Raw genomic sequence first — 144,179 nt, 5'->3', positions numbered from 1 at the left:
TGAAGATGGTTGAACTGATAACGAATATAATCTAATTTCCAGCAGATGGGTAGGTAGAGTGGGTACAAAAATGTGTCAGTGTGATGTCGACTTTTTATATCTGACAAGAGTCTCTGCAGGTCGTCTAGCTGACGTGCAAGGTCAGGCAGGGCGATGGCCACGGCGGCCAGCGGCTCTAGGTCGTAGCGCAAGGAGACTACATCCTTAACCACCTCCTGCACCAACCAAGGCCCCGGGCCGTACGGCACCATCGTCCTCACCCGATCCAGACCCAACCAGAGTCAGCACTGCCAGCACTTAGACCCACAGCATCTTTCCTATAAAATGAGTGTATGTCAGAGATGATGTTGATACAGATTGTAACGACAGTGTGAGATGATAACGTTATGCAAGAGACTTAGTGGCAGAACGCAATTTGGCACGATAGTTATTAACAGCAGGGAAATTTTGAATAGTAGTGTCAGAAGGAGGATTTAGAGAAGAGGAAGAAGGTTGAGTAAGAGTTTGTATTTTGATTCTCTGTCATGATCTAGGGCAAAAACTGAGTCACCTACTTGGATGGTAACATCTGTGGCAGCGGCATGTTGGTTACGTACCATCTCCTCATTTGTAAGGGCCAGATTATCCTGAACATATTTATGAATTTTCTGGAAGTTGTACAGGTTGACTCGCACATAGTTATTGTAGTCGTATATTGGATCAGATTTGGATTGCGACAGTGAATAAAGTAGTCTTTTGTCAATGCCATATATGACAAAGAATGGTGTTTCTCCAGTTGACTTACTGATGGATGAATTAATTGAAGCAGCTACCTGTGGAATCCACTCACCCCAGGTGGAAGTCTGATCTCCCACTATGTGACGCAGACTCTCCAATATCTTCCTATTCTGGCGCTCTACTAGGCCATTCGAGGCTGGATGATGGGCCACTATATTGCATTTCTTAATTCCGTATCGAAGACATACTTCTTCCAGTACTGAATTATTGAACTCTGACCCGTTATCAGTTAAAATTACTTCTGGTTTTGTGAAAGGGCAAATTACTGAATTAATAAGGGCATGTGCTACTGCGTTAGCAGATTTTTCACGCAATGGAACTAAGATAACAAATCTAGAGAAATGATCGACTACCACTAACAGATAAACGAAGCCAGATTCTGTACAAGGCAGCTTCAGAAGATCGAGAGAGACAGTTTGCCAAGGTTTTGATGGTACTGGGTACTGCAATATAGGAGCAGGTTGACAGGTTGTCCCCTTGTGACGGGCACATGATAGACATGCATCGCAGTGTGCTTCTATATCCTTTCCCATACAGGGACAATAATATGACAGACGTGCTTGCCGTAAGCTTCTGTCTTTGCCAGGGTGTGATGCATGAGGGGTGTCGTGGATTAACCCGCCCCGTCCCGACGACGTATGGGTACGTCACCACGATTTGCATTTGCCAGTCCCGGCGACGTACCAGTACGTCGTGCAATTGCAATGTACCTAATTTGCACAATTTTCAATTTTCGCACGTGATTTTTCGTATGTATACACCGGACACCTTCCTCTATTCCTGTACAAGATACCAAGCAGGGACAATGCCTTACACTGCATAACCTCCCCCCTCCCCCCCTCACGCCATTGTCTTGGCAAAGGACCTGTTACCAGTGACCTGGCTAGTAAAGTTATTCAGGGCCAGAGTGATTCCCCAATCGATGACAATGTGGAGGACAATGTTTACATAGGATTAGAAGAAGAAACAGCCAGAAATAATGATCAGGTAGTGTGGCAAAAATAGGTCAGGTATGGTGATTAGTTAGTGAGTGAAACAATGCTTATAATGCCCTTATTACTGCTTGAAAACCAATATACTGTCATACTACATATACATTCGTACCAAGTAAATAAATAAATACCGTTTATGAGTGGATGAAATCGTTACCCTCCCATAGAACTCGTTTTCTTTGGTGCCAGCATGTTAGAAAACCCACTCAGGTAAGGAGGAACTCCTACCTGGATTGGGCACTTTAAACCTCAGGTGAGCGATTTCTCTATGAATTTTCGATGTTTCTCACCAAAAGCGAAGGTTTTAGCCAAAAAAAAAAAAATCGAAAATACCTCGGGACTGGGGGATGTCGGAGGTGCGGAAAACCTCGGGACGTGACGGGTTAAATGGAGGGCAGCAGGAATTAAGTCTGTTGGAATGACTAGTTGCTTAACTTTGCGACTGTTACCTTTCAGTACTGAGTCTTTATATAGCAATTCATTGTTGAGGAAGAAATCAGATACAGAGACTGGTAACTTTGGCAGAGAAGAATCATCGCCTGACTCTAGGAAATATATGACCTGTGACCATACGGGGTCCTCACGCTGGAACCTATGTAGTGTGTCATAATTGAACGCCAAGTTTACGTCACAACCGGTTGAGACTGTGGCAACATGCCACGAGAGGGCATCGGCTACGACATTGGATTTCCCAGGAACATATTCAATTGTTGGATTGTAGTCAGTCACAGTGACTGCCCAACGTGCAAGTCGACCAGTAAGGTTACGTCCCCGAAACAAGTCACATAAGGGAAGATGGTCTGTTTGGATGTGAACAGGATATCCGTAGATGATGTCGCGGAAATGTTTTAGGGACCAGACCACGGCAAGGGCTTCCCAGTGATTTACAAAGTAATTTTTTTCCGCGGAGTTTAGCACACAGCTAGCATAGGCAATGACACGTTTCTTTCCTTCGGAGTCATATTGCATGAGAACGGTGGTGGGATGACAGACACAGCTAAGCCGGCCCACAGAAGACGTAATCACTATAATCCCACTCGCTTTCCACCAAATGTTAATGCTGTCAACGCCCCTTGACGCCAGACATAGGTGAGGACAAAGTGTAGGAGTTAGTTTTCTGACAATATATTAAACACCGTCTTGAATCTTTGTGCAACAGCAGAGGACAGCACCCGTGTCCAGCCCCAGACCATCACAGACAGCTACTGATCGCCGGCTCCCACCGGCTAGAGAGAGGCGGTGCGAGTATGGAAGTCGTGGATCATCAGGTGCTCGTAGACATAACACTGGGCGTTGATGCCCTACTTGGGTTCTACTTACAACTACTTACAACTACTTACTATATTTACATACTATACAGTATAATATTTACAAAAAGGTTACAAACAGGCCTTCATTGCACCAGCTACTTTTCTTACTTGTGTCACTCTAATTTCAACTTCTTTTGCACATTTTCCTCTCTTTTCTATCACTTGACCCAGGTATTTGAACTCTCACCAATTCCAGTCTCTTTTCATTCACTGTAACATCGAACTGGGAGTCACCTTCTCTCTCAATAGCCATCACTTTACTCTTTTCTACATTTACTCTCATGGCACGACGCTCACAGACATCAGCAAAACTCTGCACTAGCCTACCAAGTTCTTGTCCGGTACTTGCAAGCAGCACTGCATCATCAACATACAACAAATTTGAGATATTCCATCCATCACCATTCATTACCAACGCCATCCTTCTCTCCATTACTCGTGTTTTTACTTCTCACATTATCTTATCCATATATATATATTTATTATATAATGGGGACATCACACAATCTTGTCACACGCCCACACCAATCGTGAACCATTCACTTAGATGCCCATTTACCCTCACACATGCTTCACTACCATCATGAAAACTCTCGACGACACCTACCAGCTTACCATCTACACCGTACATGAGCAAAACTTTCCACAATCCTTCTCTGTCCACTTTGTCGTATGCTTTTTCCAGATCCATGAATGCCATATACACCTTATGGTCCCTCTCACAAGCCTTCTCTGCTATCTGTCTCACTGCAAATATTTGTTCACGCATCCCTTGCCACGCCTAAAGCCACCCTGTTCATCACTCACTAGGACTTCTGATACGTCTTTCACTTTCTCAGTAATAATTCTTCCATATACCTTTCCTACCACACTCAATAAACTTATGCCATGATAATTCTTGCACTCACTTCGCTCACCTTTGTTTCTGTCCAGGGATACAATCACAGCCTTTTTCCACTCTGCAGGCACAGTTTCACTCATCCATGCCTTCTTACATATCTCCAACAAGCACTTCATTCCACTGTCTGTCCTAAACATTTCTGCTAAACACACTAAAACATCTCTGCATACATCAACCTCAGCTGCTTTACCATTTTTCAGCCGCTTCACAGCACTCTTCACCTGTGCGAGTTTCACTTCCCCTAGTTCTGCATTCCTTCTTTGCACACCCCCAAACCAATCATGTTTACAGCAGCTCTGCTCTCTCTACTCCCGGTCTTTAGGCTTTCAAAATATTCTTTCCATCTGGTCGTTACTTCATCCCCATGGGTTAATAATCTACCACCTACATCCTTCACACCATTATATTTATTTCCACTTTCACTCCTACATTTCCACACCTCTTTCCAGAATAACTTCCTATTTTCAGAGTAGTTCACATTAATTTTTCTTCCTAGTTCATCATTTACATCCTTCTTTTTCCTCTTCATTAGTCTTTTTACGTGCTTTTTGCTCTCAGTATATTCAGTTCTTATTTCAGCTGTACCCCTGTTCTGTAATCACTTAAGCTACTTCTTCCTCTTTTCTTCCACCGAACTCTTAACCTCCTCATCCCACCATGCCGTACCTTTCTTCTTTGTCGTTACTCTTGCCACACCACATATTGCTTTAGCATTCCCAACTAAGCAATCCCTATATGCATTCCACTGGCTGTCCAGATCCATTTCATTCCAATTCACAGATTCAACAGTAACTCCTCCTCTACTTTGGTCCTGTTGTATCAGCTTATGTGGATCCTTCAACTGACCACCAGTATTATGTATCAGCTTAGGCGTGACTGCACTGTTCCAAGCAGGTTATCAAGATGTAATGTCCGCCTGGTCGAAGTCACTTCCGGCTGACACTCTCTCCACCAAATATCTTCTCACACTGGAGATGGTGGGAATCGGTGTAGATCTTGTTGAAGGAATGGTAGGTAGGTAACGTGTGCAGGTGACAGAAAACTGAGCAGATTTATCTCTGTTTATTGGCCACAGAAAGATACAGCTTCGACACAGAGAGAACTCAGAGTAATACATTCCTCTCGTCCGAATGCTAAATGCATTCTGCTATAGCTGGCCGGCTTCCCCGCTGGGAGTGGCCCTGGTTCAGCATAATATAGAGGTGCCAAAACTCCGCAGACAACTGGGATTTATACATGAATAGAAGCATCACAACTCTACCATGCACATTATACACCTCAGTAAGGTAGTATTAGTTACATTAAAGTATACCAACAGGGTAAACGTTTCCCCAAGACTTTAAACATATATACAATTCATATTTCTCTATCGCCTTCCCTTTACCCTCATGATTACGCCAGAGAAGTGCTGACTTTCGCAGGTCTAGCGCTCATTTCATTCCCACACCACGCTGCACTAAAGTGGCATTTGGATTCTTATCTCAACACTTCAACACATTTTCTCTAAATATGAGTAATATAATGTGTACAGTGGCGAGAGACATGCTCCAATGTGGAAAAAAATGGCAGACACTAGAACACTGTAATCATCTGCCATTTCTTTTATCCTTATCTTCTCAACTTTCAGTCTTTCTCCCTGACTGCTCCTCTCTCTCTTGATCCACCTCACTCCTCTCAGCTTGATCTTGCATACCACAATCATATGATCTGACAGACCTCCACATCGTCCTCTCACGGCCCTCGTATCAGCAACCATTCCCATCATCGACCTCTGTACAAGCACGTAATCAATCGGACTTCTTTCAACGCGATCCCCGTTCCTTCTATGCTATGTATATTTATGTGCATCTGAATTGTAAGCAGGTAAAAAATACTTCCATATACCGGTAATTAATCCCGGCTCACCTTTAGGCCTTCATTCCGTCCAAAATTCACTTATTTCACTATACCCTCATTCTCATTTCAGCATTTTCATTAATAATTCAGTATTTTTATTTAATATTCCATCGTTTATGTAATCTTTTCCACATATATTCCTTTTTTTCATTTTAACACTCCCCTTTTTTAGTTCAGCATATAATAAATCTTGTTGTAGTATTTTCATAATTCTCTTTTTAGCACTAGATATATTTTCATATTTCGTGGTGTTTGAGAGGGGCGCCTTCACGTGGTGGCACTGATATAACTTCAACTTCCTCCTTATGCCCCGAAATGTGGATAGTAGGCTGGAGGAGAGGGATAACTTCAGTCTGCAGTCCACTGGGTTCACATTTTGATGAACCTAGGGATACCACCACCACCACCACCACCACTACAACCACTACTACTACTACTACTATTACTACTACTACTACTACTGTTACAGTTGTCTTGGATCAATTTCAGGCCTACTCGTTATCGCCTGGTGGTCTGGTGGTGTAAGGTGCACTGATTTGAATACCTAAGAGGCAATGGAAGCTTTATGGATCATGTAATGCCAACTTCTCTCTCTCTCTCTCTCTCTCACCTACTATTGAAAAAGGTGGGAGAGGCCTTTTTCCTGCCACGGACTGACTCAGAATGATGATAATGATGATGATGGTGATGATGATGATGATGATGATGATGATGGTGATGATGATGATGATGATGATGATGATGATGATGAGGAGGAGGAGGAGGAGAAGGAGGAACAGGAGGAGGAAGATGATGATGATGATGATGATGATGATGATGATAATAATAATGATAATGATGATGATAACGATGATGTCTTTCAGATACCCTTCTTTATTTCAGAAATCTTGCGAATCTGTTCCAGAAAATATTTTAAAGTTTTTCGTTCCAAATCCAGAAATTCAGTATAGCATAGTTTATCAGCCGCGCCACCCCACCTTTTGCAGATACCTTCGTTCACTTTGCCCTCCGTGTTTAAGATCGTGGAAGCACTTCTGGATTTGCCATTTGCCTTCGTTCGGAGTAGCGAAGGTAAATGAAGCAAAGCGCCATCGTATCTAAATTTTTCTCTGTATCGCTTTCTTTCAAAATTTTTGTCTCAAAATCTTTCTCTCAAAATCTGTCTCTCAATATCTTTCCCTCAAAATCTTTCTCTCAGAATCTTCCTCTCAAAACCTTTCTCTCATAATCTTTCCCTCAAAATCTCTCTCAAAATCTCTTTCTCAGTATCTTTCTCTTAAAATCTGTCTCTCAAAATCTCTCTCAAAATCTGTCTCAAAATCTCTCTCAAAATCTTTCCTAATCTTTCTCCTCCACCCAATTCATCCACTTCTTTACTGTGGATTCTTGAAGGAAGGAGCATTACCCCACCGATACTACGAAGTCTGTGCATCTGGCTGTACTGATTGGGTGCGGTAGTATTAGGCAGACATAATTAGAGATAAAGTGAAATTACACACACACACACACACACACACTCTCTCTCTCTCTCTCTCTCTCTCTCTCTTTCAGCGCTAGGACAAGTGGTAAGTAGCTGCCTAACACCTCTTCCTTAGCGATTTATTTTTGGATATGGCTGGTCATTATCCTTCTTTGCGTTATATATGCAAAGTTTGGCGATGTTTGAAGGATTAACATATAACACAACGTAATAAGCAAAATAAATCGCCTAGGGAAAAGTGTTAGGGAGCTTCCTTACCAGACGAGAATACGGGCCAGGTTCTTAATGTCTCAAGGTCTTTAGAAAGGATGGAGCAGGTAGCCTGGTGGAAATAAGACTTGCTTCAGATTAAAGGAAGTGAAGACGCTATGGAGACATGATCAGAGATGAAACGAAACCACACACACACACACACACACACACACACACACACACACACACAAACACACACACACAGAGCTAGTCTTGAGATGTACACTAGCCCTTCCTTGGCTCTTGCTGGTCAGATAAATTGGCCTTGAACTAGGGTATCAAAGGTCATAGTGAGAACAGAAGACTATACCCGGTACTCCTTTTATCTTAACCTGGCTAGATTTTCACCTGGTCCAAATTTATTCACCTAGCTCAGTGGTAGAAAAAGACAAGGCTATGGCTATCCACCCTTAGCATAGCACTTCTTCATGATTAGCGTCGCGTTTAGGTGTTAATCTGTTGTGATAACTATGCATTCAAGAAAGAGAGATGCTAAATTTAGGCCAAGGTAGAGTAAAAAAAGTACATGTACGGCATTCACTTGATAGGGAGGCTTTGTGGACTGTTTTAAGATTGTATGGACTTGGTGGTAGGTTACTAAAAGGGGTGAACAGTTTTTATGTAAATAGTAGAGCGTGTGTAAGAGTGGGAAATGCTGTGAGTGATTGGTTTCCTGTGAGAGTGGGGCTGCGACAGGGATGTGTGATGTCGCCTTGGTTGTTTAATATTTACATGGATGGTGTTGTAAGGGAGGTGAATGCAAGAGTTTTAGGTGGAGGTCTGAGTCTGGTGAATGTTGATGGTGGAGAGTGGAATCTGAAGCAGCTGCTGTTTGCAGATGATACTGCACTGGTGGCTGATTCAGAGGAGAGATTGAGACAGTTGGTAAAGGAGTTTGGAAGGGTGTGTGAAAGGAGGAAATTGGAAGTAAATGAGAATAAGAGTAAAGTGATGAAGTGTACGAGGTTGGTAGATGGTAGGGGGATGAATATAGTTTTGAATGGCGAGTTGCTTGAGGAGGTAGAGTGTTTTAAATATCTAGGGCCACATGTTGCTGTGGATGGAAGAATAGATGCAGAAGTGAAGTATAGAATAAATGAAGTAGGAAAGGTGCTGGGAGGAATGAAAAAAGTGTTTAGATGTCGTTCGCTTAGAATGGATGTAAAGAGAAGGCTGTATGAGGGTGTTGTGGTACCGACTGCATTATATGGGGCTGAAACATGGAATATGGGTGTAGCAAAGAGGAAAAGATTGAATGTAATGGAGATGAGGTGTCTGAGGAGTATGTGTGGAGTGACGCGTATGGATCGAGTGCGGAATGAAGTGCGAAGGAGAACTGGAGTTGTTCGGGAGATGGCTGGTAGAGATGAGCAGAGGGTGTTGCGATGGTTTGGGCATATGGAGAGAATGGATAATGAGCGATTGGTGAAAAAGATAACTAGATCTGATGTGAGAGGTGTAAGACTGAGAGGAAGACCACGAATAGGATGGATGGACAGTGTGAAGAGAGCGCTGGATGCGAGAGGGATGACTGTTGAGCAAGGAAGAGTGGCTGTGCGTAACAGAAATAAATGGAGGGAAATTGTGAATGAATAAGTGATGACGCAGCCCTGAGGGGATATTCTCCCGCATTTGGTCTGATCAGCTATTTCAGGTCAGGTGCGGGTAAGGGGATGAGTCTGTTATGATGTGGCAGGGGTAAACCAGCTCTGCTGTCGGGCCCTTCTGGGGATGTCACTGATTGCATTGCGCAGTTGAACCTTGTGCGGTGTGGTGCGGGGAGGATCTGTCCGTTCTCCCCTTTGGGGCTAAAATGCGAATGAATGTGTTTGAATGGATGAGTAAATGGGGAGTGTGTCGTCCTGTCTCGGCTACCTCCCTTTCCGTGGGGGAAGCAGCCTAGGTATATAGATAGGCGTAGATACAAGAAGCTTTTATCACCAAACACTGAGAAGGTAATGCTAGAAAATTCTTATTATAGATTAAAGAAGGATTAATCATAAAATAACAACAATAGTTCTTTTACACTAACCTGGCGAAGATTTTACATTCACCTGGTCTACATTTTGCACTCACCTGGTCTAGATTTTACACTCGCCTGTCCTAGGATTTACACTCACCTGGTCTAGATTTTACATTCACCAGGTCTACATTTTACACTCACCTGGCCTTGATTTTCTTTCCCCAGTTTCTTTCACTAAGCTCTGTGACAGAAAGAGACGATGCTGTGGCTCTACATCCCTCCCATAACACTTCCCTGAGATCAGCATCCTATATTTGTGTTAATTCAATGTTTCAGCTCAGCATTGGAGATGTGGCAAATTTTAGGCCAAGTTAAAATAAAAGGAGTGTATAGGTGATCCATTACAAGTGGAAATACTGGGTGGGAGAGAGAGGGGATAGAGCTTGACTTCTTTATTTTCTCTAACATGTCCTCCAACACAGAACCTGGCTCTATAAGCTGGGTTCTGTGTAGCCCTAAAAGTTTGAAAAAATGGACTTCTAACTCTAATCTGTCTCTCTCACCCACCCAATATTAAAATGGGTATGTTCACCTATTCTACCTTTCCTTTTCGTCTTGGATCTATCGTCCGCTGCCCACCTTTTACTTGTCCTCCTCCCCTGGCTGTCCATTATTTCTAAGGGGTTTTTGCTCACTATTCCTCTAGGTTAGTTTGCCCTGGTTCCAGCACTGAGACCCTTCCAGTTATTCTTGCACCCTCTATCTCTCTACTTGCTCTCGTTCTCTGTTTCTGTCTGTCTGTCTGTCTCTTTCTCTCTCTCTCTCTCTCTCTCTCTCTCTCTCTCTCTCTCTCTCTCTCTCTCTCTCTCTATATATATATATATATATATATATATATATATATATATATATCTATATATATGATGTATCTCTAGCTATGTTCACCAGTATCTGTGTACCTCTTTGTTTATCTCACCTCATATGTCTCACCCTCTCCCTTACGTCTCCCTACCTTGTTTGTTCATTTCTCTCCCTTCCCTTCCAGTCTGCCTTAATCTGCCGGGTAAGTGAACCTGGCAGTGTAAGTGAACCCTTGAGCGCTCCCTTTAGTAGCCAGAACATAAGAGAACCCTTGACCCCTTCCCCTGGCCCTCAGCACAGTAAACCCTCCTGCTGAATAAGATCACAGCCAGGAATAGTATTAGATCCCCTTCCTGCCCAGTTCTTGTACCTATTACCGTGGTGTTTATGGGACTGAGAATTTATAACAGTGTGGGGATGGTGTTGCCATTAGGACGGAGGAGTGGTATTTGTGTCTTTCTGTGTCTGTCTGTTTGTCTGTCTGTGTATACATTTGTCTGTCTGTCTGTCAGTTTATTTGTCTTTCTGTCTTGCTATCCATTTGTTTATCTGTCTGTCAGTTTGTCTATCGCTCTATCTATCTGTCTGTCTGTGAATATCTTTTTCTCTCCTCTATCTGTCTATCTATCTGTTTCTCACTATATGTAATTATCTTCATCAATCTTTCTTCCTGCCTATCTATCTATCTGTGTGTGTGTGTGTGTGTGTGTGTGTGTGTGTGTGTGTGTGTGTGTGTGTGTGTATCAATCCCACTGCGTCTGCCTTATCAGTTAACGCATATCTTTCACTTTCCTCTCATCATATCAAGGAGCATCACCTATGGCCAGAGGAACATACCAAGCCCTTCTCCTTAACCCCTTTTCCTTGGCCATTTAGTTTTAGATATGATTGCTTTTAATATCACTTTGTACTTTATGCGGAGTATGGCGTTGGTTGAAGGATTTATATTTTTCTTTCTTTGTTTCTTTTTTTTTTTTTTTTTCACGTGTCCGAGTCTGGGCAAAGGCTTCAGGGCCTATTTCTGGGAGGCAGTAATATAATACCAAATAGGACAGGAAGGAAGAGGTGTTAAGGAGCTTCCTTACCCGGCAAGAATACATGTACAGACTTAGGAATATAAGACACATATACACACATATACTTGAGTTTACACATATATACAGAGGAATATAGTTGTAGATATTATGTGTGTGTGTGAAATTATGCCAGTATACATCGACTGATAAATTTTTCGAGTGGCCCAAAATTTTGAAATGTCTGTATCTTATTTGAAAAGCTTGACCTTTGACCTTTATTGTTGATATTTGTTGCTGTATTTTTACAGCAGGTCATTATTTTTGTTATTGTTGTTGTTGTTGTTATTATTATTAGTAGTAGTAGTAGTAGTAGTAGTATTTCATTATTATTATTATTATTAGTAGTAGTAGTAGTAGTATTTTATTATTATTATTATTATTATTTTTATTATTATTATTATTATTATCATCATTATTATTATCATTATAATTATTATTATTATTATTATTTTTATTACTCTTATCATTATTATTATTATTATTAATATTATTATTATTATTATTATTTTATTACTCTTATTATTATTATTATTATTATTATTATTATTATTATTATTATTATTACCTAGGTATTATCACCTTCATCACCATAACTATCATCATCATCATAATCATCATCATCATCATCAATCCACCACAGGAGGAAGGCATCTCCCCTCTTTCTCCCCTCTAATCGGATATCTACCTATAAAATTTAATTAATAAATTCAATAGCTTAATTGGGTCATTATTGAGGGGAGGAGGGGAGGGGAGGGTTGATGGAGGAGGGGAGGGAGGGGGGAGTTGGGAGGTCAGGGAGGGTGAGGGGGGAGAGAGAGGTATAAGCCAATTCTCACCTGTCTTAAGCCCGTCATATAAGTGGCTCTGTAGCTTCCCTAACACCTCTTCCTTTGCGATTTATTTTGCTCATTACACCTCAATATCCATTTGTATGTTACTGATGCAAACTAAGCTAAAATGATGAAAAAAAAAAAACATATACGAAGTTTGCTGTGTAATTAAAATAAATCGCTAAGGAAGAGTAGCTACACAGGCTTCTAATCCCTCTAGGAAACGATTTACACTCCAACTCATTTTCTTGGTCGAGACTGACTAGGAGAGGAGGATTATATAAAGCTTACATTTGTCTGGAGCTCACAAATTAAACCCACGAAAAGACTAAAGCTCTCAGGTGCCTTGGCGATCGTAAGTGGGGTGCAAGATCCTAATTTTGGACGATCATTTAAGGAACGCCTGTGGTTATTACGTATTGTTAGCCTGCATGCCATGGTACAGAGCGCAGTTAGCAGCCAGGTAGGAAGGCCAGGTACGCTCCATCAATGTCAGGTACTTTAAAAATCATATATATTTTTTCGCCGTCCGCATCCCACTTTCGACATTAAATTTTATCACTTGGCCCTTCATCTCACCTACTAAATCCACCTCTCACGCAATCCAGACGGTTTTCCTCATCTGAGGGTGAAGAATCGAACCTGGGTGTGTTCCTACAGGTACCATAACCCCCTAATGGTTGGGGCAGCTCTAGTACTCCTTTCTTTCTCACCTCAAACGATTTTATTCAGCTGAGAGAGGGGTCTAGGAGTGTTAACCCCCCCCTCCTCCATTAAACCCCTCCTCTCCTTCCCCCACTGCAGGTTAATAAATATCACCTGATCTGGAAAATCATGTGAGTGTGTGTGTGTGTGTGTGTGTGTGTGTGTGTGTGTGTGTGTGTGTGTGTGTGTGTGTGTGTGTGTGTGTGTGCATCGTTTAAAAAAAAATTTCGTTTTGCTTTTTTCCTCCTTTTCGTTTAATATTGTCCTAAAGCGTTTTATTCTGTTCAGTGCTTCCCTCTTTCACCTGTCTCTTGCCCTGCTTTCTCTCTTTCGCTTCTCTCTCCTTATCGTATCTCTCTCTCTCTCTCTCTCTCTCTCTCTCTCTCTCTCTCTCTCTCTCTCTCTCTCTCTCTCTCTCTCACACACACACACACACACACACACTCCTTCCTGTCAATATTTAATCCACCTGATATATTTCCTGTTCACACCTGTCTCAATCCAGGCGTTATGCGATTTTTCTTAATTATGAATATATATATATATATATATATATATATATATATATATATATATATATATATATATATATATATATATATATATATATATATATATATATATATATATATATATATATATATATATATATATATATATATATATATATATATATATTGTTACATAGCCTATGATTTCATCATCCTTTGTGTAATTCTAACGTACAGTATGCTGCATGTTTGATCACGAGCGTGTTCTACCTCACTCCCCCCGTCCTCCCTTATAGTAGAGTAAGTCGTTCTTTCTGTTGTTCAGAGCAAGAGTGTCAACTCTTTGTCCCCTATGGCTTCATTTGCGCGTCCTTCTTACAAGTTGTATCAAGCTCTGCTGGCCTCTATATAATGAGCTCAGTCTCTGCATTATTGCCACTTAGATCTACTCCTCATTTTGCTCACATCTCTGTCCTCCCCTGTACAGTTATTATTGTGAGTGCTCAGGAAGTCTCCAGCCATCTAGCAGCTGTGTAATTTGAGTATAAGTGTTATTGCATTTTTTCTTGTACTGTGTAGCATAAGGTGCTAATTCTTAGGCCTGGTAAGGTTTTTGTGATTGATATGGAGTTTCATGTCAGCCATTGTTCATAATATTTCGTATCTGTATTAATATATCTTGCATTCACTGAGTATTATCTGGTATTTTCATTTTATCAGGGATGGCTTAGATAAATTTACTCATGCTAATTTCGTGTTAATAGAGGCTATTGCAGTTAACCATATATTTAACCTGTTTGTTGCCATTACATTATCCTTATGAGTCCTGAATGTTTTGTTGTTAGTTTGAGCATTAAACTTTAACTTGTAATTTTACCTAACTCTTTGTTTTGAACCTGGAACTTTACGGGACAGTAGTGATTTTTAGTATTCTCACTTAAAGTGTACATTATCTTTCTCTGTTCTGTAACATAAATTTGGTGACCTCTTATCAGGATATTCAGGATATTATCATAAGGATATTGCTTGATATTTTGTAACTGTGATTTATTCATGATGTCTACTATTACTACGCTTGATGAAGCCAAAGATTTTTTGTCAAATGTGCAAACAGTGTGTGATGTAGAAAACAGAACAAAGAATGAACTTAAGCTTGTTGCTCAACAATTGGGAATTGCTGTTCGCTCTCATCATTCTAAAGATCAAATTGTTGACATGATTAATGAAAGCTTGTTTAATGTAACTCCTCCAAATGAGCAAACGCAGATTGAATTAGCTAAGTTACAGCTAGCCCTGCAGGAGGCTCGTGCTAAGGAGGCTGAATTTCAGGCAAATGCTAAGAAGGCTGAGTTTCACGCACAAGTTGAACTTGCTAGGATTCAGGCAGCCCATGAGTATCGCATGAAACAAGGTGGAACTGGATCATCTAGCTCTGATGATTTTGATGTGGCTAAAAATGTTAAATTTGTCCCTCCTTTTAATGAATCTGATTTAACAAAGTATTTTCAGTTGTTTAAGAGGGTAGCTACAGGTTTTAATTGGCCCAAAAAGTATTGGCCAGTACTCCTTCAAACTGTTCTCACCGGTAAAGCTCAAGTAACTAATGCATCTTTGCCTCAGGATCAATCTGATAATTATGATGTAGTTAAGAGCTTGATTCTTAAGGCCTATAAGCTTGTTCCTGAAGACTATAGAGTAAAATTTAGGACAACTTATAAGCAAGATAAGCAATCCCATGTTGAGTATGCAAAAATCAAAGAAGATCTGTTAGAGCAGTGGTTAAATTCTAAGAATGTGGGTTCTGATTTTGACAAATTTAAGCAGATGATTTTGCTGGAGGACTTCAAAAGGTGTGTTAATAAAGATGTAAGCCTATATCTTGATGAGAAAAGAATAGATAATTTGTCTGATGCTGCTGTTTTAGCTGATGAATATATTCTCACTCACAAGAGATATTCTAAAGAAAAAAAGAAAGCTGAGAGTAAGTACGTTGCCTCTACTCAGAGTACAGGTAACAGGAAAGAGAATAAAGATGATGTTTCTCAGGAAGTAATCACCAGCTTCACCTCTAGATTTCAGAAAAGTAAATGTACTTATTGTAGTAAGCTTGGTCATACTACGGAGAAATGTTTCAGGAGACAGCGTGATGTGAACAAAAAGGAGTCTTTAAATATTCAGTCAATTGGTCTAGTGTCCACCCTTAAGAGTTCCCATAATTCTTTATCTGAGTTAACTGAACCTGCTTTGAGGGGTAAATTAAATCCTCATGATGAAGCTCCTCTTTTGAGCAGTAACGTGGGTGACACTCTCAAGAGTTCATGTGCTAATTTCCTGTCTGATGGTTTTGTCAGTCCTCTGGACAGTAATGACAGGAAATCAGTTAAAATATATCGTGATACAGGTGCTTGCCAATCCCTTATGCTGACCAGTGTTCTAGGCTCTAATGTTAATTCCTCTGATGAAACTGTAATCTTACAAGGTGTAGGGAATAATTATTTCTCTGTCCCTCTGTGCAGAGTGAATTTAGAGTCTGGTTTTGTTAATGGTTCCGTTATGGTTGGGTTGGTTGAGACACTTCCAATGTCAGGTGTAACTTTCTTACTTGGAAATGATATTGGTGGAAGTCAAGTGTGTCCAGCTCCTCAGTTGTCTAGTGAGCCAGTGGCTGCGTCCCAGGATTGTGATGTCCCTGATGTGTTCCCTGCATGTGCTGTCACTAGGGCTAAGTCTAAAGTTACTGGTGATTTAGAGGATAATGATGATGATGATGTTATCCTAGCTGACACTTTTCTTGCTAATTTGGACCACTCACCAGATGAGGCAGTACCCCGTAGTGTTGATAATTTGTCTCGTCAAGAGTTGGTTGAGTTGCAGGTTGCTGACCCTGAGTTGAAAGGTCTAGCTAACTCTGCTTGCAGTCAGGAAGAGTCAGCCGGTGCTTCTACTTGTTATTATATAAGGTCAGGAGTACTTATGAGGAAGTGGAGACCCCCAGCAGCATCAGCCGACTGTGAATGGGTGGTTGTACATCAAGTTGTCATCCCTCGTGTTTGTAGGCAGGATATCATTAGAATGGCTCATGATTCCAGTTTTTTTTTTTTTTATGTGTCCGACTCTGGGCATAGGCTTCACAGCCTGCTATCAAGGCCCAGCAGTCCTCCTACATACCATTCACCTCTACATGTCACCACTTCGGCGCTAACACCCACCGTCCATATTGAATACATGCTAGGGCTGTCTCATACAGGACTGTGTATTGGTATTAGCGGGGGTATTTTTACGACATGTCGGCAGGTCTTCTGGTAGATCAGTAAAGCCTGATTTAAGAAATTCAAATCCTTAAACTGTTCCCTGCCCCAGCCGGGATTCGAACCTGGGTCCGTTAGGACTACAGGCCACCTCTCTACCAATTGAGCCACCGCCTCCCCCTCCTTGGAGTGAGGAAGACTGTGGCACGCATTATGAAACACTTCTACTGGCCAGGTATCTTCAGGGATGTTTCCTGGTATTGTAAGTCTTATCACACCTGTCAAGTTGTGGGGAAGTGTAATCAGACCGAAAAGGTTGCACCTCTAGTTCCCATTCCTCCTTTTGAGGCGCCTTTCACCCGTGTGTTGGTGGATATTGTGGGCCCTCTTCCTAAGACTTCTTCAGGATTTTCTTATGTGTTGACCCTGATTTATATGGCTACTCGTTATCCTGAAGCCATTCCATTTAGAAATATCTCAGCAAGGAACGTGGTTAAGGAAATGCTAGGGTTCTTCACAAAGTTTGGTCTGCCCAAGGAGGTACAGTCAGACCGGGGAAGTAATTTCATGTCAAATGTTTTCAACCATTCTCTGAAAGAGTTGAGCATCACCCAGATCACGTCTTCAGCTTACCATCCCCAGACTCAAGGAGCGTTGGAGAGATATCATCAAACACTCAAATCGATGCTCAAGAAATACTGTTTGGAACATCAGAAAGACTGGGATAAAGGTCTTCCATTTGTTGTATTTGCCGCAAGAGAATCTCCAAATGAATCAATGGGCTTCTCACCCTTTGAACTACTGTTTGGCCATGAAGTAAGAGGACCCCTTAAGCTACTCAAGGAATGCTGGCTGTCGGAGGAAGATGACGTCAACCTGCTGGAGTATGTGATGAAGTTCAAAGAACGGCTGTCCACTGCTTTACAGCTGGCAAGAGAGAATTTAGGAGCTGCTCAGGAGAAGATGAAGAGTTGGTATGATAAGAAGTCCAGGTTACGCCACTTTCAGCCAGGAGATCAGATTTTGATTCTGCTACCGGTGCATGGGCAACCTCTTCAAGCCAAGTTTAGTGGTCCTTATTTCGTGGAGAAGAAACTCAGTGATGTCAACTATGTCATCGCCACACCAGATTGTAGAAAGGACAAGCAACTTTGTCACATCAACATGCTAAAGTTATATCACAGGCGGGACGAAAATAACCCAGTCTGCACTGTAGCTGTTCCACCCGAGTCTGTAAGTGAAGTTCTCCCATGCAGCATGAGCCTGAGTGATAGTTTGGGGAAGAATCCTGATATCATGAATGATCTCCAGACTAAGCTTTCTCATCTACCTCCCGAGGAAAGGCAGGAGTTTTCGGCATTACTGCAGGAGTACCCGCAAGTGTTCCGTGCCACTCCAGGAAGAACCACTGTGTTGATGCATGATGTCGATGTTGGAGACGCAAAGCCAATTAAACTGCCTCCTTACCGTGTGAACCCAGTGAAAGTTCCTCTCATCCAGAAGGAGCTTGGCTACCTGTTGGACCACAAGATGATTGAGCCCTGTCAGAGCGAGTGGAGTTCTCCTGTCACTCTAGTCCCTAAGCCAGGTGGGTCACAGCGGCTTTGCATCGACTACAGACGTGTTAATCAGATAACCAAAACAGACACTTACCCTCTCCCTCGCGTGGAAGATTGCATAGACAAGGTCGGAAAGGCTAGGTACATAAGTAAGTTTGATTTGTTAAAGGGATACTGGCAAATACCTATGACTGAACGTGCTAGGGAGATCTCATGTTTTGTAACACTAGGAAAGACTTTTGCATGTTCTGTAATGCCATATGGTATGAAGAATGCACCAGCCACATTTCAGAAGCTCATGAATGTTGTAACAGAGGGTTTGGCAGGGTGTGTTGTTTATATTGATGATGTATTAATCTTCAGTGACAACTGGAAAGATCACCTATGCCATGTCAGTAAATTTCTTGAGCGTTTGGTTCAGGCTAATCTTGTAGCTAATTTATCAAAGTGTGAGTTTGGTCAAGCTAAAGTTCAGTACCTTGGGTACGTAATTGGTGATGGACACGTTGCACCACCAGGAGCTAAGGTTCAGGTTATAAGTGATCTTCCCAGACCTAAAAGTAGGAAAGAGCTACAAAGATTTTTGGGAATGGTAGGTTATTACAGGAGATTTGTTCTTAACTTTTCAATTCTTGTATCACCACTTACAGACCTACTGAAAAAGGGAGTTAAATTTGTCTGGACCGATAACTGTGAATCCTCTTTCAACAAACTTAAAGCTATCCTATTAAGTCAGCCAGTGCTCGCTACTCCAAATTTTGCTAAGCCTTTTAAGATGGCTGTTGATGCAAGTGATACAGGAGCTGGGGCTGTTTTGCTACAAGAGGATGATCAGGGTATTGAACACCCTGTATCTTATTACAGTAAGAAGTTCACTCCACCTCAAAAGAACTACTCAACTATTGAGAAAGAGCTTTTGGCCTTGATTTTGGGTTTACAGCATTTTTCATTTTATTTGTGTTCTGGTTTTGACCCCATAGTCATTTATACCGATCATAACCCACTGAAATTCCTTACTAAGTTTAAAGATAAAAATCAGAGATTGACAAGATGGGGTCTACTTCTTCAGGAGTATTCATTAGACATACAACATGTCAAGGGGAAAGAAAATGTTATTGCAGATTGCTTATCTAGACTTTAGACAGATTGTTTTAGAGTAATAAGAAATTTCCTTTGTAAGTTTCTTTTTCTTTGTGGGGAGGTGTTACATAGCCTATGATTTCATCATCCTTTGTGTAATTCTAACGTACAGTATGCTGCATGTTTGATCACGAGCGTGTTCTACCTCATTCCCCCCGTCCTCCCTTATAGTAGAGTAAGTCGTTCTTTCTGTTGTTCAGAGCAGGAGTGTCAACTCTTTGTCCCCTATGGCTTCATTTGCGCGTCCTTCTTACAAGTTGTATCAAGCTCTGCCTGCCCCTATATAATGAGCTCAGTCTCTGCATTATTGCCACTTAGATCTACTCCTCATTTTGCTCACATCTCTGTCCTCCCCTGTACAGTTATTATTGTGAGTGCTCAGGAAGTCTCCAGCCATCTAGCAGCTGTGTAATTTGAGTATAAGTGTTATTGCATTTTTTCTTGTACTGTGTAGCAAAATGTGTTAATTCTTAGGCCTGGTAAGGTTTTTGTGATTGATGTAGAGTTTCATGTCAGCCATTGTTCATAATATTTCGTATCTGTAATAATATATCTTGCATTCACTGAGTATTATCTGGTATTTTCATTTTATCAGGGCTGACTTAGATAAATTTACTCTTGCTAATTTCGTGTTAATAGAGGCTATTGCAGTTAACCATATATTTAACCTATTTGTTGCCATTACATTATCCTTATGAGTCCTGAATGTTTTGTTGTTAGTTTGAGCATTAAACTTTAACTTGTAATTTTACCTCTTTGTTTTGAACCTGGAACTTTACGGGACAGTAGTGATTTTTAGTATTCTCACTTAAAGTGTACATTATCTTTCTCTGTTCTGTAACAATATATATATATATATATATATATATATATATATATATATATATATATATATATATATATATATATATATATATATCCAAAATCAGTAGCTTTGTCGATCATTAATAGAAATTGTTTCATGAACAGGAAATTATCGCCAGCTGAACCAACGGGAAATTTTAAGATTTGCTAAGATTGGATGGAACAGGTTAAGAGACAATAGGTTATAGTGGAGAAGATGGGAAAGTTATGATGATGATGATGATGATGATGATAATGATTGTGATTATGATGATGGAAGTGGTGATGGTGGGGATGATGGTGATAATGATGGTAACTCTTTATAATGATGATGATAACTCTTAATGATGGTAATGACGATGATGATGAGAGCTCTTAATCAGAATAAAAATTTCTAGAGACGGCAATCTTATAATTAAAAAAATACATCTGCTTCAGGAAGGCAAATTTAATCAGTTGTTTTGATCAACTCCGTTCTGAGCTTTTCCCGAGAGAGAGAGAGAGAGAGAGAGAGAGAGAGAGAGAGAGAGAGAAACTGTCAGTTATTTGGACAAGTGTCAATACAGGAAGAGAACGCCACGTGGCCAGAACAAATTTTAATGCAGAACTGTCTACTCCACTCACAGGCCGCAGCGTCAGGCGATAGATAGATGGGAGCCGCACTTAGGTTGTGTGTGTGTGTGTGTGTGTGTGTGTGTGTGTGTGTGTCTCTCTCTCTCTCTCTCTCTCTCTCTCGGTGGAGGTGTAAAAATGAATATACTATACACTTATACCTCTGCAATGGCTCGCCTTTTGGCAGGATACACTATCTACATATATCACAGGAAATTTTTTTTTTCTCTCTCTCTCTCTCTCTCTCTCTCTCTCTCTCTCACACACACACACACACACACACACACACACACACACACACACACAAATACAGAGCACCATAACTTTGCATACAGAAACACTACACGAAATATCTAACTTACCGTACTGCCTTCCGCGGTACACCAACCCACACACCAATTTGAGTTTTGTCAAGGATGGATGTTTGGAGTCTCGCACTGCCCTCTCCATTCCAAAGTAAAGAGCGATGACGTTTGAAACACCGAACTGTGGACGCTGAATCAAGTCCCTCCATTCTGGAAAGCCTCTGGTAGTTGGAGTAATGCATCTGAAAGCACCAAGAATGAGATGAAAAGAAGTAGTGAGAGTACAATATCCGCGTCCCAGCAAAGGGTCAAAGGACAGAATATTTGACTTTCCCATGTAGCCTTATATTTGTACCGATGCCTCACAAACTTGACTTACTTCACACTTGTCTGGCCCTCAATTCTTTGGTTAGGTTAGGTCAGGTTATATTGGGTTTGATTAGGGTTATGTGGAGTAAACACGACGCTGATAAGAAAAGAATATAAAACCCGCTCTGGTGAAATGGTCTGCGGGTCTGGAATATGGATATGGTCACCTACCTTTTTATTCTGGTCTCCCCCAAGACAAAACCAGCCACGATTGTCACACGAGAGAGAGAGAGAGAGAGAGAGAGAGAGAGAGAGAGAGAGAGAGAGAGAGAGAGGTGGTTGAGGAGACATTTTTTGGCCGGAAGTTTTACCTGTAGGACACTCGCAGCCCAAGAGAGCAGTGTCCCAATTTTACACCTCTGAGCCACACTATATTTTGATACGGGGCAAAATGCTGTCCGTATTTCTTTACCCTGGTGGTCAAATGGACTACGGTGCCTTGCCGGGGTGAGGGGGACGTACGGTGGGCATTTTTAATACTAGAGTCCTCATCCTTGTTGATTAAGCAAGCTCCCTGACACCTTTTCCTAAGCGATTTAGTTTGTTACACGTTACTGCCCTGTTCTGTGTTCCGTTAATCCTTCCAGTATCCTGACATTCTAACACCTAAGCTATTTAGTTTGTTACAGGTTACTGTCACCTGTGTTACATAACTCATTCTAATATCTTGACACCCTAACACCTTTTCCCAAGGATTTATTTTCATTACATAATACTATCCTCTTCTGTGATATACAAATTCTTCCAGTATCTCCATACTCTGCATAAATGGGGATATTAACCACTCATATCCAAAAGCAGATCGCTAAGGAAGAGATGCAAGGGAGCTCTCCTGGTGGTCTAGTGGATTGCGGTGCCTCTCGGGGTGAAGGGGGAGAGTAGTTTGGCTCGGTTTTATGGTCGTATATCAGGAGTCTTTGAAGTTTTCTTAATACATTTATCATAGCGAATTATTCTAGACAGTACACCTTATTATTCTACTGTATATTATTGACGCAAACTGGTAATAAAGCAATATACCTAACCACAAGAGAAAATAAGGTGTCCTCTGCAAAATAAGTCCGTAAGAAAGAGGAATTGCGGGGTCTACAGTGCCTCTCAGAACAAGGGTGCGAGTCTCAAAATAAGGAAGCATTTAAATCAAGAAAGATGTGAGGATTTTGATCAACTCTGGGAAAATACAAATTGTCTTGGCTAATTTCGTTGAAGATGTACATAACTTTGCACTGAATCCTCGGTGACGTTTGATGATTTTATTTGCTAAGAAATTACCGCAGCAGTGATATGATGATGATGATGATGATGATGAAGAGGAGGAGGAGGAGGATAACTACTACTACTTCTACTACTACTACTACTACTACTACTCATACCAGTAATAATAATAATAATAATAATAATAATAGTAATAATAATAATAATAATAATAATAATAATAATTATTATTATTATTATTATTATTACAACAACAACAACATCACCACCACCACCAATACCAACAACACCATCACCACTATACCTCATACCAATTAATCTGGCCAGGCATGTATGGCAACACTGTTCCAGCCGAGATTCTGATTGGCTGGAGGTGTTTGTTCGATTTCGTTGTTGCTTAAATCGATACTCTCTTTGTTATCAGATATGATACTGAGTTTGTCGACAATACAGTCTCAAAAGCAATAAGAAATCCGTTAATACTTTACAACAATGAAATTTGCGTAGGAACACAGAAATATGAGTCAACAAAGTATTATAACAGTCCAAGTCAAGGTCAGCATTCGAACAATTCCTTTAAATCTCCGACACTCGATAATGTAACAGAAAATTAAGGACACCTGCTTAATCTAAGCGCTGGTGTAACACACTTTTATATTTTAAGATCAGTCCGCATCCTTAAATCGTGCCACAACTCTGAATAATTAAAAATTCTAATGAAAAGACGAGTTGTGCGGGGAGGGGAGTTTGAAAAAATTGCGAAAATCAAAGTAGGCTAAAGGAAAACTATTTCATTATATCTCCTCTATTATCACAGTACGGACTGATCTTAAAATTTAAATGTTTGTTAAACCAACGCATAGATTAAGCAGGTTTCCTTAATTTTCTGTTACATTATCGAGTGTCAGAGATTTAAAAGAATTGTTCGAATGCTGACCTTGACTTGGACTATTATAATATTTTGTTGACTCATATTTCTATCTTCCTACACAAATTTCATTGTTGTTAAGTATATAACGGATTTCTCATTGCTTTTGACGATTGTATCGTCGACAAACTCAGTATCACATCTGACAATAAAGAGAGTATCGGTTTAAGCAACAACGAAATCGAACAAACACCTCCAGCCAATCAGAATCTCGACGGGAACAGTGTTGCCATACATGCCTGACCAGATTAATTGGTATGAGGTATACCACCAACAACAACAAACACATACATCCACAAAACACCTCCTATCACAGTTTACAAACTCTGCATTTTATTCCACCATAAGTCACACCTGTTTATTGACCCATAGGCACCCACTAGCAATATTCTTCCTTACGAGGTGGAAGGCACGTAACTCAGGCAACATTGACCTGGGGGATGGATGTAAAGGGCAGATCAGGTCAAGATGTATGTGGTGACCTGTGGTAGAGGCAGAGAGGGAGTGAGGGGGTATATTTTAGTGGGCTCTTTCCTGTTCCTCTGATTCTCTCTCTCTCTCTCTCTCTCTCTCCATTTCCTCCCTCTCTCTCTCCCTTCCCCTCCAAATCCTTCATGTATGTCGGCTGATAAAGGGAGGGGGAGAGAAAGCTATATTTCAAGGAGGCAGTTGACCCACCGCTGCCACCACTTGTTAAACCCCCTTGACGTCAGTCGTAGGTGAATTCAAAGTCCTGGCGTGGCTTTCTGATAATGTATTAAGCACAGTCGCGTAATCGCCACACAGCCGTACAATCACCATCCTTACTCGTCCCCAGGCTGTTGTCAACTGCTAGAGAGAGACCCGGCTAGGGCTGGCACGCTCTTAAACTCAGGGTTCAGCAGAATTTGAATCAGGCTAAACCTTAGTAAGTGATCATGGCGCCATACTTAGATCAGACTTACAATACTCTTACATGATATACTTACATACTACATATTATTACAAATGGTTACAAACACCCCTTCTGTTCCTCCCTTCTCTCTTGCTCTCCCTTTTCCTTTTCTCTCCACCCTTCCTCCTCTCTCCTCTTGCTTTCCCCCCCCCTCCATCTCTCTCCTTTCCTTCTCTTCCTCCCTCCATCTCTCTCCCTTCCTCCTCTTCCTCCCTCCCTCTCATCTCCTTCATCCTCTCCCTACCCCTCGTCGACCCTCTTCTTTTCCCCTCTTCTTTCTCATTCGTCTCTCTCTTTTTCCTTTTCTCTTCTCTCTCCCTTTCTCCTCTTCCTCCCTCACACTTCCGCCCTTCCTCCTCTTCCTCCCTCACACTTCCGCCCTTCCTCCTCTTCCTCCCTCACACTTCCGCCCTTCCTCCTCTTCCTCCCTCACACTTCCGCCCTTCCTCCTCTTCCTCCCTCACTCTCTCTCTCCCTTCCTCCTCGCTCCCACCCCTCCTTCCCCTACATGTTCCCCTCTCAACGTTCCTTCCCTTGTGCTCCCTTCCATTCATTTCTTTTATATTTTATTTGTCAAGAATTCGCGCGATCCTATATCTAGACAAACTCGTGACATTGAACTTTGGTGGGAAACCAGGAATTCTAGTGGAATCCCAATAAGTATCACTCAGTTCAACCGCCCACGCATTTACTTGATTGGGATGGTTTTCAGAACATTTTTCACTGTTTCATAAGTGATCGTCCTTGCGCACGACATTGGTGCATTCGCTGAGTGATTTGTTGTGGGCATGTATCGCTCACAATTTTTCCGTTGGCAGTTGGCGGGCGCGGCTGGTCCCAGCCCTTGCCTCGCAATTTGAATTCAGTCAGGATTAAGACACCGTGAGTGCAGGTTCGTTTGGGCCCAGTGTGGAGCAGTGCCGCCGTTGCCCAGCGAGTTCCTAAATCTCCACTTAGACAGTGATTTGGCGTAGAGGTCTAGCATACTGCAGCGTTCGTCCTAGCACCGACGCCCAATTCATTCTGCTCAGCCCCCTTAACTGACCAGTATTTTTCTTTCGTTTTTCCTAGGCTTAAGAGTTTAGCTTTTGAGTGAGCGAGTGAGTGTGTTCTCCTTATTCTGAATTCATCTGAGACTCATGTAACGTAAATTTATTTCATTGTAATTAATAAATTTACAGTTCCTTTTCTTTGAGCTTAATGTAATGTAAACTCGTGTTTTATTTCTCCTCATTGAGCTTATTTTACTTGCCGCTCCTAGTTTGCATAAACACTTTGTATTATTTATAACTGGTGCTTAGGCCAGTCCTCTTGTACTAATCTTAAATCCGTTGTGCCAGCCTGGAGTTAATGCACCGGCAAGAACATGATTATTACTATTAGCATTAGTTATTGATTGTCAGGGGTGGAGTCACTTTCTCGTGAGGCTAGCAGTACTAACAAACAGCATTTGTGAGTACTTAGTCTCTGCTGTGTACTTCTGAGAAAGTAAATTCTCGTCCTTAGAGAATCACAAAGTAAGCCGGCATAAAGTAATCATTGCTTGATTTTCACAAGTAAATTCATTGATCATATTTACAATTAACATTATAAAGTATTATTTAATATTTGAAAAGTTCAAAAACCCCGTGACAACTGGCGACCTCATTCCAGGATATTAACTCATAGCTCTAAAGTTATTCACAAGATAATACTCACTCACTCATACTTAAATATTTATCATTAAAGTTTATAGGCACTATTTTACTGGTGATTATTGAGTCAGTTCTGTCAATTTTAAGTAATAGTTTTCACAGTCAGTTTTTTGTTTAATTTTCTTTCTTTACCAGTTTAACTACATAAAACTGGTCACCACTAACCTGTGCCTATATTCTTTATTCTTGATTATTGGCAAATTTCCCTGCAAAACAGCAGTCAGTACTTAGTCTCTAGTTCACTTAGATTGACTTAGCATCATGTCTACCAACATCTATGTCCAGGAAGCTAGAGATATGGGGCTAAGCGACCCCGAGAAAATCCAAAACTACGTCCTCTCACAGTTTAGTTATGAGCAACAACGTGAGATAGGTGCTCGTGAAGAACGTGAAAGAGAACGCGAGTACGAGCCAGAACAACGCAAGCACAAGTGACAACAATGTGAACTCGAGTTAGAACAAGAGTGACAACAGCGTGAATACAAGCAAAAACAACGCGAACTCAAGTTAGAACAAGAGCGAGAACAACGTGAATACGAGCGAGAACAGCGAGAGAGAGAGAGTGAGAACACGATCGTGCCGAGTGTGAGACACGTGAAAAACATGAACTTGAGATGCTGAGGCTCAAGCAAGAGTCCTTGGCTTCAGACACATCTGGTGCAGCTGACCCAAGCTCCACGAGCGCTCTCCCTGCACACGTTTTGGTGACCCCACACGTCAAGCTTCCTTCATACAAGGAAGGCGAGCGAATCGAGCCATACATAGCTCGTTTTAAAGATATGGCGTCAGCTTTACCAGCTGGATGAGGCAGCTAAGTGGCTTCAGTTTCTTAGCCTGTTTGAGGGCCCTGCTCTCGATATTCTCCACAGAATTCGTGGAGACAATCTCATGTATGAGATGATGAAGGCCGCACTTGTCAAAGTGGATGGTCTCACAGTTGATGACGCCAAGAGTCAGTTCATGAGGTCATGTTTACAGGAAAAGAGACTGCCGTTCAGTTTCTTGACCGGCTTACTGCTTACTTAGATAAGTGGATGGAGAAAGATGAAACTCCTTCCGAGCGTGAGGGGATAATTGACCTTATGCTGCGCACGCAGCTAGAAGAGTCGTGGCCTGCTGAACTTATGGCTCAGCTTAAGATCTGCCAGGTAAAGGATGCCAGCCAAATGGTGGAGAAGGCCGATGCATTCTTCACTGCCTACGGGTATCAAACTTGCAAGCAGCATACCTGGAACAGGAAAACTGATAAATCTGGGAAACCGTCTCAGACTGAACCCCAGCAACAAGGCCATTCTCAGAATAATGGCCAAGGTCCAAAACCGCAGAAGAAGGACCAGGGGCAAAACACTCAGAAACCTGAGTGGAAGCGGTATGACAAGCAGAACCCTAACCAGCAGTAGTACCAGTATTTCAAGCAGCAGCAGGGCAAGGACAAACCACGTAACCCTCAGTCAGGACAATCGACTTTAGTGTATCGGAGGCAGGATGCAAATGCAGCCTCCATTCCCTAACAAGCGCAAGGTGGTGCCAACCCCACCAGTGCAGGTAGTTCCCTGCAGTTCACTAGCTCCCCAGCGACAGCGAACCCTCCATCTCAGGTGGTCAATGCTCCAGCTCCTCAGATGGTGGGCACGACCCCTCAGGCATCAAGTTCTCAGGGTGCCACATTTGCTGCATCATTTGTTCCACAGTCTCACCAATGACTGGCTGCTACCTCCTCAGACCTTTCCACCAGTAACACAGCCTTTCTTGTTCAGCCAGGGTTTGTGGGAGGTGTTTCTGTAAATGTGTGAGAGATAACAGTTCCTCAGGTTGCTCTGTCAAGCAAAGTTTAGTTCAGCCTGACGAGTACACGGGTAAGCAGATCCAAGTTAGACTTATTGATGGATCAGTGAGATTGTTCCCTGAGGCACGTATCCGGGTGACATCTCCATTTTACACTGGTACGACACTCGCAGTTGTTATGCCAGAACCTTTGTTTGACCTTATCATAGGCAACACAGAAGGTGCCAAGCATAGTTGCACCGAAGATGACGCTACTCAGATTTCGGCTACAGTAACACGAGCCATGGCTGAGGCTCCAAACTGTGTCACCCCGGTGACCATTGAATCACCGCAAAATCTGATGTGTAGCCAAGTTGTTGTTCAAGAACAACATTCTTACCCAACACTTGCTGCCGTGCGAAGGAAACAAAAGGGTAGAGTGATAAAGTATTCACGGGGAGGTCTAAGCCAAGTTCCTTCACAAACAAGAACGGCTGTACCGTGAGTCACGAACACCCCAGGGCGAGGTTCGACTGCAGTTTGTCGTTTCCGTTAACTACCGCCTAGAAGTGTAAGAATGGGGTCATTGTTCAGCTTCAGGAGGTCACATGGGCAAAAGGAAGACCCAGGGCCGTATCCGTGCTGACTTTTTCTGGCCAGGGATGGGACGAGAGATAGATAGTTTTGTGTGTTCCTGCAATGTGTGTCCACATACCACTAATCAGGGACATGTCCTTCCTGTGCTGTTTGAAACCACACCTGTAATCTCTGAGTCAGTTGAGAGACAGGGCAGTGGTTAAGTGGGTGCAAACCTGACATCTCACCCGTTGGCCCCACAGGACACAGTATGTCCAGGGCCTTTACATACATATGTACTCTAAGTTAAGGGGGAAGTTTAAGATCCCCGTAGAGACAGTCCGAGGCTGTGTTTGAATTACCTTGTGGAACGTCTCGAGCTGTGGGCCTCTTTGACGAATCCTGGAGAATGCACATTATCCACATGAGTGTTCACACCCATGGTGGGTGTTAAAATGTGACCTGCCCGAGATTGCGTAGGAATTCTCAGCTTCCTAATGTTAATCGTAAGTATAGAGTTAGTTTAACCAGTAAACTGGGTTAATAGCGAATTGCAGCATTTGATGTCCTGCACAGACGCCCAGTCTTTTCACTCTTGACCACGTTCCCTGGTTAATTTAGTGAATTGCAGCGTTTGATGTCCTGCACAGACACCCAGTCTTTTTGCTAATTAGGTATAAGGTTTAACCAGTAAACTGGGTTCCACTAGTGAATCGCAGCGTTTGATGTCCTGCACAGACACCCAGTCTCTTCACTCATGACCATGTTCCCTGGTTATTTTAGCGAATTGCAGTGTTTGATGTCCTGCACAAACACCCAGTCTTTTTGCTAATTAGATATAAGGTTTAACCAGTAAACTGGGTTCCATTAGCGAATTGCAGCGTTTGATGTCCTGCATAGACTCCCAGTCTTTTCGCTCATGCCCACGTTCCCTGGTTAATAATGTAAATAATGTACTTTTTGTAATATAAGTACTGATTGCTAGGCAGAGAGAGAGAAATGACACTTTTGATGCTCCACCTTGATTGCTTTCGCAGGTGCAGCTGGCGGGTGCAGCATTGTCGTGCAGAACAGCTGATTGTCCCTGACGCATGCTGTCGCTTCTTCTCTTCTGCCTCGTCGTCATTATTTACTATAAATTTGTATTACATGATTTTACATGTAGGTACAGTTACACCACAACTGTCACATCTACACTGTGTATTACATACATCACGCTACATAACAATTAGTTGTTAAAGTAAATGTAGCAAACTTTTCGCTCAGTTTGACCTGAGTACAGGATTTTTCACCATCGTCACGGAGTTTTTTCCCCAAGCTTGCTTCTATTAACGTAAATACGAGGTTTTTACGCTCATGAGCGACTGTGATTTTCTCCTGTAGCAGGGTAGTACACACACTACAGTGTGATTCTTGTGTGACTGAGTTAGGATTTATATGTATGTATATATCGGAAAATTTTTTGTAAAAAAAATTTGATTTTGATGGGGCGTAATGTCACAGATTCGTGCGATCCTATATCTAGACAAACTCGTGACACTGAACTTTGGTGGGAAACTGCGAATTCTAGTGGAATCCCAATAAGTATCACTCAGTTCAACTGCCCATGCATTTACTCGATTGGGAAAGTTTTCAGAACATTTTTCACTGTTTCATAAGTGATCGTCCTTGCGCCGACATTGGCGCCTTTGCTGAGTGATTTGTTGTGGGCATGTATCGCTCACAATTTTTCCGTTGGCAGTTGGCGGGTGAGGCTGGTCCCAGCCCTTGCCTCGCAGTTTGAATTCAGTCAGGATTAAGACGCTGTGAGTGCAGGTTCATTTGGGCCCAGTGTGGAACAGCGCCGCTGTTGCCCAGCAAGTTCCTAAATCTCCACTTAGTGATTTGGCGTAGAGATCTAGCATACTGCAGCGTTCGTCCTAGCACCGACGCCCAGTTCATTCCGCTCATCCCCCTTAACTGACCAGTATTTTTCTTTCGTTTTTCCTAGGCTTAAGAGTTTAGCTTTTGAGTGAGCAAGTGAGTGTGTTCTCCTTATTTTGAATTCATTTGAGACTCATATACCTTAAATTTATTTCATTGTAATTAATAAATTTACAGTTCCTTTTCTTTGAGCTTAATGTAATGTAAACTCGTGTTTTATTTCTCCACATTAAGCTTATTTTACTTGCCGCTCCTAGTTCACATAAACGCTTTGTATTATTCATAACTGGTACTTAGGCCAGTCCTCTTGTACTAAGCTTAAATCCGTTGTGCCAGCCTGGAGTTAATGCACCGGCAAGAACCCGTTTATCATTAATAGCATTAGTTATTGATTGTCAGGGGTGGAGTCACTTTCTCGTGAGGCTAGCAGTACTAACAAACAGCATTTGTGAGTAATTAGTCTCTGCTGTGTACTTCTGAGAAAGTAAATTCTCGTCCTCAGAGAATCGGCAAAGTAAGCCGGCATAAAGTAATCATTGCTTGATTTTCACATGTCAATTCTTTGTTAATATTGACAAGTTAACATTTAAAGTATTCTTTATTATTGAAAAGTCTCAAAAACCCCGTGACATTATTGAACCTCCCCCCCCCCCTCTCTCTCTCTCTCTCTCTCTCTCTCTCTCTCTCTCCATAAGTCTCTTCCATCGTGTTTCTTCCTGTTCATAAACTCTCTTCCGTTTTCTTGTCTTTTCCTTCTCCATTTTTTCTCCTTTCCTTAGCATTCCCTTCTCCTCCATCCCCTCCTTCCCCTTCCTCTCCTTACCCCTTCTCTCCTCCCCTCCCTCTTAATTCCCTTTCACCCCTTTTCCCCTTCCCTCTTTTCCATTTCCCCCTTCCCCATTTTTCCTTCTCCACTTCCTTCCCTCCCTCCTCCCACTCAATTTCTGTTACTCCCTTCCTTTTCTCCCTCTATTTCCATTTCCTCTTCCCTCACCTCTCCCTCTTTCCCTCCCTCTCTCCCCTCCCCTCATTCCTCTTCTTCCCTCCTCTCTCCAGTTTTTCCCCCTCTCCCTTCTTCCTTCCATCCAATTTTTTTCTTCCATTTCGTCTCCTTCCCATTGATCCTTCCGTCACTCCTTCGCATTTTCTTCATTTCCTCCTCTTCCACTTCCTCCTTCCTCCCAATTCTATTCCTCCTTCTCCCTCCCCTCCGTCTCCCTCTCCTTCCCTCCCCATTTCCTTTCTCTCCCTGCTCCCTCCCCCTCCCCTCCCTCCCTTGACTCCTCCCATCATTTCCTCCTTCCTTCCTGCATCAATCTTACTCACTCCTTCCTTCCATCTTCCTCTCCCTTAAATCTCCTCCGTCATATCACCCTCCCTCACCGTTATGTCTTCCTCACCCTCATGTTTCCCTCACCCTATTCTCAACCTCCGTCACCCTGCCCAATTTCCCTCACCCTGATCTCACTCTCCCTCACCCTATTCTCAACCTCCCTCACCCTATGCTCAATCTCCCTCACGCTGATCTCACCCTCCCTCACCCTATTCTCAGCCTCTTACCCTATTCTCAATCTCCCTCACCCTATTCTCAGCCTCTTACCCTATTCTCAATCTCCCTCACCCTATTCTCACCCTCCCTCACCCTACTCCCAGCCTCCCTCACCCTATTCTTACCCTTCCTCACCCTATTCTCACCCTCCCTCACCCTATTCTCACCCTCACTCACCCTATTCTCACCCTCACTCACCCTATTCACACTCTCCCTCACCCTATTCTCAGCCTTCCTCATCCTATTCACACTCTCCCTCACCCTATTCTCAGCCTCTCACTCTATTGTCAATCTCCCTCACCTTAGTCTCATCCTCAGTCACCCTATTCTCAGCGCCCCTTCCCCAATTCTCAACCTACTCTCAAGCTCCCTAACACCTATTCCTTAGCGATTTATTATTGGATATGGCTAGTTAATATCCTTCTGTCCGTCATTTATGCAAAGTATGGCGATATTGGAAGCATTTTTATAACTCAGAAGAGGACAGTGAGGCGTAATAAGGAAAATAAATCGCTTTGGAAAAGGCGTTCGGGAGAGAGGAAGGGAGAGAGAGATCCTGAACTGAATAAAATCGTCTGATGGTAACAAGAAAAACAGCATCTCTCTCTCTCTCTCTCTCTCTCTCTCTCTCTCTCTCGTGTGTGTGTGTGTGTGTGTGTGTGTGTGTGTGTGTGTGATTTATTCCCCATTACCTGCATGTCTGTGTGTGACTGCCGGGGGTGAGGGATGTGGGTGTGTGTGGGGTGTTGTCTGAGAGGGTGTAGGTGTAAATGTGAGTGTATCCCTTATTCCGATGTGATGTTGGGTGTTTTTTAATCTACGTTCATCTAGTTACTGTCACCAATTATCCCCAAGAAAATTAAGTCGGTCAAGTTGATTGTTAAGGAAGGCAGCACTGTGTTGTGATAAGGCACTAGATTGCGAAGTGGAGTTAGGCAATGAACAGATCTTGATCTTGGCTCTCTGTTATCTTGTTTTTATTTTTGCTTGGAGGGAGCAGTCTTACGGCCATCTGGTCTTTGGTTCCTTCTTCCTTACATAAAAAAAAAGCAGAGGCGTGAGGGTGGATGATAGGCAGCAGCTAAGCATGTAAAAGAGATAAGTAGAGACTGTACTAAACCAAGCAGAGGTAAACAAAGAGGTAGGTAAACCGATCAATACGCCAGGAAGAGACATAAAACTAGATAGATTGTCAGGCAGCGATATAGGATGGAGGTAGAAGCATATACAGGGCTCTTGGTAACTGATGATGTTTACGAGCCATTTGGCTCCTAAGATTTCAGATTTACAAGCCAAATAAATTTTTAGTAGCCAAACTGACTACGAGCGCCAATATTTGTAAACAAACCACCTCTAGAACGTTCGGGCTTTAGTTCGGGTACGCTCGGCAACATTCGTCGGTCTATTTTTAAACATTCACAGTGGCGACAAGGAAAGACTTAATAATCGATCACAAAGTGCTTTTTTGTTCATTTAAGTGAGATTTACTTATTTTGTAGTCTACTGGGTTTTGAAGTGGAGGTATTTTCTCCTCGCCAAAAGGCGACTTGCATGTAAAATTTGTTCGCCGAAGGGAAAAAATACTCGCATTTGCGAGCTGTGGCTCGCCAAACAAGAGCCCTTGATATAGATGGTTAGGCAACAATATAGAGTCAAGCAGGTAGGCAGACAGGCAAGCAAGCAGGTAAAGAAGGTAAATAATCAGCGAGCAAGATAGAAGGTAGCCAGGTAAACAGGCAGGCAGGTAGATGCAGGTAGACTGTGGCTCAGTCGGTAGGGAGGTCGCCTGCTGTCCTAGCGGACCCAGGTACATACAAATCCCCACTGGGGCAGGGACCAGCATAAGGATTTGAATTTCATAATAGCAGGCTTTACTGATCTACCAGGAAACCCGCCGACATGTCATAAAAATACCCCCGCTAATACCAATACACTAGTCCTGTATGAGACAGCCCTAGCATGTATTCAATATGGACGGTGGGTGTTAGCGCCGAAGTGGTGACATGTGGAGGTGGATGGTATGTAGGAGGACTACTGGGCCTTGGGAACAGGCTGTGAAGTCTATGCCCAGAGTCAGACACATAAAAAAAAAAAAAGTGACTGTGAGGCGGCAATAAAGGAGGTAGGCAGGCAGGCAAGGTCTACGCCAGGCAGATGGAAGTGAAGCGAAACCAATTTAGAGTTAAATTCCAGGGCCGACTTGCGATCGATTAAGAGGGCGACGGACTGTGTCCGGCTGGCAGGCTTTGTCCGGTTTTGCCCCTCCTCCTTCCGGCTTGGTACCCCTCAGCCTGTACACCATAGCCACCTGTAGGGCTGCTGTACCGTTCCTGTCATACTGTACCGTTTCCCAAGGCTTTGTCCCACTCTCTTTCGGCTGAAGAATTGTTTTATTTCCATCCTAGCGATCTGTATTCACTATGGCTCTGTAGTCACATTGTACCGTTCTTGTTTTGCTGTACCGCATCTTATCTCTAAACACACACAGCCGATCAAGTGTCCCCCTGTAGGACTGTACCGTTTCTGCTATACTGTACCACTTTTTTCAAGATATTTTCGTGTTCTTGATATCAGACGTACCAATCATGTTCCACTGGACCGTCTCAAGTGTACCAGTCTTGTTTTTCTGTACCCATTAACCCAGACAGCCAGTACACCATATCCACGTGTAAGGTCGCTGTACCGTTCATGCTGTAGTGTACCGTTTTTCGTTCCACGGTACTTTCTTGTCATACTGAGCGGATATTGCTTTGCTTGCCGTATTTTCTTATTTTTTCCTTCTTTCAGTCGCACCAGATTTGTTCCACTGTATTGCGCTTAACCCCCTCATGATCCGGACATCTCTAGCATTCCATTCCAGCTAAGAGTGAGTCATAGGAGCCTGGGATGGTGAGGAGAGTGGTGGTATTGCATCCGGCTGGCAGGCTTTGTCCGGCTTTCTGGTCCTTCCTCCTTGTCCTGCCTCGTCCCTCTCTCTCAGCTTGTTACTCTTTAGGTCTGTACCTTTTACTAACGCTCCCAGACTCCTATAACTCACTCTCAGCTTAATAAAATCGTCTGACAATATCTAGAGCAAAATTCTAGAGTTGTTCCGGCCAAGAAAGGGTTATCGCTGCACTATATCTCTTGTACTTTTGTTGTACTTTGTTCCTCTTTATATCGACCAATTCAGTTTTGTTTCGTGTACTCTTTTCGTCTTAGTGTACCATTTCTTGCTCTCTCTCTCTCTCTCTCTCTCTCTCTCTCTCTCTCTCTCTCACACACACACACACACACACACACACACACACACACTGCTGTACGGTCCTTGTGCTATACAGGATGGTACATATATATAAAACCCTCTTCTTCCACTTGACAGGTGTTCTCTCGTGTGTTGTGGGGACGGCTTAGCGTTATCAATATCTGATTTGTCTTATATATTCTCCTCTTACTCCCCCTGCCACATCCACGCCCACACCAGCAGACTGAGCTTCCCTAGCAACCCCTTAAGATACCATTAGCCTTATTTCTAGGCGAGCGCTGTTTACGGGCAACCCACTTTTGCAACATTTTTATTGCTATTTCCGGGAATGCTCGTCTGCGAAGAGGTGACGGTGCGGCCTTATTCTTTACCAACATCCGCGGCCTTACCACAAATTTAAACTCAGTTCATTTTTTCCTTCAGTCCATATCCCCTTTGGCCCTTTTCCTCACAGAACCACAAATCTCACCTTCTACCGATATATCTCCATTTTGTTTTCCCGGTTACCATCTCCTTACAAACTTTCGAAACAAGGGCGGCACCTGTTGTTATATCAAATCCCAATATGCAGTTGATACTATTTTAAACTTCACTTCATCCAGTTTTGATTACTCATTGTATAAATTAAATTGCCAAAACATTACCAAATATATCTGTGTAGTTTATCGTTCCCCCAATGCTTCTTCGGTACCCAGTGTATTTGATTCCATATCCACTCAGTTGAGTAACCTTGACCTTGCCCTTGGCAATGAAATTACCATTTTGGGTGATTTTAACATACACAATGTTGAATGGTTATTGCATTCTGCCCGGACAGACGATGCTGGTCTAGAATGTGAGCTGTTTGCGAAATCGTTTAATCTCACCCAGTTGGTAAAGCAACCAACCAGAATACCTGATAATCCTGACCATAATGCCCATCTCTTGGATTTATTCTTGACAAATAATCCAGATCAATACAGGATAGAGGTACTGTCACCACTTGGATCCTCTGACCACAATCTCATCAAAGCCTCATTAGTTAACCCTCCTACACCTCCCCATTCCGAACCTGTCAGGGTGACCCGATGGCACTTTGACAGGGCAGACTGGGATGGATTTAGAAAATATCTTGCTGATGTTCCATGGCAGTCTTTCTTCTCTAGTGATCCCAATACTAACCAGTCCCACATTTGCGACTTAATACTAGCTGGTATGGATTTATTCATACCAAGTCAACAGTTCACTAAAAGATCAAACTCTCCAAAATGGTTTGATGGCAATTGTGCCAGAGCAACAGCCCAAAAGTCATTAGCATATAACTCTTACTTAAAATCAAAAACATCTGAATCACTCTCCCAATTCAAAATTGCTAGAAATCATGCAAAAGCGGTATTAAATCTATCTAAATCAAACTTTCTTCAAAAGCAAGCATCAAAATTACTTAACAACCCTAATGACAATAGAATATTCTGGTCAACTCTTAATTCTTTCAATAATAACTTTAACAAGTCATCTTCCATTCCCCAACTAAAATCTTCAGATGGCAATATTACAAATGACCTACGTGGGAAAGCAGATATCTTTGCTAGTACCTTTGCAAGAAACTCTACCATAGATGATACCAGCCAGAATGTCTCAGTACTGGAACTGGATTCTCCCGAAATTGCCCAACTTAAAATACAGACAAGATTCGTAAAATCCATCCTAGACAATTTACCTACCAACAAAGCTCCAGGCCCAGATGGAATTCCTCCAATTGTTTTGAAAAAGTGTTCCCCTGAACTTGCCTCTGTCCTAGCCAAATTATTCAGACTATGCATACGTACTTCTTTATTCCCAAATTCATGGAAAGAAGCCAATATCCACCCAGTTCCGAAGAAAGGAAGTTCGTCTGACCCCTCCAATTACAGACCAATAGCTGTCACATCTTCTCTTGGTAAGGTATTTGAAACTTTAATTAATAAGCATATTGTTAAACATCTTGAATCCAACAACTTAATTAGTGATAGACAATACGGTTTTCGCCACGAAAGATCCATCATTGACATACTCAATCTCTTAACTCATACCATCCATCAATCAATTGATCTTTTTGGAGAAACTCATGCAGTAGCTCTTGATATCTCTAAAGCTTTCGACAGAGTATGGCACCGTTCCCTGCTGTCCAAACTCCCTTGCTATGGAGTAACGTCTTTTGTTCCTTTGATTTCTTCTTATCTTAGTGACAGGAAAATAAGAGTAAAAGTAGATGATGTATATTCGAATTTCCACTCAATTAACGCCGGCGTGCCGCAGGGATCAGTTCTGGCGCCAACCCTATTTCTGGTTCATATTAATGATCTCTTATCTGTCACTCACAATCCCATTCACTCATATGCAGATGACTCAACACTACATAGTTCATTCACACTCAGACATCCATTTACAAATTCTAATATCTCTACCTCTCAATTCAGTACAGCCACCTCCATAAATCAAGATCTATCTACAATCAGTGAATGGGGACAAAACAACCTTGTCTCTTTTAATGCTAGTAAAACTAAATATACACAGTTTACTAATAGACAGATATTGCCAGATACGTACATTACCTTCAGTGCTATTAATATTCCCATCTCCAAAAGTATTGAAATTCTTGGTGTCTCACTTAACAGTGCCCTCAGCTGGACCTCTCATGTCAGATCACTTGCTAAAACCGCCTCAAAGAAACTTGGATTATTGTACAGAGTCCGTAACTTCTTCGCCGATGAGCAGTTAGCTATAATTTATAAGAGTCATGTGCGCTCTCAGCTTGAATATTGCTCACCCTTGTGGAATGGTTGTGGAGAGGTTGCATTGAGACAACTGGACAAAATTCAGAATAAAGCTGTTAGAATCATTAACAACCCTGCCATTACATATAAACTACCTCCCCTGCAAGTAAGAAGGAATGTTGCCTCCCTTGCATTATTTTACAGATATTTTTTTGGCAAGTGCTCAGACGAGGTTGCGTCCATGGTGCCTCCTCTCCATGCCTTCCCTCGTGCTACACGAGCATCTGGTAGCGCTCATGACTGGAATGTCACTCAACCATATTGCAGAACTTCTGCCTATCAGAATTCTTCCATTCCCCGAACTGCATCTCTCTGGAACTCGCTTCCCTAGAGTTGTTTTCCTCCAAATTTCAACCCACAACTGTTCAAGTCTAACTGTTACAGATATTTTATGAATGGAGGACACCAGTAGTCTGGTGTATGGATTATTTTTTTTATCCGTCATTTGTTTTTCCTTCCTCCGTTCTATTATTAAAAAAAAAAAAAACTTGTTCCTTTATTTTTCGACGTCTATTTTCATAATGGTTATTAGTTACAATCAGTCTTCCATATCATATTGTACCTTTTCTTTTTTCTCTCTCTCTCATTTTATCGCTCTTAAGAACATTTTTCTGTAATTATTGGGAATTTCACCCAACTATCGGACACAGAAATTCTTATGCTCATTAGTGAACTTAACCCGTCACGTCCCGAGGCTTTCCGCACCTGTGACATCCCCCAGTCCCGAGCCTTTTTGGAAAAATTTTTTTTCTTCTAAAACTTCCGCTTAGGTCGAGAAACGATGGAAAATCATGAAGAAAGTGGTCCCTGCGGTCTATAAGTGGTCTGTACAGGTGCGGTTTCCCCCCGCAGGTATCGTATTCTGTAATTGGCTGGATATGCGTTTACGTTTTCTATGGTAAGGAATAATGGGAGAAACAACACACAACACCTCTACATTTATTGAATTTGAACTAATAAACAATAACAGTAACAATATAATGGATTTCAGACACATATATAGGAAAAATAAGCATTGTACCATCGCGCGAGCATAGCGAGTTTGGTCCGAGTCGTAACATGCTATATGCTAAGTTTCTGGTATGAGTCAACCTATCATTTTTTCTACTTGTATACTTCTGTTTCAATGACAATTTACCAATTACAACTGTTTGTAAGTGCTTTCAGATGTTTTCATTCATTATGATGACATGCAGCATAAGTTTAGCGCACATCAGCTTAGTAAGCGCACTCGCTATGACTCGTATTTCAACATACCAAATTGTTTTATCACTTTCCAATTATTTTCCCATTTACACAGAACCTTTCCTCCACCACTGTAAAGGTTTTCAATTATTTTCATTCATTACGAGGGCATTTAGCGATATGCTAGCGCCTATTCACGTAGCAACCACGATCTCAAACACTCGTGTTTCATCATCTACTTTATTTATTCACTCCAATTATATTTTCCCACTTACATTACACACGTTTACACCCCTAGAATGCACTGTACATACTTACTGCCATTATTTATTCAAGTGAGCGTGAGAATATCGCCTGAAAATACCCTCGCAAGGAATGTTTCGTCATACATAATACTCACACACTTATATACTAATTCACTCACACACTTATATACTAATTATTCACTTTATCACTTGCTGACTTTTATTTTGACTAATACGTGCCTTATTCATTCGACTAAGCGTCAGGAAATCTTATCTTTATCGACACGCTATGAATATTTGACTTAAAATATACATCATCATATACAATAATTTGAACTTATATTTTACCCGTAAGAATGTCACATAATAATAAATATATAATAACGGGCCGTATTTATTGCACTGAGCGACAGAATATCGCATCAAACAACCCTATCTATGTAAGTTTCAACTTAGGGCAGATTTATATACTTACACCCAATGTTTTCACTTATGTTCTACCCGTAGGCACTTTATACTAATATTTGGAGATCCACATGACTGATATTTTCACAGAGCGTCTGTCTGTCGCATTTACCTCATAATTTCAGCGTCCTTTCGCATTCACACCATGCTAAAAGTGCAGCAACGTGTGATATTCACTAAAACATGGGTGAATACACAGACCCACGTCACACTGCACGCACTCATAGCGGGTGTCCTTCCTCTGTGTCGTGAGTCTCACCTGGGAATTACTGCACACGTGACACCTGCGCTGGGGCCTAGGTCTGTTGGGCTGGGGAGGGATAGGAGTGGGGAAATGGCGGGGAAATGGCGGCCGGATATTCTCTGGGGAGTCTGGGTAATAGGGGCAGTGCGGGGGCACTGTTGGGGCCTTTCAACAGCATACTTAGCAAAGATATCTCGTGTGAGCTCCCTCACAAACCTTCACACTCTACCGTCGATATCATGGAGTCAGACTGGTCCACGAGGCGCATGTTTATATTGTAATCCATTACACACTCAGGTTTCCAAACACGACGCCTGCTCTCGCTATGGTAATCAACAGAATCAGTACGGTGCATCAAGGGGCGGTGAACCGTGGACAAGAGGCTTACTTCTCTGTTGTGGTTCCACATTGTTGCAAGGATGTTGTTGGCTTTGAAGAAGACAACCTCACTCCTTGCAAGTTTCCGCCCTACCTTGACCATGTGACGCCGGTTCACCTTTACAGTTCCACAGACTCCCGTTTCATGTGTGTGAAGATAACGAGCGAGAAGAGGGCTAGTGTACCAGTTGTCGAGGTAGAGAACGTGACCACGATGAAGGTAGTCTTGTATCATCGTCTTTACCACTGCTCCCGAAAGTCCTATACTTCGATCTTCTATTATGTCTGTCTGTGCACCGGTGTACAAGACTATGTCTTGCACGTATCCAGTCCTACAGTCACACATAACAAAGATCTTGAACCCAAAACGGTGCCTTTTGCTGGGTATATACTGTCTGAATGAAATATTGCCTCTCCACAACACGAGACTCTCGTCTATGACGAGATCTCTATAGGGATAGAATGAGGATCGAAAGGTTTGCCTGAGGTGATCAAAGACCAACCGAATTCGCCTCATTCTGTCAGTGTTGTTTGCATTTGCAGGGTCATGAGCATCATAAAAATGGAGGCGACTTAGAATTTGTTGAAACCGATTACGGCTCATCACTTGACCAAATATGGGGGTAAACATAACAGGGTCCCTAGTCCAGTAAGCAGGAATTCTATTCTTTCTTATTATACCCATCAAAAGGACAAGGGCAAAAAATAAGAACATTTCTGGAATGGAGACAGGGTAATCATAGATCATAGAATGCCTACTCCTTGTTCCCAATCTTTCACTTTCTAGGCTCTGGGCGCTTGCAAACAGGTTTGTTTGATAAACGATCTGATCTACGAATGCCTCACTGAAAAACAGGTGGAAAAAATCCAACCTGGTTGAATTACGGTGAATACCTGGTGCAATGCAGCCAGATCTCCCTTGCTCAGTGAAGGGGTGAATGAGGGGAGAAAAATCACTCCCATCCTCCCAATCCCACGACACAAATCCCTCGTCCCCATCACCGTCTTCGTCTGGGTGGGGAGGAGATCCTGGTTGGGAAGGTGGGGGAGAAGGAGTACGGAGGGCTTCCCCACTGTCACTCCTCTTCCCTCTGCCTTTACCCTTTCCCTTTCCCTTACCCTTACGGCCTTGAGGAACATTAGGGGGCTGTGGGGATGAAATTGTTGAATATTGGGGAGCAGAAGACGTGCTGGGGAGTGGTTCCTCCCCACCTTCCCCCTCCATTACCACACCACGTGCTCTCTCACGCAACCTTGCTCGACCACGTGTTAGGGGATATTGGGGAGCATAAGACGTGCTTTGGAGTGGTTCCTCCCCACCTTCCCCCTCCCTCACAACCCCACGTGATAATGAACGCACCCGCACTGGCCCACGTGATCCACTCTGCCGCCTCACACTACGTAGGGAGAGCAATGACTCACTCACGTCACTCTCACTTTCCCTAATCCCAGGACTTTTCATTTCACTCCCAACTCCCTCCACTTGACTTCCTAGCTCCCCAAACAGAATGCTAGGCCCATACCTGCTCATACGACGTGGTGTGCGCTCTGGTCCACGATGTGTAATCACCTCCCGTCCATACCACGTGGCAGCACGTCCCACGGCTCCGTCCTCGTCCTCGTCCTCGTCCTCGACCTCGAATTCTGCTTCCAAAGCACGCTGGGGATAGGGATATGATATACCACGTGCCTTCTTTGCCTCCTGCCCCTCTCTAGCAGCACGGTAAGTCACGTACTGCCGCTTCCTGGGTGACGGAACTTCCTTGTCACTGCTGGTGGTTTCTTCCTCCTCTGGCTGCACATAATCCTTGTCCATCTCCTCGTCATCCAGTGGGGAATCACTGTCGCCGGTAAAGGTGTCCAGGGCGACTTGAATCTCGCTCTCTGAGAGACCTCTCTTAGCCATGTCTGAGCAGGACCGTGGCTACCAGGTGAGTGGACGAGTGGCGGGCTAGCGCGGGTCGTGCGGGGTCGCTGAGTGTCCCCACCTGGTGGCAGGTAGGGGAAGGTCAGGCGAGGGTACGTACCGCAAATCAAGCACGAAATTTGAAAATTGTCGAAATTATGCACATTGCAATTGCACGACGTACTGGTACGTCGCCGGGACTGGCAAATGCAAATCGTTGGAACGTACCCATACGTCGTCGGGACGGGGCGGGTTAAGCAAGTATAAGTACTTTTTCTTCTATACGTATCTGTCGCAAATGCTTTTTTCTTTTTCCTTTTTTCCTAATCCACTTAGTAAAGAAGAGTTAGGGGGATGTTCTTCAGTTCCCGTCTTTGGCTGTTACTTTATCTACGTTAAAATTATCTAACCTAACCTAACTTAGCCTAGTCTAATCCAGCCCAACCTAATCGAGCTCAATCCAATCCAGTTTAATCCAGTCTAGTCCAACCCAGCCCAGTCCAGCCCAGCCCAACCCAACCCAACCCAAGCCAACCCAACCCAGCTCAGTCCAGCCCAGCCCAACCCAACCCAACCCATCCCAGCTCAACCCAGCCCAACCCAACCCAACCCTACTCAACCCAACCTAACCCAACCCTATCCAACCCAACCCATCCCTACCCCAACCCAACCTAACCCAACCTAACCCAACCCAACCAAACCCAACCTAACCCAACCTAACCCAACCCAACCCAATGCAACCCAGCCCAGCCCAGTCTAAGCCAAGCCAAGCCAGTCCAATCCAGTCCAGTCCAACGCAATCAAACCTACGATTAACGTAGATGGGATCACACGAAGCTACAGTAGGGGGTGGAAAGTCCCCTCTCCTTCCTTTAACCAGTACATGATGGTGTTTTTCCAACGGATGTCTATGGAAGAGAATTTGCTTAAAACTGCTTCAGCTAAATGATGAATGTGTTAATTTCATTTTCTGTTAGTTGACTGCCGGGGACGGGTTTGCTGTGCCTTGGCACCGATTATTGTTGCTCTCTGCTGCGTCTTTCTTTTCTATTTTCTTTTTTCTTTTTTTCTCTTCTCTTCCTCATCCTCAGACTCGTCCTCCTTTATCACTGAAACATGTAATTGATTTTGTTATCATTATTATTATTATTATTATTATTATTATTATTATTATCATTTTTATTATTATTATTGTTATTATTATTATTATTATTATTATTATTTTTATTATTATCATTATTATTATTATTTTCATTATTATTATTATTATTATTATTATTATTATTATCATTATTATAGTTATTATTATTATTATTATTATTATTATTATTATTATTATTATTATTATTATTATTATTATTATTATTATTATTATTATTGTAGCTATTTTTCGTATTATTATTACCACTGACTATTTTCCTCTTCCTCTTTTTCATCTTCTCCTCTTCGTCCTACTCAATCTTACACACACACACACACACACACACACACACACACACATACACACAAACACACACACACACACACACACACACACACAAAGCCTCTCTCTGTTTCTCTTCTCTTCCTTATCCTCTCCCCTCTCACATCTATTATAGTTAATGGCCATTTCCGCCTCCTCCTCCTCTTTCTCTTCCTCCTCCTCCTCATTCTCCTCCTCCTCCTCTTTCTCCTCCTCCTCCTCCTCCTCCTCCTCCTCCCATATGGGAGAGTTCCCTGTCTCAGTGGAGTGAACGGAGCTAGGGCCTGATTGACTGCTGCCTACCTTAAAAGCGCCAGGCAAGGCTGCCGCACCACCCATAAACATCCACACTGTGCAGTCCCCTCGTGTCTACAGGACACCCCGTAAACTTAACATAGCGTCACGTCACGTCATTATACGTTTTTCGATTTACCCAAAGCAAATGAGGTAATATACAGTAAGCACAGATTAGGATCTGCACAGATAACCCTGAGTTAACGGTCACTACTTTTACTTTCGACCTGTGATGGGATGTGGATCACTGAGGGTCCCTGTTAGTCAAGTGACCACCATTGGGATTTTTTTTAATGTACCAGGGGTCACTGCTTCAGGATGAAACTTGTGTACTGTCCCACATGGGAGAGTTCCTTGTCTAAGTGGAGTGAATGGAGCTATTGCCTGATTGACTGCTGCCTACCTAAAAAGCGCCAGGGAAGGTTGCCGCACCACCCCTAAACATCCACTCTGTGCATTGCACATCCACACTGTGCACTGTGCAGTCCCCTTTTATCTAAGACACCCGTCTTATATATTTTTCAATCTCCCCAATGCAAAGAAAGCAATATAAGCACAGATTAGGATCTGCACAGATAATCCGGAGTTAACGGTCACTACTCTTACTTTCGACCTGTGATGGGCTGTGGATCACTGAGGGTCCCTGTTAGTCAAGTGACCACCATCGGGATTTTTTTAATGTACCAGGGGTCACTGCTTCAGGATGAAACTTGTGTACTTGTCCCATATGGGAGAGTTCCTTGTCTCAGTGGAGCAAACGGAGCTAGGGCCTGATGGACTGCTGCCTACCTTAAAAGCGCCAGGCAAGGCTGCCGCACCACCCCTAAACATCCACACTGTGCAGTGTGTAGCTTCCACGTTATGTCCACAGACTTCCCATTAACTCAATGTACCGGTTTATAATGTCATGCCGTAACTATTATTTCATTTGTTTACTTTCTCTTTCAGGTTACTCTATCGGGTAGCTTATAGATAAATTATTATAGAATGTGACTTTTCCTTTCCAGTGTTTCCTATAAAATTTCCATGTCAGTTTTTCCATGCTGCATGGTGGTTTTTTTCACTTTTTCCTGGAGGGTTTGGTGGTGGGGGGAGCCTTTTTGCTTTACTATCCTTATCCTTCAGCATGTAGAGTTAGATCTTGTAGTCATAGTTTTCTCTAACAAGCAGCCTGGAAAGGATCATAAGGTCTGTTGCTGTTTGCTTTTCTGTGTAATCCTGTGTAATCTTCCTTCTCCTCCTCCTCCTCCTCCTCGTCATCATCATTACCCTCCTCCTATCCCTCGTCTTCCTCCGCCTCTTCTTCCTTCTTTCCTCCTCTTCTCTCCAGCACATCAAGCACTCTTCTTTCCCACCCTGTTTTTCCGTCTCCTCTTTCTGTTTTTTGTCCACCATCATTTTGTCAAGTAAAGTACAGTCTTCTCCTCCACACCCTTTTCCTGCCTGTCCTGCTCCTTCTCTCCTCCCCTTCCTCCTCCTCCCACTCCCTCTTTATCCATTCCAAACTTTCGCTGATTTTTATTCCTTCGTCTCTCTCTCTCTCTCTCTCTCTCTCTCTCTCTCTCTCTCTCTCTCTCTCTCTCTCTCTCTCTCTCTCTCTCTCTCTCTCTCTCTCTCTCTCTCTCTCATCTATATCCCATTTCAGCATCACATCCCTTCTCCATGTCATCCTGTCTTTTATTTCCTCTCTCTTCTTCATTCTCCCTCTCTCTCTCTCTCTCTCTCTCTGTTTTCCTGCTCTCTCCGCTTCTCCTGCTCTGCTCTCTGCTTCTCTGCTTCATCTGCATGTTCTTCCCTCCGCCTCGTGTCTCTCTCTCTCTCTCTCTTTGATCTGATAAATTCTTGTCTCTAATTCACTGACGGATTCCATTTCCTTCCTTAAAATTGGGTTTCTGTGGATGTTTATATTGTGTGTGTGTGTGTGTGTGTGTGTGTGTGTGTGTGTGTGTGTGTGTGTGTTTCTGTGTGTGTGTGTGTGTGTGTGTGTGTGTGTGTGTGTGTGTGTGTGTGTGTGTTGTGTATGTGTGTGTGTGTGTGTGTGTGTGTGTGTGTGTGTTGTGTATGTGTGTGTGTTTTTTCTGTGTGTGTGTGTGTGTGTGTGTGTGAGAGAGAGAGAGAGAGAGAGAGAGAGAGAGAGAGAGAGAGAGAGAGAGAGAGAAACTCCAAAAGAGAAATGAATGGTTGGGTAATTAGGCGGAAGTGAAGGAAATGGAGAGTGTGGAGACGTGTGTGGATATGTGGAGTTAGAGTGTAGATAATTACGGAGAGTTTGTGTGGATGTGTGGATATGTGGAGAGTTAGTGTGGAGATATGTGTGGATATTTGGAGAGTGGAGATATGTGTGAATATGTGGAGAGTTAGTGTGGAGATATGTGTAGATATGTGGAGAGTTACTGTGGAGATTCGTGTGAATATGTGGAGAGTTACTGTGAAGGTATATGTTAATATGTGGGAAGTTTGGAGATATGTGTGGATATGTGAAGAGTTGGTGTGGAGTTATGTGTGGATATGTGAAGGTTTTGTTTGAAGATATGTGTGGGTATGTAGAGAGTTTGCCTGGATATGTGGAGAGTTAGTGTGGAGATGTTTGTGGATATGTGGAGAGTTAGTGTGGAGATGTTTGTGGATATGTGGAGAGTTAGTGTGGAGATATGTGTGGATATGTGGAGAGTTAGTGTGGAGATGTTTGTGGATATGTGGAGAGTTAGTGTGGAGATGTTTATGGATATGTGGAGAGTTAGTGTGGAGATGTTTGTGGATATGTGGAGAGTTAGTGTGGAGATGTTTGTGGATATGTGGAGAGTTAGTGTGGAGATGTTTGTGGATCTGTGGAGAGTTAGTGTGGAGATGTTTGTGGATATGTGGAGAGTTAGTGTGGAGATGTTTGTGGATATGTGGAGAGTTAGTGTGGAGATGTTTGTGGATCTGTGGAGAGTTAGTGTGGAGATATGTGTGGATATGTGGAGAGTTAGTGTGGAGATGTTTGTGGATCTGTGGAGAGTTAGTGTGGAGATGTTTGTGGATATGTGGAGAGTTAGTGTGGAGATATGTGTGGATATGTGGAGAGTTCTGCCTGTCTTTCTGCTTATCTATCAGTCTGTCTATGTCTCTATCTATATCTGTCTATTTATCTACCTGTCTATCTATCTTTCTATATTTATATCTATCTCCCTCTGTCTGTTTGTCTGTATGTCTACAGTATAGCTATCTACCTATGTTATCTATCTATCTACACATCTAATTATCTATCTATCAGTTTAGCCATACCTCCTCTAACTTGTGGAATACAATACTAATATATAGTAAAAATAATAAATTTGAATGATACGGATATGTATACAGAAATAAGAGCGCTTGCATGGTGTGTGTGTGTGTGTGTGTGTGTGTGTGTGTGTGTGTGTGTGTGTGTGTGTGTGTGTGTGTGTGTGTGTGTGTGTGTGTGTGTGTGTGTGTGTGTGTGTGTGTGTGTGTGTGTGTGTGTGTGTGTGTAATATTTGTGGCCAGTAAGGTATCTATCTAATACTCTATTTATCTATCTCTGCCATTTAATGGCTCTTTGCTCTATCGTAATTAAAAAGTTGAAAAGTACAAACCAAATTCAACATACGTTTACCTGGAGATACCTGGACACACTTTAATTACAAGCCAGGAGGTCATAGGCAGAGGGAAAGACAAGTTGATTAGGACAGTTCCAGAGTTGACCGATCGTGTACTGAGCATAAAAAGCTGGAAGCACCTGTGAACTCTTGCATTAGATTTGTGAGAGTGTGTTGTTCAACGGGTGCTGCATGCCCGCCATAATGGGAAAGGGATACAGTCTGAGAGGTCAAAGCGTACGTGAGTATTAGAGAGAGAGAGAGAGAGAGAGAGAGAGAGAGAGAGAGAGAGAGTTTAACAAAATGAAAGAAATTAAGGGACAAAGTTAGCATAAACTTTTTTTTTTTTTTACTAGTGCCAGACAAACAGACAGACAAACAGGGAATGAGAGAGAGAGAGAGAGAGAGAGAGAGAGAGAGAGAGAGCAAATCGAGAAACACAGTGTCAGAATTAGCCATCAGTCTTTCTCATCAACACAATAGCGTGGGAGGACGTTCAGTGCAGCAGTCATATTGAAGCATGACACCTTTGGCACGCTGGATCCGTATTAATTAAGAGGCTGTAGCGTGAGTGTGTGAGGTGGTGTGATACGTGAGTCGAGGGGAAGAGGTGGGGAGGCAGTGGTGTCAAGAGGCAGGGAATTATAGAGGAAGGGGTTAAGGTAGGGAATTATAGAAACCTGATACCCTTCCCCGGACATCGTTTGATATTATACAGTACCTTTGAGACAGTCATAGTTCAAATCACACAAAAGTTCACATTTTTTTTTTTTTAAATTAGACACAGGGTTCATGTGTGTCCTACAAAATTCGCTCATTTTCACCTCCATCGTACCTCATGTGTGCCATACTTTTTCGGTTGACTGCACGTGGGATATTGAGAAAGTAGGACTGGGTGAAGGTAGAGAAGCTAAAAGGTCAAGAAACTGGAAATCTTTACCTAGAGACACCTGGCCCCCAAGACTCACCTGATCTGATTGCCTAGAGGTAGTAAGAATGTAACTTAATCGCCTATCAACACGCGATGAGGAGAGGACTTAGGGACCTTTGTATAACAGGGAAGTTCCACCGCCCCGATATATCAGTGACACCACATGACGGCGCCCCTCTCCAGCAATAGGAAATATAACTAAAAATTAATAAAGTCGACTTCAATTACTAGATGTGAGACGGAATTACGTTAAAAAGCAGGTTACACACACACACACACACACACACACACACACACACACACACACACACACACAATTTCGTTAAGAAGCTGGTTCCATATACCAACTCACACACACAATTACATCAAACAGCAGGTTATGTACACACACACACACACACACACACACACACACACACACACACACACACACACACACACACACACACACACACACACACACACACACACACACACACACACACACAGGCGTCAAGGAGCACACACAGACGTATTCCTGCTATGGTTATGTACATATATTTGCTCTATGAACATGTACAGTATGGCGACTTCAAAGGAATTCCTGAAATGCGTCTGATAGGGGAGGGTGCGGGGGAGGGGAGGGGGCTGAAGAGGGAGGGAGGGGAGTGTAATAACTGAGGGGAGGGATGGAGGAGGGAGGGCGTAATAGAGGGATTGGAGGAAGAAGGGCGGGGTAAGGAAAGGAACAGGGGAGAAAGAGGATAGGGAGAGAGGGGGAGGAGAAGGGAATAATGGAGGAAGGGGATGGACAAAGGAGGTAGTGGAAGGAATGGGAATTACATGAGAGAGAGAGAGAGAGAGAGAGAGAGAGAGAGAGAGAGAGAGAGAGAGAGAGAGGAGGGGGAGACAGACAGACAGAGAGTTTGAAAGCGACAAAGTTTCTGTGTCAGAGTGAGAGCCTAATGGGACTGTGTGTGTGTGTGTGTGTGTGTGTGTGTGTGTGTGTGTGTGTGTGTGTGTGTGTGTGTGTGTGTGTGTGTGTGTGTGTGTATGTATGTGTGTGTGTGTGTGTGTGTGTGTGTGTGTGTGTGTGTGTGTGTGTGTGTGTGTGTGTGTGTGTGTGTGTGTGAGAGAGAGAGAGAGAGAGAGAGAGAGAGAGAGAGTATCCAAGAGAATCTGAAAGAAAGGAGGTGATATAAGCAAGAAAAAAAAAAAGGATATAGATGGGTGTGTTAATAATAAATCGCTAAGGGAGAGGTGTTAGTGAACCTCTTCACCCGACGAGAATGCAAGCCTAGGAGAGCGCCCTCGTACTGAAGGGGTTAATAGACGCCGTATCTAAGCCTTCTAAATTGAAACATCTTAGATAATTATAACTTTGATAGTAAGGACGAGGAAGAGGAGGAGGAGGAGGAGGAGGAAAAGGATGATGGTGATGGAGAAGTTGAAGAAGATGAATTGTGTGTGTGTGTGTGTGTGTGTGTGTGTGTGTGTGCTTTAATTGGAGCCAATGGAAGACTCTAAATAATCTGTGGAGGTATGATAAATTACGCACACACGCTATCAACAGTGGTGCTCCTTAGGGCTCTGTCCTACCACCAACTCTCTTCCTTTTATTCATCAGTGACCTTCTAAACTGTACGTCTAACCCTATCCACTCGTACGCTGTTGATTCCACCCTTCACCTTTCCATTCAGTTCCTGCAACGTCCATCTCAGCAGTTACCTCAACAAACAAGGGATGAGGCTATGGCACACCTACTGTCTGACTTGGCTTGTATCTCTGACTGGGGTAAAAATAATCTTGTTGTTTTTAATGCATCTAAGACTCAGTTCTTACACCTATCAACCCGACACAATCTTCCACAGGAGTACCCACTAATGTTTAATAATATTCAGCTTAATCCTACATCATCCTTGAACATGCTTGGGGTTTCATTCACTCGGGACATATCTTGGAAAGATCATATTACATATCTCGTAAAATCTGCTTCCAAGAGATTAGGTGTGCTAAGCCTACTCCGTTTCTTCTTTACTCCGGCATAGTTGTTGACTTTATACACGAGTTTTATCCGCCCCTGTGTGGAGTACAACTCTCATGTGTGGGGAGGCTCCCCACATACGGCTCTTCTCAATAGGGTGGAGTCAAAGGCTTTTCGTCTCATTAACTCTCCTCTTCTCACTGGCTCCCTTCAACCTCTGTCTCTTCGCCGCACTGTTGCATCTTTATCTCTTTTCTATCGCTACTTCAATGGTCACTGCTCCTCTGAACTGTCTGCTTGCATCCCTCCACCTCTACGACGGACGCGTAGCACCCGTCTAGCAGCAAACTCTCATCCCTTTTCTGTCCAACTCTCTAATGCAGGAGTTAACCGTTACTCCCAGTCTTTCATTTAAGCAACAGGCCAACTCTAGAACTGTCTCCCTCTGTCTGTATTTCCTGCTGGCTATGATCTCCAGTCTTTTAAACGCACTGTGTCTAGGCATCACGAAATGATCGGATCTTGAATTTGGAGCTCTCTTGTACTTTGTTTTTCTCTTGGAAGGAACAGTTATTGCGGGCTCGTGGCCTTTGGTTCCTTCTTCCTAGCATATAAAACACACACACACACACACACACACACACACACACACACACACACACACACACACACACACACACACACACACACACACACACACACACACACACACATATTGAGTGCACACCACCTCATTAGCCAACTGCTATATTTCCACCAACAAACCACCAACTCATATAATTAACCATCAGTATTTCCAAACAATCATTCCCACTACACACCTCACCTCCAATTACCTGCCAGAAAGGTAAATTGGAACAAGCATTTTTACCGTCTTGCTTTGGTGGACACACACACACACACACACACACACACACACACACACACACACACAGACACACACACAGACACACACAGGTGAAAAATGACGCGCTGCCAACAGATGTTAATGTATCCGCTGAGTGGCCTAAAGGAAGTGTGTGTGTGTGTGTGTGTGTGTGTGTGTGTGTGTGTGTGTGTGTGTGTGTGTGTGTGTGTGTCCTTCTCCTCCTCCTCCTCCTCCTAATCATCATCATCATCATCATCACCATCCTCTGCCTGTACAATCTACCACAAAACTTTGTCCACTCTGATCTTCTGGCTATTAACTTACTCCGTCCAGTCCCAGCACTTCATAGAATTTCATCTCTTCATTTTGTTCTCTGTCTGCCTCTTCCTCTCGCTTCATCTCTCCATCTTGTTCTTTGTCTGCCTCTTCCTCTCACTCCATCTCTGGACTGCCACTCAGTGACCCTGGTTATTCATCTGATTTCTGTTCTACGAAGGACGCGACCTGCCCACATCCAGATAGATAGATAAATAGATAGATAGATGAAGAAATAGATTGATATTTCAATACTGATATCACTTATTTCTCTTCTTTCTCACCCCCACTCTATTCCCCTCTTCTTTCTTTCTCATCCTCTTATTTTAACTCCATCATCTCTCTTCTGTGTCTGTATCTCATTTTCTTTCCTCACACTGTCTTTTCGCTACTCTCTCTCTCTCTCTCTCTCTCTCTCTCTCTCTCTCCTTCTTCTTCTTCTTCCTCTTCCTCATTTCATCTTCATCATCATCTTCATTATCATCTTCATCTTCTTCATTTGCTCCTTCTTATCCAACTCTTCCATCATCTTTCCCTTCCTCTCCTCCATCTTCTTCTTCATCTTCTTCTTCCCCTCCTCCTCCTCTTCTTTTCTTTTCTCCTCATTCCCTCCCTCCCTCCATTCACGGTTCACTTTCCTCCCTGTTTGTACCTTTTCGCAAACTATTTAAACCATCTTCATCCTCTTATTCCTCCTTACATCAACTCCTCCTTCGTTCTCTCTCTCTCTCTCTCTCTCTCTCTCTCTCTCTCTCTCTCTCTCTCTCTCTCTCTCACACCATCCTCTGCCTGTACAATCCACCCCTGAATTTCCACACTGTGCACTGTGCAATTTCCACGCTGTGTCCGCAGACGCCCCATCAACTCAACGTACCCGTACTGAGTGACATGCATTAGTTATTTATTTATTCGATTATTCATTTTACTTTGCTACTTTCTCTTTCAGGTTATTCATACTGGTAGCTTATAGATAATGTATTATAGAATGTATCATTTCCTTTTCAGTCTTTCCTATGAAATTTCCATGTCAGCTTTTCCATGCTGCATGGTGTTTTTTCTTGCCAGTTTTAACTGCAGGGTTTGGAGGCGGGGGGAGCCTTCTTGCTTTACTATCCTTATCCTTCAGCATGTAGAGTAAGATCTTGTAATCATAGTCAACTCTGTAACAAACAGCCTCGAAAGGACCTAAGGTCTGTTGCTGTTTGGTTACCTTTGTACTACTACCTTTGTGCTCTCTCTCTCTCTCTCTCTCTCTCTCTCTCTCTCTCTCTCTCTCTCTCTCCTGCCTTCCACTTGTCTTTCATCTCCTTTCCCAACAATTCTTCTCTTCTCTCTCTCTCTCTCTCTCTCTCTCTCTCTAACTAAACTGAATAAAATCGTGTGGAATTATCAGTGTCTCTTAATCTGACGGAAGTGGGCAATTAACTCAAAACTTAGCTCCCTAACACCTTTTCCCAAGCGATTTATTTTGCCACTTGCACCTGAAAATCGATGGGCTTCGGTTATGAGGTGCGAATGAGTCTCCTTGGTTACTAATCAGATTTATTCCCCAGTCTGACTACACCTGGCCATCACCTGAGCGGAAAAGAGGTTACGTATCTATGCCGGGTAAATAATTAATAGATACTCGAAAATAATTATATAAATAATAGAAGCATTTTGATAATAAGTGAAGTACTCGGCCTGAGAGGGTTATGTACAAAACTGGGAGAGCTCCTTGATAAAAATAAATAAGTAAATGTGTGTGTGTGTGTGTGTGTGTGTGTGTGTGTGTGTGTGTGTGTGTGTGTGTGTGTGTGTGTGTGTGTGTGTCTGTAAATACCATGGTGAAAGTATGTTTTGAATATTTGTGAGCATGTGTGTGTCACAGGGTTTATGAAGTGTTGTGTGTGTGTGTGTGTGTGTGTGTGTGTGCCATAGGGCATGTACTGTATTTGTTGCGAATCTTTGAGATCATATGTGTGTCAGAGTGTTTGTGTGTGTGTGTGTGTGTGTGTGTGCATGTATATATATATATATATATATATATATATATATATATATATATATATATATATATATATATATATATATATATATATATATAACAGGACGGAGGAAGGAAAAACAAATGAGTAAAAAAAAATAATCCATACACCAGATTACTGGTGTCCTCTCTTCATAAAATATCTGTAACAGTTAGACTTGAACAGCTGTGGGTTGAAATTTGGAGGGAAACAACTCTGGGGAAGCGAGTTCCAGAGAGATGCAGTTCGGGGAATGAAAGAATTCTGATAGGCAGAAGTTCTGCAATATGGTTGAGTGACATTCCAGTCATGAGCGCTACCAGATGCCCGTGTAGCACGAGGGAAGGCATGGAGAGGTGGCACGATGGACGCACCTTCGTCTGAGCATTTGCCAAAAAAATATCTGTAAAATAATGCAAGGGAGGCAACATTCCTTCTTACTTGTAGGGGAGGTAGTTTATATGTAATGGTAGGGTTGTTAATGATTCTAACAGTTTTATTCTGAATTTTATCTAGTTGTCTTAATGCAACCTCTCCACAACCATTCCACAAGGGTGAGCAATATTCAAGCTGAGAGCCCACATGACTCTTATAAATTATAGCTAACTGCTCATCGGCGAAGAAGCTATGGCCTCCGTACAATAACCCAAGTTTCTTTGAGGCGGTTTTAGCAAGTGATCTGACATGAGAGGTCCAGCTGAGGGCAGTGTTAAGTGAGACGCCAAGAATTTCAATACTTTTGGAGATGGGAATATTAGTAGCACTGAAGGTAATGTACGAATCTAGCAATATCTGTCTATTAGTAAACTGTATATATTTAGTTTTACTAGCATTAAAAGAGACAAGGTTGTTTTGTCCCCATTCACTGATTGTAGATAGATCTTGATTTATGGAGATGGCTGTACTGAGTTGAGAGGTAGAGATATTAGACTTTGTAAATAGATGTCTGAGTGTGAATGAACTATGTAGTGTTGAGTCATCTGCATATGAGTGAATGGGATTGTGGGTGACAGATAAGTGATGATTAATATGAACCAGAAATAGGGTTGGCTCCAGAACTGATCCCTGCAGCACGCCGGCGTTAATTGAGTGGAAATTGGAATATACATCATCTACTTTTACTCTTATTTTCCTGTCACTAAGATATGAAGAAATCAAAGGAACAGAAGACGTTAGTCCATAGCAAGGGAGTTTGGACAGCAGGGAACGGTGCCATACTCTGTCGAAAGCTTTAGAGATATCAAGAGCTACTGCATGAGTTTCTCGAAAAACATCAATTGATTGATGGATGGTATGAGTTAAGAGATTGAGTATGTCAATGATGGATCTTTCGTGGCGAAAACCATATTGTCTATCATTAATTAAGTTGTTGGATTCAAGATGTTTAACAATGTGCTTATTAATTAAAGTTTCAAATACTTTACCAAGAGAAGATGTGACAGCTATTGGTCTGTAATTGGAGGGGTCAAACGAACTTCCTTTCTTCGGATCTGGGTGGATATTGGCTTCTTTCCATGAATTTGGGAATAAAGAAGTACGTATGCATAGTCTGAATAATTTAGCTAGGACAGAGGCAAGTTCAGGGGAACACTTTTTCAAAACAATTGGAGGAATTCCATCTGGGCCTGGAGCTTTGTTGGTAGGTAAATTGTCTAGGATGGATTTTACGTATCTTGTCTGTATTTTAAGTTGGGCAATTTCGGGAGAATTAAGTTCCAGTACTGGGACATTCTGGCTGGTATCGTCTATGGTAGAGTTTCTGGCAAAGGTACTGGCAAAGATATCTGCTTTCCCATGCGGGTCATTTGCAATGTTGCCATCTGAAGATTTTAGTGGGGGAATGGAAGATGACTTGTTAAAGTTAATATTGAAAGAGTTAAGAGTTGAGAAGAATATTCTATTGTCATTAGGGTTGTTAAGTAATTTTGATGCTTGCTTTTGAAGAAAGTTTGATTTAGATAGATTTAATACAGCTTTTGCATGATTTCTAGCAATTTTGAATTGGGAGAGTGATTCAGATTGTTTTGATTTTAAGTAAGACTTATATGCTAATGACTTTTGGGCTGTTGCTCTGGCACAGTTGCCATCAAACCATTTTGGAGAGTTCTATCTTTTAGTGAACTGTCGACTTGGTATGAATAAATCCATACCAGCTACTATTAAGTCACAAATGTGGGACTGGGTAGATTTGGGATCACTAGAGAAGAAAGACTGCCATGGAACATCAGCAAGATAATTTCTAAATCCATCCCAGTCTGCCCTATCAAAGTGCCATCGGGTCACCCTGACAGGTTCAGAATGGGGAGATGTGGGAAGGTTAACTAATGAGGCTTTGATGAGATTGTGGTCAGAGGATCCAAGTGGTGACAGTACCTCTATCCTGTATTGATCTGTATTATTTGTCAAGATTAAATCCAAGAGATGGGCATTATGGTCAGGATTATCAGGTATTCTGGTTGGTTGCTTTACCAACTGGGTGAAATTAAATGATTCCGCAAACAGCTCGCACTCTAGACTAGCGTCGTCAGTCTGGGCAGAATGCAATAACCATTCAACATTGTGTATGTTAAAATCACCCAAAATGGTAATTTCGGTGCCAAGGGCAAGGTCAAGGTTACTCAACTGAGTTGATATGGAATCAAATACACTGGGTTCCGAAGAAGCATTGGGGGAATGATAAACTACAAAGATATATTTGGTAATGTTTTGACAATTTAAGTTATATAATGAGTAATCAGAACTGGATGAAGTGAAGTTTAAAATAGTGTCAACTGCATATTGGGATTTGATATAACAACAGGTGCCGCCCTTGTTACGGAAGTTTGTAAGGAGATGGTAACCGGGAAAACAAAATGGAGATATATCGGTAGAGGGTGAGATTTGTGGTTCTGTGAGGAAAAGGGCCAAAGAGGATATGGACTGAAGGAAAAAATGAACTGAGTTTAAATTTGTGGTAAGGCCGCGGATGTTGGTAAAGAATAAGGCCGCACCGTCACCTCTTCGCAGACGAGCATTATCGGAAATAGCAACAGTCGCTGCCGGCACAGTTGCTTGATGGCGACCGGGAGGACCCTGTGCCGCCAGCCCTACCCTGCCGGTGGTGGCAATCCGAGGTACCACCTCATTTGATAGTAAGATTGCAGCGGCCATTACTAAAGACGTGAATAGAAGTGTGATATTATGTTTTGCGCGTGTAGTGTGGTGTAGACAGTTGAAGGTAGAGGTATTATGAGAGCATGGTGGCCTACTCTCTGTGTAAATGAATGCACTGAAAATGTTCAGCAAAGGGAGATGGTCAGGATCAAGTCCTGAGGGCTGGTGAAACGGGAGCTCCAGCTCTCCCTATCACCAGCTTGCCATCAACCTCGGGAGTACTGCCCTGTTCGACTGGTGCTACAGTCTACTTCACGGATGTCTATATGTATACTTGTGTGCGTCTGTGCCTATGTGCGCAGCCTATCATTACCTCTGGCAACAGCAGCATATTTTTCTCACTAACAACACTAACGAGCTCATTAACAAACCAAAACGTTCACAGGAAAATATGAAAAATGGACCAAATTCCCAGAAACACGTGAAAGGGACCATTTACACAATGAAAGGTGACCATTGTATTTTGAAACTGTGTGTGTGTGTGTGTGTGTGTGTGTGTGTGTGTGTGTGTGTGTGTGTGTGTGTGTGTGTGTGTGTGTTGTGTTTGTGTGTGTGTGTGTGTGTGTATGTGTTGTGTTTGTGTGTGTGTGTGTGTGTGTGTGTGTGTGTGTGTTGTGTTTGTGTGTGTTTGTGTGTGTGTGTGTGTGTGTGTGTGTGTGTGTGTGTGTGTGTGTGCTTAATACGTTCTGGTTAAGGTAGGTGTGTGTGTGTGTGCTTAATACGTTCTGGTTAAGGTAGGTGTGTGTGTGTGTGTGTGTGTGTGTGTGTGCTTAATACGTTCTGGTTAAGATAGATGTGTGTGTGTGTGTGTGTGTGAGAGAGAGAGAGAGAGAGAGAGAGAGAGAGAGAGAGAGAGAGAGAGAGAGAGAGAGAAGGGAGAAAAGTGCAGAAATAAATAGATTTACGGTAGATAGATGGACAGATAGATAGACTGATAGGCAGACAGACATAGATAGAGAGAGAGATAGATAGATGAAAAGACAGACAGACACAGGAGGGAAGCAAAGAATGACAAGAATGAAAAGCAGGGAGAATGAAGTGCCAGAGAGAGAGAGAGAGAGAGAGAGAGAGAGAGAGAGAGAGAGAGAGAGAGGAGAGGAGGGAAGGAAGAGAGAGAGAGAGAGAGGGAAGAGAGAAGGAGGGAAGAAAGGAAAGGCGAGAGAGATGGGAATATATGTGGAGATGGAGAGAGAGGAAGACTGATGATAAAGATGAAGAGAGGAGGAGTAAATGAGCACAGAGAAGAGAGAAAGAGAGAAGAGAAAGAGAAAAGAGAGCTGGAGAGATAGAGAGGGAAAGAGAAGGACTAGTGATTAGGAAGGAGAGGAGGAAGAAGTAGAGGTGTGAATAGAAGGAAGAGGAAGAGAAAGAAAAGGTGGAGATGGAAGAGAGGAAGAAGAGAGAAGAGTGGTGAAGAGGGAGAGAAGAAGAAAAAAATTTTGAGAGAGAGAGAGAGAGAGAGAGAGAGAGAGAGAGAGAGAGAGAGAAAGATTAAGATGGAAGTGTGTGTGTGTGTGTGTGTGTGTGTGTGTGTGTGTGTGTGTGTGTGTGTGTGTGTGTGTGTGTGTGTGTGTGTGTGTGTGTGTGTGTGTGTTTGTGCGTGTGTGTGAGGAAGGGTAAGAAAAAGAGAGACTGACACGCAGAGGGGTAAAACACATCAAGGAAAACTTATAGCAAGGAGAGAGAGAGAGAGAGAGAGAGAGACACACACACACACACACACACACACACACACACACACACACACACACACACACACACACACACACACACATAAACACATACTCAGCGATCAACAGCAAACAGAAAGGCAGACAGGCAAAGACAGAGAGAGATAGAGAAACTGAGCGAGAGAGATCGAAGCAAGCAGACAGACCGAAGTAGACATATAGACAGACAGTAATAGATAGACACATAAAGACAGAATAATAAGCAGATAGACAAACTGGGAGAGAGAGAGAGAGAGAGAGAGAGACAGACAGACACACAGACAGAGACAGAGACAGAGAGGAGAGTGAAAGAGGGGAGGAAGCGTGGGGAAAAAGAAGCGAATAGAAGGATAATGAATGGCTGCGAGATTAGGAGGGGAAAGAGGAACGAGAGAGAGAGAGAGAGAGAGAGAGAGAGAGAGAGAGAGGGAGAGAGAGAGAGAGAGAGAGAGTCAAGAAGAAGAGAAAGAGGGGAGAAGAAGAGGGGAAAACTAATTTGTTTGTGAGATAGAGGAAGAGTGTACGGGGTGGAACAGGTGAGAAAATTTGATTGGAAGAGGAGAGGTAATGCAATGGAAAGTATTGAGAGAGGGGAAAACGAAGATTAGATCGAGGAAGAGGAGGGGGAAGAAAGGAAGATAGAGGGGAAGGAAAAAGAGGAGGAGAAAAGGGAGAAGGAGTAGGAAGGAAGAAGGATGGAAGGAAAGGTCAAGAAGAAGAAAGGGGAAAGGTAATGAAATAGGAGGCACTGAGAGAGAGGGAAAGAACGGAGAGGAGATAATGGAACAAGAGGAGGAGGAAGGAAGGAAGGAAGGAAGGAAGGAGCAGGAGCAGGAGCAGGAGCAGGAGCAGGAGGAAGAAAGAATGAGAAGGAGGAAGAGGGATGAGGAAAGAAGAGAGGAAGGAAGAACGTGGAGGAACGAAGAGAGGAAGGAAAAGACAGTGCAATAAGAGGCATTGAGAGAGAGGGGAAAAGCGGATATGAGACGGAGGAATTGAAGGAGGAAGGAGGAGGAGGAGGAGGAAGGAGGAAGGAGAAGGGAGGACGGTTAATAGGAAAGATGGGAAAGGTAATGTAACAGGAGGCATTGAGGAAGAGGGGAAAAACGGAGATGAGATACAGGAAGAGGAGGAGGAAGGAGGAGGAGGAAGTAAAGAAGGCTGTAAGAAGGAAGAGGAGGAGGAGGAAGAAGGGAAAAGGTAATGTAATGTAAAGAGCTGAGAATGGAAAAAACGGAGATGAGAAGTACGGGATTCAGGAAGAAGGATGAGGAGGAGGACGACGACGACGAGGAAGAGGAGGAGGATAAGAGGAGGAAGAAGAAGATAAATGGAATCGTCGAGACACGAGAAAATGGACAGGATATCCAGGTGAAGGAAGGAGAAGGAAGAGGGAAGAAAAGGGAAAAGAAGATGAAAGAGGAAGAGGAAAAAGGAGGAGAAAGAGGGAGGAGTATAAGGAAAGAAGAAGGAGGAGGAAGATACTGTAACGTATTAAGAAGCATTGGGAGAGGGAGGAGGGGAGGAGAAGGAAGGGATACTGGAAGTAGGAAGGAAGAAATTTGGAAGGAAGAGACGAATGGTTCTAGGAGGAGGAGAGAAAACAAAAGCACTAAGGTAAGAAGCAGAAGACAGACGATGGAGGAAGAAGAAAGAAGGAAAAGAAGGGAGAGAGAGAGAGAGAGAGAGAGAGAGAGAGAGAGAGAGAGAGAGAGAGATTAAGACAGGAGATGAGACGCAGAAGGAAAAATAAGTTGGAAGGAAGAGAAAGAGGAGGAGGAGGAGGAAGAGCAAGGAGAGAGGAGATGAGGAGGAGGAGAAGGAGGAAGAGTGAGAGGGAAGAAGGAAGCCAAGAAGGAAAAATGAAGAATGCAGAGGAACATGAAGGATTTTCTCTGATCTCTGGTTCTTAATAATAATTTTGATATTTTAAAGTTTATTATTATTATTATTATTATTTTTATTTTTATTATTATTAATTGCTGTTACAACTACTGCTACTACTACTATCTACAACTACCACTACTACTACTACTTTTTTTTTTAAATTATCAATAAATCACCTTCTTCCATTGGGGAATTATATTGTGAAGATCAAAACCAACCTTCCTAATACAGTTCACCATTTGGAGTTGTAATGTGAAGGTTAACACTAACCTTCATATTACAATCCGTTGGCCCCAAGCACACCAACGACTGTGGTTACCAGCCATCTACTATTATTATTATGTTTTTAAATTCATATTTATTACAGTGTAAATAAAGACATTAAACTATTGGAGTCGCTGGTCTATGCGACTCTCGACCATTGTAGCTTCGTAATCCATATCCGCCAGAGAGACAGGCCTGAGGGCTGATGATCTTGTGCCCCTGAGACATAGCAGAGCAGACCTCACGAGGGAGAATGGCAGTCGACATCTCATCCAGGCCATAACAGAACTCTGCGGTTGACGTTTCTTCTCAGAAAGAACCTCTGCCAGTCTCGAATAGAATCTCACTGCCTCTGGACCCATCCCACCTGATGTCGTGAACACAAGGGGAGTGAATCGACCGTGGTCCACATGTTGGATCCTTTCTTGATAATTTCCATTTTTTTCTTGCTCATTCCTCTTGTGTGCAGCTTCGAGAGACAGTTCACGATGACATGCTGCCATGGGATCGAATATCCTGATGTCGAAGAACGCCCTCTGCCCACGTGTCCAGAAACCTCGAGCACTGACATCCACTCTTGCATCATTTGATGTGTTTGCTGTGCTGTGGGTGAAGTGCTCGCCGTCCAGGGGTAGCAGAGCTGGCTCAATCGTGATATCATGGCACATTTCCTGCAGCATTTTGGCAGTGACGTCGCGCACTTCATCGTGTCGGATGCAAACAAAGCCTCCCTTCTTGCATACCATTGCATGGTTTGCATCAAAGGCAGTGCCACAAGCACAGTGTTGAGGTAGGTTCTCTATTGGCCACCCATATCTCAAGGCCATGGCATCAATAAATTCTTGTTTGTTGAAGTGAAAGCCATTTGCCTTGAGAGGCAGGGTTGTGAGCCAGTTCGATGTCCCAACCTCCTGTGCAATTTCAACTCTTCTGCACTGGTCTGGTGTTAGATGTTCGATTATGTGCTGCAGTTGGTCTTTTTGTCTTGCTTCACGCTCCTTGCTTATCTGTGTCTTTATGTCTTTCTGCCTTTGGTGGTCGATTTCACTCATCTCAACCTGGGCGCAGATCTTCTGTGACAAGGATTCGGTGAGCCTGAGTGAAAATCTGTGTTCATAGCTTGCCACGGCTACTGGATTTATAATGTCAAGGCCTCCCATCCCGGGTGGTAGTGCTAGAAGGTCCCTCTCTTCTGGTGTGGGGATGTGGCCATTGGTTAGAGATGGGAGGAATGAATCCCTGATTGCATCCTGCAGTGGTTGTAGCAGAAACTTGATATCTGGTATGGTCCTCATCACGAAGGTCCACCTGTGCTTTACACCATAGGTAAATGCACTGTATGCTGCATGGGGTTCTGTTTTTACGTGGCTGGATAGTGTATGAATTTCTTCTACCCATGTCTTTACCTTATCACTCATATTTGTCTTTGAATTCCTTCGTTCCAATCACAGCCCCTAGATGCCTCTGACCTTCCTTGGTCACTATCACGTTTGTTCCTCTAAATGTTTCTTGTGCATCTTGATAGTAAGCTGGTTTCACGATCAAGATGGATTTACTTTCATTAGGGTAGTAACCTATTTCAGGGCCATGAGATGTTACAAGGTCCCACCATTTCCTCACATCCTCAACCTTGCCAGCACCCTTGAAATCATCTGCATAGGCTACCTGTTTTACATTGGTGGCCTCGTATTTAATCTGTTGTTGCAGCAATGTCACCGCCAGGGCGTACATAGCCGTGACAACAAGGTAGTTCCTTCTGTGGACTGGATTACACCGACATCGTGAGCCGCTGTCTTCCCCACAATGTAGAGGTCTGCTGGTTCTTTGTAGGTGTTTTCCACATATTGGGCAAATGCTGGGCATTTAACCTTGATATTGTGCAGCATTGCCTCCCGGTTGATGGAATTAAATGCATTTGAGGCATCAACTAATAATACTGCCTCACAGTCCTCTTCCTCAAATATTTTCCTTATGGAGTGAACTGCTGCTTCACCTCCTGCCTGCTGGCCTGCACACACCTGGAGGTTGCCAACTGCCTGCTTCACATCATTTTTCACCACCTCCATGATGCATTTTCCTATAATCCGTCTTAAGACTTCACCCACCCCGATGGGCCTGCATCCAGGATTCTTATCAAGGGGGATTAGTCTGCAAGCCGTCAGTGCTTCGATGTTACTGCACTGACTTGAAGCCAGCTTCCTCGCCAGTGAGGCAATGGTGTTACATAGGTCTGTTGCTGCCTCCCCAAACTTGATGTTACTGAGGATTACTCGCCAAGATTTTGCATCCAGGCCTGACGGTCCTGCCCCTCTCTGTGTGTGCATTGCCTTCCGCCACACCATATCTCCAGTTATCCTGTCATATATGATGGGATTGGGAGGAGTGTAGTTGCCGTCAAGCTTTGACTGGGCACTTGCTTGTCGTGCAGTAGTGTGTTTTTCTTTTAGTTGTTGCATTGTTTCATCTGTCAGGTCACGTACTCCGTTTGGTGATTCAGCTGACAGGGATCTTGTTGCCATCGAGACCTTCCCCTGTCTCATCTTGTTGCCAAAAATCCTTGCAACATCGTTGGTATTCTGATTTCTTCTGCCTCGGTTGTTTATTCTCATCTGCAAGGCCCTTGCTTCCTCAAGTAGGTTGTCGATTTCACCTCTTTTCCATGTTTCAACCCGCCTTTGGATGGCCTTAATATTTTCTGCAATGCTAGCTCTCGGGCGGGTCTTGTTGAGGAAGAGATGTGGTATTAGTGCAAGGACCTTTAGAGAGAATGAGGCAATGGGTGTGTTATTGTTGTAGTTGGCTATCAGGCGAGTGATTTCCTTGATCATGTCAGTTGTAGCATTGCATTTGGGAGGTTCAAAAAGGTTACTTGAGGACCATCCAACTATTTAATTGTATGTGGTGTTCACCCAGGTTACCGCATTTTCTCGGGATTTGCCCATCCAGTATGTGGGACGACCTTCTCGCACAAACCTGTGAGGCTGTTCTGCTTCCTCGTTGTTTGTGTCACTACCGTTCTGAGGACGTATAATACCTGGATGATTCCCTCTTTCATGCACTCCTCTATGGTGGTCTTCATCCTGAGTTTCATTTCTATTATAAACCTCCTGATGTTCCTCACCCCCAACTTCACTACTATTCACTTCCCCATGGTGATTTAACCCACCCAGAGCTTCCATATCTCTCGCATCTTGGCGTCCATCCCTATCCCTCGCTTCACCACGGGGTCTTTCACCACCACGCATGTCCGTGTGATCGTGCATATTGTCAGTGACCGCCCCATCAATTTCCATGTCACCAATCTGTCGCCTGCCATGTTGGAAGCGGTCAAGTGCCGCTTCTGGTGGGCTGTGATTCCCTAACGCATTCATACAGAAAGGTCCCAGCCTACAGTATGGACACGGTGACCTATTTGTTGCACATGAGCACCTGATACACTTATGCTGCCTACTTGAGCACTGACAACAATACTGTGGCATGGCCATGGTGTTGAAGTTTTTATGCTGTGGTACAGTATTAATAATAATAATTATGGCTACTTTTTGTAGTACTTTAAAATGAGAATTAAATATAATGTTACTAGAACTACTATTTTACTATACGAATTTTAAATTAAGATTTGATATAAGTGAAGAATGTGCTTGTTTTACTTCTGTGTTTGTAGATAATATGATTAAGTTATGAAGCAGTTTGCTCGTTTTTCTCTAGTTTTGCATATCAGTTAATATCTAATTGTTCTGTTTTATACTAATAATTGACTGAACTGATAACGATATGTATTTAAAGTTTGATATGAAGTAAAACAAAGCTTCTTTGTTCAAGGGTTACGTAGGTGGCCAATGGGTGTGGTGCAATAATGTGGAGCCTTGTTTATTGGTAATGGGTCTTCAGGCGTTAAGGTGTAGGGGTGAGGGTGGTGTGTGTGTGTGTGTGTGTGTGTGTGTGTGTGTGTGTGTGTGTGTGTGTGTGTAGTTTAGTGATATTGGGTCTTCAGACGCTATGGTATAGGGATGAGTGTGGTGTGGTGTGTGGCGTTGGGACAGTGTGTGTGTGTTGGTGTTGTGGCATGTGATGTGTGATGTGTGGTTGTGGTGTGTTGTGGGGGTAAGATAGAGGCACCTTGGTTTACTAAGGCACATTGGCATTAACAAGGTTTGTTTAGTATTTCTTTTGAATACAAAAGAGAATTTTGAGAGGGTTGAGTAAGTAGTTCTAGTTTGTAATGTTATGGAAGTTTACATTAGTCCTATTATATAGATATTATATTAAAAATACTCTTATTACTATTGTATTTAATAATAATAGTGTACTTAAAAGTAGGGTACTATGTTTAAATCTGTTATTTAATTGAAGTTATATTTATTAATTTTAAATATTAATATTAAAGTTTTAATTACTACTGTACTATTTATTATTATATTATAGACTTATCTACTGTGATTGATTATATATTTATACGATGAGATTCTATGTATAATATGTTTTATAGTTATTTAAGAACAGTCATTGTGTGTGTGTCTGTATGTATGATGTGTTTACATTACAGTGTCATCTAAGGTGTGTGTAAGATTCCCTACCTAAATGTTTTTGTATGTCACACTTCTATACCACCTGGCTATGCTGGTGGTGTGTATGTAGGAGATTGTTGTATAGTTAGTTGTAGTTGTTGTTATATTTAGTGTTTGATACTGTGTTTATAAATCGTATTATTAGGTAGTGTGTATGCTAGTAATCACTGGGTGATATTCAGTGTGTGGTAACAGCTGATGTGCTGAGGAAAGGTAGTTAATGCTCCAAGGATAATGGAGTGAGCAAGAGGTGTGTGACAGGCATCCCACGTCTCATTGTTATTTGTGGACAAAGTTAATAACTGAAAAATGGGCTTCAGAGAGGTACTTATTTTGTAAGTGTGGGTGGTGATATTTATATTCTGGGTGTGTGGGGCAGCGCACATGTGGTGGCGGGGTCGCGGGTGGCTGATGATATAATGTATGGTGTTCACACCAGTCCAGATAACCCTCTCAGGTCAGCACCTCGCTCGCTAATGGTCACTGCACACACACACACACACACACACACACACACACACACACACACACACACACACCACACACACACACACACACCACACACACACACACACACACACACACACACACACACACACACACACACACACACACACACACACACACCCTTCATCCCTCTCACACCGTAGTTTTCACAATTTTTCACAATTTCGAAGCTATATATAGCTGATATTTAAGATTTTCTTTCACATATGCATCAGTGTCCACTTTATGCTGGAGTGGGTATCAATTTCTAAGAGCCCATAATCATTTTTACTATGATTTCGAGACGATAACACGGAGCGCCTGGCACACGTCCTCTCACTCCACCACCCAGAACACTACTACTACAACTACTACTACTACTACTACTTTTGCTCTTTTTCGAAAAAAATCACCTCCATCCATTGGTGAATTATATTGTGAAGATCAAAACCAACCTTCCTAATACAGTTCACCATTTGAAGTTGTAATGTGAAGGTTAACACTAACCCTCATATTACAATCCGTTGGCCCCAAGCACGCCAACGGCTGTGGTTACCAACCATCTACAGTACTATTACTATCATTATTTTATTTTATATTTATTGATATTACATTGTAAATAAAAACATTAAACTATTGGAGTCGCTGGTCTATGCGACTCTCGACCACTATAGCTTCGTAATCCATACCCGCCAGAGAGACAGGCCTGAGGGCTGATGATCTTGTGCCTCTGAGACATAGCAGAGCAGACTTCACGAGGGAGAATGACAGTCGACATCTCATCCAGGCCATAACAGAACTCTGCGGTTGACGTTTCTTCTCAGAAAGAACCTCTGCCAGTCTCGAATAGAATCTCACTGCCTCTGGACCCATCCCACCTGATGTCGTGAACACAAGGGGAGTGAATCGACCGTGGTCCACATGTTGGATCCTTTCTTGATAATTTTTATTTTTTTCTTGGTCATTCCTCTTGTGTGCAGCTTCGAGAGACAGTTCACGATGACATGCTGCCATGGGATCGAATATCCTGATGTCGAAGAACGCCCTCTGCCCACGTGTCCAGAAACCTCGAGCACTGACATCCACTCTTGCATCATTTGATGTGTTTGCTGTTCTGTGGGTGAAGTGCTCGCCGTCCAGGGGTAGCAGAGCTGGCTCAATCGTGATATCATGGCACATTTCCTGCAGCATTTTGGCAGTGACGTCGCGCACTTCATCGTGTCGGATGCAAACAAAGCCTCCCTTCTTGCATACCATTGCATGGTTTGCATCAAAGGCGGTGCCACAGGCACAGTTTTGAGGTAGGTTCTCTATTGGCCACCCATATCTCAAGGCCATGGCATCAATAAATTCTTGTTTGTTGAAGTGAAAGCCATTTGCCTTGAGAGGCAGGGTTGTGAGTCAGTTCGATGTCCCAGCCTCCTGTGCAATTTCAACTCTTCTGCACTGGTCTGGTGTTAGATGTTCGATTATGTGCTGCAGTTGGTCTTTTTGTCTTGCTTCACGCTCCTTGCTTATCTGTGTCTTTATGTCTTTCTGCCTTTGGTGGTCGATTTCACTCATCTCAACCTGGGCGCAGATCTTCTGTGACAAGGATTCGGTGAGCCTGAGTGAATTTCTGTGTTCATAGCTTGCCACGGCTACTGGATTTATAATGTCAAGGCCTCCCATCCCGGGTGGTAGTGCTAGAAGGTCCCTCTCTTCTGGTGTGGGGATGTGGCCATTGGTTAGAGATGGGAGGAATGAATCCCTGATTGCATCCTGCAGTGGTTGTAGCAGAAACTTGATGTCTGGTATGGTCCTCATCACGAAGGTCCACCTGTGCTTTACACCATAGGTAAATGCACTGTATGCTGCATGGGGTTCTGTTTTTACGTGGCTGGATAGTGTATGAATTTCTTCTACCCTTGTCCTTACCTTGTCACTCACATATTTGTCTTTGAATTCCTTCTTTCCAATCACAGCCCCTAGATGCCTCTGACCTTCCTTAGTCACTATCAAGATTGTGCCTCTAAATGTTTCTTGTGCATCTTGATAGTAAGCTGGTTTCACGATCAAGATGGACTTACTGGCATTAGGGTAGTAACCTATTTCAGGGCCATGAGATGTTACAAGGTCCCACCATTTCCTCACATCCTCAACCTTGCCAGCACCCTTGAAATCATCTGCATAGGCTACCTGTTTTACATTGGTGGCTTAGTATTTGGTCTGTTGTTGCAGCACTGTCATCGCCAGGGCGTACATAGCCATGGCAACGGGGTCCCTCTGGGTAGTTCCTTCTGTGGACTGGATTACACCGACGTCGTGAGACGCTGTCTTACCCACAATGTAGAGGTCTGCTGGTTCTTTGTAGGTGTTTTCCACATATTGGGCAAATGCTGGGCATTTAACCTTGATATTGTGCAGCATTGCCTCCCGGTTGATGGAATTAAATGCATTTGAGGCATCAACTAATAATACTGCCTCACAGTTCTCATCCTCAAATATTTTCCTCATGGAGTGAACTGCTGCTTCACCTCCTGCCGGCTGGCCTGCACACACCTGGAGGTTGCCAACTGCCTGCTTCACATCATCCTTCACCACCTCCATGATGCATTTTCCTATAATCCGTCTTAAGACTTCACCCACCCCGATGGGCCTGCATCCAGGATTCTTATCAAGGGGGATTAGTCTGCAAGCCGTCAGTGCTTCGATTTTACTACACTGACTTGAAGCCGGCTTCCTCGCCAGTGAGGCAATGGTGTTACATAGGTCTGTTGCTGCCTCCCCGAACTTGATGTTACTGAGGATTACTCGCCAAGATTTGCATCCAGGCCTGACGGTCCTGCCCCTCCCTGTGTGTGCATTGCCTTCCGCCACACCATATCTCCAGTTATCCTGTCATATATGATGGGATTGGGAGGAGTGTAGTTGCCGTCAAGCTTTGACTGGGCACTTGCTTGTCGTGCAGTAGTGTGTTTTTCTTTTAATTGTTGCATTGTTTCATCTGTCAGGTCAAGTACTCCGTTTGATGATTCAGCTGACAGGGATCTTGTTGCCATCGAGACCTTCCCCTGTCTCATCTTGCTGCCAACAATCCTTACAACATCGTTGGTATTCTGATTTCTTCTGCCTCGGTTGTTTATTCTCATCTGCAAGGCCCTTGCTTCCTCAAGTAGGTTGTCGATTTCACCTCTTTTCCATGTTTCAACCCGCCTTTGGATGGCCTTAATATTTTCTGCAATGCTAGCTCTCGGGCGGGTCTTGTTGAGGAAGAGATGTGGTATTAGTGCAAGGACCTTAAGAGAGAATGAGGCAATGGGTGAGTTATTGTTGTAGTTGGCTATCAGGCGAGTGATTTCCTTGATCATGTCAGTTGTAGCATTGCATTTGGGAGGTTCAAAAAGGTTACTTGAGGACCATCCAACTATTTCATTATATGTGGTGTTCACCCAGGTTACCGCATTTTCTCGGGATTTGCCCATCCAGTATGTGGGACGACCTTCTCGCACAAACCTGTGAGGCTGTTCTGCTTCCTCGTTGTTTGTGTCACTACCGTTCTGAGGACGTATAATACCTGGATGATTCCCTCTTTCATGCACTCCTCTATGGTGGTCTTCATCCTGAGTTTCATTTCTATTATAAACCTCCTGATGTTCCTCACCCCCAACTTCACTACTATTCACTTCCCCATGGTGATTTAACCCACCCAGAGCTTCCATATCTCTCGTATCTTGGCGTCCATCCCTATCCCTCGCTTCACCACGGGGTCTTTCACCACCACGCATGTCCGTGTGATCGTGCATATTGTCAGTGACCGCCCCATCAATTTCCATGTCACCAATCTGTCGCCCGCCATGTTGGAAGCGGTCAAGTGCCGCTTCTGGTGGGCTGTGATTCCCTAACACTTTCATACAGAAAGGTCCCAGCCTACAGTATGGACACGGTGACCTATTTGTTGCACATGAGCACCTGATACACTTATGCTGCCTACTTGAGCACTGACAACAATACTGTGGCGTGGCCCTGGTGTTAAAGTTTTTATGCTGTGGTACAGTATTAATAATAATAATTATGGCTACTTTTTGTAGTACTTTTAAATGAGAATTAAATATAATGTTACTAGAACTACTATTTTACTATACGAATTTTAAATTAAGATTTGATATAAGTGAAGAATGTGCTTGTTTTACTTCTGTGTTTGTAGATAATATGATTAAGTTATGAAGCAGTTTGCTCTTTTTTCTCTAGTTTTGCATATCAGTTAATATCTAATTGTTCTGTTTTATACTAATAATTGACTGAACTGATAACGATATGTATTTAAAGTCTGATATGAAGTAAAACAAAGCTTCTTTGTTCAAAGGTTACGTAGGTGGCCAATGGGTGTGGTGCAATAATGTGGAGCCTTGTTTATTGGTAATGGGTCTTCAGGCGTTAAGGTGTAGGGGTGAGGGTGGTGTGTGTGTGTGTGTGTGTGTGTGTGTAGTTTAGTGATATTGGGTCTTCGGACGCTATGGTATAGGGGTGAGTGTGGTGTGGTGTGTGGTGTTGGGACAGTGTGTGTGTGTTGGTGTTGTGACATGTGATGTGTGGTTGTGGTGTGTTGTGGGGGTAAGATAGAGGCACCTTGGTTTACTAAGGCACATTGGCATTAACAAGGTTTGTTTAGTATTTCTTTTGAATACAAAAGAGAATTTTGAGAGGGTTGAGTAAGTAGTTCTAGTTTGTAATGTTATGGAAGTTTACATTAGTCCTATTATATAGATATTATATTAAAAATACTCTTATTACTATTGTATTTAATAATAATAGTGTACTTAAAAGTAGGGTACTATGTTTAAATCTGTTATTTAATTGAAGATATATTTATTAATTTTAAATATTAATATTAAAGTTTTAATTACTACTGTACTATTTATTATTATATTATAGACTTATCTACTGTGATTGATTATATATTTATACGATGAGATTCTATGTATAATATGTTTTATAGTTATTTAAGAACAGTCATTGTGTGTGTGTCTGTATGTATGATGTGTTTACAATACAGTGTCATCTAAGATGTGTGTATGATTCCCTACCTAAATGTTTTTGTATGCCACACTTCTATACCACCTGGCTATGCTGGTGGTGTGTATGTAGGAGATTGTTGTATAGTTAGTGGTAGTTGTTGTTATATTTAGTGTTTGATACAGTGTTAATAAAGTATTATTAAATGGTGTGTATGCTAGTGATCAGTGGGTGATATTCAGTGTGTGGTAACAGCTGATGTGTTAGGGAAATGGAGTTAATGCTCCAAGGATAATGGAGTGAGCAAGAGGTGTGTGACAGGCATCCCACGTCTCATTGTTATTTGTGGACAGAATTAATAATTGAAAAATAGGCTTCAGAGAGGTATTTATTTTGTAAGTGAGGTTGGCGATACTTATATTCTGGGTGTGTGGGGCAGCGCACATGTGGTGGCGGGGTCGCGGGTGGCTGATGATATAATGTATGGTGTTGACACCAGTCCAGATAACCCTCTCAGGTCAGCACCTCGCTCGCTAACGGTCCCTACACACACACACACACACACACACACACACACACACACACACACACACACACACACACACACACACACCCTTCCTCCCCCTCACACCGTAGTTATCACAATTCTTCACATTTTACAAGCAATATATAGCTGATATTTAAGATTTTCTTTCACATATGCATCAGTGTCCACTTAATGCTGGAGTGGGTATCAATTTCTAAGAGCCCACAATCATTTTTACTATGATTTCGGGACGATAACACAGAGCGCCTGGCACATGTCTTCTCACTCCACCACCCAGAACACTACTACTACTACTACCTCTACTACTGCTGTTATTATTATTATTATTATTATTATTATTATTATTATTATTATTATTATTATTATTAGCCTGATATGTCCCCTACTGCACCTTTAGTCCCATTAATATACCCAATATTTATTCTGCTCTCTCCCCTCTCTGCAATCTTTCTTCTATCCCCCAGTATCCCTCCTTTCCTATCTCCCTCCTTACCTATCTCTCTCTCCCCTCCTATCTTCCTTCTTCAGTTCTTCCTCTCCTCCTCTTTCTCATCCCTCCCATCCCCCATTCCCTTCCCCCCCTCTCCAAGCTTTTCTCTCTCCTCCCCTCTCAATCCCTTACCACATTTCAATTCTTCCCCCATTCCTATCCCTTCCCCTTTATTATTCCTCCTCCTATTTCTCTCTCTCTCTCTCTCTCTCTCTCTCTCTCTCTCTCTCTCTCCTCCTTCCTCCATGGTATTCCTCCCCTTTCCTCTTACCCATCCTATCTCCTTCCTCATCCTCTCCACCCTTCCCCTTCCCCCATCCTCCCAGTCCAATCCCCCTCCCCCATCCCTCTAATTCTATCCCCTTCCCCGTCCTCCCCATCCTATCCCTATCTTCATCATCCCCACCTACCCCCATCCCCCATCCTTCCGATCCTATCCCCATTCCTCATCCTCCCTATCCTATCCCCCATCCTCACCATCTTATCCCCCTTACCCATCCTCACCATCCCATCGCCCTCCTCATCCTCCCCATCCTATCCCCATCCCCATCCTCCCCATCCTCCATTCCCTCTTCTTCTGCCATCACCTCCCCCTCCTCCATCCTATCCTCCTAGCCAATCCTCTCCCTCTCCTCCATCCTATCCCCCTCCCCCATCCTATACCCCTCCCCATCCCCCATCCTATCCTCCTAGCCAATCCCCTCCCTCTCCTCCATCCTATCCCCCTCCCCCATCCTACACCCCTCTCCATCCCCCATCCTTACCCCACTAACCCCCAACCCCATGCCATATAGAAGCTCTAAAACGTCACCCCGCCCCGCCAACCCCACAACACACTGGCTTTATTGGGGTTATTCCGAGAGAGAGAGAGAGAGAGAGAGAGAGAGAGAGAGAGAGAGAGAGTGAAGGGGAGTCATGGTGAGCTTAGATGGGGAGCTGAATGGAAAAACAGGTAGACAAACTGAGAGAGAGAGAGAGAGAGAGAGAGAGAGAGAGGGAGAGAGAGAGAGAGAGAAGGAGGGAGGGAGGGAGGGAGGGAGACTGCCACAAAACTCCGTAAGGATAACCAGAAGATGCCAATGAAGAACGATGTTGAACAGTGAGAGAGTATATTATACAGGCTAACAGGTCGGAGTGGAGAAAGACTAGAGAGGCCTTTGTCTTGTGTATTGACCCAGACTGATTGTAGATAGATAGATAGAGAGATAGATAGATGGGCAGATAGACGGATAGATAGAGGGAATGTTAGATTGATATTTAGGCTGATAGATAGACACACAATATATGGATAGAAGGAATGTCAAATAAACTTACAGGCTAATAGATAGATAAAGAGATAGAAAGTTAGATTGATAGATAGGCTGATAGATACTTATAAATAGATTTACAGGTAGATGGATAGATAGACGGAATATTAGACTGCTAGGCTGATAGATGGTTACAGATAGACAGATATATAACGGGATCTATATACATGGGAATGAGAGAGAGAGAGAGAGAGAGAGAGAGAGAGAGAGAGAGAGAGAGAGAGAGAGAGAGATGCCTGACCGCCTAAACTCTGACATTTTGGCGGTGTTTCAGAATAGAAAGGAGATGATGTGGGAAGGAATGGAATGAGGAGAAGGGGAGAGGAGAGGAAGGAGAAAAAGACGATGAGATGGGGGATGGAAGGGAGGGAGGCGAGGAGGAAAGGAAGAGGAGGGGAAGAAGGAATTGGAAGAGGGGAAAGGATGAAAGAATGAGATACTGGGAGGGAAAGGGAAGGGAGAGAGAATGGTATGTGAAAAAGATCGTTTTCTTATGGTGATGATAATGGTGATGATGATAATGATGATAATGATTGTAGTAGTAATAGGAGTAGTAATAGCAGTAGTAGTGGTAGTAGCAGTAGTAGTAGTAGTTGTTGTTGTTGTTGTTGCTGTTGTCGTTGTTGTTGTTGTGGTAGAGATTATGATGATGATGATGATTTTGTCACTACGGTCAGATGCTCTTCATCAAAGTCATTCTTCCCCTCTGATTGTTTGTGTTCTTTTGTGTTCTTCAAGCGTTACCCGGAACAGACTGAAACCAGGTAAAGGCATCCACACGTGTACCACCTGAGCGCGCTCGGTCCGGAAGTCTAACCATTGAATTACACTTGGAGCTACTTATTAAAAAAAAAAAAAATGATTTATGTCATTGTTTATCAAGGAAAATATATATATATATATATATATATATATATATATATATATATATAATTACCACAAAAGTTAGTTCCCAAATCAAAGCCGAAGGACTTTCCTGATGCTGAAAAATGTTGCGCAGATTTTCTTTACTGTTTCCAGCGTAATGCCAGCACGCGTGAGCTCAATTCCTTCCACTGGCTAAACCTGGCTTAGTAATATTTAGTGTACACTTTAAGTGCGCCACAAGTACACCAGTTATTTCAAACATCTCCCACTGAAAGGGTTCATTTTTACTGTCTGAAATTAGGCATCAATTTTTTTTTTCATCTTGTTCATTTCAAACTCTTCGGTTGCACACACACACACACACACACACACACACACACACACACACACACACACACACACACACACACACAATCCCAATTACTTTGCTAGTTAATATTCCCTCAGATTGTCTGTTGTGTTACTATATAAAAAAATCATATGCTCTTTTAATCATATATTGTTTTATTAACATTCATATTATGTGAAAGAAAACATTTTAGTTTTTAAGCAATTTCTTACATATATATATATATATATATATATATATATATCGATGTTACAATACATTATCTCTCTATACTCTCTCTCTCTCTCTCTCTCTCTCTCTCTCTCTCTCTGATTGCATAATGGCCAGACGAATGGGTATGCTCTTGATTATAATGAGCAAAATGCGTCTTGGTGTTGTCATTTCATTTTCTTATGGACGTGGGGTGGTCTAGTGGGTTTAGGCACCTCAATCGGATATGACTTATAAGGGTTTACGTCTGAGGTATGGTGGGATTAGTGCTCACATTATGCCACTCACGGACGGGCCACTGGTCACTCTCGCCTTGTGCTGTACGTATGGACTGAGTTGCCAAGTCTTGGGTCGCTACAATTCCGATGGGACAAAAGAGGCTTGCATAATGATGATGGTGGTGATGATGATGATGATGATGATGATGATGATGATGATGATGACTACAACAAGAATAACAACAACTTCAACAACAATAACAACAACAGCAACAACAACAACAACAGCAACAACAACAACAGCAACAATAATAATAATAATAAAAAAAAAAAAATAATAATAATAATGATAATGATAATAATATTAATAATAATAATAATAATGATAATGATAATAATATTAATAATAATAATAACAATAATAATACTAATGATAATAATAATAATAATAATAATAATAATAATAATAATAATAATAATAATATTACTCTCAGTAATAATAATAATAATATTACTGTCAGTAATAATAATAATAATAATAATAATAATAATAATAACAATGACGACTCTATATGCTCAGATCAGCTCTGTTCTCAGCCAACTAATGCTAGGAATGAAAGCACTTTGAATTTGGCTCTCTTTTATCTTGTTTTTGTCTTTCTTGGAGGGAACGATCTTGCGGACTTCTTGCCTTTGGATCCCTCTTCCTTGCATAAAGAATATAAAAAAGAATATATATATATATATATATATATATATATATATATATATATATATATATATATATATATATATATACTGTATATATATATATATATATATATACTGTATATATATATATATATATATATATATATATATATATATATATATATATATATATATATATATATATATATATAAAGGCATGGGTGAAAAGTATGAATGTACTAGCTTTAGGGGATAAGTCTGTTGAGTGTTGTAGGTAAGGTGTATGGTAGAGTGTTAATTATGAGAGTTAGAGAGCGTACAGAGGGAGTGATTGGTGATGAGCAGCGTGGCTTTAGGAGAGGGAGGGGATGCGTTGATCAGGTGTTTGCTGTGAGACAAGTGTGTGAAGAGTATTTAGCGAAAGGCAAGGATGTGTTTTGGGCATTTATGGATTTAGAGGAAGCGTATGACAGAATTGATAGGGAGGCTTTGTGGACTGTTTTAAGATTGTATGGACTTGATGGTAGGTTACTAAAAGGGGTGAAAAGTTTTAATGTAAATAGTAGAGCATGTGTAAGAGTGGGAGATGCTGTGAGTGATTGGTTTCCCGTGAGAGTGGGGCTGCTACAGGGATGTGTGATGTTGCCTTGGTTGTTTAATATTTACATGGATGGTGTTGTAAGGAAGGTGAATGCAAGAGTTTTAGGTGGAGGTCTGAGTCTGGTGAATGTTGATGGTGGAGAGTGGAATCTGAAGCAGCTGCTGTTTGCAGATGATACTGCACTGGTGACTGATTCAGAGGAGAGATTGAGGCAGTTGGTAGAGGTGTTTGGAAGGGTGTGTGAAAGGAGGAAATTGAAAGTAAATGAGAATAAGAGTAAAGTGATGAAGCGTACGAGGTTGGTAGATGGTAGGGGGATGAACATAGTTTTGAATGGTGAGTTGCTTGAGGAGGTAGATTGTTTTAAATATCTAGGGTCACATGTTGCTGTGGATGGAAGAATAGATGCAGAAGTGAAGTTTAGAATAAATGAAGTAGGAAAGGTGCTGGGAGTAATGAAAAAAGTGTTTAGATGTCGTTCGCTTAGAATGGATGTAAAGAGAAGGCTGTATGAGGGTGTTGTGGTACCGACTGCGTTATATGGGGCTGAAACATGGAATATGGGTGTAGCAGAGAGGAAAAGTTTGAATGTAATGGAGATGAGGTGTCTGAGGAGTATGTGTGGAGTGACGCGTATGGATCGGGTGTGAAATGATGAAGTGCGAAGGAGAACTGGAGTTGTTCGGGAGATGGCTGGTAGAGGTGAGCAGAGGGTGTTGTGATGGTTTGGGCATATGGAGAGAATGGATAATGAGCGATTGGTGAAAAAGATAACTAGATCTGATGTGAGAGGTGTAAGGCTGAGAGGAAGACCACGAATAGGATGGATGGACAGTGTGAAGAGAGCGCTGGATGCAAGAAGGATGTCTGTTGAGCAAGGAAGAGTGGCTGTGCTTGACAGAAATAAATGGAGAGAAATTGTGAATGAATAAGTGATGACGCAGCCCTGAGGGGATATTCTCCCGCATTTGGTCTGATCAGCTAGTCAGGTCAGGTGCGGGTAAGGGGATGGGTCTGTTATGATGTGGCAGGGGTAAACCAGTTCTGCTGTCGGGCCCTGCTGCGGATGTCACTGATTGCATTGAGCAGTTGACCCTTGTGCGGTGTGGTGCGGTGAGGATCTGTCCGATCTCCCCTTTGGGGCTAAGATGCGAATGGATGTGTTTGAATGGATGGGTAAATGGGGAGTGTGTCGTCCTGTCTCGGCTACCTCCCTTTCCTTGGGGGAAGCAGCCTAGTTAGATATATATATATATATATATATATATATATATATATATATATATATATATATATATATATATATATATCTATATCTATATCTATATCTATATCTATATATATATATATATATATATATATATATATATATATATATTTCCTTCATTCTTTCCTCTTCCTTCTGTCTGTAGGTGACTCTTCACTGAATGACAAGCCAAATGGTTTCCTGTACACTAGGAAACCATTTACTATGCTTGGTGGTAACCATATAACCAAATTTTGGCAACTGGTGGTTTAGTGGGTAATTATTATGCTCCAGTCGGATTGAGCCTGTGAAGGCTTATATCGAAGGGGTGGTTGGGGTTTATTGCTCACGTAATGCCACTCAGGGATGAGTGAGGCTGGTCACTCTCATCTTAAATGTCATGACGAACTGCCTAGCCCCGGGCTTCTACGCTCCTCATGGGGCAACGTAGGATTGGATGATGGATGGATGGATGATATATATCTATATCTATCTATCTATCTATCTATATCTATATCTATATCTATATCTATCTATCTATCTATCTATCTATCTATCTATCTATCTATCTATATATATATATATATATATATATATATATATATATATATATATATATATATATATATATATATATATATATATATATATTTAAACCATTGAAGCCCGGTTCCAGAATATTGGACAGAACTTGGATTTTTCAAGTCTTTATAAAGTAGGGAGCCCCCGGGTAGGGACCTATGAGCTTCGCAACTATGAACCGATAGGCGGAGGGCGGTACGCTTAGTACCCACCCAGCGCCATGCCTCGCCCAGCACCCCTAGGATCCAATGGGATATATATATATATATATATATATATATATATATATATATATATATATATATATATATATATATACATTTTACTTTCATATTTAAAACACTGACGTTGTTAATCAAAGAATAAGACTATTTTCTCCTATTTTTTAAATATATTTTTCTTCTCACCTACTTCATAGTGAGGACACATTTTATTCTCGTTTTTCATTTAAGCTCTCCTATGCTTGGGTCAACTTAAGTACATTCAATTCAAGCTGACCCCAAACGACTTATGTTCAATCTGGAGTGAATCATAGGAGATTGGAAGTGTTTATCTATCGATTTATGTGTCTGTCTATCTCTCTACAGCCAGACGCCATAATCCCGTAAGGGATGACCGTTTGTCTTTGAGTAAGTTGTTTTATGGGGAGGGGCACTAACCCTCCTCCAACTCACTTGCTGGCACGTAGGGAACAAGTATGGGCTGGATATATGGTTACCACCCAGCGCTGTAAATAGCTTACAGGAAACCATTAGGCTTGTCACTCAATATAAAACTACCTTAAAAAGAAAGAAGAGTAATAAAAAGTGACTGGAGAAATGGGAAAAACAGGAAAAGAGTAGGGCTGACACAGAAAAAGAATGATAAAAACAAGTAGGCAACACTACATCAAGTGAGTGGATGATGGTCGCCACCACCCACCACCAGAGTCTTAATGAAACTGATTATCCCTTCAGGTGTTTTACTTGGCACCGGAAAACATAATTTTCATTAATATTTCAAACACTGTTTTTCTTTTATTTTTTTTTGTTTTATGCTCACCTTCGGTCAAATATTATAGCTTTTGGCTTTATAATGCTGGTAGGATGTGGTGGCGACCATCTTCCATTCACTTGATGTAGTGCTGCCTACTTCTTACTTCACCATCATCATTCTTTTTCTGTGTCTGACCTCCTCTCCTACTGTTTCTCACCATCATCCGCTCAGTTGATGCAGTGTTGCCTCCTCTCGTCCTATTTCTCACCACCATCCACTCACTTGATGTAGTGTTGCCTACTTCTTCCCTCACCTCTGTCATTCTTTTACTATATCTGCCCTCCTCTCCTCCTATTTCTCGTCATCATCCAGTCACCTGATGTGGTGCTGCCTACTTCTTCCTTCAGACTTATTCTTTTTTTGTGTCTGCCCTCCTCTCTTCCTATTTCTCCCGTCTTTCCTGTCATTTTTTATTGTTCTTCTGCCCTTTTCAGGTGGCGTTACATTGAGTGACATGCCTAATGGTTTCCTGTAAGCCGGAAACCGTTTACAACGCTGGGTGGTAACCATATAATCAGCCCATATGTGTTCCCTTCGGGTCAACAAGTGGTTGGAGGAGGGTTAGTGCCCCTCCCCATAAAACAACTACCTGTAACTCAAACGGCCACCTCTTACAGGATTATGGCGTCTGGCTATAGATAGAGAGATAGAGAAGCATGAATGGAAAGTGTAAATAAGAGAGAGCGAGAGCGAGCGAGCGAACGAGAGAGAGAGAGAGAGAGAGAGAGAGAGAGAGAGAGAGAGAGAGAGAGAGAGAGGAGAATAGGAAAAAGACGTAAGATAGGGAACAAGGGGTGGAGGAGAAAGAAGAAGGGAGAATGGGGAGGGAAGAGATAGATAGATTTGTATTGGTAAGAATTCTAGAGTTGGTCTTAGCATAAGGGGGTAAATGGGGAGAGTATGGACACACAGGTTCCTTTGACTCACTCTCAGCTGAATGAAATCGTCTGTGTTTTGCTCGAATTAAATGCTAGACTTGCTCCGATCATGCAAGGGTTAATGATCAGGTCGACTCACTGATTACCTGAAAATTGACACAGTAAAGCCCGTCATTATTTCCTTTATTTTTTATCTTTATTTTATGTACTTCGAACTCATTAATTTCATCCTAATTAATCGGAATTAAATTATCAGCGTAATTATCAGTTAATGGATAGCGCGGGATTATTGTTTTTATTACATATTTTTTAAGTGTTACTGTATTCAGGTGGGGAAAAAGGTGATGATGATGTTGATAATGATGTTCGTGGTGATGATGATGAGGAGGAGGAGAAAGAGCGAGAAGAGGAGGAGGAGGGGGGGAGAAGGAGGAAGGCGCTGACGATAATGCGGATGAGGATAAGGATGACGATGATCACCGTGACGATGATGATGATGATGATGATGATGGTGGTATTTATGATGATATGATGATGACGCTGGTGGTACTGATGATGAGAATGAAGATGATGATGATGATGATGACAATGATGATGATGATGATGGTAGTTGTATTTAAGATGATATGATGATGATGATTGTGGTGGTACTGATGATGAGGAAAAAGTAGATGATGATAATATTCATGATGATGATTATGATGATAATGATGATGATTATGATGATAATGATGATGATAGTGGTGCTGTTTGATCGTGATATTACTGATGATAAAGAACCAGATGTTGATGATGATGATGATGATGATGATGATGATGATGACAATGTTGCTTCTAATAATGTTTTTTACCCGCCCCCTCCCCGGAGGGGCTCGGGGACTGGTATTGTTTTCACTCAGTTTGTCTGTGTGTTTGTTTGTTTGTCTGTTAACAACTTTCCGCGAAAACTACTGGTGTGATTTTGACTAAAATTACAGGGATGATGGGCTATGACATTCAAATCATCTGAATAAATTTTGGGCCAACTGGGCCAAAGCCCAGGCTGTAGGTCAAAAAAAAAAAAAAAAAAAAAAAAAAAGTAAACATCGTTTTTAGCCATAACTCCTTTCGAAATCGTCATATCAACGTGAAACCAAAACCTAAAGGTGCACCTTTCAAATCTGCATCATACAACATGCCTCATTACATTACGGAGGTCACCCTTCCCCCCCCCCCAAGTTAGAGGTAAGGTGGGTCGGGCCTAAAATTTCAAGTAAGCATAAAATCGTCAGTTTTCACCTGATTTGCTCCAAATTTCATATGTGACATCCTTGACAAGATATCCTGTTGTGTTTATAATTGGCACTAAAATGACTGCCGGAGACGGGTTTGCTGCGCTTTGGCACAGTTTGTTTTTTATTACACTCATTTCAGTGGCACATATATTCGTATTGATTTCCCTTCTTAGGCTAACAGATTAAAAACTCCTTTGCCTGAGGACATTATTTTCTTGTTCTCTTCGGACGATATTAATTTTAGCTTAGAGAGACAGACAGACAGACAGAGACAGAGACAGAAAGACTGACAGACAGATAGACTGACTGACTGACAGAGACGGAGAGAGAGAGACAGACACACACACACACACACACACACACACAGATTTAGTCTTCACTGACACTTTCACTATTAAAGGACATTCCTGAATGGAAAAAAAAAATCGTCTGGGTGTAGCAAAAAAATACAAAAAATTCAACAGGAAAAAGGAATAAAATAAATAAATAGATAAATAAAAAAATAAATCCTATAATGTATTTTTTGTTGATCTTTTTTTATTTTTGTTCGTCCTATATTCAGACGATTTCCTTCAACTTCTCAAATTTGAAAAGCTCTCTCGTACTGAAGGGGTTAAGGAAGGCTTTATCTCACCTTGGATTGTATTCATCGTAGGTTAAGGAAGGTCCCTAACACATCTTCCCTTGCGATTTATTTTTGGATATGGCTGGTATCCTTTAGTACATTATGACGATATTAGAAGGATTTATGTAACACAGAAGAGGATGGGAAGGAATAACCACCAAAATAAATCGCTTAGGAAGAGGTGTTAGGAGGCTTCCTTTTTTCGACAGGAATACGGGCCCTTCACAGATCGTAACTCTCTAGGAAGCTGAACGAAATCGTCTTGAGTCAACCAGAACGAAATGAAAAAAAAAAAAAAAGAAGAATAGACTGAAAGGAAAGAAACAAAATAAGTGTAAAAAAAAGACTGGAGGAATTTACGTATGACTATATCTAATATTTGTAAATAAAAAAATAATAATAATAATAATCTCTCGTAAGCTGAAGGAAATAGTTTGAAAGAGCAAGACTTAAAGTATATTATTAAGTAGAGTGAAAAAAAAAAAAATTCTTTGCCTAAATCCACCCCCCTAAATAATTCGACGTGTCTCTCCTAAGCTGAAAAAATTGTCTTAGGAAAAATAAAGTAAAAAATAATTATGTACAGGTAAGTGAAAAAATACAGCTAATAGTCTCTCTTTCTCTGCAAAACTGAAAAAATCATACGAGGAAAAATAAAGTAAAAAAAAAAATGGATGTAAATAGAAAAAAATTGTTAAATCGCAGTCTGTCATAAGCTGAATAAAATCGTCTGAAGGCAGGAAAAAAAATAGTAAGTAGAAAAAATATAGATATAATTTGCAGTCTCTCGTTAGCTGAAAAAAAATATCATCTTAAAAATTTTAATGTAAAAAAATATATATGAACGTAAGTAGTAAAAAAAAAAAAAAAAAGGTAACTGAACTAATTTGAAGTCAAAAGTAAGCCGAATAAAATCGTCTGAAGGTACAAAGAATAAAGTAAGAAAAGTGGTATAAAATTTTTAAGAATGGAAATAATCTGAAGTCTCGTAAGCTGGATAAAATCGTCTGGAGGCAGGAAAGATAAAGTATTAAAAGTAGTATGTAAATAGGAAAAATAAAAGTTATATCGCGGTCTCTCATCACCTGAATAAAATCGTCTGAAGGTAGCTGGAATAAAATAAAACAAAAAGCTTAATATGAGGATTAACCTAAGGGTCATCACGCATGTAATTACCGTCCCCTTATTAGTCAGGTAGGTTAATGATTAGTCTGATTAGCTACACACACGCGTCGATGGCCAAATCATTAACGTTATCAAGGGGAATTACGTAAAACGCTTGTAATTCCACCTAGCCCTCCACCTTTCCACCTATTGCTGCGCTTGTCTCCTTCATTCCTTCCTTTTTATACACTTTCGTGCCTCCACACTTATCCCAGCTTTTACTCCCACCCCCACCACTACCATCGTCCCCACTTCCACCCCCCCCACCCACACCACGACCACCACCCCTACCCATATCACTACCACCACCCCCACTCCCACTTCCATTCCCATTTTCACCTTCCTCCCCCTTCCCTCACTCCCACTCCCAGTCCCACACTCATTTCCACATTCCCCTCTCTCCACCCTCACCCCCTTCCATACCCCTACCTTCATTCACATCCCTGCCCCACCACCACCTCCTCCTCCATCCGACGCTACAAGGAGAAAACTAACCATACTTTAATTTCAGGCATACTCCCAAGGATCAATGCAGGGAATGCCTTCTTCAGCAAAGCATTTAGGATAAATAACAGTCAAGACACTTTCCTTATAGGAAGGAGTTGAGTTCATCGACACGTGGAACCAGTTTTATGAGCAGCGAACTCTATTTTCGAATGATGGACTGCACCTGAATGCTGTTGGTTCTACCCTTGGTCGTTTGCTTAGTGATGCCGTAAGCTTTTTACTGGAGAAAAAACAAGCATCACGGGAGGCAAACGTAGATGTCATACAATACGATAAATCAGTAAGTTATGGAAGCTCCCCACATTAGAAAAGAAAACACAAAAAAGCTATTCTTGTACATGTGCATAGTCTACATAATAAATTTTCTGATTTAGAGACCCTTGTCTTTACCGAAGATTATGATGTAATTGGTATAACAGAATCGTGGCTAGATACTGAGCAGAAGGATTTTCCAGCAGAGTTTAATTTACCAGGCTATCACATTGTCAATAGTGAGAGGATGAATCGAACAGGGGACAGTGTGTTGTTATGTATTAAATCAGGATTTCATCCAGTCGAAATTATCAAGCCATGTATTGAAAACATTGACACTATTTATATTCAGCTTAGAAATGAATCTTGTCATAAAATCACTCTTGGGTTAATTTATCGTCCATCCAGTCAGCCACTCAATATCGATGATGAAATCTACATTCAAATTGCTGAAATATCTTGTATGCAAAGCACTGTAATATTTGGTGATTTTAATATACCAGTTCCAAAATGGGAAGAAGCCCTACCCTCACACACAGGGTTAGACCTGTATACAAATTTGCAGGAAAGCTCTTTGTATCAGTTTGTAAAATTTCCAACACGTGGATCTAACATCCTAGATATTGTCTAAGCCACATTAGAAAATGTAATGAGTAACGTTATTGTAGGAGAAGAATTTAGTACAAGTAATCATCACATAATTACATTTAACATTAAATTCAGTGAAGACAGTGTCAGGGCCAGTTGCGAGAAAGTGCCCAACTTTAAGAAAGCAAATTTTAAAAAATTAAAGGCAATTTTAAGTGCAGGTGACTGGCATCCCATTGTAGAAACTTTAGATATCAATAATGAGTGGAATTTCTTTACAGAAACTCTCAACAGGGTCATCAGATTATGTATTCCAATGAGCAACAGAAGGCCTGCCAAAAATTCTAAACCCGAATGGCGGAACTCCAACAAAGAACATTGTCAGGAAGCAAAAAATTTTGCATACAGTATAAAAATTATAATACTACAAAGAGTCAATGTGATAAAAATGAATACGATGCCCTTCGATGAAAAGCCAAAAAAATAACTGAATGCAGTAAGAAAACCTTTTCGGTGCAAGTATCAGTAAATCAAATCCCAAAGAATTTTTCAGTAACATAAGAAGCAAAATGGTAATAACTCCGACAATCGGTCCCTTAACCCCTTAACCCAGGGGATGGCTAGACTGTGCCGTGCCCCTCCCGTGGGGATAGCAGGAAATCTTGACAATACATGATAAATTAGCTACTTCCAGGTCAATGAAAGTATCGCTTAGCTTTTTCCCTTTTTTACATGTACTGTATATATTTTTTAGTATGAGAATAGGTCAACAGGGATATTTCAATGGGTAATGAACAGGGAAAATTAGCAACCAAGTGCATGTGGGGTGTTGCCAGGAGATAAATTAGGAACTTCATGGCCAATGGCAGTATTAAATAGCCTTTTCCCTTTTTTATATATATATTTTTTAGTATGAGAATAGGGCACAAGGCACATTTCAATGGAAAAAGCGAATGGAAAAAAAAGGCCCGGAGTTGCACTGTGCAGCCAGGCTGTAGCTAGGCAGGGGAGGGGGTAAGAGAGGGAAGGTGGGGAGGCAAGGCAAACCCAGATAAATGGCTAAATTGGTGATACTGGATGCGAGTACTAGCGGTATTAGCAGCGCTGCCTATAGCTACACACTTGCAGTACTGATAGATGATTCAAGACCGCACTTGAAAGCCCAGGCAATTCAAAAAATCCCTGGATCACAGATGTGACACCCTGTGGTATGGTATTTATGTAACGAGCGTCACGGTAGTGGCAGCCAGTGGGTAAGGGGTTAATCACAGTTAACAGAGAGCACACTGATGATGAAACTATGATGGTGAAAATTCTTAATACTTTCTTTGCGTTAATATTTACAACGGAAAATATACATATGATTCCTACTGTTTCCCCCATTCCTATAGAAGAGGGCAACATAATCACTGACATCACAGTTAGCGATCGTGACGTATTGCTTGCAGTAAACAAAGTAAAAGGGAATTAAACACCAGGACTGAACAAAGTATCTCCACATGCATTGAAGGAACTACAGACTGAAATATCAATACCTTTATCAGAACGTTTTAACCTATCATTTAAGAGCAGTAAGGTGCCACATGAATGGAAGCTTGCTAACATAACCTCAATATTCAAAAAGGGCAACAGAGCCCAACAAGAACACTGCCGCCCAATTAGTTTAATATCGTTGGCTTGCAAATTGCTTGAAACTATTTTCAGAGACAAGTTTGTGAAACATTTAGAAACAAACAATCTCATAGAAGAAGAGCAACATGGTTTTCGTAATAATTGCTCTTGCCTTACGAATCTACTGGACTTTTTCAATGATATACTGAACATGTATGACGAGACTAAATCTTTTGATGTGGTTTACCTCAATTATCAAAAGGCTGTTGACAAAGTTTCACACAAAAGACTCCTTCAGAAGCTAAAGGCACGTGGTTTCAGCAGCAGTGTTCTCAGATGGGTAGAAGATTGGTTCACCGGATGAAAGCAAAGAGTTGTAATAAATGGAAAAGAATCAGACTAGATAAACGTTACAAGTGGAGTGCTGCAGTGTTTAGTGTTAGGTCCTATTCTTTTGTTAATATATGTGAATGATAATGATGAAGGATTGTGTTGTAAGATTTCAAAATTTGCTGATGATACCAAAACAGCTAACAGAGCAGATACAGCCCTGCAAAGCCAAGCAATTCAGAGAGATCTTGATGGACTGTTTAACTGGGCCCAAGTATGGCAAATGGATTTCAATATTGATAAATGTAAAAGTGCTAAACATTGGCAGTAAAAATGTAAGAGCTAGTTATAGCATGAATATTGTCCAAAATGATAGGGTAAACCATGAAAAAGACTTAGGAGTTATAATAACAAACGATTGGGAACCAAGCAAACAATGTACAGAGGCTGAAAAAAAAAAAAGCCAGTAAATTGATTAGAATCATAGGCAGAGCATTTGAACATAAGTCCGATAATATTGTCCTCATTTTGTATAATTCCTAAGTACTCCTGCACTTGGAGTACTGCGTTCAGTCAAAGCTTGAAAGAGCACGGCGAAGGATGACAAAGATGATACCTAGATTGAGAAATAAACCGTACAAGGAACGTTTAGAAGCCCCGAATCTCTTTACCCCTAACTAAACGGAGGATACGAGGAGATTTAATTCAAGTATTCAAAATATTCAAAGGACATCATAACATGGCTGTCGATAAATACTTCACAATTGATCACTCGAATTATATTAGAGGCAACGGGCATAAAGTAATTGGCAAACGATTCCAGTCGCATGAAGCTAAGCATTTCTTCTTCAATAGAGTTGTGAATATATGGAATAAATTGCCCTCCAATGGAGTAAATTGTACAGTCGCCTGGATAAGTATTGTTGTCTAACCCCCAGCTTACTATGTTTACTCCTGAATAAAACACTTGTGTATGTATAATATTTTTTTCATTTTAGTTTAGTTTTTTAGAGCCTGGATCAATTTATTAAATGCAAATATAGTATATGCACGGACTAGGATATGCACAGATAGCCCTGAGTTAACGGTCATTACTCATACTTTCGACCTGTGATGGGCCGTGGATCACTGAGGGTCCCTGTTAGTTAAGTGACCACCATTGGGATTTTAATGTACCAGGGGTCACTGCTTCAGGAAGTGACTTGTGTACTTGTCCCGAATGGGAAAGTTCCTAGTCTCAGTGGAATGAATGGAGATGGGGCCTGATTGACTGCTGCCTACCTTAATAGCGCCAGACAAGGCTGCCACACCACCCCTGAACATCCACACTGTGCACTGTGCAATTTCCACACTGTGTCCGTACATGCCCCGTTAACTCAACCTACCCTCCGCACACGCCCCGTTAACTTAACGTACCCGAACATAGTGTCATGCATTATTTATTAATTTGATTATTCATTTTACTTTACTACTTTCTCTTTCAGGTTATTCATGCTGGTAACCTATAGATAATGTGATAATGTATTATAGAATGTACTTTTCTTTTTCAGTCTTTCCTATGAAACTTCCATGTCAGTTTTTCCATGCTGCATGGTGGTTTTTCTCACTTTTTCTTGCCAGTTTTAACTGGAGGGTTTGGAGCGGGGGGGGGGGGAGCCTTCTTGCTTTAATATCCTTATCCTTCAGCATGTTGAGTTAGATCTCGTAATCATAGTCTACCCTGTAACAAACAGCCTCGAAAGAACCATGAGGTCTGTTGCTGTTTGCTTTCCTTTGTACTCCTTTGTTTCTCAGTCCTACGTCTTTTCTCCAACCCTCATCCTTACCTGTACCTCACCTCACCTCACCTCACCTCACTTCATCTTAAATTTACCTCCTTCACTCCAAGCTTAACAGCAGTCACAAACACAAGTAAATCTTGATGTCGGCCTCGACCTCAGACTTTACTTCGAGCTCAGACTAGACTCCGACCTATTACTCGACCTTCTTCTCGACCTCGACCTCCTCCTAGACCTTGACCTCCTCCTCAACTTCGACCTCCTCCTCGACCTCGACCTCGACCTTGACCTCGACCATGACCTCGACCTCCTTCTCGATGTAGAACTTATCCTCCAGCTCGATCTCCTCCTCGACTTCCTCCTCGATGTCGACCTCCTCCTCTGTGTCGACCACTCTCTGGACTTCGCTCAAAACCTTGCTCCAGATTTCGATCACAACGTGTTCTCCACATCCTTTCAACATCGACTTTGAGTTAAATCTTGATCTCTACATTGGTCTCTACTTTGACTTGACCCTCAGTCTCGATCTCGATTTCGAAGTCAGTCTTGAGCTCGAGCGCCGTCTCGAATTTGACCTTGACCTATATCTCAGTCTCCGCCTCACCCTTGACCTCATTTTCGATATAAGTCTCAATCTTAATTTCAGCCACTATCATATTCCCAGTCGCACTCGAAATCTCCTCCCTCCCTCTCTCTCTCTCTCTCTCTCTTCTCCACCTCCACCTCCACCTGTACAATTATCCCGAAGCACAGACTCCAACACACCTCATTAGCATCAAGCATTTATCTCTCTCCCACATTAATTGCCTCAGTTAATCTACCTACAGGTCCAACAACAGCCTCTCCCCTATTGAATTCAAACTCCTTTTCTTCTTTATTCATTTGACAAGAGAATTCAAAAAGATGTCCAAGGGAGATTGTGTGATAAAGTTTAGGAGTTTTTTTCTCTTTTTCCTTTCCTTTTTTTTTTTTTTTTTGTTATTAATTTTGGGTCCAATTCTCAGCAGTACTGGAGTCTCCCTTATTGAATTCGGATGCCATTTGTTTTTGTTTTTGAGGGGGAGATAATTCTATAGGGTGTCTCAAAAAAGTCTGCGAAAATTTTGAAGGTTTTCCTTGGGATATTTTTGAGTTCTGATGCACTTATAAACAAGGGAATCTCTCTCTCTCTCTCTCTCTCTCTCTCTCTGCCTGTCTGTCTGTCTGTCTGTCTGTCTGTCTGTCTGTCTGTCTCTCTCTCTCTCTCTCTCTCTCTCTCTCTTCTATTCTCCTCTTTATCATTTTTCTTCCACTTTTCTCCTTCCTCCATATATCTCTGTTCTTATTTTCCTCTCCATTAATTCTTCTCTTTTGCTTCAGTCCTCCGTTTATTCCACTCTCTCTCTCTCTCTCTCTCTCTCTCTCTCTCTCTGATTCATGGCATTAATATGCAGATATTTTGTTTAAAATTTACTGCAGTGTTTTGATGAACAAGGTGTCTTTTTAGGATGTAGTAGTAGTAGTAGCAGCAGCAGTAGTAATAGAGGCAGCAGTAGTTGTAGCAATTATAGTAGTAGCAATAGTAGTAGTAGTAGTAGTAGTAGTAGCAGCAGCAGTAGTAGAAGCAGCAGAAGTATTAGTATTAGTAGTAGTAGTAGTAGTAACAGTAATTGTTGTTGTTGCTGTGGTCCCAGGTTCATATGATATCTGAACCCAGTGGACTGCAGGCTGAAGTTGCTCGTTTCCTGCAGTCCACCATCCTCCTTTTGGGGGATAGGGAGGAGAGCGAGGGACGTTTGTATAACCGGGCAGCTCCACCGCTCGGTCATATCGGCGCCACCAAGTGAAGGCATCTCTCTCCGGCACCCGACGTGAAGGACGTTCTAAGGTCCGGGTCATACTAGCTTCAGTTATGTGATCGATAGGATGTAACGATGCACCGGGTATGATGTAGTAATAGAGACTGAACCTTGGACAGAACAGGTGCTTTGTTTCCTCTTAACAATCACACATTTCGAGTACAGTAAGTGTGTCCGTTCTCTGATGGTTGTTTTCTAAGTGGTGTTAAAGATTCCTAACACCTTTGCCTTGGTGATTTAATGTACTTTTTTATTTGTTTGCAGCCTAAGTGTCACCATAAAACACACACACACACACACACACACACACACACACACACACACACACACACACACAAGTAAAAATCACTCAGGGGAAATGGAAAAACACTTTTCACCAACACATTTATTATATGCCGTACTTATGCGCATTAGTGTACGGCTCCAAAACTGCCCTACCCTAAGATTTATAGTGTGTGTGTGTGTGTGTGTGTGTGTGTGTGTGTGTGTGTGTGTGTGTGTGTGTGTGTGATGGATTTATGTTCATGTCTTTTGGGGGCAATGTATATTCACTGTGTGTACCTGTGTATTCGTGTGCATTTACATATGTGTGTTCTTGTTTGAAAAGTGAATGTGTGTGTGTGTGTGTGTGTGTGTGTGTGTGTGTGTGTGTGTGTGTGTGTGTGTGTGTGTGTGTGTGTGTGTGTGTGTGTGTGTGTGTGTGTGTGTGTGTCTGTGGTGCGTGGCTTTTTTGAGAGCATTGAAGTGTCTTAGTGTTATTTGCTGTTTGAAAGTTGGAAAGGAAAGACCAACAATGAGAAATAATAAGAAGTTTGTGGAGGAGAGAGAGAGAATGATGGACGAGAAAGAAACAATGGAATTAAGACAGACTTTGAGACGGTGAGGGATTTGTGTGGCCTGTCCTGAAGGTAAAGTTATGATTTATATGTTAGACAAAGACAGACAGATAGACAGAAAGCAGACACACTTATGTTTAAACATAGACAGCCAGACAGACAGACAGACGGGCATGCATACAGGTAGGCAGAGAGACAGACAGCCATTTAGTTACTGGGATAACATTCAAAGACAGACACAGACAGATAGACAGACAGGCTTACAGACAGACAGACATATAATCAGAGTCTGACAGATAGACAGACAGACAAGTAGACATACAGATTGACAGGAATGATAGCAACAGCCACTGAAAATAGGCACATAAAAAGGCAATACAGTTTCAACTGTATACAACTCGGAGCAGAATTTTTCGCTAATATTGAAGGCTCACCGTGTCGTTTCAAATGTTATTTTATTTAGATTTCCAATTACTTACGTCCATTTTATGCTGACGTTTTCATTTAATCCAATTTCAGACCGACCGATCAGTGAGATAAAAAAGCATTGTAAAAAGAGATCCAAATATTTCAGAGTAAAAATAATTTGAGTTTGGTTGTCGCTTAACGTCTTCGTCATCATCATCATCATCATCATCATCATCATCATCGTCACCACCACCACCATCATCATCATCATCATTATCATCATCAATAACACCTCAGGGCAAGACGAACACCTCTCCCATCTTCCCTCACTTTGACCTGTTACCCGATAGCCTGTTCCATCCAGTTTTAGCAGTTCTATCTCTGACGTCCTCTGGCTGCCTCTTCCTCTCACTCCATCTCTGGGTTGCCACTCAGTTACCCTCCTTGTCCATCTGTTATCTGTTGCCCGAAGGACTTAATCTACCCATTTCCCTTTAAATCCCAGAATCCTTTTAAATCTACCTGCATCCATTTAAATAGACCTGTATTCATTTAGGTTATTAGAGTACTATACCGTCTACTTCGTCTACTCTAATCTACCGCATATGTAATCTAACCCTTATCTTATCTACCTTTTATCTAATCTACCCCTTGTCTAATCTACCCCTTATCAAATCTACCTCTTATCCTCAAAGCTCTGTCTTGTGACTCAACTTAATCCTTTGTCCCCCTCTGAAGACTAGTCTCTCTCTCTCTCTCTCTCTCTCTGTCAGGCCAAATGGTTTCCTGTACCCCAGGAAACCATGTTCTACTCTGGTTGGTAACCATATAACTAAATTAACCCGTTCGAGTTCCATCTGAGGGGTGGCTGGGGTTTATTGCCTACTTAATGCTACTCAGGGCCGAGTGAGGATGGTCAGCGTTACCTTAAATGTTGGAACTGAGTATCCTAGCCCCCAGACCCTACTCACCTGTTCATATGGAGTAAAACTGGATGACTAACTATACTCCTTTCAGTGTAACCTGGCTTAAATTTGCCATCTCCTCAGCTTGAATGTTGAGGTATAGCGATAGATTTGTGCTGGAGTAGGATGCTAGTCATGAGGAAGTGCTATGGAAAGGACGAAGAAGAGCAATAGTATTTTTTCTGCGACTTAGCTACGTGAAATAATCTGCAGAAGAACAAAAACGTGGGCCAAGTTAGGGTAAAAAGAGTATAGGCCACCTTTATTTTTTAGGTATTTAAAGTTTTCTCTCTTTAGGTTTCATTTTCTTTATTTTCTCCACCCTTCCTCCTTCCTTTATTGACTCCCTGACCACTATAAAATTACACAAGTGGTCAAAATACAAGAAGAATATTTAAAACTCTGTTAACTTTGAATGCTAGTTCTTGTTCTCATCACCCTGCATGCCATTTAATTTTGTCTCCATTCGTGTCTGTTAAAGAAAAAATAAATTTGTTCCTGAAATATTAATTTTAGTAGGGTGAAAATTATCTCTATAAAGCTACTACTATCACTACCACTAATAATAATAATAATAATAATAATAATAATAATAATAATAATAATAATGATGATAACAATAATAATAATGATAATGATGATGATGATAATAATAATAATAATAATAATAATAATATTAATAATAATAACAATAATAATAATAATAATAATAATAATAGTAATAATAATAATAGTAATAATAACAACAACAGCAACAACAACGACAATAATAATATTAACAACAACAACAGCAACAACAACAACAACAATAGTAATCATAATGATAAGAGTAATAATAAATATAACAATAATAATAAATAATAATAATAAAATGTATAAATAAATAAATAATCAGTAGCAATAACATAGTCACCGTCTAGTATTATGCTCGTATTTTGACTAGCATTAGAGTCTATAGTTAATATGATATACAGTATATATCGGTATATACATGAAAGACGATGGGCAAAGGAATGGCTTATTGTAGTAGTAGTAGTAGTAGTAGTGGTAGTAGCAGTAGTAGTAGTACTTGTAGTTACTGTTGTTGTTGTTGTTGTTGGTGGTGGTGGTGGTGGTAGGTTGGTTTGTTGGCTGTTGTTGTGTTTGTTGTTGTGGGCCCAGACTCATTTAAATGTGAACCCGGTGGACTGCAGGCCGAAGTTGCCATTCTCCATCACTCCACCATTCGCTTTTCGGGGATAGGGAGGGAGTTGTGGGACTCTTGTGTACCTGAGAAACGGTGCCACCACGTGAAGGTGTCCCTCACCACCCCCGTAGAGAATGACAGAAGAGAAAATTGAAAAGACAGGATTTGAATGTTAAGGAAATGGAAGGATTTATTCAAGTACTGAAAGTGGCATGCAAGCTGATATTGGAATATTTGAGTGATTGAGTAAAGAAGTGAGTGAGTGAGTGAGTGAGAGATTGTAAATCGAGAAGGGAAGGGCTTATTGAGATACTGAAAGTGGAAATACAAGCTGATATTACAAAGTTAGAGTGAGTGAGAGAGTGAATGAGTATGTGAGGGCGTGAGTGAGTGAGTGAGTGAGCCAGTGAGTGAATGATTGAGTGCAAGCTAACATTGGAAAGTTAGTGAGTGAGTGAGTGACTGAGAGCGTAAGTCGAGGTGAGAAAGTTAAGATTGCAATATTCTTTCTGGTTACCTCGAATGTGAGATTTGATGGAGAGAAAAAAAGAAAGTCAGAGTGGGAGAGTCAGCTAGTTCTAAAGAAGGCCTGCAGGGGAAGATGGAATTCTAGATTGTGAGTTGAAAATCTGGCAGCTGAAAAGACAGATTGGAAAGGGAAAGAGAGATGATAGGACTTGGGAGGCCCCTTGACACTTCTTCGTAACTGGTGTATCTCTCTCTCTCTCTCTCTCTCTCTCTCTCTCTCTCTCTCAGATACCTCGAACAGTATTGTTAAGACATTTACAAACAAAGTAGACAACTACTTGCACGAGAATCCTCAATTGACTGTTTCTGTCCCAATAACTTACTTTTACCAGCTACGCGTAAGTTCATTCCCCTCCTGTCTACAAGACACCCCGTGAACTTAATGTACCCGTACATAGCATAGCGTCACATCATTATATATTAATCAGTTTATTGAATGCAAATAAAGAAGTATAAACAGAGATTAGGATCTGCAGAGATAGCCCTGAGTTGACGGTCACTACTCTTACTTTCGACCTGCGATGGGCTGTGGATCACTGAGGGTCCATGTTAGTTAAGTGACCACCATCGGGATTTTTTTTTTTTTTAATGTTCCAGGGGTCACCACTTCAGGAGGTAACTTATTTACTTGTCCCGAATGGGAAAGTTCCTTGTGTCAGTGGAGTGAACCGAGCTTGGGCCTGATTGACTGCTGCCTACCTTAAAAGCGCCAGGCAAGGCTGCCACACCATGCCTGAACATCCACACTATGCATTTTCCACTTTGTGTACAGACGCCCTGTATGTCAATCTACCCTTACCTAATGTCATGCTATAGTTATTTATTCATTATTGCACGACTTTAGAAGGCGAAGCGATAACGTTTTTGCCTGACTCTGTGTGTGTGTGTGTGTGTGTGTGTGTGTGTGTGTGTGTGTGTGTGTGTGTGTGTGTTCCCATTATATCTCATGAACGGCTTGAGCTATGAACATGAAACCTTCAGGGTATTATGATATGGCCAATATCTTGGACGAGTTAGAAAATTGGCACTCAGGGTCAGGGTATAAATCACCAAAATGGCTGCCAAAGATCAACTAGAGTTTATCGCATCCCTTATCACTATTATATCTCAAGAACGGCACGAGCTATCAACATGAAACCTACAGGGTATCAAGATATGGCCTAAATCTTGGACTTGGCCAACAGCATATTATGGCGGCCAATTAGCATTCGCCTCCCGAAAGCTTTTCTTTCATTTGACTGTTCATTTTACTTTATTACTTTTCATTTCAGGTTATTCAGACTGGTACCTTATGGATAAAGCATTATCGTATAGAATGTAACCTTTCCTATTCATTCTTTTCTATGAAATTTCCATGTCAGTTTTTCCATGCTGCATGATAGTTCTTCTCACTTTTTGCTACCAATTTTAACTGGAGGATTTGGAGGCGGGGCGGGGGGAGCCTCATTGCTTTACTATACTTATCTTTCAGCATGTAGAATTACATATCGTAGTCATAGCCTGCTCTGTAACAGACAGACTCGAAAGGAGCATCAGGTCTGTTGCTGTTTGTTTTCCTTTGTATTCCCTTGTATCTATCTATATTTATCTATAAAATTTTTGTGGGTTCGAACTACGGTATTTAAATAAGGAGTGTAACATGCCATTTAATAGCTTGTATCAGGTAACCATGTATCAATTACAAAACTAATTAACACGTGAAATATTGGAAGGGTAATTAGTGGGTTTGCCAGATGGGTGGATTAGTGACTTTTGATCATCTTTATCAACGGGATAAAAATAAAATCAACGTTTGCAGAATCTGACTAAATCTATATATATATATTTGTGTATGGGAAAATGTTTACAGAAGCTAAATCAATGTGTAAAAACGTTTGTAGAGTCTGATCAAATCAATGTGCAGTCTGACAATATCAATGAGTATTTGTGGACGGAAAATACAGTTACCTTCATGAACAGAGCATTTGTTATTAGTCAACAATCTTAATCCCTAAATAACTCTTTCACCTGAAGAAAGTCGTCCCAAGTCAATGGGAATAAATGTAGTTGCCTTGACCCTGGGGGGATGCAAGGCAAAAATATTAACACTCAGCCTCCCAGACCCACTTACAGGTGAGCAAGACCACCAAGCTTTACCTGGATATTAAATGTAAGAGCTGTTCCGGTCATGAAAGGTTATATTGTAGATCATGGTGTTACAACTTCAGCCCAATGATTTTGTTACGTTCTTGCTTCGTTCAGACAGTTTTAAGTACTGAAGGGAATTGATGAAGATTGTAGTTTATTGGAGAGATGGTAATAGGGAAGGAAAATGACTGGGGGGAGACTGAGGGGGTGAGCAGTGTTTGGGTGGCGTATTTAGGGAGTAGAATGAATTAGTGTTAGGAAAGGTGTGTGGGATTTGGGGGAGAGTGTTCAAGTTCTCTCTCTCTCTCTCTCTCTCTCTCTCTCTCTCTCTCTCTCTCTCTCTCAAAACATGGCTTTTCTACCAATTTTTTTTCCTTCTGCCTTCCTCCAACCTTTTACTCTTTCCCTCCATGTTTCTCTGTCTCTTTCACACCCCAGTTTCCTCCGTCCCCTTTCCTCTCTTACTGTTCTTCTCTCCCTCTGTTTCTGCCTCTCGCTATAATTTTCTTTCATTACCTCCCCGCCCTGAAGGGGATTGGAGACAGGTATTGTTTTCACTCAGTTTGTCTGTTTGTTTGTTTGGCTGGCTGGCTGGCTGGCTGTTAACAGCTTTATGCGAAAATCACTGGCGCGATTTTGATTAAAATTACAGGAATGATGGGCTATGACCTACTGATCACCTGATTAATTTTTGCCCCAAATTGGGCCAAGGCCTAGGCTGTAGGTCCAAAAAGTGTTTAAATTAACGTAAATTTTTTCTTTCTTTTTTTTAAACCATCTCCTTTCACATTCGTCATACTGACATCAAACGAAAAACTAAATGTGCATTTTTCATATCTGAATCCTATAACATGCCTCATTACATCAGGGGGGGGGGAGAGTCACCCCCCAGTTGGCGGTAGAGGGGTCAGTGTCAGGTGGGTAGGGCCTAGAATTGCAAATTGGCATAAAATCGTGTATATTCACCCGACTTACACAGGATTTGATACGTGACACATTTAAGATATCTTATTGGGTTTATACGTCAGCATGAAAATGACTGCCGGGGACGGGTTTGCTGTGCCTTGGAACCACTTCCTGTTTTGTCTTTTTTCACCTTCCTTTAGTTTACCTCCTTTCTCACTCTCCTCTCCACTCAGTCCACTCTCTTCTTACTTTACTCTCTCCACTTCTATCTCTTTTTCCCCTCACCTCCTCTCTCCTCTCACTCCCTTCTTTTCTCCACTACTCTCTCTCTGTCTGTCTCTCTCTGTCTCTGTCTCTGTCTCTCTCTCTCTCACACACACATACAGGAAGTTATGTTTTTGGTCCTGTTTCTCCTTCAATCTATCTATCTATCTATCTATCGCCAAGAATATGAAAAATAAAATTCTGAACAGAACTACACAAAATCTTTCCTAATGATATACTTCCATCAGAGAAACAGGTAATTAATTTTGGCCAGGAAAAGATAAGTTTTTCATCCGATTTTGACCAAACTGGGCGGAAGGGTTGAGGGTCAGGAAAGGGAGGTGGGATTAGATTGTGAGTACAATCGGTAAAGGGCTAATGTTAAGGTCAGATGGTCGGCCTCTTAATTCATATGGGTCTGGCCTCGTTGTTGGGGAAGAGAATGGGGTGAAACGAGGTTGAAATGATCCTACTTTTCAGAATAACAGGTCAAAGGTCAAGGTCATATGGTAAGGTCGTTTTATACAATTTTCATTCGATTTAAGCCAAACATTGTGGATGAGTCTTTCTCTATCTCTGCCTGTCTGTCTGCCAGTCCATCTATTTATCTATCAGTTATCTTTCTATATCTACAGTATGTTTATCTGTCTGTCTGTTTATCTATCATATCTATCTACTTATATCTATCTATCTATCTATCAATCTGTGCGTGGGTGTAGGTAGGTAAGGATGAGTTGAATCGATTTAGAGAGCGATCAGTCAAAGGTCAAGAACACAAGGCAGGGTCAGAAAGGGTCAAAAAATTTTCTTTAAGGTCAACCTCTAAGATAAGTGAACGTCTTTTGTTGATAATCTTAAGGAAATAAGGCGACCCACTCTAAAAGCAGTAGAATATAGGTGATGACTATCATCTACTCACTTGATGTAGTGCTGCCTACCTTTTCCTTCACCTTTATCACACTTTTTCTGTGTGTTCCCTCCTCTCTTCCTATTTCGCACCATCATCCACTCACTTGATGTAGTGCTGTCTACTTCTTCCTTCACCTTTATCATTCTTTTTTCTGCGTCTGCCCTCATCTCTTGCTATTTCCCTCATCTTTCCTGTCACGTTTTACTGATCTTCCCATTTCAGGTGACTTTACATTGAGTGACAAGCATAATGGTTTCCTGTAAGCCAGGAAACAATTTACAACGCTGGGTGGTAACCATATAACCAACTCATACGTGTTCCTTACGTGTCAACAAGTGGGTTTGCGGAGAGTTAGTGCCCCTTCCCGTAAAACAACTAACTTAAAGACAAATGACCACCTCTTACTGGATTGTGTGTCTGGCTGTGGATGGATGGATGGAAAATAGGGGGAAGAAATGTGCTGCATTTTTTCACGTCTACATTACTATTTTCTTACAGTTATTCATTACCATACTCCAAACTAAAAACTAAAAAGAGAATGGTACTACCGAAGAAGGGGGAGAGGGACAATGATTGTGATTTAGAACGATTATGTGACGCGTGTACTGCACTGCTAGGCTTCTTCTTGTTTTGGTAAGTTTTTGTGCTTTTAGGTGTGTTTGGGTGCGATTCTGAGAGAGAGAGAGAGAGAGAGAGAGAGAGAGAGAGAGAGAGAAAGAGAGAGAGAGAAACACCTTATGGTGGTCAGAAAAGCCTCAACATTTATCTTTTCTCTCTTAGTTGTTGATGGAGTTCCTATTCACCCCCCCCTCTCTCTCTCTCTCTCTCTCTCTCTCTCTCTCTCGTGGGTGCATATTTGTGTTATGTGTGTGTGTGTGTGTGTGTGTGTGTGTGTGTGTGTGTGTGTGTGTGTGTGTGTGTAATTCACCGGGTCGGTCAGGATCACTTGATGGTCGTGAACGTCAGCTTTTACCCTCCCGGAAGGGAGCTGAGAGCTCATATAGTCCGATCTAAGGGCAAGGCTGTGACCTTCACACACGCACACACCCGTCCCCTTGCTCAAGGGGGACAGTAACCACCCACTTCGTCAGTGAAACTTTTTCGCAACCTGAGCGAGGCACGAACTCCCGTCAACCAGTTGGCAAGCGAGAGCGTTACCACTGCACCAGTGAGCGGTGTGTGTGTGTGTGTGTGTGTGTGTGTGTGTGTGTGTGTGTGTGTGTGTGTGTGTGTGTGTGTGTGTGTGTGTGTGTGTGTGTGTTTGTGTGTGTGTGTGTGTGTGTGCGTGTGCGCGCGCGTGCGCGCGCGCGCGCCCTATATCCATCAACCAGCGTCCACAATCCAAGCATTTTTCAAGCCTCTTCCACCCAAACACACACCCCATCAAGGCGACTTAAAAGTCGCGGATTGTGCCGTGTTGTCGGGCCAAAGAGTGCGATGAAAGTCCATAGATTTTTTCTCCCACTTTTCAACCCGGGGATTTGCATTTGTTGATTGGACCTTCGGACTGACTTTTTGAGCATTTAATTTGTGAGGGTTACGTGACATCTCTTCCCTAGCGATTTAGTTAGGTGTTGCACGTTTTCTTTCGTGTTTTCTATTTGTCATTTTTGGAATGGACTTAAAAAGATGTGATAAGAAAAATAAATCGCTAAAATGGAGGTGTTAGGATGCCCTATGGCTTCTAGAACATGGTATTAATTAGACAGGGTACTGGAAAGAAGGACCTTCCCGGTGTGGTATTATTGTAAGGAGAGTTATAACTATTCCAGGAGCCAAAAACAAGGCCCTCTCACCTCACTCAGCCTTATAATATCCCAGTTTGCAGTGAAGATGGTTTACAAGAGTTAGTATGTCTTTGGGTTTACAAGAGCTAGTATGTCTTTGGGTTTACAAGAGTTAGTATGTCTTTGGGTTTACAAGAGATAGTATGTCTTTGGGTTTACAAGAGTTAATATGTCATTGGGTTTATAAGAGTTGGTATGTCTTTGGGTTTACAAGAGTTAGTATGTCTTTGGGTTTACAAGAGTTAGTATGTCTTTGGGTTTACAAGAGTTAGTATGTCTTTGGGTTTACAAGAGTTAGTATGTCTTTGGGTTTACAAGAGTTAGTATGTCTTTGGGTTTACAAGAGTTAGTATGTCTTTGGGTTTACAAGAGTTAGTATGTCTTTGGGTTTACAAGAGTTAGTATGTCTTTGGGTTTACAAGAGTTAGTATGTCTTTGGGTTTACAACAGTTAGTATGTCTTTGGATTTACTTCCAGATGTGGTTAGACGGGAATGGTCAGATTCTTAGCACCTCTTGCCCTGGAGTATGTCTGACCTCCTCCATGGCCAGTTGCTCCATCACTGCTGCTGACTCGGGGCTTGCTCCATCACTGCTGCTGACTCGGGGCTTGCTCCATCACTGCTGCTGACTCGGGGCTTGCTTCATCACTGCTGCTGACTAGGGGCTTGCTCCATCACTGCTGCTGACTCGGGGCTTGCTTCATCACTGCTGCTGACTAGGGGCTTGCTTCATCAATGCTGCTGACTCGGGGCTTGCTTCATCACTGCAGCTGATTACGGGCTTGCTCTATCACTGTTGCTGACTAGGGGCTTGCTTCTTCACTGCCGCTGACTGAGGCCCATGGTTTAATTGAAATTGTCAGTATGGTTTAGACTTAGAGGGAAAGTTGTGTCAATTTCTCACAGGGTCCGCTATCAAATCTCGGAAATAATTTTGTTGAAAGATTAATAACATAAAAAAAACTGTCTTGTTCCCTCTTCCTTGTCTCCTCGTTGATGATACTGTTTTCCTTCCTCTCTCTCGTTTCCTAAGGGCAAATAATTTTCCTCTTTCTTGACACGGTTTTTCTTCACCTTCCCAGTTTCCTAAAAGCACACATTTTCTTCTTTTTGTTATTGTCTTCCTACCTCTGCCTCGTTTCCTAGAGCACAATTAATCCTCTTTGTTTTCATCCGTGTTTTCCCGCCTCGCCCAACCCCCGATTTTGAGAATTAGTGTCTTTTATTTGAGGAAGTCGAGGTGAAACTTGAAGAAGGCTGTCTTCCGCCAACCCTCCAAAGCCGACCCAAATCAAAGACATAAAAGCCCTCTCGCCACTCGCACACACTCACACGCACGCAAACACACACGGACACACGCACACCCAGACATAGACACAAACATACATACACACCAGTCATGCGTAAATACACACACACACACGCACACACACACACACACACACACACACACACACACACACACACACACACACACACACACACTCAAATCGTTTGATCTGCTTTCTTGCCTTGTTTGGGCCTGCACACACACACACACACACACACACACACACACACACACACACACACACACACAAATCGTTTGATCTGCTTTCTTGCCTTGTTTGGGCCTGCTCACACACACACACACACACACACACACACACACACACACACACACACACACCACCTTTCTCCTCCCTTCTCTGGCTGGCTTACTCCACTCTTTCTCAATACGCGTATAGCAGAGTTGGAAGCCTTTGAACTCACCCTTGGAACCCTCATAGGAATCTGTCCTAAGAAGTTTTTCACCCCTTCCCTACGAGGATATTTATTATTTTAGTCATTTTTGTGGGTAATGGAAGAGATGAGTTTTTCTTAGTTCTTAGTGTGGTGATGTCAGCTTTATTTTGTATGCAACTTTATTATTATTATTATTATTATTATTATTATTATTATTATTATTATCAATATCATTATTATTATTATTATTATTATTATTATTATTATTATTATTATTATTTTTATTTTTATTATTATTATTATCATTATTATTATTATTATCATCATCATCGTCATCGTCATCATCATCATCATGATAATAATAATAATAATAATAATAATAATAATAATAATAATAATTTGTATTATTATTATTATTACTATTATCATTATTATTATTATTATTATTATCATCGTTATTATTATTTTCATTGTTTTATTTTTTATTATTATATCTTCTACTACTATCACTGCCACTACTACTATTACTACTACTACTGCTACTGCTACTGCTACTATTACTACTACCACTACTACTACTACTACACGTTTACTGCCACTTCTTGATCGTACTCAATTTTGCTTTTCTGTGTGATATCGTCTTTTCCATTTTAATTCACTTTATACCAATCAATTTTTTTTTTTTTTTTTTTTTTTTACCCAGGAAGGATCTCAAGAAATAGAAATGAAGGATTTAACTAAGCCTCTAACTCCTACAGATCTACAAATTTTCCTTAGGGAAATAAAATCGTCTGGAGACAGCTTGAGACAGATCACCATAGGAAGGCCACTCCTATTTCACGCAAGTCTCACCCGTTGACTTAGCCTGTGTCACGGGGTTTTAAGGATTATGCAATATTAACCCTTTAACTGCGGGTGTCATTCCAGAATGACATTGCAAAAACTGGACCAAACCGCGGGTGTCATTCTCGAATGTTTGTGAATATTTCGAATACCCCGCGTTTTTTCCGTGCGCCAATTGTTTCAAGGGAGAGTAGCTATTAAGTTCTTTCACTCCAGCCGACCCCCACCTCCCTCCTCCCCCCCCTGGGGCCCCACCTCCCACCCCCTGGGCCCCCCACCCCACCCCGGACCAAACACGCATCAGTATCTGTCCAGCTGTGTGAGTGACAACACTGCTGATGTAGTAGTGAAGTGCAGGCAATTACAGTGCCTTTTACCTGCCTCAGTGAACACAGAGTGGGTGTTTATCGTATGTGCAGTGTTCATATATGTTTATAGTATTATTATCAGAATGAGGTTGGCATTTGGTAATGGTGTGTGAGCGAAAAATAGTGATTACAACACCGCTGATATGGCAGTGAAGTGCGGGCAATTACAGTGCCTTTTACCTGCCTCAGTGAACACAGAGTGGGTGTTTATCGTATGTGCAGTGTTCATATAAGTTTATAGTATTATTATCAGAATGAGGTTGGCATTTGGTAATGGTGTGTGAGCGAAAAATAGTGATTACAACACCGTTGATGTGGCAGTGAAGTGGGGGTAATTACAGTGCTTTTTACCTGCCTCAGTGAACACAGAGTGGGTGTTTATCATATGTGCAGTGTTCATATATGTTTATAGTATTATTATCAGAATGAGGTTGGCATTTGGTAATGGTGTATGAGCGAAGGTAATGGTGTGTGAGCAAAAAATAGTGATTTTAGATCACTCACTTCTAATGGCACTGCCCATCCAGTGACAGTCAACGAAATCATGAAACTTACATCATTGCAAAGCCGAAGGTTAGTACTTTCTAATGTTACCAAATTTTTCGCTCTAGATTTATTCTGTGCAGAGTTATAAATGTTTAAAGTTTGTTTACATTTTGGTCAAAACCCCCGCGGGAGAGGACAGTCGGGGCAAAACAATGCCCGCGGTTAAACGGATAAAGAATAATACTCAATAATACTTGAGAACAAGAACAAAGAATTGACTTGTGAAAATCAAGCAATGATTACATTATGCCGGCTTACTTCGGCGATTCTCTAAGGACGAGAGTTTATAAACTTTCTCAACAGTACACAGCAGAGACTAATTACTCACACGTGCTGTTTATTAGTTTTGTTGGCCTCTGGAGAAAGTGACTCCACCCCTGACAATTAATAACTAATGCTAAGAACGATAAGCAGGTTCTTGCTGGTGCATTAACTCCAAGTTGCACAACGGATTTAAGTTAATACAAAAGGACTGGCCTAAGTACCAGTTATGAATAATGCAAAGCGTTTATGCAAACTAGGAGCTATTAGTGAAATAAGCTTAATGTGGAGAAATAAAACATGAGTTTACATTACATTAAGCTCAAAGAAAAGAAATGAAAATGTATTGATTACAATGAGTTAAATTTACGTTACATGTTTCAAAATGAATTCAAAATAAGAACACACTCACTCGCTCACTCAAAAGCTAAACTCTTAAGCCTAGGAAAATGCGAAAAGAAATACTGGTCAGAGAGTGGGCTAAGTGGAATGGACTGGGTGTCGTTGCTGAGGAAGGACACTGCCACACACTCTGAACCTCTCGCTGATTCACGCTAGGTGGGGATTCAGGAACTTGCTGTACACACACTGCAAGCTGGGCCAACGAACCTAGTCCCACAGCACTCTAAGTCTGACTGAATTCAAGTTGTGAGAGGTGAGAGCGGGCCGTACTTGCTAACGGCTAACAAAAAAATTGTGAGCGAAACACACTCACAATAAATCACTCAGCGAAGGTGCTAATGTCGCGAACAAAGACGATCACTTATGAAACAGTGAGAAATGGTTCTGAAAACACTCCCGATCGGGTGAATACGTGGCTGTTGACTGAGTGATACTTACTGAGATTCCACTAGAATTCACGGTTTCCCACCAAAGTTCAATGTCACGAGTTTGTTTAAATACTGAATCACGCCGACTCGTGACATTATGCCCCATCAAAATCAAATTATTTTTTGTCTCAGGAAAAAAAGATTTCAATTTCCATACATATAAATCTTAACTCAGTCACACGAGATTCACACTGTGGTGTGTGTGCTATCCTGCTACAGGAGAAAGTCACAGTCGCCAGTGAGCGAAAAAACCTCGTATTTACGTTAATAGAAGCAAGCTTGAGGAAAAAACTCCATGACGACGGTGAAAAATCCTGTACCCAGGTCAAACTGAGCAAAAAGTTCGCTACATTTACATTAACAACTAATTGTTATGTAGCGTGATGTATGTAATACATGGTCTAGGTGTGACAGTTGTGGTGTAACTGTACCTACGTGTAAAATTACACAATGCAAGTCAATAGTAAATTACGATGACGAGGCAGAAGAGAAGAGGCGGCAGCATGCATCAGGGACGATCAGCTATTCTGCACGGCAGTGCTGCACCCGCCAGCTGCACCCGCGAAAGCAATCAAGGTGGAGCATCAAAAGTGTCATTTCTCTCTCTCTGCTTAGCAACCAGTACTTATGTTACAAAAAGTACACTATTTACATTATTAACCAGGAAACGTAGTCAAGGCGCCTCTGCAGGACATCAAACGCTGACCCAGTTTACTGGTTAAACCCTAAACTTAATTAGCAAAAAGACTGGGTGTTTGTGCAGGACATCAAACGCTGCAATTCGCTAAATTAACCAGGGAACGTGGTCAAGAGCGAAAAGACTGGGTGTCTGTGCAGGACATCAAACGCTGCGATTCGCTAATGGAACTCAGTTTACTGGTTAAACCCTATACCTAATTAGCGAAAAGACTGGGCGTTTGTGCAGGACATCAAACGCTGCAATGCACTAAATTAACCAGGGAACGTGGTCAAGAGCCAAAAGACTGTGCATCTGTGCAGGACATCAAATGCTGCAATTCGCTAGGGACCCAGTTTACAGGTTAAACTAACTACACTTACGATTAATGACAGGAAGCTGAGAATCCCTAAGCAATCTCTGGCAGGTCACATTTTAACACCCACTGTGGGTGTGAACACTCATGTGGATAATGTGCATTCTCTGGGAATCCTCTGAGAGGCCCACAGTTCGAGACGTTCCACAAGGTAATTCATACACAGCCTCGGACTGTCTCTGCAGGGTTCTCGAACTTCCCCCTTAACCTCTTAAACGCGGATCGTCGCGTTTGCGACGCTCGGCGAAAAGGACATAAAGGCGGATCATTGCGTTTGCGATTCTAGTAAATTTTGAATAACCGCGGGCAAGCAGGCTCCAGCTGGTATTGTCTATCAGTACCGCCACCCTTTAGCTACTTTTAGCACACTTGACCTTTGTACCACTGACCTCGGTTGTTGCCAAGTATCATATTTTTTACCCACCCACGCACCGCTGCCCGGCCCCCCCTCGTCGTGCGATATGGCAGCGCGCAGACAGCTCAGACATGTCAATCTGCGCCTTCCTCTCGCAAGCACTTTATGCTAATTGGAAACACCTGTTTCCCCAGTTGTCACATTAGCATTTTTTCCTGCGGTTTGCCCCTGTTTAGTGTCAGTTTACCGCAATCTTTGAAGGTGACACCATGTCTCACTCAAGCTCTTCCGAGTCTGTGCCTTCCAGCCCTCCGAAAAAGGACTTTGTGACCTCCACCCCGTCCAAACCCTTACTAGGAACTGCTAAGGGCCTTAGTGACTCGGCTATAGGCATTGAATTGTTGAAAGCGTCAATAGATTATGGTAGTGACGTCGGAGTGTTATCGAGCCTTGCCGAGTCAGGCACTCTATCGAGTGCTGAGTCTGAGGTGCCTGAAGTGACAATTCCTGTGCCCAGCACCTCAACAGGCAAGGCTCCAGTGAAAAGGGGACTAGTGTATGGAAAGGGGGCCAAGAGGAGACGAAGTGGTGACCCCGCTTCCCAGCCATTGTCTTCCTCAGACCAGCCATTGTCTTCCTCAGACCGGCCATTGTCCCCTACACCAGGTCACGCCGCCGCCATACCGCCACGCACTCCCAGCCCCATTCTCTCGTCGTCATCTTCAGCTGTGCTTTCTCCAGAGTCTTCTGAGTCTCCTTCACCACCTCGGACGGGAAGTAAGCAGTCTGGTTTACGTAGAGGTTTCCGTAGGCCCCGTGTCCATGCTGGTAGGAGTAGGTAAGTGTCGCCTAGTGTTAGAGTTAGTGGTAAGGTTACTCGCACTAGGCAACTCACCACTCAGGCCACTGCGAGTGACCTTGAACCTTCTCCTTATCTCCCCACCACCACCACCACCACACCGACACGACCTAGCACAGAATCTGCCACACGGCCTGCCTCACCCACTGCCTCACCGCCTGCCTCACCCACTGCCACACGGCCTGCCTCACCCCCCGCCGCCCCCACCACCTCCCAGCCTAGGCAGGGCACTCTGGATGCCTTCGTGTGGTCTGAGGGCTCAGATTTTGTGCCAGAGGATCTGCCCTTTGATGCCAGTGGGTGTGGGATATAGGCTGCCTTCCCTGTCCCAGAGGATGGTGAATGTCTCGACTACCTGTTGGCCTTCCTGGATAACGAAGTCATGTAGCAGTTTTGTACCGAGACGAACAGGAACGAAGGGCAATCTGCTGCAGTTCGTGAAGGTGAAGGTGAAGCTGCAACGCCATCCACGTTGCGGATGGCAGCATGGGTTCCTGTTACGATCCGGGAACTATTTGTATTCATCGGCTTGATGCTTCTCATGCCACATAAGTGGAAGCACAAGCTTGAGGAGTACTGGAGTGCTGACGATCTTTGCCCCACACCCATCTTCAACAAATACGAGTCGTGATCGTTTCAGGCAACTCATGACGTACCTTCACTTTGCCAACAACGATGAGCCTTCCCAAACTGACCCACTATGGAAAGTGAGGGGAATCCTGAACCTGATCAAGGACAAGTTTATGACGTTCCTTTGGCCCTTCAAGAAAGTTGTGATTGATGAGTCCTTGGTTTTGTTCAGGGGCCGTCTTCGGTTTGTGCAGTATATTCCTAGCAAACGCCACCGCTTTAGAATAAAGTTTTTCGTGCTGTGCGACTGCAAGACGGGGTTCATCCTAGACTTCGTTATCTACACCGCCAGCAATGTGGACTTGGACAAGACTGACCCCGTTGGATTCTCTGGTTCTGTGGTGAAAGTGCTTTTGGAAAAGTACTTTGGTGGGAATCATGTCCTGTATACAGACAATTATTATACAGCTCCCAAACTCGCCAAGTACCTTTCAGAACACGGCGTCGGATCCTGTGGCACTGTCCAGAGCAATAAGGCACACTACCCTGCCTTCCCCAAAGCTGAAGGATCAAAGCGGGGAGACGTGCACCTGAAAAAATCGGACAAAATGCTGGCGATCAGGTGGTATGACAAGAGAATTGTCAATGTGCTCACCACAGTTCACAAGGGGGAAATGCAAGCCACAGGGAAGGTCGACAGAAGGACTGGCGATCCTATGATGAAGCCTGATGCTGTGATTGACTACAACGTCAATATGCAGCTGGTGGACAAGTCTGATATGATGATCGGAGAGATAGACTGCCTGAGGAGGAACCGTTGCTGGTACAGGAAGGTGTTCTTGCACTTGCTTGATATGTGCATGCTGAACGCCTTCATCCTGTATAAGATCAAGAACAGGAAGCCAGCAAACTACTCTCTCCGGCGTTTTTCTAAGACTTGTGTGTACCAGCTGCTTCAGCGTTTTGGGCAGGTACTGCCATCAGGTCCCAGGCGCCACTCACACACACCTCCAGACCGCCTACAGTGCCAGGACTACTTTCAGCGACACCGCCTGGAGCCACTGCCTAGCACTGCCAAGAGGGGAAAAGCACTCAGGAGGTGTCATGTGTGCAGCCACACTACCAGGCAAGACAGAACATTTAGGCACACCTCCTTGCAGTGCAAAGAGTGCAAAATTCCCCTCTGCGCTTACCCGTGTTTCTTTGACTACCACAGCCTGACTAGATATTGAAAATAAGGGTAAGAATCTTGTAAATAATACTGAGACTGACAGTGATACTAGTGTTTAGTTTTCTTGTACGTACTGACAGTGACAGTCTGATGAGTGTAAATTAGTGTATGTAGTTGTAAAAGCACTGACAGTGACAGTGATTTTAGTGTAAATGATTGTACATAGTAATAATATAAGTATTGAGAGCGACAGTCACTCCAGTGTAAGAAGTTGAAAGCATATGTTTCTATTCTATGTTCTGACAGTGCCAGTTTGGTGTGTAGAAAATATTATTTTTATAACAAATGACAGTGACACTGATGAATAAGGCACTAAACTGACAGCTAGAGTGAAAGTGAGCGATAGAAGTGAAGTGCGAGTGGCCGACAGGAGCGAGAATAAAGTGCCTGCCGTAAGGCAAAATAAAATTGCGCCGGGGTGGTCTTTCTCATTCCCGCTTCACAATACTGGCAGTGACAGTGATTTTTAGGGCCGTAATAGTGCCAAGCGAGCCTTTGCGAAGTACTATGAAGGAAAATAATGTTGTATACGTGTTTTTAGCTGTGAAAAGGGAAATGTGTGTTCAGTGACGGGAAGATCGCCGCCGCGCTGCATGTCGGCCGTACGCTCCGTTGATTGTAGCCTTATTTTCAGTGCTTATTGTACAAATACGGATTCCAAACTACCTGTACGTTGTTGTATAAAGTGTACTGTGACAGACTGAGGCTGTGGTAGAGGGGAAACCGGGTTGCTGGAGGTGTGAAAGTGAAGACTTTGTTACCCAATTTTGCAAGTCTCCACAAGTCCTTTGGTAGTCCAAGAAGGCCCAACACCTATCTCAGGAGAAAGCTGAATGTAAGTACTATAGGCCATAAAAATTTTAATGTTCTAGGGTTAATCTCTGATTTTTGGCAAATATTTTCCCACAGGTACTCAGACCCCGCTACAACCCCGCCACACGGGGGGGATCGGCTGTACACGGCCGCATTTAAAGGGTTATCTTACGGTACATGTGCATGTACAGGCCCTGGACATGCTGTGTCCTGTGGGGCCAATGGGCGAGATGTCAGGTCTGCACCCACTTCACTGCCCTGTTTCTCAACTGACTCAGAGATTACGGGTGTGGTTTCAAACGGCACAGGAAGGACATGTCCCTGATTAGTGGTACGTGGACACAAATTGCAGGAACACACAAAACTATCTATTTCTCGTCCCATCCCTGGCCAGAAAAAGTCAGCACGGATACGGCCCTGGGTCTTCCTTTTGTCCAGGTGACCTCCTGAGGCTGAACAATGACCCCATTCTAACACCGCTAGGCGATACTTGGTGGGTACGACGAACTGCAGTCGAACCTCGCCCTGGGGTGATCGTGACTCACAGTACAGCCGTCCTTGTTTGCGAAGGAACTTGGCTTGACCTCCCCGTGAATACTTTATCACTTTACCCTTTTGTTTCTTTCGCACGGCAGCAAGTGTCGGGTCAGAATGTTGTTCTTGAACAAAAACTTGGCTACACATCAGATCTTGTGGCGATTCAATGGTCACCAGGGTGACACAGTTTGGAGCCTCAGCCATGGCTCATGTTACTGTAGCCGAAGTCTGAGTAGCGTCATCTTCGGTGCAACTATGCTTGACACCTTCTATGTTGCCTATGATAAGGTCAAACAATGGTTCTCGCATGACAACTGCGACTGTCGTACCAGTGTAAAATGGAGATGCCACCTGGATACGTGCCTCAGGGAACAATCTCACAGATCCATCAATAAGGTTAGCTTGGATCTGTCGACCTGTGTACTGCTCAGGCCGAACTAGACTCTGCCTGACAGAGCAACCTGAGGAACCATTGTCTCTCAGGACCTTCACAGGAATGTCTCCCACAAACCCTGGCTGAACAAGGAAAGCACTGTCACCTGTGGGAGGGCCTGTTGAGGAAGCAGCCAGCCACTCATGAGGCTGCTGAATAAATGATGCAGCAAACATGGTGCCCTAAGAATTAGATGCTTGAGGGGTTGTACTCACTGTCGGGGGAGATGGAGCATTGACCTCCTGTGGCAGAGTGTTCACTGTCGCTGTGGGACTAGAGAACTGTGGGGGAGTACCCGTACTGGTAGGGTCGTGACCACTGTGCTGCTGCTGAGGAATGAAGGCTGCATTCGCCTCCTGCCTCCTATTCACTTAAGCTGGTTATGAAAAGGACAGTCCCGACGGTCAGTTGTGTGGCTGATACTACTGCTGGTTAGGGTACCTGTTGTACCTCTTCCACTCAGGCTTCTGAGTGTTTTGCCCCTGGTCCTTCCTCTGCGATTTTCGACCTTGGCCATTATTCTGAGAACGGCCTTGTTGCTGGGGTTCAGTCTGAGATGGTTTCCCAGATTTATCAGGTTTCCTGTTCCAGGTATGCGCTTGCGAGTTTGATACCCGTATGCAGTGAAGAATGCATCAGCCTTCTTCACCATTTGGCTGGCATCTCTTACCTGGCAGATCTTAAGCTGAGCCATAAGTTCAGTAGGCCACGATTTTTCTAGCTGCGTGTGCAGCATAAGGTTGATTATCCCCTCACGCATGGAAGGAGTTTCATCTTTCTCCATCCACTCATCTAAGTAAGCAGTAAGCCGGTCAAGAAACTGAACAGCAGTCTCTTTTTCCTGTAAACGCGCCCTCATGAACTGACTCTTGGCGTTGTCAACTGTGAGACCATATGCTTTGACAAGTGCGGCCTTCATCATCTCATACGTAAGATTGTCTCCACGAATTCTGTGGAAAATATCGAGAGCAGGGCCCTCAAACAGACTAAGAAACTGAAGCCACTTAGCTGCATCATCCAGCTGGTACAGTTGAGCCATATCTTCAAAACAAGCTATGTATGGCTCGATTCGCTCGCCTTCCTTGTATGGGGGAAGCTTGATGTGTGGGGTCGCCAGAACATGTGCAGGGAGAGTGCTCGTGGAGCTTGGGCCAGTTGCACCATATGTGTCTGAAGCCAAGGAATCTCACTTGAGCTTCATCACTTCAAGTTCATGTTTTTTGCGTGCTTCTCGCTCGGCACGTTCGTGTTCTCGTTCTCTCTCTCATTGTTCTAACTTGAGTTCGCGTTGTTCTCTCTCGCGTTCCTTGCGCTGTTCTCGCTCGTATTCGCACTCTTTTTCGCGTTCCTCATGCTGAATTTGACGTTCCTTATGAGCATCACTCTTGCGTTGCTGCTCGTAAGTAAACCAAGAGAGGACATAGTTCTTGATTTTCTCAGGGTCAGTAAGCCCTATATCTTTAGCTTCCTGTACATAGACGTTGGTAGTCATGATGCTAACTCAGTCTGGGTGAACTAAGGACTAAGTACTGACTGCTATTTTCCAAAGAAAGATGCCAATAATCAAGAATAAAGAATATAGGCACAGGTTAGTGGTGACCAGTGTTATATAGTTAAACTGGTAAAAAAAAGAAAATTAAACAAACAAGTGACTATGAAAACTATTATGTAAAATAAATATAACTGAATCAATAATCACCAGTAAGATAGTGCCTATAGACTTTAATACTAAATACCTAAGTATGAGTGAGTGAGTATTATCTCGTGAATAACTTTAGAGCTAGGAGTTAATATCCTGGAATGAAGTCGCCAAATATCACAGGGTTTTAAGGATTATGCAAAATTAAAGAATAATATTCAATAATTCTTGAGAACAAGAACAAAGAACTGACTTGTGAAAATCAAGCAATGATTACTTTATGCCAGCTTACTTCGCCGATTCTCTAAGGACGAGAGTTTATAAACTTTCTCAACAGTACACAGCAGAGACTAATCACTCACACGTGCTGTTTATTAGTACTGTTGGCCTCTGGAGAAAGTGACTCCACCCCTGACAATTAATAACTAATGCTAAGAACGATAAGCAGGTTCTTGCTGGTGCATTAACTCCAAGTTGCACAACGGATTTAAGTTAATACAAAAGGACTGGCCTAAGTACCAGTTATGAATAATGCAAAGCGTTTATGCAAACTAGGAGCTATAAGTGAAATAAGCTTAATGTGGAGAAATAAAACATGAGTTTACATTACATTAAGCTCAAAGAAAAGAAATGAAAATGTATTGATTACAATGAGTTAAATTTATGTTACATGTTTCAAAATGAATTCAAAATAAGAACACACTCACTCGCTCACTCAAAAGCTAAACTCTTAAGCCTAGGAAAATACGAAAGAAATACTGGTCAGAGAGTGGGCTAAGCGGAATGGACTGGGCGTCGTTGCTGAGGAAGGACATTGCCACACATGCTGAACCTCTTGCCGATTCACGCTAGATGGGAATTCAGGAAATTGCTGTACACACGCTGCAAGCTGGGCCAATGAACCTAGTCCCATGGCGCTCTAAGTCTTACTGAATTCAAATTGTGAGAGGCAAGAGCGGGCCGTACTTGCTAACGGCTAACGAAAAAATTGTGAGTGAAACACACTAAATAAATCACTCAGCGGAGGTGCTAATGTCGCGCACAAAGACGATCACTTATGAAACAGTGAGAAATGGTTCTGAAAACACTCCCGATCGGGTGAATACGTGGCGGTTGACTGAGTGATACTGGGATTCCACTAGAATTCGCGGTTTCCCACCAAAGTTCAATGTCACGAGTTTGTTTAAATACTGAATCGCGCCAACTCGTGACAGCTTGTTCCATCCAGTCCTAGCAATTTGCACATGTTTTTCCATCCTGTTCTGCCTCTTCCTCTCACTCCATCTCTGGGCTGCCATTCAGTTACCCTGGTTGTCCATGTTATCTGTTCTATGACGGACGAGACCTGCCCTTATCAATTTATGCTCTCTCTCTCTCTCTCTCTCTCTCTCTCTCTCCAAAGATCCCAGACCTCTTCTAACTCAGTCGATGACCAGGTATACTTAGACAGACAAGCCAATTTAACTAGTAACCAAGGAGACTCATTCTTACCTCGTAATAACTGCTCATAAATTCAATCAACCATGACTTAGTGTTACAGGTGTGGCATTGACCCCGTCCCGTCAGGTAATAGCAAATCGGGTAAACGTAGACCCATTTAATCGTTTTCAAGCTAACCTCATTTCTTAGAATTTCTTGTGTTCATATAAAAGCTTTCACTTCTAGGAAGTATTTTAACTACTGCCTTGCCACCAGCAGACGATTTCCTTTAGCTCAGTGCAGGTGATTTGACCTGCAGTGATGGGGTTAATTAAGGGTACTTATAACCCTCCCCCCACTTCGAAAAAATTGTAATATAAAAAATTGTCTGAAGATAGTAAGGTAAAAATTGAACGAACATCATTGGACTAAAGGGGCTCATTTTCGCTATCTCTGTTCGTCTTCGTGATGGCTACTGTCAGATGATATTCCTCATCACAGTATGAGCCTTGTTATTAAAAAATTAAAAATAATTTTGGCGTTCTTCATATTAGGTCGTTCTTAGTGTGTGTGTGTGTGTGTGTGTGTGTGTGTGTGTGTGTGTGTGTGTGTGTGTGTGTGTGTGTGTTTTAGAATACTAGATTAAGGACCTGTGTATTTTGAACCACTGACTGAGAAGAATAAATAACCCGAATATAATAATATTATTATTATTACTGCTACTACTACCACCACCACCACTATTACTACTACTACTACTACTACTACTACTGCTACTACTACTACTCCTACTGCTACTACTATTATTATTATTACAAGTATTATTACACACACACACACACACACACACACACACACACACACACACACACACACACAAACAAACAGACAAACAAACAAACTCATACAAACAAACAGATAAACAAACACACACACACACACACACACACACACACACACACACAAACTGAGGATCATTCCGTCCACAAAGAACACTGATTCCCAAAACGAACACTACTAGAACACACGCTGGTAATGAGAAGCAGTAACCTTGTTTGATTTCCCATAATGTTAAGTGATGAGAGTGTCTAAATTCGTGTGGAAAATATTGTGAGAATTAAAACTGCCTTACCCTGGCAAAACTAAAAACCAGCAAAGGGTTCGTATCTTAGAGCAGTTTGATCTGTCAGCAAAAACAAACAGGCAGCCTAACCATCCTGTAGAATATGTGAACCTTCCTTAAATCTAACCACCCCATTCGCTTTGCCTCCTTCTCAGTCCTCACTACACGGTCGAACCAGGAGGAGAAATCTCTTGTCGAGTCTGTTGATGGTGCAGCATAGGCCGTCACTAGCCAGCAATGACACTTCCCTGGACCTCTTGTGTTTTTTATTGTAAGTAGCCTAGTATATTATTTTACGTGTGGACTTTGCTTTATTTGACTCTTTTTTACCTGTTCTTTTCCATGGCTATACCGCTTTTTCTTTATTTGTACTGTTTTTACTTTTTTATTACAGATTTACCAGCACATTTAATTACTAATAGAACGCTTTTATGTCGTGTTGTATATAGGTTTTATAATGAACTCTGTAAAGTGATTGATGTTTCTTTTAACTTGTACATTGTCTGATGATGGGGCAAAGTGGTATCTGAAACTTGTGCCAAATCAACATGACAATGATCTACTGTGCGTTGGCTTTTCTCTTCATTCTATATCTATCTATCTATCTACGGAGAGAGAGAGAGAGAGAGAGAGAGAGATGGGGAGAGGAGGGGAGGGAGAGATAGCGGTAGGGAGGGGGATGGGGTGGAGTGATGGCGCCTGGTTCAGGATGCAGCGCCAGATCGTCGTCTGGGGCACTGATTAATCATGGCAAGAAGCGAAGGAGGCGTGGGGAAAGCTGAAAGATTAATGGAGGGGGGGAAGTACCGGACCAGCGTTGTCAGGAAAGCCAGAGTTGCTAAATTTGAAATGATATTGGTGATATTGTGAGTTTTATTAATTATAGAAGGTTGTGTTTAAATTTTGGACTATAATGATAATGATGATGATTAGCGACTGGCAAGAAGCGAAGGCGGAGTGGAGATGATTAAAAGATTACTGGAGAGGAAGTGTCGGTCCATCATTGCCAGTGAAACCAATCTTGCTAGACAGGAAGGGTTGTGTTGCGTTTTTAGTTGTTTTCATGCTGGATATACTGTTTTTATTTTAAACTCCTTTTTTTCATATTAAAAGGAGGAATTTTTATTTTTTCATTTTGTTTATAAAAGGGATTTATTTTTTAATGTATACTGTGTTATTTAGCTTTTTTATTTTCTTTTTTACTTTTCTTTTTTACAGGGATATGATCTGATTTTATCGCTTTTGTTGCTAGATAGTGAAATACCTGGCTTTCTTGTTGCTGCCATTTTTTGGCTAAGTTCAGCGATGTATTTTCCGATATGGTGTTGACTCTTTAGCTATTTGTCTGATAAAGCTTCCTTACATGTGGCGATTCTGCTGCTAAATGTAACCTTGATTTTCAGCTTTTTCCCTGTATATTATGTGCCCTTTTAAGTTTATTTACATATATATGTGTATTTACATGTTTATGATCATCTTTTATTTACCAATATATTTAAAATTTTCTATTTTTTTTATTTACTTCCTAATTCTACAAATGTTAAGCACATTCGTTGCTACATACGAAGACATATTTTGGGAGAAAAATCCGGACCTCCTCAGTCTAGCGTTGTCAGTGAAACAAGACTTGCTAGATTTTGGAACATCCTGTATTCACGTAGGGATATTTTTACTAACTTGTGATATAATTAAGGCTGCTATCTTTGTATTTATTTGTTTATTTATATATATTACTGTTTTTATAACATTGGACTTTATATATATATATATATATATATATATATATATATATATATATATATATATATATATATATATATATATATATATATATTCCAGTTTTTTGCTGCTTACAGGTTCATTAGCATGTTATTGCTAGCTCAGATTTTTTGGGGGGCCTATTGGCGGGTTCATATATTTACTTAGCCATTATTGTGCAAATTTTGATAAACCTCAGAAACTGGTCACGTTGCTTACACCTTTTCCCTCTCATCGCTATCTTCTGACGACTACATTTAACTTACCGATCTTTACCAGCAGCCAGGCAACTTGTCTCTTAAGCCCCGCCCCTCCTCACCCACAGCCCGTTGAGTGGCCAAAGAGAGGCGGGGCTTTTTCAGGAAGGGGGCGGAGCTTAAGAGACAATTTTCCTGACGGCATGCATTATGAAGGGGTTAATGAAGCCTACTGTATATTTAACCCCTTCAGTCCGAGAAATCTTACCTAAAAATAAGACATAAATTGCCTAAAGACATCAAGAAAAAGTGTGTCGTTGGATCGAAGTAGTTATGTTTTTTTTTTTTTTTTTTAAATTCAGATTTTGATATTTATTTCACTGCAGAAAACAAGTTGCAAGGTGTCGTAATATTGTTTACATTTTGGTGAATGTTTGATTAGATTTCTGGATTTTCTAATTTCCTTTTCTTTATTTATTTATGTATTTATTTATTAGCTTTTCGGGCATGACAAAGAGGAAAGCTGGCAGAATTTTTCCTAGTCTCTTCTTCTGGCTGCAGAAACTAATCATTTCTGTATCAAAAGTAAGATTTTTAAGAGAGAGAGAGAGAACTTACATATCCTGGCTTCCTCTTCCCCGTTTTCTCTAAGCTTTACTGTTTTCATTAGTCAGTTTCCCTTGACTTTCATCTCTCTCTCTCTCTGGCCAGACGCCTCAATCCCGTTTAAGGTGGCCACAAACAAATCGCCTCCACGTCACCCTGTCCCCCGCCATTTCACTGCCCTGCTCCCAACTCACACACCCCTCTCTCATATACCTCTCCACCCCATCCCTTCATCTCATCCTCGGCCTCCCCCTCCCTCTTCCCCCCTCCACCTCACTCACATACACTCTCTTCGTCAGTCTTTCACCCTCCATCCTCTCCACATGGCCAAACCACCTCAGTGTGTTCCTCATAACGCTTCCTATCACATCCACATCCACACCACAATGCTCCTTTATATCCTCATTCGTCAGCCTGTCTCTCCATGTGACTCCACAGGCTTCTCTTAAATAGCTCATTTCCACTGCTCTCACTCTTGACTTGTGTCCTTCCAACAACGTCCAAGCTTCACTTCCATACGTTAGAGTTGGTATCACAATACTGTCATGTAGTAACTTTTTCACTTCCATGCTCACTTCCCTGTTTCTTATCACTGCTTTCAAAGAACCAGCAACCTTTCTTCCCTGCTGTACCCTTTCAAGCACTTCACCCTCCAAACCTCCATCCGTACTCATCACACTACCCAAGTACTTAAACGTATTCACATTTTCCAATTCCTCACCATCCAACCTCGCTGTACATTCACTGACTTCACCTCTCTCAAAGACCATCACTTTACTCTTCCCTACATTCACCTTTAGATTCCGTTTCTTACACACTCTCCCAAACTCATCCACCAAGCCTTGCAGCTCCCCTTCGTCTTCACTCAACAACACAGTATCATCTGCAAACAACAGTACAGGGAGTTTCCAAACACTATCCTCTCTCACTAGGGTCACTCCAACATCCACTACCCTACCTTGTACCTCTTTTATTACCCCATCCATGTACAGATTGAACAACCATGGAGACATGACACATCCCTGTTTCAACCCAACCTTCAAAGAGAAAAATTCACTTAGTTCACCATCCACACGCACTCTTCACAGCATTCAACACCTTCGGTCATGTTTTAATCTTTTTGTCATACTTTTTCTTCCACCATATCTCTGCTGTCGAAGCCAACCAGACAGACAGACATAAAGAATACATGTTCCATCTTTTAGAGTGTCTGTTCACCCACATCTGAATATTAAATGTGTGTGTGTGTGTGTGTGTGTGTGTGTGTGTGTGTGTGTGTGTGTGTGTGAGTCTGTATAACTGTGTATGTAACAATGTCCATTCGTGGGTGTACAAGCATACCTAATCTTTCATCGAACCTTGTAAGTTTCCTCCCCAAATTTCCTGCTCCTGTCGTCAGCTGGTCCCCCCCCCCCTTGCATTTTGCTGCCAAACACTACATAATGCAAAAGGCAAGTAAGTAAACACTGCCCCTGTTTGCTCGGTGCGGGGCAATGGGATGTCTCTGTAAACTGCGACTGGTTAGTTTACATGTTGGATATTCTGTGTGAGTTTGTGAAGGCGAGAGAGAGACGGGCCTGACGTGGGGATTGAGAGAGAGAGAAAAAAAACACTTTGATATGGAAACAGATGAAGGAAGGGAAAATGTTGATACGAAATAGTAACAGATAACAAATGATGGAAACATAAGGCTGTTAAATACTTTAAACCATGAGAGAGAGAGAGAGAGAGAGAGAGAGAGAGAGAGAGAGAGAGAGAGAGAGAGAGAGAGAGAACGAATATAGATAAATCTTGTCTCTTTGGTCGTATAATAGAAAAAAAATCGTCAACAAAGATAGAGACTAGGTGGCGATATGTGAAAGTGTGGAACCATCAGTTGCACGGGGCAGGTGTAGTTGGCCTCAGAGAACGGACTACCAAGGTTATATCCAGAGATGGCTGACTGAAAATAAATGAACAGAAAATAACTTTGAAGGAAAACATTAAAAATAAAGTTTAATAAATTTACAAGGCTGATTGAAATAAATTAATCCCTTCAGTACGATAACACCTTTATTCATTTACTCTTACTAACGGCAGATGAAAATATTCTAAAGGTTTTCTGCTGTCTGTCTGTCTGCCTGTCTGTCTCCCTGTCTGTCTGCTCTTTCTGTTTGTCTTTCTCGTTGTGTGTGTGTGTGTGTGTGTGTGTGTGTGTGTGTGTGTGTGTGTGTTTGTTTCATGCGTGGCCTCTCTCATACACAGTGCATACGCGAGAGAGACTGATACATGGATATAAATAGAACGGACAAATGTTCACACACACACACACACACACACACACACACACACACACACGCAGCAGGTCAGTACCAACACAAATACAGAGGATGCCAATACCAAAAATTGGATGATCATTAAATAAGCACTATTTTTACTTTTACAGCTGGGCAAGTCTAAGCCAATAAGAAAATAAATAAACAAATAGATAGCTGCGTGACATATATTGCAATCACTGTTTATTTTGCAATTGCAGGGAATTTATAACCAAAAGATACAATGTATTTTTCAACAGCATGTGGGTGTATACAGCAGATTAGAGCCCCTGGTAGTCCTTTCAGATTCACCTGGCCTAATTGTTCATTTCGTAGATTATTTCACGTACCTGAGTGACAAAAAAAAAAAAAAAATACTAAGCCTTAAATCTTTTCCATGGCACTTGTTTGTGACTAGCATCATGCTTTAGTGTCGATCTATTGTTACACCTAAGCATTCAAGATGGAAAGATTGTGTAAATATGTTGCGCGAGCGTGCGCGCTTGTGTGTGTGTGTGTGTGTGTGTGTGTGTGTGTGTGTGTGTGTGTGTGTGCTCTGTCTCATGTGTTTGTCTCAGTGCTCTCTAATATTTATGAACGTTATATTTGCATGTGTGTGTGTGTGTGTGTGTATGTGTGTGTGAACCCCTTCAGCACGAGGACGTCTTTAACCCCTTCCTTACAATGACCTGTTTTTCATTTTATTATTGCTACCTGCACAAGATACTCATAGTAGTAGTCGTAGTAGTAGTAGTAGCAGTAGTAGCAGCAGCAGCAGCAGTAGTGGAACGGTAGTAGTAGTAGTAGTAGTAGTAGTAGTAGTAGCAACTGCAACCGCAGGCTCATCTGAATGTGAACCCGGTGGACTGCAGGCTGAAGTTACCCCTCTCCTGCGGTCCACCATCCTCCTTTTGGGGGATAGGGAGGGAGTTGAGGGACATGTTTATAACCAGGCACTGGAGCCACCCAGTCATATCAGTGTGTTCCCAGCTTCTTCATTTAGCAGGGTATAATCTTTATTTTGTTTCTTAAGACGTCGACATTTCCTTCCCTCTTTTATTGCGTCTCCTTGGTTACTAGCACTAAATACCTTTGTATGGTTATTTAGTCTCAAGTTTTAATTTCTTGATGAGTGTTGGGTTTAGAGAAATTTATTATTATTAAATTATTTACTGCACGGATTTCCTTTGATGTCGGAGTGCTATTGAGAGAGACAGAGAGAGAGAGAGAGAGAGAGAGAGAGAGAGAGACAGACAGACAGACAGACAGACACAGACACAGAGACAGGCAGACAGACAGACAAACACACACACACACACACACACACACACACACACACACACACACATACAGAGAGAGAGAGAGAGAGAGAGAGAGAGAGAGTCGTAGAGGAGATGTAGGAGGGGCGGAGGAATGATGCATAATAAAAGAAAATTTAAAGTTGTAAGGAAAGTGCTGGAAGAATGAGTGCCCGAGGAGGAGGAGGAGGAGGAGGAGGAGGAGGAGGAGCTGATGGAAGGGAAGGAGAAAAGACATGGAGGAAGACCCAAAGGATTTAAAGAAAGTGGAAAGGGAGGGGTTAGTGCCCCACCCTCTAAAAAGAACTAACTAAACAAGCGAATAAAGCCCCTCGGACCAGGACGGACCATACGTTGACGACTAAGGAACGGACAAAGGACATTCTGAGTGGGGACATGGAATGTGAGAGGAGTGAATGATGAAGTGAAAGAGAGAGAGATTGTTCAAGTACTTGAGGATGCAAAAGTGGATATATGTGGATTGACTGAAACTAAATGGTAAGGTGAAAGGGTGAGAGAATGGGAATATGGTTTAGGTATATGTGCGGGAGTCAATGAGAATGAGAGGGCAAGAGAGGGAGTATGTCTGATGATAAGCAAGAAGTGGAAGGAGACTATAAGAGAGTATGGAACAGTGGGTGTGAGGATTGTATGGGTGAGGATGAAAGTAGGTATACAAGCGTGGGTGACTGTATGTGCGTATGCTCCGACAGAGAACCGAGTGACTAGAGTGAAAGATGAGTTTTAGACGAGAGTAGAAGTATGTATGGACAAATCTGAGAGGAGCAAGAGAGTGCTTTTGATTGGAGACATGAATGGCAAAGTTGGGAATGTACAAGTGGATGGAGTGGTTGGTCAGTGGGGTGTGCCAGCTGAAGTAGATGGGAATGGTAGTGCTTTGGTAGAAATCTGTGCTGGTAAGGGGTTGGCAATAGCCAACACCTACTTTCGGCATAAGGTGATACACCGGTATACGTGGAGAGTAATGAGGAGGATGGATGGTGAACTTGTTGAACGAAAGGCAATGATAGACTACGTGTGTGTGGATGAGCGAATGAGAAGACAAGTGTTGGATGCAAGAGTGTGGAGAGGGTGGGGGAATGGAGTCTCGGACCATCACTTAGAGATGGCCAAGGTAAAGCTGCAAAGAAATTGGTTGAAGAGACGAAGGGGAAGACAGGAGGAAACAGCTCCTGTGAGAAGAGTGGAGAATTTGCAAGATAGTGAGAAAATGGCAGAGTATAAGAGCATAGTGGAAGAAAGATTGGGAAGGTATGAGCTAGAGCAGCTGGAAGGAGTGGAAGACGTATGTAAGATATTCACGGAAGAGATAGGCGCAGCGTGTGAGGTGGTTTGTGGAGTGAGGAGGAGATGCAGGGGTGTGCAAGGGACAGCATGGTGGAATGATGAGGTGACACTAGCTGTGGAACAGTAGAAGAAGGCATATAGTGAATGGTTAGCGAGTAGAGGTAGGGGAGATGATGAGAGAGAGAAGAGAGAGGTATATGTGAGCAGGAGAAGGGAGGTGAAGAGACTGGTGAAGGAGAGTAAGAAGAAAGTGGATGAAGAGTTTGGGAGGAATCTGAGTGTGAAATGGAGGGAGAGTAAGAAATTGTTTTGGAAGGAGGTAAAGAAAGTAAGGCAGTGTGAAAGGGGAAATAGTAGGGGAGTGAAAGATAGGAATTATTGATTGTTGGTGGAGAAGAGAGAGAAATTGAGATGGAAGCTCTTTGAGGATTTGTTGAATGTAGAGAGTGAGAGCAGTGCGAGTATAAGTGGTTGGGGAATGGCTGGGAGAAGAAGAGATGAGAGGAGGGAGGAAGAGATGAGAGGAGGGAGGAAGAGATCAGTAGGGCGGAAGTAGTGGAAGCGATGAGGAAGGTTAAGTTGGGAAAGGCCCCAGGAATTGATGGAGTGTGTGGTGAAATGCTGAGGTATGGGGGTGAGATTGTTGTGGAGTGGATGTGGACGTTGTGTACATTGGCTTGGGAAGAGGGAAGGGTTCCTGAGGACTGGAAATCAGATATAACTGTTCCTTTATACAAAAGAAAAGGGGAGAGAGAGGTATGTGGTAACCATAGGGGTATTTGCCTTCTTAGTGTGACTGGAAAAATATATGGTAGAATACTCATTGATAGGGTTAGGCATATGACAGAGGAGCTAGTTGGAGAAGAACAAGGAGGATTTAGAAAGCGTAAAGGATATGTAGATCAGATATTTGTTTTAAGATGTTTAGTGGAGAAGTATCTAGAGAAGGGAAGGAAAGTGTATTCTGCCTTCATGGACTTGGAGAAAGCTTATGACAGAATAGATGGGCAAGGTATGTGGAAGGTATTAAGAATATATGGAGTGGAGGGGAAATTGTTGAGTGCTGTGAAGAGTATGTATGAAGGAGCTAGGGCTACTGCGCGAGTGGATGGTGAGCTGAGTGAGTTCTTTGATCTCAGTGTGGGACTGAAACAGGGGTGTGTGATGTCTCCATGGCTGTTTAATATATACATGGATGGAGTTGTAAAGGAAGTGCAAGGTAGGGCAGTGGATGTGGGAGTAGCTCTAATGAATGAGGGTGAGATTTGGAAGCTTCCAGTGTTGCTGTCTGCTGATGATACAGTATTGTTGAGTGAAGATGAATGGGAGTTGCAAGGTTTGGTGAATGAATTTGGGACTGTGTAGGAAGAGGAATCTGAAAGTAAATGTAAACAAAAGTAAAGTTATGGTGTTTGAGAGGAATGAAGTCACAGAATGTAGTGAGGTTGGATGGTGAGGATATGGAGAATGTGAGTGCATTAAAGTACCTGGGTAGTGTGATGAGTAAGGATCGAACTTTGGGGGAGGAAGTGCGTGAAAGGGTACAGCAGGGAAGGAAGGTTGTTGGTACACTGAAAGCAGTGATGAGAAATAGGGAGGTGAGTATGGAAGTTAAGAAGTCACTGCATGATAGTATTGCGATCCCTACCCTGACGTATGGAAGCGAGGCTTGGACCTTGCAAGAGGGGAACAAGTCAAGAGTGAGAGCAGTGGAAATGAGTTACTTGAGAGGAGCATGTGGAGTGACGTGGAGGGACAGGTTGACGAATGAAAAAGTGAAGGAACGTTGTGGGGTGGATGTGGAAGTGGTTGAGATGATTAGGAGAAATACACTGAGGTGGTTTGGACATGTGGAGAGAATGGAGAATGAAAGACTGACTAAGAGGGTGTATGAAAGTGAGGTGAAGGGAGGGAGAGGGAGGTGTAGACCGAGGATGAGGTGGAGGGATGGAGTTTAGAGGTATATGAGGGAGGAGGGGTGAGTTGGGGGGAGGGTAGTCAAATGGTGGGTGACGAAGCGACTTGGAGGCGTTTTGTCTGCGGCCACCCTTCGCGGGATTAGGGCGTCGGGCTAGAGAGAGAGAGGGAGAGAGAGAGAGAGAGAGAGAGAGAGAGAGAGAGAGAGAGAGAGAGGAGAGAGAGAGAGAGAGGCAGAGGAAAGGAGAGTCGGACAGAGTAAAGGAGAGAGAGAGAGAGAGAGAGAGAGAGAGAGAGAGAGATTAAAGGAAAAGTTAAGGAGGAGGAGAAGGAAGAGGAGAAAAGGATGGAAGGAGTAAGAAAAGGAATATCAAGAGGAAAAGGAAGAGGAGTAGGAGGAGGAGGAGGAGGAGGAAGAGTAATAGGAGACGTGAGGAGGAGAAGGACGAGAGAGAATAGGAGGAAGAGGAGGAGGAGGAGGAGAGTTATGGAATAGGGTAATGGGTAGGAAAAGTATGGTTTTGAGAGAGAGAGAGAGAGAGAGAGAGAGAGAGAGAGAGAGAGAGAGAGAGAGAGAGAGAGAGAGAGAGAGAGAGAGAGAGAGAGAGAGAGAGAGAGAGAATTAATAATTATAATCCGAATACTGTAATCCGTGTCAAATACTCCTGAATAAAAGATCCACACACTCACTCTCACGCACGCTAATCCATGTTTAGTATAATTCGTACACTCTAATCCACACAAAATAATCCTAAAAATATGATCCACTTACTCTTACGCACTCAGATCTGTGTTAAATGATCCAGAATATAAGATCCACGCACTCTGATCCGTGTTAAATGATCCAGAATATAAGATCCACGCAATCTGATCCGTGTTAAATGATCCAGAATATAAGATCCACGCACTCTGATCCGTGTTAAATGATCCACAATATAAGATCCACGCACTCTGATCCGTGTTAAATGATCCAGAATATAAGATCCACGCACTCTGATCCGTGTTAAATGATCCAGAATATAAGATCCACGCACTCTGATCCGTGTTAAATGATCCACAATATAAGATCCACGCACTCTGATCCGTGTTAAATGATCCAGAATACGAGTATAAGATCCACGCACTCTGATCCGTGTTAAATGATCCAGAATACGAGTATAAGATCCACACACTCTGATCCGTGTTAAATGATCCACAGTATAAGATCCACGCACTCTGATCCGTGTTAAATGATCCAGAATACGAGTATAAGATCCACGCACTCTGATCCGTGTTAAATGATCAAGAATATTAGATCCACGCACTCAGATCCGTGTTAAATGATCCAGAATATAAGATCCACACACTCTGATCCGTGTTCAATGATCCTGAATATAAGATCCACGCACTCTGATCCGTGTTCAATGATCCTGAATATAAGATCCACGCACTCTGATCCGTGTTAAATGATCCAGAATATAAGATCCACGCACTCTGATCCGTGTTAAATGATCCAGAATATAAGATCCACGAACTCTGATCCGTGTTAAATGATCCACAACATAAGATCCACGCACTCTGATCCGTGTTAAATGATCCACAATATAAGATCCACGCACTCTGATCCGTGTTAAATGATCCAGAATATAAGATCCACGCACTCTGATCCGTGTTAAATGATCCACAATATAAGATCCACGCACTCTGATCCGTGTTAAATGGTCCAGAATATAAGATCCACGCACTCTGATCCGTGTTAAATGATCCACAATATAAGATCCACGCACTCTGATCCGTGTTAAGTGTTGCCAGCTCTCAAGAATGCTTTCCAACATTGACCCAGCCGGGATCATCCGTCTCAGCCCGCTAAGACAAGGCAAAAACTCCTGCATTAGCTACAGTGCCCCTCCCCTTCTCTCTCTCTCTCACTCTCTCTCTCTCTCTCTCTCTCTCTCCATCTATCTGTCTATCTCACTTCTCAACTTCAGCTCTCTCAAGCTCTTTTTCCCTCTCTCTTTTTTCAACTTTCATCCATTTCATAGCTCTTCGCATTCCCCACAGATCTCTCTCTCTCTCTCTCTCTCTCTCTTCATATCTTAAAAGGGTCCAAGTCAGCCCAAAACAGTTCATTCTCCCCAGTAACTATTGTTTTTTTCAACTTGGATCTATTTTTTGTTTTTTAACCATTACGGACACTGTTATTTAAAGACATATATAGGCGATAAAACTACATACTGTACATTTAATGGTAGATGATCAGTTTATCCCCCTTGATGGCATTCCACTTCTCTTGTGTTGCGAGGACGGCTCAATCAACGAATCAGTGTCTTCCCTCCATCATCTTCTGCTTCCCTGCATCACATTCTACTTCCCTGCATCATTTTCTACTTCCCATGCAACTTTTTATGTCAGTTTTATAATGTCTGCCTTTTAATGTCCACTTATTGCATGTTTTGATTTATATCTTCGGGGAACAGCCAAATGTCTGAAAATATCTGCATCTCCCACACCAGCAGACATAACCGTTCCCGCAACACACAGGACAGAGAAGCACAGTATTCGACCACCCTACAGTATATTTAGTGCAAAACCTCCAGTCACCTCCTGGGGATCGAACCTACTCAAGGCCGAGTCGCCCTGACCCTCTAGACCACCAGGCGTCTATATACAAGCTCCCTAACACCTCTTCCAAGGAAATTTTATTATTATTTTTATTTCTTGCTCCTTATTATACTCTTCTGTGTCATTAAAATAATTCAACTAGTACCATACTTAGCACAAATAACATACAAATTTATATTAACCAGCCGTCAAGGAGGAACAAGTGCTAGGTAGCTCCTTGAACTAATGGGAATCCTGGGCTTAAATACAACTTAAACTTAAGAAAATTAATGAATACGATCGAAATTAGTAAAGAGATAGGGAGTTAAAAGGACAGGGAGTGAAAGGGATAGGGAGTTAAAGGGATAGAGAGTTCAAGGAATAGGGAGTTAAAGGGACAGGCAGTTAATGGAAGAGGGATTAAAGGGACAGGAAGTTAAAGGGGTATGGAATTAAAGGGACAGGGCGCTAAATGGACAGGGAATTAAAGGGACAAGGAATTAAAGGAATAGAGAGTTAAAGGGACAGAGAGTTAATGGGACAGGGAGTTAAATAGATAGAGAGTTAAAGGGATAGGGAGTTAATGGGACATGAACTTAAAGAGTTAGGGAGTTAATGGGACAGGAAGTTAAAGGGATAGGGAGCTGAAAGGATAGGAAGGTAAAGGGACCGGGAGTTAAAGAGCTGGCAGTAAAAGGGACAGGGGGTTAAAGGGAGAAAGTTAAGGGAAGTACTGTAAGGAACTCGTGCCAAGTTATGATCCGTGTCCTCTGGTTGGTGTTCAGCTTGTTTTACTTGAGTCAATGTGTCTCTCGGCCTCTGTCTTGGTCTCTGAATTTTCTCGACGTAATTTTAGTGGTTTTTAGCATTTCCTCCATTAAGGTTTACAATCTCACTTATATCTGTCCTACTCTCTCTCTTTCTCTCTCTCTCTCTCAACTTTAATGATAATAATGTATAATATAATGATCCGATTTTTTTATGTTTGTTTGTTACCGCAACATAGCAAAACGCGGCGCATGAACCGCAATATTTGTTAGCGGAAGGTACGGTTAAAATGCTCTAACTTGAAAAATAAAACAATTTCCATTTTAATCTGGCCACCGGTTCCCGAGTTATGACTCATGTCTGACAGATGATAGGAAGTGACTTGACATCGAACGGAGGCAGCCGAAGGCGGCCTTTAAGCGAATAATAATAATAATAATAATAATAATAATAATAATAGTGGTATGGGTAGTAGCAGTACTAGTCGTAGTAGTAGCAGTAGTAGTCTTGGCAGCTGTAATGATATTAATAATAACTAGAGGGGTACTCAGTGGAGCGCATCTCTTCGACAAGGACAACCAAACCACGCTTCATAATGGGTTAGGGTTTCATATCATTGATTAGGGTTTCGTAAAAAGGGTTTTCCGGATCCAGAATCTGTAATACGATCGGGTCCATCGGGATCGGCCCCAAAAGTTAATCGATTGTTCCCTGTACATGGGCTATCTACCCACCAAATTTGGTTCAAATTTCTCTTTTAGTTTTTGAGTAATCCTGATAACAGAAAACAAAACAGAAACAAACAAACAAACAGGGGTGAACACATACTCTCCCTGTCGAAGAGAAAAACATCCAGTCATCTCTTTGGAGTCAAATATTCTCGTAATCAAGGTTGTAACTCAGATCGGGGCGTTCTAACCACAATATTACGAAGGCATTGTTCCCAAAATTTAATCAGTTCTTCCCTGTGACATGAGCTATCTACCCACTAATATTGCTCCAAATCTCTCTTTCAGTTTTGAGTAATCCTACAAACAGACAAACTAACAAACAAACAAAAAACAAAAGGGTGAAAACATAGTCTCCTTGTCGAAAAAAAAATAATAATAACAATAATAATAATAATAATAATAATGATAATAATAAAATAATTAGGTCCCTGCGTGCAAGGTCCGGGGGGGCTGGGTTTACGATGGAAGAGTTGAGAGGTAGGATGGGACTAGAGTGTATTGGTGTTGTGATGAGAGGTAGATTGAGATGGTTTGGACATGTGGAGAGGATGGGGGATGATAATTGGGTGAGGAAGGTGAGAAGCGTTAATATTGGGAGTGGGGTTGTGAGGGGTAGACCGAGAAAGACATGGGACGAGGTCATTAAGTTGACCTCAAGGTTAAGGGACTGAACAGGGAGGCTGCAATGGATCGTGCAGCGTGGAAAGCCGCCATTAGGTGACCAAGGCCGACGCATGCAAGCATGTTGGAGTCTTTAAAAATGAAACGAACGATGAAACGAATAATAATAATAATAATAATAATAATAATAATAATAATAATAATAATAATGATAATAATAATAATAATAATAATAATAATAAAAATAATACATTCCTCCCACTAAAAACATTAATAGTGAGGAAAAGTTTCTGTGTAAGGGCAACGTTCTTTGTAAGGCGAACGTTTTCTTCACGTAGTAATCTTATCAGGAGAGCAGCTGGAGTCACCATTCGTTACTTGGCGCCTGGGAGAGAGAGAGAGAGAGAGAGAGAGAGAGAGAGAGAGAGAGAGAGAGAGAAATGTGTAAAGAAAGTGGGTTTATCGGCGTAAGTTAGGGCATCAGGGGGGGTCATACCATGGATCAGCGGGCCAGAGAAGGAAGTCAGGCCAGTGGAAAGGTGTAAATTCATTTGACCTGGTGAGTCCTAAAGTCTGCCCGGGAAAACTTTGTAAACAATGCTTACTGATGCTTGTGGGGGTGGAGGGTGGAGGTGTGGGGGAGGTTTGTTGGATGAGGGGAGGGGTTGGGGTGGAGTAGAATGATGGGGTGCGTGTGTGTAAATTAAGTAGTTCAAATCTTACCAGGAAATCTTGTGAACTCGGCCGACTAGACTAGATGATTGTAGGGGGAAGGGGGAGGGTAGTGAGAGGGGTGTGGATGTGAGAGTGCATGTATGTGTGGGTATTTGTGTTTGTGTTTGTGTGTGTAGGGGGGGAGTGCTCTGAGTGAGTGTGTGTGTGTGTGTGTGTGTGTGTGTGTGTGTGTGTGTGTGTGTGTGTGTGTGTGTGTGTGTGTGTGTGTGTGTGTGTAGCCTCCATTTCCATTTCACTTCTCCTATTTCTTAGTCACACTTCTATTCCTTGCTTCATTCTTTCACTCCTTCCTTCCTTCCGTCTCCTGGGATCAGTAAGCTCCTTAGCAACCTTACCACTCCCCCTATCCTCCTGAGTTCTTTCTTTCCTTCTTCTCATCCCTCTTACTCTCCTTCTACTCTCTCCTTCCTTCACCTTACCTTGCTTCCCTCTCTCAATCTGCTTTTCCTTTCCATATTCCCTCTTTCCTTCTCTGTCTACCATCTTATGCTACTGTCTACTTCCTTCACGTCCTCATTCTCATATTCTTATTTCTTCTCTTCCTTCACATACTCCCTCCTTTTTTCTCCTACCCAGTCCTTCCTTTTCCTACTGATTACTTCTCTCCTTCTCCTACGCCTGTCTTCTTTCTCATACTCTCTTTCATTTTCCTATTTTTGGCCAGTACCATGCTGTCCTTCTTGTTAGTCGTGTTTTCTTTCTTTCTTGTTTAAGTATGGCAGGCATTTCTACCCTTTAGAATTAACCGACTCCGACCAAACTTGGACACAATGACCAGCCTATGACCTAGTCGTGTCCGCAAGGATTTGGTTGCTAGGCAATGCGTAGTTGCCTAGCAACTGTCGAAAAACCGCTTTTTTCGTGTGTTTCGCGTTTTGAGCAATAGAAGCATTACTAAAGGGCGTAGGAAGCTCTGACTTCTTTAGGCGTAATCTTGAGGTCATCCTCAATAGGAAGTGTGCCATCCATTTTTCCCCTCTCTCTCTCCTCAAGCTTTCGAGTGGCAACCCTGTGAAGATTGCCCTCAGCCTCCCTAGCAACCAGTATTGGTTTTCCAAAATGCTCCCCCCTCCCGTTCCCCAGTGCTTTGAAGAAATTGAATAAAAGTTTGTATGCTTATAGAGGTTGACTGGTACTACAACTTTCTACTGTACACCTATGTGCTACATTGGCCAGGCCAAGGGTCAAAGGTCATCAAATGCAAAAACGATGAAACTAACAAAAATCCCGACTATGTTTTGCGCGAAATGCTAAGACTCCGATGATTATTATGTCGCACTGGAGTACCTCCATACAAAAATGGCATTTAGTGTCGAAACTCACATCCAGTCGCTGGCAGTGCACCTAGAAGTTGTAACTCTGGTGGGCCATTCCATGAATTTCAAGTTCCCTAGCTCCACAGTGGATCGATGGAATCGAATGAAACTCTACATGTTAGACATTCATGAGTGTTACAAGTGTGCTTCGTACATGTATGACCTATATCCGCCATATCAGGGGTCAAAGGTCATCAAGAACAGAAAATATGAAAGGCGCTAGAATTACGACCTTGCTGGTGCGAAATGCTAAGGCTCCAAAGATTACAAAGCCATGTCCATGATTCTTGTCTGGAATGTTGCACTGGAGTACCTCCGTATAAAAATGACTTTTAGTGTCGAAACTCACTTCCGGCCACTGGCAAAGCTTGCTCTGCTTTGAGCTGGCCAGTGTCACCCACCGGCTGGTCTGCTCTTTTCACCTACCTCCTCATTCCTTCCCCTGTTCTCTTATTCCATCATTTGCTTCCTTTTTTTTTTTTCCTCCTTACCTCTACTCTTTTCTTATCTCTTTCCTTACCTCACCTCTCACCTCTCCTGTTTGATTCTTCTTTGTATCCAGTCTCTCCATCATCCCTAGTTTTTTTTTTTTTTTTTTTTTTTTTTGTGTTACCATTCTATAGAGTGAGAGGAAACATAAGAACGCAAAGTTAGGAGGACGTGTGTGTGCGTGTGTGTGTGTGTGTGTGTGTGTGTGTGTGTGTGTGTGTGTGTGTGTGTGTGTGTGTGTGACGGACAGAGAGACAGAGGAGCATAAACTAAACATATCATACCTTTAGCCCCAGCAATCATCCTAAGTATCCATATCTTCGCATGTCACAACTTCAGCGCTAATACCCACGGCCTATATACTGTATAGTACATACTAGAACTGTCTCATTCAGAACTTACGTGATGGCATTAGTGTTTTTGTATGCCGTATCGTTGGATGTTGAGGTTGATCAGTAAAGCCTGTTGTCTTTAAGTTCTTATCAGCAAACTTTTCGACACCCCAACCTGGCTATGATCTCGTGGTCCGCTGCCCTATCCACTCCACCACCACCACCACCACCTCCTGCTGAGTGTGCAAAGAAATAGTGGTGATAGTTGTGGTAGTGATGGTAGTAGCAGTAGTGGTAGCAGTGGTAGTAGTATTAATAGCAGAAGACTGTAGGCTTAAGCTACCCCTCTCCTACAGCCCATCATCCACCTTTCAGGGGATAGGGAGGAAACTGAGAGGCTTTTGCATAACCAAGGAACCGCCCAGCCATGTCAGTACTATCACGCGAAAGAGCCCCTATCCAGCATCTTTATATATATATATATATATATATATATATATATATATATATATATATATATATATATATATATATAGTTACGGAACAGAGAAAGATAATGTACACTTTAAGTGAGAATACTAAAAATCACTACTGTCCCGTAAAGTTCCAGGCTCAAAACAAAAGAGTTAGGTAAAATTACAAGTTAAAGTTTAATGCTCAAACTAACAACAAAACATTCAGGACTCATAAGGATAATGTAATGGCAAAAAACAGGTTAAATATATGGTTAACTGCAATAGCCTCTATTAACACGAAATTAACAAGAGTAAATTTATCTAAGTCAGCCCTGATAAAATGAAAATACACTGGGTAATGCTCAGTGAATGCAAGATAAATTATTACAGATACAAAATATTATGAACAATGGCTAACAATAAGAACCTTGCCTAAATTACAAAAACCTTACTAGGCCTAAGATTAAAACTTATGCTACACAGTACAAGAAAAAATGCAACAACAGTTATACTCAAATTACACACAGCTGCTAGATGGCTGGAGACTTCCTGAGCACTCACACTGTACAGGGGAGGACAGAGATGTGAACAAAATGAGGAGCAGATCTAAGTGGCAATAATGCAGAGACTGAGCTCATTATATAGGGGCCAGCAGAGCTTGATACAACTTGTAAGAAGGACGCACAAATGAAGCCATAGGGGACAAAGAGCTGACAATCCTGCTCTGAACAACAGAAAGGACGACTTTCTCTACTATAACGGTAGAAGGGGGGGACTGAGGCAGAACACGCTCGTGATCAAACATGCAGCATACTGTGCGTTAAAATTACACAAAGGATGATGAAATCATAGGCTATGTAACACCTCCCCACAAAGAAAAAGAAATTTACAAAGGAAATTTCTTATTACTCTAAAACAATCTGTCTAAAGTCTAGATAAGCAATCTGCAATAACATTTTCTTTCCCCTTGACATGTTGTATGTCTAATGAATACTCCTGAAGAAGTAGACTCCATCTTGTCAATCTCTGACTTTTATCTTTAAACTTACTAAGGAATTTCAGTGGGTTATGATCGGTATAAATGACTATGGGGTCAAAACCAGAACACAAATAAAATGAAAAATGCTGTAAACCCAAAATCAAGGCCAAAGCTCTTTCTCAATAGTTGAGTAGTTTTTTTGAGGTGGAGTGAACTTCTTACTGTAATAAGATACAGGGTGTTCAGTACCCTGATCATCCTCTTGCAGCAAAACAGCCCCAGCTCATGTATCACTTGCATCAACAGACATCTTAAAAGGCTTAGCAAAATTTGGAGTAGCGAGCACTGGCTGACTTAATAGGATAGCTTTAAGTTTGTTGAAAGAGGATTCACAGTTATCGGTCCAGACAAATTTAACTCCCTTTTTCAGTAGGTCTGTAAGTGGTGATACAAGAATTGAAAAGTTAAGAACAAATCTCCAGTAATAACCTACCATTCCCAAAAATCTTTGAAGCTCTTTCCTACTTCTAGGTCTGGGAAGATCACTTATAACCTGAACCTTAGCTCCTGGTGGTGCAACAGGTCCATCACCAATTACATACCCAAGGTACTGAACTTTAGCTTGACCAAACTCACACTTTGATAAATTAGCTACAAGATTAGCGTGAACCAAACGCTCAAGAAATTTACTGACATGGCATAGGTGATCTTTCCAGTTGTCACTGAAGATTAATACATCATCAATATAAACAACACACCCTGCCAAACCCTCTGTTACAACATTCATGAGCTTCTGAAATGTGGCTGGTGCATTCTTCATTCCATATGGCATTACAGAACATGCAAAAGTCTTTCCTTGTGTTACAAAACATGAGATCTCCCTAGCACGTTCAGTCATAGGTACTTGCCAGTATCCCTTTAACAAATCAAACTTACTTATGTACCTAGCCTTTCCGATCTTATCTATGCAATCTTCCACACGAGGGAGAGGGTAAGTGTCTGTTTTAGTTATCTGATTAACACATCTGTAGTCAATGCACAGCCGCTGTGACCCACCCGGCTTAGGGACCAGAGTGACAGGAGAACTCCACTCGCTCTGACAGGGCTCAATCATCTTGCGGTCCAACAGGTAGCCAAGCTCCTTCTGGATGAGAGGAACTTTCACTGGGTTCACACGGTAAGGAGGCAGTTTAATTGGCTTTGTGTCTCCAACATCGACATCATGCATCAACACAGTAGTTCTTCCTGGAGTGGCACGGAACACTTGCGGGTACTCCTGCAGTAATGCCGAAAACTCCTGCCTTTCCTCGGAAGGTAGATGAGAAAGCTTAGTCTGGAGATCATTCATGATATCAGGATTCTTCCCCAAACTATCACTCAGGCTCATGCTGCATGGGAGAGCTTCACTTGCAGACTCGGGTGGAACAGCTACAGTGCAGACTGGATTCTTTTCGTCCCGCCTGTGATATAACTTTAGCATGTTGATGTGACATAGTTGCTTGCTCTTTCTACGATCTGGTGTGGCGATGACATAGTTGACATCACTGAGTTTCTTCTCCACGAAATAAGGACCACTAAACTTGGCTTGAAGAGGTTGCCCATGCACCGGTAGCAGAATCAAAACCTGATTTCCTGGCTGAAAGTGGCGTAGCCTGGACCTCTTATCATACCAAGTCTTCATCTTCTCCTGAGCAGCTCCTAAATTCTCTCTCGCCAACTGTAAAGCAGTGGACAGCCGTTCTTTGAACTTCATCACATACTCCAACAGGTTGACGTCATCTTCCTCCGACAGCCAGCATTCCTTGAGTAACTTAAGGGGTCCTCTTACTTCATGGCCAAACAGTAGTTCAAAAGGTGAGAAGCCCAGTGATTCATTTGGAGATTCTCTTGCGGCAAATACAACAAATGGAAGACCTTTATCCCAGTCTTTCTGATGTTCCAAACAGTATTTCTTGAGCATCGATTTCAGTGTTTGATGATATCTCTCCAACGCTCCTTGGGTCTGGGGATGGTAAGCTGAAGACGTGATCTGGGTGATGCCCAACTCTTTCAGAGACTGCTTGAAAACATTTGACATGAAAATACTTCCCCGGGCTGACTGTACCTCCTTGGGCAGACCAAACTTTGTGAAGAACCCTAGCATTTCCTTAACCACGTTCTTTGGTGAGATATTTCTAAGTGGAATGGCTTCAGGATAACGAGTAGCCATATCAATCAGGGTCAACACATAAGAAAATCCTGAAGAAGTCTTAGGAAGAGGGCCCACAATATCCACCAACACACGGGTGAATGGGAACTAGAGGTGCAACCTTTTCGGTCTGATTACACTTCCCCACAACTTGACAGGTGTGACAAGACTTACAATACCAGGAAACATCCCTGAAGATACCTGGCCAGTAGAAGTGTTTCAAAATGCGTGCCACAGTCTTCCTCACTCCAAGGTGTCCTGCCAAACTGGAATCATGAGCCACTCTAATGATATCCTGCCTACAAACACGAGGGATGACAACTTGATGTACAACCTCCCATTCACAGTCGGCTGATGCTGTTGGGGGTCTCCACTTCCTCATAAGTACTCCTGACTTTACATAATAACAAGTAGAAGCACCGGCTGACTCTTCTTCACTGTAAGCAGAGTTAGCTAGACCTTTCAACTCAGGGTCAGCAACCTGCAACTCAACCAACTCTTGACGAGACAAATTATCAACACTACACGGTACTGCCTCATCTGGTGAGTGGTCCAAATTAGCAAGAAAAGTGTCAGCTAGGATAACATCATCATCATCATTATCCTCTAAATCACCAGTAACTTTAGACTTAGCCCTAGTGACAGCACATGCAGGGAACACATCAGGGACATCACAATCCTGGGCCGCACCACTGGCTCACTAGACAACTGAGGAGCTGGACACACTTGACTTCCACCAATATCATTTCCAAGTAAGAAAGTTACACCTGACATTGGGAGTGTCTCAACCAACCCAACCATAACGGAACCATTAACAAAACCAGACTCTAAATTCACTCTGCACAGAGGGACAGAGAAGTAATTATTCCCTACGCCTTGTAAGATTACAGTTTCATCAAAGGAATTAACATTAGAGCCTAGAACACTGGTCAGCATAAGGGATTGGCAAGCACCTGTATCACGATATATTTGAACTGATTTCCTGTTATTACTGTCCAGAGGACTGAAAAAACCATCAGACAGGAAATTAGCACATGAACTCTTGAGAGTGTCACCCACATTACTGCTCAAAAGAGGAGCTCCATCATGAGAATTTAAGTTACCCCTCAAAGCAGGTTCAGTTAACTCAGTTAAAGAATTCTGGGAACTCTCAAGGGTGGACACTAGACCAATTGACTGAATATTTAAAGACTCCTTTTTGTTCACATCACGCAGTCTTCTGAAACATTTCTCCGTAGTATGACCAAGCTTACTACAATAAGTACATTTACTTTTCTGAAATCTAGAGGTGAAGCTGGTATTTACTTCCTGAGAAACATCATCTTTATTCTCTTTCCTGTTACCTGTACTCTGAGTAGAGGCAATGTACTTACTCTCAGCTTTCCCTTTTTCTTTAGAATATCTCTTGTGAGTGAGAACATATTTATCAGCTAAAACTGCAGCATCAGACAAATTATCTATTCTTTTCTCATCAAGATATAGGCTTACATCTTTATAAATTCACCTTTTGAAGTCCTCCAGCAAAATCATCTGCTTAAATTTACCAAAATCAGAATCCACATTCTTAGAATTTAACCACTGCTCTAACAGATCTTCTTTGATTTTTGCATACTCAATATGGGATTGCTTATCTTGCTTGTAAGTTGCCCTAAATTTTACTCTATAGGCTTCAGGAACAAGCTCATAGGCCTTAAGAATCAAGCTCTTAACTACATCATAATTATCACATTGATCCTGAGGCATAGATGCATAAGTTACTTGAGCTTTACCGGTGAGAACAGTTTGAAGGAGTACTGGCCAATACTCCTTGGGCCAATTAAAACCTGTAGCTGCCCTCTCAAACAACTGAAAATACTTTGTTAAATCAGACTCATTAAAAGGAGGGACAAGTCGAACATTTTTAGCCACATCAAAATCATCAGAGCTAGATGATCCAGTTCCACCTTGTTTCATGCGATACTCATGGTCTGCCTGAATCCTAGCTAGTTCAATTTGTACCTGAGCCTGTATCTGTGCCTCCTGAATCCGAGCCTGAGATTCAGCCTCCTTAGCATTTGCTTGAAATTCAGCCTCCTTAACACAAGCCTCCTTTGCCTGAGACTCAGCCTCCTTAGCACGTGCTTGAAATTCAGCTTCCTTCACACGAGCCTCCTGCAGGGCTAGCTGTAACTTAGCTATTTCAATCTGCGTTTGCTCATTTCTAGGAGTTACATTAAACAAGCTTTCATTAATCATGTCAACAATTTGATCTTTAGAATGATGAGAGCGAACAGCAATTCCCAATTGTTGAGCAACAAGCTTAAGTTCATTCTTTGTTCTGTTTTCTACATCACACACTGTTTGCACATTTGACAAAAAATCTTTGGCTTCATCAAGCGTAGTAATAGTAGACATCATGAATAAATCACAGTCACAAAATATCAAGCAATATCCTTATGATAATATCCTGAATATCCTGATATGAGGTCGCCAAATTTATGTTACGGAACAGAGAAAGATAATGTACACTTTAAGTGAGAATACTAAAAATCACTACTGTCCCGTAAAGTTCCAGGTTCAAAACAAAAGAGTTAGGTAAAATTACAAGTTAAAGTTTAATGCTCAAACTAACAACAAAACATTCAGGACTCATAAGGATAATGTAATGGCAAAAAACAGGTTAAATATATGGTTAACTGCAATAGCCTCTATTAACACGAAATTAACAAGAGTAAATTTATCTAAGTCAGCCCTGATAAAATGAAACTACACTGGGTAATGCTCAGTAAATGCAATATAAATTATTACAGATACAAAATATTATGAACAATGGCTAACAATAAGAACCTGACCTAAATTACAAAAACCTTACTAGGCCTAAGAATTAACCTTATGCTACACAGTACAAGAAAAAATGCAACAACAGTTATACTCAAATTACACACAGCTGCTAGATGGCTGGAGACTTCCTGAGCACTCACACTGTACAGGGGAGGACAGAGATGTGAACAAAATGAGGAGCAGATCTAAGTGGCAATAATGCAGAGACTGAGCTCATTATATAGGGGCCAGCAGAGCTTGATACAACTTGTAAGAAGGACGCGCAAATGAAGCCATAGGGGACAAAGAGCTGACAATCCTGCTCTGAACAACAGAAAGGACGACTTTCTCTACTATAACGGTAGAAGGGGGGGACTGAGGCAGAACACGCTCGTGATCAAACATGCAGCATACTGTGCGTTAAAATTACACAAAGGATGATGAAATCATAGGCTATGTAACACCTCCCCACAAAGAAAAAGAAATTTACAAAGGAAATTTCTTATTACTCTAAAACAATCTGTCTAAAGTCTAGATAAGCAATCTGCAATAACATTTTCTTTCCCCTTGACATGTTGTATGTCTAATGAATACTCCTGAAGAAGTAGACTCCATCTTGTCAATCTCTGACTTTATCTTTAAACTTACTAAGGAATTTCAGTGGGTTATGATCGGTATAAATGACTATGGGGTCAAAACCAGAACACAAATAAAATGAAAAATGCTGTAAACCCAAAATCAAGGCCAAAGCTCTTTCTCAATAGTTGAGTAGTTTTTTTGAGGTGGAGTGAACTTCTTACTGTAATAAGATACAGGGTGTTCAGTACCCTGATCATCCTCTTGCAGCAAAACAGCCCCAGCTCATGTATCACTTGCATCAACAGACATCTTAAAAGGCTTAGCAAAATTTGGAGTAGCGAGCACTGGCTGACTTAATAGGATAGCTTTAAGTTTGTTGAAAGAGGATTCACAGTTATCGGTCCAGACAAATTTAACTCCCTTTTTCAGTAGGTCTGTAAGTGGTGATACAAGAATTGAAAAGTTAAGAACAAATCTCCAGTAATAACCTACCATTCCCAAAAATCTTTGTAGCTCTTTCCTACTTCTAGGTCTGGGAAGATCACTTATAACCTGAACCTTAGCTCCTGGTGGTGCAACAGGTCCATCACCAATTACATACCCAAGGTACTGAACTTTAGCTTGACCAAACTCACACTTTGATAAATTAGCTACAAGATTAGCGTGAACCAAACGCTCAAGAAATTTACTGACATGGCATAGGTGATCTTTCCAGTTGTCACTGAAGATTAATACATCATCAATATAAACAACACACCCTGCCAAACCCTCTGTTACAACATTCATGAGCTTCTGAAATGTGGCTGGTGCATTCTTCATTCCATATGGCATTACAGAACATGCAAAAGTCTTTCCTTGTGTTACAAAACATGAGATCTCCCTAGCACGTTCAGTCATAGGTACTTGCCAGTATCCCTTTAACAAATCAAACTTACTTATGTACCTAGCCTTTCCGATCTTATCTATGCAATCTTCCACACGAGGGAGAGGGTAAGTGTCTGTTTTAGTTATCTGATTAACACGTCTGTAGTCAATGCACAGCCGCTGTGACCCACCCGGCTTAGGGACCAGAGTGACAGGAGAACTCCACTCGCTCTGACAGGGCTCAATCATCTTGCGGTCCAACAGGTAGCCAAGCTCCTTCTGGATGAGAGGAACTTTCACTGGGTTCACACGGTAAGGAGGCAGTTTAATTGGCTTTGTGTCTCCAACATCGACATCATGCATCAACACAGTAGTTCTTCCTGGAGTGGCACGGAACACTTGCGGGTACTCCTGCAGTAATGCCGAAAACTCCTGCCTTTCCTCGGAAGGTAGATGAGAAAGCTTAGTCTGGAGATCATTCATGATATCAGGATTCTTCCCCAAACTATCACTCAGGCTCATGCTGCATGGGAGAGCTTCACTTGCAGACTCGGGTGGAACAGCTACAGTGCAGACTGGATTCTTTTCGTCCCGCCTGTGATATAACTTTAGCATGTTGATGTGACATAGTTGCTTGCTCTTTCTACGATCTGGTGTGGCGATGACATAGTTGACATCACTGAGTTTCTTCTCCACGAAATAAGGACCACTAAACTTGGCTTGAAGAGGTTGCCCATGCACCGGTAGCAGAATCAAAACCTGATTTCCTGGCTGAAAGTGGCGTAGCCTGGACCTCTTATCATACCAAGTCTTCATCTTCTCCTGAGCAGCTCCTAAATTCTCTCTCGCCAACTGTAAAGCAGTGGACAGCCGTTCTTTGAACTTCATCACATACTCCAACAGGTTGACGTCATCTTCCTCCGACAGCCAGCATTCCTTGAGTAACTTAAGGGGTCCTCTTACTTCATGGCCAAACAGTAGTTCAAAAGGTGAGAAGCCCAGTGATTCATTTGGAGATTCTCTTGCGGCAAATACAACAAATGGAAGACCTTTATCCCAGTCTTTCTGATGTTCCAAACAGTATTTCTTGAGCATCGATTTCAGTGTTTGATGATATCTCTCCAACGCTCCTTGGGTCTGGGGATGGTAAGCTGAAGACGTGATCTGGGTGATGCCCAACTCTTTCAGAGACTGCTTGAAAACATTTGACATGAAAATACTTCCCCGGGCTGACTGTACCTCCTTGGGCAGACCAAACTTTGTGAAGAACCCTAGCATTTCCTTAACCACGTTCTTTGGTGAGATATTTCTAAGTGGAATGGCTTCAGGATAACGAGTAGCCATATCAATCAGGGTCAACACATAAGAAAATCCTGAAGAAGTCTTAGGAAGAGGGCCCACAATATCCACCAACACACAGGTGAATGGCGCCTCAAAAAGAGGAATGGGAACTAGAGGTGCAACCTTTTCGGTCTGATTACACTTCCCCACAACTTGACAGGTGTGACAAGACTTACAATACCAGGAAACATCCCTGAAGATACCTGGCCAGTAGAAGTGTTTCAAAATGCGTGCCACAGTCTTCCTCACTCCAAGGTGTCCTGCCAAACTGGAATCATGAGCCACTCTAATGATATCCTGCCTACAAACACGAGGGATGACAACTTGATGTACAACCTCCCATTCACAGTCGGCTGATGCTGTTGGGGGTCTCCACTTCCTCATAAGTACTCCTGACTTTACATAATAACAAGTAGAAGCACCGGCTGACTCTTCTTCACTGTAAGCAGAGTTAGCTAGACCTTTCAACTCAGGGTCAGCAACCTGCAACTCAACCAACTCTTGACGAGACAAATTATCAACACTACACGGTACTGCCTCATCTGGTGAGTGGTCCAAATTAGCAAGAAAAGTGTCAGCTAGGATAACATCATCATCATCATTATCCTCTAAATCACCAGTAACTTTAGACTTAGCCCTAGTGACAGCACATGCAGGGAACACATCAGGGACATCACAATCCTGGGCCGCACCACTGGCTCACTAGACAACTGAGGAGCTGGACACACTTGACTTCCACCAATATCATTTCCAAGTAAGAAAGTTACACCTGACATTGGGAGTGTCTCAACCAACCCAACCATAACGGAACCATTAACAAAACCAGACTCTAAATTCACTCTGCACAGAGGGACAGAGAAGTAATTATTCCCTACGCCTTGTAAGATTACAGTTTCATCAAAGGAATTAACATTAGAGCCTAGAACACTGGTCAGCATAAGGGATTGGCAAGCACCTGTATCACGATATATTTGAACTGATTTCCTGTTATTACTGTCCAGAGGACTGAAAAAACCATCAGACAGGAAATTAGCACATGAACTCTTGAGAGTGTCACCCACATTACTGCTCAAAAGAGGAGCTCCATCATGAGAATTTAAGTTACCCCTCAAAGCAGGTTCAGTTAACTCAGTTAAAGAATTCTGGGAACTCTCAAGGGTGGACACTAGACCAATTGACTGAATATTTAAAGACTCCTTTTTGTTCACATCACGCAGTCTTCTGAAACATTTCTCCGTAGTATGACCAAGCTTACTACAATAAGTACATTTACTTTTCTGAAATCTAGAGGTGAAGCTGGTATTTACTTCCTGAGAAACATCATCTTTATTCTCTTTCCTGTTACCTGTACTCTGAGTAGAGGCAATGTACTTACTCTCAGCTTTCCCGTTTCTTTAGAATATCTCTTGTGAGTGAGAACATATTTATCAGCTAAAACTGCAGCATCAGACAAATTATCTATTCTTTTCTCATCAAGATATAGGCTTACATCTTTATAAATTCACCTTTTGAAGTCCTCCAGCAAAATCATCTGCTTAAATTTACCAAAATCAGAATCCACATTCTTAGAATTTAACCACTGCTCTAACAGATCTTCTTTGATTTTTGCATACTCAATATGGGATTGCTTATCTTGCTTGTAAGTTGCCCTAAATTTTACTCTATAGGCTTCAGGAACAAGCTCATAGGCCTTAAGAATCAAGCTCTTAACTACATCATAATTATCACATTGATCCTGAGGCATAGATGCATAAGTTACTTGAGCTTTACCGGTGAGAACAGTTTGAAGGAGTACTGGCCAATACTCCTTGGGCCAATTAAAACCTGTAGCTGCCCTCTCAAACAACTGAAAATACTTTGTTAAATCAGACTCATTAAAAGGAGGGACAAGTCGAACATTTTTAGCCACATCAAAATCATCAGAGCTAGATGATCCAGTTCCACCTTGTTTCATGCGATACTCATGGTCTGCCTGAATCCTAGCTAGTTCAATTTGTACCTGAGCCTGTATCTGTGCCTCCTGAATCCGAGCCTGAGATTCAGCCTCCTTAGCATTTGCTTGAAATTCAGCCTCCTTAACACAAGCCTCCTTTGCCTGAGACTCAGCCTCCTTAGCACGTGCTTGAAATTCAGCTTCCTTCACACGAGCCTCCTGCAGGGCTAGCTGTAACTTAGCTATTTCAATCTGCGTTTGCTCATTTCTAGGAGTTACATTAAACAAGCTTTCATTAATCATGTCAACAATTTGATCTTTAGAATGATGAGAGCGAACAGCAATTCCCAATTGTTGAGCAACAAGCTTAAGTTCATTCTTTGTTCTGTTTTCTACATCACACACTGTTTGCACATTTGACAAAAAATCTTTGGCTTCATCAAGCGTAGTAATAGTAGACATCATGAATAAATCACAGTCACAAAATATCAAGCAATATCCTTATGATAATATCCTGAATATCCTGATATGAGGTCGCCAAATTTATGTTACGGAACAGAGAAAGATAATGTACACTTTAAGTGAGAATACTAAAAATCACTACTGTCCCGTAAAGTTCCAGGTTCAAAACAAAAGAGTTAGGTAAAATTACAAGTTAAAGTTTAATGCTCAAACTAACAACAAAACATTCAGGACTCATAAGGATAATGTAATGGCAAAAAACAGGTTAAATATATGGTTAACTGCAATAGCCTCTATTAACACGAAATTAACAAGAGTAAATTTATCTAAGTCAGCCCTGATAAAATGAAACTACACTGGGTAATGCTCAGTAAATGCAATATAAATTATTACAGATACAAAATATTATGAACAATGGCTAACAATAAGAACCTGACCTAAATTACAAAAACCTTACTAGGCCTAAGAATTAACCTTATGCTACACAGTACAAGAAAAAATGCAACAACAGTTATACTCAAATTACACACAGCTGCTAGATGGCTGGAGACTTCCTGAGCACTCACACTGTACAGGGGAGGACAGAGATGTGAACAAAATGAGGAGCAGATCTAAGTGGCAATAATGCAGAGACTGAGCTCATTATATAGGGGCCAGCAGAGCTTGATACAACTTGTAAGAAGGACGCGCAAATGAAGCCATAGGGGACAAAGAGCTGACAATCCTGCTCTGAACAACAGAAAGGACGACTTACTCTACTATAACGGTAGAAGGGGGGACTGAGGCAGAACACGCTCATGATCAAACATGCAGCATACTGTGCGTTAAAATTACACAAAGGATGATGAAATTATAGGCTATGTAACAATATATATATATATATATATATATATATATATATATATATATATATATATATATATATATATATATTAGTGCTAGGAAAAAGGAATCAAAGGCCAATTATG

Source organism: Coenobita brevimanus, chromosome 116 (assembly GCF_032717465.1).
Source record: "Coenobita brevimanus isolate Jiangsu-jjx chromosome 116, ASM3271746v2, whole genome shotgun sequence".
In the NCBI taxonomy this organism is placed as follows: domain Eukaryota; kingdom Metazoa; phylum Arthropoda; class Malacostraca; order Decapoda; family Coenobitidae; genus Coenobita; species Coenobita brevimanus.
Note: the sequence above shows the minus strand (reverse complement) of the source record.